This window comes from Patagioenas fasciata, chromosome 12 (assembly GCF_037038585.1).
Source record: "Patagioenas fasciata isolate bPatFas1 chromosome 12, bPatFas1.hap1, whole genome shotgun sequence".
NCBI classification, from domain to species: Eukaryota; Metazoa; Chordata; class Aves; order Columbiformes; family Columbidae; genus Patagioenas; species Patagioenas fasciata.
In genome coordinates this window covers 19,153,354-19,297,532 of record NC_092531.1, presented here as the reverse complement: position 1 = coordinate 19,297,532, position 144,179 = coordinate 19,153,354, and the positions used below count along the sequence as shown (strand labels likewise).

Below are 144,179 nucleotides of genomic sequence, written 5' to 3'. Positions count from 1 at the left end.
TCCCCAGACTCAGGTTCAGCCCCCACCTCTCCTCAGTCTCACCTCCCTGTCTCCTTGCAGCAGCACAACATACTCCCCAGAGTGACTGCAGTTTTGGGGTGCAATGACTTGTTTTATGTGGGTTTAAGAGTCAGTGGGAAGTGATGGTGTCTGACCTGGGGTTCACATCATCCCCACACACAGAACGCCCTGCAGCCCCAAACTCTGCAGTTAGTGCCTGATGCAGCCTCATGCGTGAGCATCATCTTAAGCTGCAGACCAAAGGTGTTATTTCTGATAACAAAACTGCTCTTCTGACAAAGAAACAGAGCCCTGGGTATTCACAGAGAAGCAGAAATGTTAAGTCACCTGCTGAGCAAGAGCAGCATGGTGAAACCACATGAGAGCCCTAATCCCTCGATCCCAGGTATGGTTATAGGGAGGAGCTGGGTGCTTTGTGTTAATGCCACACTTATGCCTAATCGCCTCTGGGTTTGCTTTTAATTTAAGCCTGCCCTTCTTCCCCCATCCCCAATAATTAATGATCAACACCATAATCCAGGCTGGTTGCTTGACAGACCAGGAGTGCTCTATAACCACAGCCCTTTTAACACGCTCCTTATTAAGTGTACTTAGTAGGTAAACAAGCTGGGGTGAGGTTGCTGCATGGTAATATATTTCCCAAACACTCCAGAGTTGCCAAAGCTGTGGACCGAAGTACGTGTGCTCAAAACTACGAGGCTTTACTGGCAGATGCTCTTAATTGTCTGTGCCTTTCTCTGAAGGATGAGCCATGGTTGTGCTGGGAGAGCAGCAAGGTTTGTAATTCATGTTTCAGAATAACTGTGAGTGGTAGATGTATATGGTTAATGCAAAAAGCCCTAAATTTGTGATATTCATGGAGCAACTAGCTTTCCAGGACACAGCCAGCACCTTGCACCTCCTATTTAAGCAAGTGCTGGAGGATCCAGGCTGATGATGTTGCAGGATGAAGGTCTATATGCCGTGGGCTTGGGACTATGTGAACATTCTCATGTCTTCCCAGTCCTGCTTCATCTTGACTAGATATGGGGTCTTTCCTGGTTTTATTTCCCTTGGAATTGTAATGATGGACTTCAGACTTCTACTAGTTCAGCTGCTTCCAGGGAAATGTTTAATGGATGAGATGAGCTGGGGTGTGGTGACCCCAGCATGGCTCTTGCTTGGGCTGCAGGTTTTGTTCTTCTCAGAGATGTGTGGCTGTCACTGAAAACCTTGCTGGTGAGCACTGAAAGGTGGCTGTCAGGCTGTGAGCAGCTGAGAGTTGGAGTGAGATTTTCTTATTGATTTTTTTACTTAAAGGTACAAACAACAATCGGGCAGGAACTACTTTTGATCATTCACAAAATCCATCTGGGTTTTGAACCGGTGACCTGCAGGTCAAAGGCTTTGTGCCCTCTTCAGTTGCTGGAGAATTGAGTCTATTGTTGTCCTCAAACTGCAGGTACAGCCTGGTTTTCAGCCACTGCTTGCTTTTGAAGCCAAGTATGCAGTTTCTGTGTGTCACCTTATTGTCACACTTTGATTTCCACACTGTATTTTTGTTTTGTAAGGCTAACAAAATAGGGTGGGAACCAGCAAGACACTGGGCTTGTGACAGGCTGGAGCCAAGTCCTTCATCCCTCACCTTCTTTCCAAGTTCTTGTAACTTGGGTAAAGCTCTATCTAATGGTAGATCTGATCAGCCCACCAGCTCCTGCAGCCTGTCTTGGAGATCATCTCATGAAACGTATACCACAGGTCCTCCTCATCCCCTGCCAGCCTTTTTCTTGTATAGCTCCTATATATGAACCTGTGATTTCATGCCCTGCGGAAGCATCTTTGCGATAATGTGCCCAAAGGTGAATGGTATGTTGAGGCCAAAGTTCTATGTTATTCCGTTTTTCGGATGGATGATGTGATGTAATGAGCAGTTGGGTGGTGACTCTGCACTGCTGCTTTTGGTGACAGCGCTAAGGACAAATATTTCACTCTGGGAGCACTCAGTTTCCCAGAAAAGTGGTTCTCCCTTTTTTTCTCCTGTGGACTCCTAACATCTGTTCATTACTAATTTAAAAATAAACAGCATCTTGCCTGAGAGCAAGCCTTTGCCAGCTGATTATGTGAAACCTAAAATATACTGAACTCTGATTCATCAGGGCATGATAAGATTTAATCCTTTTATAACTGGTATGTTGATGACTGATTGCTTTATAAATAACAATATCATGTGATTAATATGAAACATAAATTATAATTAATAATAACATTCCATGGGGTGGGAAGGGTGAATTCAACCAGATACCTTTCCCACCCCATCTGAAACAACAATTCTGTGGCAATAAAGCAAGTGTTAGAAGTACACCTGGCATGGCACAGCATATTAATAAATGCTACAGAATGAGTCAGAAATTATAAAAAAAAGTTTCCATTGATGAAAAAATTAGGAGAAAGATAATCAGCAAGTGACATCAGCTGCAACTGACTGCACTGTGCAAATATGCATAATTATGCAAGCAATTTGCTCAGCGTTGATGGTATCGGTTATGAGGTAAAAACATCCTGGTGTACTGTGGGAAGGTCTGTGCAAATCACAACAGGGCCGGCACTTGCTGACTTGATTTAGAGCTTCGCTGAACTATGGATGGTCCCTGGAACTGCTCAACCTCTGGGGAACTAGAATGGTTCCTGCTACCTGCATTTTCCATGTGTTTGCTGCAGCTGTGACCAAGGCAGAGATAACTCCCACCTCCAGGGATCGGAAGACTTGGCAAATATATGATTGCATTTATTTGATTTTAAAAAACCCTATACCAACCCTAATATGTTTCTTCCTTTGTTCCTGCCTTAGCAGGACCCAAATGTATTGTTTTCAAAATATTCTTGCTTCTCTCCAGCAGTTTTACTACTTTCAAATATGTTCTGTGCCCCAGCTCAGCAGTAGGTAGTTATTTAAAACAATACATTTCTCTTATGTGCAGTGCTTTCTCAGAGGTCTTGGCTTGTTCAGACTTTAACTAGGCTTTTACATGCAAATTTAATGTGGCATTGCGGCATACTTAGGACTAATTAATATAGAAGGGTTACTTGTAAATTGGTACTAGGGACAGATTTGTGAACCCAACCCCAACAGTGTTTTTCCTTTAAATGCTGGAGCTGATGACAGGTTTGATGTGAGAGTGTCAAGTGACATTTACTAACCAGGAATATTTACATTTTGGATGTGTGTGGTGGGAGATTTTTTTCTCCCCTGCACTTTTTTCTGTTCCCAAATCTTGCAGCTGTGCTTTGATTTACATGAAGCGAACAAAGTTGCAAGTTTACAGCATTCCAGTTCCTTCCCTCATTAGAGACCAGAATGGCAATTCCAGCAAACCCCCTGGGAAAGGGGCTGCAATATTTTACGTACAACATGAAGGCAGCTGAACTTATCTTATGAAATCTTGGCTAAGATATGGCAAATATAGGTGTATCTGCTATAGCATGAAGTTTTTTTTCTGTTAAACATGTCACAGAAGGCTGTAAATACTTTGGGGGTGCAAGAACCAGCTTTTTTGCTGCTCAGAAAACTGGCTCCTTATTAACTGCAGCACCTTTTTGAAAGCATAATGGAAAAAAATTGGATTTTTTTTTTTTTTTTGTAAAATGAAAAAAATTGTAAAGCTGCAAACTTTCTCTTAAAAGCTTGGAGGGGAGGAAAGCTCTCCTGTTCCGGGATGCAAACTGGCTTGTTATAGAAGGGAACTGGGAAGAAACATCCCCTGAAACAGCTGGGCTGATCCCCATTGGAGTCAAGATGCGGGACCAGATGGTCAGGTCTCCTTTGACAATTCTGTGGGCTTTTTTTTTATTTATATGAAAACATGCTTTTTGTTGAGAAGGGAAAATACATTATTACCAATTCTGCTGTGAATAAATGTAATTAAAATATAGGCCCTATTCTGAGAAGTTCACTGCTTGTCTGACTGTTGTATCACTAGGATTATCAAACAAGGAGCGAGCAGATCAAAAAGGAAAAGCATAAAGTCTTTTTTGGCTTCCAGGTACCAGCAGAAATGCAGAGAAAAATTGCTGGTAGTTGATATATCGGCCTGTTTTCATTACAGCTTCAGTGTTTCTTTCAGCTGAAAGAGAAGATGTGATATGTCTTGATTAAATGAAATGTCATCTGAGTGTTGAATTAATTACGTAGAACATGGGCAAGGACTTGGTATTGTATTAATTTGGCTGCTCTGGAGAAAACATCAATAGGCTGTTTGCGAATGATAACTTTATACTCTGTCATCTTCTCTGGAGGCATCTCAGAGGTCTTTGCAAACACTGATGTATTAAGCTTGGTAGAGGTAGGAAAGCATTAAAATTTCCCCTTTATACAAGCTAGAGTAGCACTAAGAAAACTTCCAGGCTTTCCCTCTGCAGTTCAAAGGCAATGGGAGTTTCATATACGAGAGTGTGTAGGATTGGACCCTAAATAAACCACAAAAAACCCTTCTGGTGTCTTGTTTCTACTAACTCTGAGTTGCATAGGGCTGGCAGAAGACCTGGTAAGAGAACACCAGATTTCCATGGTTTTCAGTACTGAAGTTTTAAAAATTACTATGCAGTTGTTCCCTGCCTGGTGGTTCATTAGGAACCAGACACAGCCAGGATTTGGCAAAGATCGAGATCATTTTTACAAGCCCAGGTTGACTCAAGTGAGGTGTCATGTACTGCTTTCTGGGAAAGGTAATTATAATTCAGGAGGTTCTGATTTGAAAGTTATTTTGAGAGATATATTATTTTTTTATTTATGCATGCTAAAGCAATAGTGAAGATAAGGTGGTGGGAGAGGTGAATCAGAGCAAAGTCTGTTTGAATGTGGTCATGTTTTGTTTCAGAGGTGTGCTCAAAGCAAATTTGAAGATATTCCATGGACTTGCCACCACATTTAATAGGTCATTAAAGGCTCGAAAAGGGGCTAAATCAGATGCCTGAAACTTTCTAGAAGTGCTTGAAGCCTGCCTTTTTTGAAAGACCCAATGGGCAGAGATACAGTGATTGATCTACCCGCAACATCTCACCCCTCATTTGGGTTATATTGCATCAGGGCAGGATAACGGTGCTCGTTCACTGCCTGCTCAACCCTTCACCTTCTCATAAAGATGGCCAAATCAGATTCTGTTCTGTATCTAAACACAGAACCCTCCCCAGCCAGGTAGTGTATATAAATAGCCGGCATCATTACCAGGAATCATTGTGTGAGATTTTATAGTGCAGACATAGTTCTATGGTTATTATTTATTTTTATGGTTCATTGGATTAAGGCCTCCAATTAACTTCATAGCTCTCCAATGTCAACAATTATCAGGCAGCTGCTAATTGGGGCTGGATCAGAATCAGCAGCCTATCGCTGAAAATCTCCATGGGTGACATTTCTGACACCCCCGAAATCGATGGCAACGAGCCCGATGACACGGAGAAAGCCAGAAACTTAGCCTGCTCCCCCATGCCCGCCTCCAGTGACAGGTCTGCAGAGCTCAGAACAAATCCTGATTTCCATACTGATAAAAGCTAATGAACCATGGAGGAGCATCATTAAGTCATGAGCAGTTTTTGCATTAGTGGCTGGATGCAAGGAGGAATCAGTCTTGGACTGGTTTGTTTGTTTTGGGTTTTGTTTTGTTTGTTTGTTGTTGTTAGTGGATGCAATAACTGTACTACACAGAGTTCTGGAGTATTCAGCCTCTGGATAATTGGATAATGATAAGAGGAAAGGAGAGAAAGATAAAAGATGAGGGAAGTAGGAAGAATGGCGGCATTGTTAGAAGGAATGGGAAAAGAGTAAAAGTATTATTTTTTGACAATATTTCTTAAGCTTCAAATTCCTAAAGAAGTAGCAAAAAATTTTGAAACTAAAATGTAGACTTGACTGTAGTTTGGCTCAGAAATTCCCAACCCAGGAACAACAGTACTGGGCACATTTTTTGATCTCGAAACACTTTAAAACTTTTAGTTAAATTCAAGTTTTCTGTGCATCTTCTATGAGGCAAAACATCTAAAAATTATGTTCCCCACCTGCTCTAATAGTGGAAGAGGTCAGCATGTGCTGTGTGATCCTTTCAGTCCCTGTTGTCACCTGTCCCATTGCTTTCAAGTAGCAGAGCCTGCAAACCTTGTGACAGGTGTAGTGTAGGAGGGGCAGGAGTTTGGGATGTCCAACCTCTCTCTTCTGCAGGCTTAGATGGCAGATCATGGCAACTTTTCTGAGCTGTGCAAACAATTGACATACGTGCACTGAGAATAACTTTTAAATATGCATTTGATAGGTTTTAAAAAAATATACCACTCTTCTTTAATGGTGTTTTTCCGTCTGAGAAATCACTAAATCTGTTGTGCTCTGCTTGTGAGCCATGCAAGGAGGTCGACCTCCCCCCCCACAACTGATTCCCACAGCCTTATATTTCACCTCCCTTTTGATTGCTCTGTCATCTTAAGACTTAGATAATAGACCATTATTCTCAGAATTGCTATTATATTTTATTAATAGGATGGGGGAAATTTATTGTCGCAAACTCTGCAAGATTTGCTCTTGGAACATTCACAGCTCTTGAAAAGGGCAATTTATTTCTAGCTGCCTTGTTTGATGGATGTAGACTCTCATCTCTTCATCCTTTTCCAGGTCCTACCAGTGTTTGCAACCCATGGGGATAGGTTCCCTTCCAGGTCAGTGGCAGGACCAGCAGTTTGGTCTCCTGGTTTCCAAGCGCTGACCAGAACTGAGCAGCCACCAGCAGGAGGGGTGGGTTATGGTGATGGAGGCTGGGTTAGTGCTGGTGGTTGGAGACCAGGAGATCCGGGTTTTCCTCTCGCATCTGTGCGTGTGGGTGTGTGCACATGTATGTACAGCCAGAACAAGTCTGTTCCTGTTTGGGAGATCAGTGTCAAAAGTGTATTTTGTAAGAGCTGGCCAGGCTCCTGTTTCCACATTACTAACCAAAAAGCAGTTAGCTGGTTTTTTGTTGTATTTTTTTGGGTTTTTTTGGGGGGTGGGGGCAGGCTCTGCTTTGCCAAATCAGTGCATGGCTCTGCCTCTTCCTTTACAAAAGGGAAGGACATGCTCCAGAGCCATTTTTACTGAAAGCCTCTCCCGTGGAGCTGCTTTACCAGCTTGTCCCGGTTTGGTGGGGCTGGATGTCACACAGCAGCGTGGACAATGTGTGACTGCAGTGCAAGGGAAGGAAAATCTCATGCTGGGGGATGGGGACCAACTTGCAAAAAGGTTTCTGCTCCTCTGGATCTTACAAGAAAGGAGCAAGTACAGACACGTTGGATCTAGCTGTGTCTCTCCCTTTGTCTCTGTACAAATCATACCTTCTCCATCACTCCAGATGCTTAGAATGAGGAAGGCATTTTTACCCCAAAGTACCTGAACACCTGAGGCTGAAATTCCTGTTCTCACTTCTGCCTCCCCCTGTTCATCCATGCTGGGTGTCTTCTTAATTCATCATCCTTGGTGGGGGTTAAACTACTAATTGCAGCATCCTGCAAGTGCCCATAATTTTGTCCAGTGAAAAGCATCTTCTGAAGGTATTTTAAGCATCATTATGCAGTTGGAGATGGAGAAGGGAATAAGGTGTGTTGGATGAAAGTGGCCTTGTGAACCCCTTGGTGGCTGTGGGCATGTCAGTGGAGGAAGAAGAGGGGGGAGGAAGGAGAGCATGACTTGCTCCAGTCAGTGCATTAACCCATCAGCTGCCTCTTGAGTTGTGACATCTGTAGCAGAGGGTGGGGGCAAAGAGCAAGAAATGGCCCTTGGGGAAAATAAGACACCTGCAGCAGGAATCAGCTTTTAGTTACTAGCTGTTGCCTGACTTTATTTTTTTTTTTCTTTGACACATTTTTCCCCAGCTCCTTTTTCTGTCAGACCCAGAAAAAATGCTATTTAATCTGCAGATACAGCCCACAGCTGGAATAAATGTATGCATACCTGCACCTTTGACTAGGTTTAGGTATTAGTCGGTGGGGGAGCAAAAATGCTCCCGTATTCTTGGATAAGGGTTGTGCATTTTATGTGAAGGAGGAATATAAATTCATAGCTATCTATTACAGACGTAGCACCTGGTCTTATTAGTCTTGATGTATCTTAGCTGATCTGTTACAGTCAGGAAAGTGCTGCTTTGCTGTCTGAAAGAGGATGTTGCAACCTGGCCTGTGACAGCTGGAGCACAGGGAGGCTGTAGGCATCACCCATGGCCAAGCTCAGGGGTGGTGTGTGCTGGAAAGTAACTGTCCTGACACCCACCCTGTGCCCTGAGCTGCTGGGGCTCCTGCCTTTATCTGATTAATGCAAAGACCTCAGTGTCATAAACCAACATTGACAAACTGATACCCTGTATGGAAGGATTTGAAGATGATCTTTCCTGGAAAAAATGCTCCCAAATATTCTTGTTGATGGAGCTGGAAATGGAAATGGGAATTATTGACTCCCTGTTCAATTTGCGACCAACAGATTCAACTGTTGAAAGGAATCAGTTGGGAAGTCAGTGGGCGTTTTACGATATTTTAGTGGTTCATTGCCAACATTTCTAGCCATACCTTTTCAAATCCCAAGCTTCAGGAATCCTTGATTTGATATGAAGAGCGTGGTCTGGTTTTTAAAGCTGCTGGGCTGTTAAGAATGTTTTGAAAATTAGGTGCCCAAATATATACTCAAGAGCCCAGTCTTAAGCATCTGGGTTTGCATGCTTGGTTTCTACTATCCATGTCTTTAAAAAGTAGAAAAATACCACTGTGTTGCTACGTATTAATACAAACTATTTGGAGATAGTTAATTTTGTTTATAAACCAATCATTTAGTTAATTCTGCTTATTGTTTCACTTTGTTAAAAATTATCAGAGTATATCAATTTTCTGTACATTAGCACAATAAGGTCTACTTTGGCACTGCTGTTTTTTGAGCACCCCACAGTTAGCAGAAAGTTAGCTTATTTTTTCTGGTTAAGTCCAGTTCTTATACAGTCTCTTTTGCCTCTGAATTTTAAGGTCCCTTTGTGTCTGCCGATGGGTCCAAAAGGTCTTGGGGGGAGTGCTGGTATCCTGAACTCAGGAGCAAGAGCTACGGGTCCTGGTTTGCAAGCAAGGCACCGCTGGCACTAATTATTTTTGTTGCTTGTCTCTTGATAGTTACTGCAATGCAATTGAAATCATCACTGTTCCTTGCAAGTAGCATATTTATTTGTTTGGATTTCAGGAGACATAAACAACAGCATGTGGAGGAGATCCTTCTGTTATGGGAAAATTCATTTTCAAAACTTTACTGTGAAATACACTTGTTTGAAAAAAAAAGAAGGAAAGAAACGTGCAGAATCTATGGAGCAATCACAAGCTTCTAGGAGTGGAGATTTAAGATGGTAAATATTGTCATGACGATTTTAATGATGTTGAATGAATGAGGTCTTGAATTACCAACACTTTCTGAGAAAATTGTCAAGAGAAAGCGCATCTATGCGTGCCAGAACAAAACGTGTTTTAGAAAAAATATAGCTTTGTTTTTAAAAATATACCAGCACCTTCTTTCAAGTGGTTCCTGAGAAAACTATCTTTAACTGAGGGAAATTGGCATAATGATTTAAAGTTGGCTTGGAAGGTTGCACACTACATGTGGGTCTGAACAGTGAAATTAGAAGTAACATATACGCTGAGCTGTGAGACAGATATTGCTTTAATGAAAGGCATAACGGTGACACTGCGTGAACTTAATATTTAGCCAGTGACGTTTACACTTCTCAAGAGCCCAGGGGAGGCAATTAGGAGGGCTGTAGAAGGAGGGAATAATTTTACCTGTCAGGTTTGTAAGTGGGCAGCTCTTTGTATACGTGTGCGTATTTATGCATATTTGTATGTATATGAAAGATCCAGAAACTAATGAAATAGAGAGGCTTGGTGGGGACTGTCAAGCCTGTGGTTAGAGGTGGGGAAGGAGCTATTTCCAAACCCACAAGATTTATTTGTGGAACTGGTGGGTAGGTGGGGGGTGAAGTTAGCAGGCTTTAGCCTTCAGGGCTTTCATCTGCTTTAAATTCAGCTGAAAAAAATTGCTAATTGTAACAGCAAGCAGGTAAGTTACCCGTGTACATCTTACAGATTACTTAATTATATTTTTATTGAAAACTTGTTGTCTTTTTATTTTTTTTGCCGCACCCTGATTTCTCAAAATGTAACTAGGGAGCAGCAGGCAGAGGAGGCTCCAAATTCAGCTCTTGCAGCTTCCAGGTGTCCAAACAGCGTGGTTCTGCCCAGACTTACCTGGCAAACCAGAGCTTTCCTTCTGGGATGGGAAACTAAATGGTGCTGAGCTGGTGTTAAGAGATGTACGAAAATGGTTCTTGCACCGGGAGCTTGCAAATACCAGAACTGCAGCGTATCACACGTTCCTGCATTTGTAGGAAGGTTTGGCTGAAGTCTGATCTCAACCTCATGGTCACTCTGGTCTTCACCAAGCAATGAACCCCAAATCTTTCATCTCCACTGTTTTTGGGAAGTGAGGATCTGCAGTGTTGCACACCCAGGGCAGATAAACTGATGAGGGACAAAAAGACCACAGACTACCAAATTGCCAAATTTGAAGAGCCATTTCAGTGCCAGGTTCTTAATGATTTTCCATTCTCTGAGATGCTTGCAGGGTGACTCTTCTTTTCTGCCCAAACATTCTGCCCAATCTCAGTGCTCAGCTGAGGCATCTTCAAATTCCTTGCTGTGGAATAAGGCTCTGGGGACAACACCATGGGCATAACCAAGATTTCCTTGCCATCCTGTGGTCTACTGTGTCAACCAGCCTCAACCACCTGAGGTTCCTCCTAACCTGCTGACTGGTGCACCCTGGTCCAGCACCCACCACAGGCACTGGGAGGGATTTCAAACTAGGGGACAAACACCTTGAGAACTTGATTCTGGTGCCCTGAAGCAAATAGTGATGTGTCCAGGTGTCATTTTTTTTCTCCTTGTCATGCATCTAGGTACATGCCTCTGCCAGAAGTTATTGGCCCATATCTGTTGGCCCTGTGAATACATGGATCAACTGCTGCAACACAGCAAACCCATCACCAAGCAGTGCTTTGAGCTAAAACACTGCTGTGACTCTGAGACAGTTATTTTTGGGGGGAATGTGTCTGAATTAGAGCTCAAAAACTTGGCTTGAGCCAATGGCAGAGAAGACGCCTCAGCCTGAGGGATGCTTTTGACAGAGACATGTTGTCACCACATCTCTCGCCTGGGGAAAAGTTGCACCTTTCCTGCAAATTGAACAATTTCACTTAAATCTGACTGCTGTAGGAACAGCAGCTTGTCTCTCGATCACATTTTTGGTTTTAAAACCCATTTCTTAGTCCAGGAATGAGGAGAAAACCCAAAGCTTATTTAAATGAGCTTTTTAATGGAAAAAGTCACATAAAATCTAAACCAATCTCATGGTCTTGTCTGTGTGAGTCATGACTTTTTAAAGACCAAGGACTGATGCTGCAGTTAGGGTTGTGTTAGTGTGCTGGGTACTTATCTGTGAGTAGGAAAGTGATGGTAGGGAGGGGCTTGGGGTGTTATTTTTCCAAGGGCCTGATCATTTAGCTCTCTAATTTGGGAAGTGGGACTATCTCCGACTGGCTCTTATCACCCTTTTCAGCGAGGCAGATAGCAGCCAGCGCATTACTCACCATTACCCCATAGATATCTGTTGTCTGAGTATGTGTTACAAAATGTGGCAGCTGAAACAGTGAAACGTCTCAGCACCACGCACAGGGAGGTGACTTTAGCCCCATACGGAAAGAGGTGGATGGATTTGTCCTCTGTCATCTGCTGCAGAGGCTGTGAGAGCCTCGGTGGCTCTGCTCTGTTGTCACTCAATTAGTCACTTCTGGGGATTAAAGGGTGGGGAGGGGATAAACCAAGATTTAGGAAAGTACCCTAATTTACATTACCGTTGCCAAAACTGCAATATTAAGGGCAACTTTATTATAGTTAGAAAAGGAAAAAAAAAAAGTCCTTCTCTATCTGTTGCTATCTTCTCGCTGACAGCTGGTTGTGAGGCACCAGGAAGGGATTTAACCTCTTCCTAGCACTTTGCAGCTTTATCTTCCACACTGAATTTCAACATGCTTAGCTTGTGTGGGTAGTTTTTATTCCTGTTTTGGAGATGGAAAATAGAGCTATGCAGTTCAGAGGTGCCAACAGCTCCTTGCTGCATCCAGCATCCCCCTGGCCCTGGGCTAGTGGCACAGCACAAGGTGTAGCCTGGACCACCTCATCCAGATTAACTTCAGGATGTTCGTGTGTACTGGATTTTTGTGGTAATCCTGATGAAAGAGCAAATCCTCCCATCCTTTGAAGCACTCTCTTTGTACTGGAAAAAGTTATAAGATCTTGCTCTTAACTGTTGTTCTAGGGTAAAAATCGGAGTTTTTAGAACATGGGCTGAAGCTTTCCCTGCAGTTTTGGGGAATACACTGTGTTCCTTTCGAGCAGAGTTAGGATAAACTTCTTTTTTATCTCACTGGGAGTGTGGAACAAGGGAAAAATGGAGTGGAAAGTGGTTTCCTCCAAATATGACAGAGAGGTTTTTAGGGTTGCGTGGGGCTCTAATACCTGCTGTGCCAGTACTCTGGACTTACCGAGTGTGACAAATACATAAAATACACATTACACATAAGCTTCTGGGTCCCTTTAAAGGAGGATTCGTGTTTTAACCTGCAAAGATGAAGAAAGGTTGATAGAGATTTTTTTTTTTGTCAGTGCCAGAAATATTTTTCTGTAGACAGTCTTCTGACTTGAAAGAAAAACAACAAAACCCCTAAACTGCTCCAAAATAATTTAGCCAGTTCTCTCCATGCCTTCTGATGGACCCTATGGTTTTTCAGATCTCTCTGCTTGTGCTGGTGATATGTAAAAGAGCAAAAATGAACATTGTGGAGATTGGAAAGCCTGGAGAGCCCTGGGCAGAGCCAGGGTTGGTAGGAGGAGGGTGCAGAGCATTGTACTTGCTCCTTATGATGTGTGGGGGGTTCCACATTGACTGGAGTTACTGGGAAGCACTTGTGGCTTCATTTGATCACCCTTAAATCTGTCCCAGTGAGAACTGACCTATTAACCAGGACCCCACTGGTTTGCATGCCTGTGTATGGTGGGGAGCAGAGACAGAAAGGAAGGAATATTGAGTCACAGCAGTCAAGAAGGATCAGAGATTGCCAATTTTCAACACACAAAAGGATAAGTGATGCTGAACTCTTTCTAGACTGATTCCAGATGAACACACAGCATTTTAACCTCTTAATCCTCACTTCTGAGTTATAGTTCAGACATTCAGGGCTTTGTGGCTTTTTGGAGATTCTCTCCTGTGCGTGACCTTAGTCCCAAACGAGTAGCAAGCCACCCCTGACTGTCACAGAGCGTGTGTTGAGTGTGGTGTTAATCTTGCAAGCTTTTTGGGTTTTGACATCCTTTACTGACTGTGAGGGGAATTTATGGGAATCCTTACTGAGAAAGAAGTAAACCTGAAGTAATGATGGATATAATATCTAATTTCCCTTTTTGATTTGCGGAAACTGAACCCAAGTTGCACCTCATTCACCTGAGGAGATCCTGGACCTTCCTGCATTGCTTTCAAGGAAGCTGGTCCTGGGCGCTTCTCTATCATCTTCCCACCATAGCAATTCACTTATCTTCTCACCAAGTGCTGAAAGTTTCCTCCATGCTTCCTGATACATTGTGACTACGAATCCACACCTATCGGTTGTAGATACAAATGCACTATTTTGTTCTGAGCCTTGTTTATATCATTTCTGGTTGACATATCTAGGCTTGACACGAAACCCAGTGGAGAGACTCTCACTTGGCCAAGCCCACTTCTGCATTCACTGCAGACGAACGTGGTGCTCCAGGGAACCAGTTTTATTCCAGGCTTTGCCAGTGATTCATTTCTGGATGCTGTCTGTGTGATTCCCTCTGGGCCTCAGTTTCCTGTTCTGTAAAATGGAGATAATAGCCTTTTATGGCACAGGGCTGCTTTGAAGCCTTCACAAAATACTCGGATGTGTTTGGATGAAAGTTTCTAAAAAGTAGATTTAAAAAAGCATGCAGCTCTCATTGAGGGACTCATATGAAGTGACTGGGACTCCAGAATTACTCCCCAGGATGAATGTGTCTGTGTCAAATGCTCAGACAATGTTGGACACTGAAACAATATTCGTGTAACTTTGTTAAAAGCATCCACTGTTGGTGCCCATGGCAGGTTTTGCTGCTATTCATTCTTTTTTGTTTATTTTATGTAAATCCTTTTTGTTTGTGTTTTCAATGAGAAGAAAAAAAAAGAGGATGAAAAACCCCTTTGCTCAGTAAGCCCCATAAAATTGATTCATCCCAAAGAAGTTTTTAACAGTGCCAACACTCTGTCTAATTTTAAAAGAAACTCTCCTCTTTCTCCTGACTGTCATATTATGGGGGGAAAACAACTGAAAGCAGAAATGAAAGAGATGCAGAATTTTTGTCTCCTCGCTTTTCTCACTCTGGTCCCTTTATGCGTGTTCTCCCACCTCCCCCCGCCTGCATCGCCCTCCCCTCCTGCTCTGCCTCAGTTCCCATTGAAATGTCAAATGCGGCAGTTGTCTGCAAGTGAAAGAGGGGCTCCCCGGTGGGAACAGCCTGCCCTTCTAACCTGAAGGACTCGGCTGTTCTCTTCTCCCCTTTTTTGGTGTTTCCCATCCCACTTTCTCAGCAGATGTTGTGTGGGGCAGCACAAGCTGCAAAGGAATGAGTTTCTTTTCACCTGGCCATGTGAATGGGCTGGCACAGAAATGCTGGCTTATTCTCTCAGACTCTGACAACAGCTTACACAGAAAGAGATTGTTTCAAAGAGCTGTCTTTTTTCTTTCTTTTATTTTTTAAATTTTTTTAGAAGAAGAAGAAGATAGGGAGAAAAAGGGCTGAGAGATGCTGGCTGTATTTTAAGCTTCCTCCTTGGGTGCCAAAGGAGTCCGTAGAGTTTTGTTGCTGCTACTTTTGTTCCTTTTATAGTTTCAATTCAAGCCCCAGGCTTTCAGCTCCCCTTTGTCTTGGCCTTGCTTTTCCCAAGCAGTTGACATAAAAGTCGTTTCAGCAAGATGGTGGAGGTTCACCCAGGAGCGTTGCCCTGGTTTAGTCCAGGGCTGCCGTTTTTGACTCTTTCAGCAGCTGCTTGGTGGAAGTTTGTGAGAGTGTGACATTTCACGTGCTTCTGCAGGGAAAATATTTAGATTCCAAAGAGTTCTGCCTGAAAATATGCGACAATGTGGTGCAAAAACGCTCAAACTCTATCCTAATATTGAGTTTTGTCACTCTGCTGTTTGAGTTTGGAGGGGCACATTAAAAGCGGAAGAAATAGAGGGGGTGTGTGTTTTTACTCTTCCCTTTTTGGGTCTCTGAGTATGTGACTTCGTGTGGCTGGTTGTATCCTGTAGCCTGATCTGTCACCCTGATCAAGACCTTGGACATCTCAGGTTGGTTAATTGTGCTGCACCAGAGAGAAAGCTGGAAGAGATACTCCCCTCCCATGTGAGCATGTCCTCATGTGGCACCTCCAGAGCAGTGTTGCTTATTAAGTCCACTTTTGGCCGTGCCTCTGTGCTCAGAACCCAACTCATTATTTTGAGACTTGAACTATATACAAGAGCAAATTATGTACCTGGGATTGTGGATCATTTTATCCCTGATGAGAGAAATGCACGTGCTGCTGATCCTGAAAAATGGAATTGTCGTTTACTGATTTAATGAGTAAATAATGAGCTATTCTGAAAGAGCGTAGGGATATTATGCCAGTGGTTCTCTCTGGGTATTTATACACACTTTAACTCCAGTTGTTTTTTTGTTGTGCGTGCATGTGGTTTTTTAAAAATCTGAAGTTTATTTTTGCAATGGTGCTTCGAAAGCTGTAAATGATCCACAAGGAATTAACAGACAAAAGTCCCTGGCTCTGCTCCACCCTATTGAAGTTGATGGCAAAACTCCCGTTGACTTTAGTGGAAGTAACAACTGGGCCCTGTGAGAGAAAACAAGAAATCCGTTTTTTATAATTAGAATATCTTTCTAAGTCCTGTTCTTAGTGTTTTCTGTGACTGGGGTGTTAGCTGTTCATATGATGATGAAAGGCATAAACAAATCACAAGCATCTTTTCAGGTGAAATACAGACTTGTGAAGGTGAAATTTCTCTGGGTAGGCTTCACCTTTGAGACAGTATTTTGGAAACATGCACTCAAATTCTGTTAACAAGACTACATGAAATATGTTTGAGAGGTTGAACTGACTCTGCAACCATCATGTAGCTGGCAAGTATGTGAGAATATTTTCCCTCTCTGGTTTGTAAAAAGTGCGGTTTTTAGAGCCATGGGACTGGAGGAGTCAGCAAATTGAACCTCCTGCCTGGACAAGTGGACATGTCACAAATTGCATTCAAGAACTAAACAGGAGGAGATGATTCATCTCCAGCCAGAAATCCTGCATGTGCAGTGCTCATCATTGGAAGTTTGCAGAAGCGTTTTTCCTTGTCTGTTTTTGCACATCTACAAGTGTTAAAGCTATTCTAAATAACTCAGAGGTATAGTTTGAACCCAAGACTCTATGGCATGACTAGATACGCAAGGATAGAGTTCAGCCCTTTCCTAAGTCCTAGTCTAGCATCTTATCCCCTGCCTTTTAAAGGATTTATCCCTAAAATGTGTCTTGAGCTAAGGGCTCCGTATTGCAAAGTTTTCCTATTGATTCCTTCCCTGGAGGTTGTGCCTTTTGGAGGAGATGGGGCATTGCTAATTGCTTCAGCTGTTCTTGACTGTTACAGGGCACTTGAGCAGAACTGTGTAGCCTGGAGTGTTTGTGCTTTGTAAAATAACCCTTCGGCATTGTAGAATGGAAGGATTAGCAAGTTTAACCTTTTTGATTTGTTTTGAATTATTTTGTATGTGATATTCATCTAGGGTGCAACATAGCTAAAGGTAAAGCAAGGTTGTCACCAGATTATCTGAAGATGAGTGCCATGGAAATAAAGCACTATTGTCGCTTTTTGAGCAATGACACTGATCAAAATAAAAGACATCTGGGTAGGAAATAGCAGGCTGCTTCCACAGGGCATCCATGGTGTACCTCAGATTGCCATGAATGCGAGCCCTGCTAGGCAACCACTAAAGGGAGCTGCAAGCAGCTGTAAACTGGGCCAAAAAAGTGAAAAAGAAAAAAAGACTAACCCTGAGAAAAAGGGGTACTTTCTTCCTAATTGTACTCTAGCCTGGAAGTCTTTTTATTCTTGTCTTTTGTTGCTTTTCCCCCCCTTCCTTTTCATACCCCAGCAGCAGCCGGTGGGTCTCAGCACTGGGTGGCCGTATCCCACCTTCCAGCTCTGCTGGACCCTCCGGTGGGTTTGGGGCTGGTTGTAGGAGATCCGCAGCACATCTGAAGGGTGGGCATGTGTCCATGTGGGCAGTGTCACACTGCAATGGCACCCATGACACTTGAGGGTGAAACCCACCATCTGCTGAAGAACACAGAGTCTGACTCTGGATGTTGGTAGAGTTGTGGTTTCACAGGAGGATAAACATCCAACTGTAGCAAACAAGATTTTCTGAAGTGGCAGGTGACTGACACAACGTTCAAAGTGCTTCCAGCCTTTAATAGGTATCTCTGAACACTACTGTGAATAAGGCAGTGGTGGATGGAAAGAGGTTAACTAGCATTCCCCTGGGTAGACGAGAAGTCAGTGGCAGAGGGGTCAATTTCATGTCGCTTGCCTCTGCCCAGGCTGTCACCATCACTTCTGGGCCATCTTTTCTGTCAGCAGTTTGGGCAAGCAGACTGAGGTACATAAAAGTTGTGTGTGTGGGGGGTGTTGATCGGGGCAAAAGGAATGACTTTGAGCAAGGGGTGAGGGGGTCTGCAGAGTTGAGGAGCTGGAGCAGCACTAGGCAGGGGGTGAGAGTCGTGGCAGCCCCAGCAGAAACTGCTCCAAGGCTGTGAGGAATCAGGGACCAGGAGCCATCTGGGCAGGGTGAGAAACTCCCCATGACAATGGTCTCACCTCTCAGATGCATTTCTTGCTGTCTATTTTGTCTTTGACTTTTCCACCAGACTCTCTTGCTTTATTATAAGATGTGGATTGACAATGAATCTGTTCTCAAATATTGATCAAAATTCTTGATTTGATTAATCAAACTTTATCATATGTGCCTCCCACCTTGAAACACTTGAGCAGTGTCACTGGAGCAGTGATATCCCTTGGAGATCAGGAGATGCTGAACTAACCTGAGGCACCTCCTGCCTTTAGCACAGGCTCAGGGCTGACATGCAGGGCAGGCAGCAGGCGTGGGCAGCTGTAGCTCAGGAAGCAGCCTCAAGAGGGAGAGAAGGCTTTCTCACAGGCTTTTATGACCAATGCTCAGAGAGAAATGCCTCTAGAGAAGAAAAGTCTGGGCTTTCTGACTGTATAAAACTCAGCCCTGCAAAGTTGTTCTGTGGCTTTATTATTCTTGATGCTCCTCTTCTGCTTAATCTGTCCCGTAAGACCTGCTGATGACTGGGTTCGACTTGCTAAACCTGGGGACTATAAAGCTTAGCCTGGGATGAGGAGTCTCACCTAAAAAGCTGCAGGTCTCTGTCTTTTCTCCTCCGTCAGATGCATCATCCCCATGTGCGATAGAATGAACAGAGGGGAGGGGAACAAACCAATTAGTTCCATTGAACCGAAGGATGCCCTGGCCCTGTTTGGTTAATCACTGGACAAGGATAGCACAATTGGACAAATGACCAATATAATGAATAACAAATGGAAACCACACTACTTCCAGCCTTCCAGTAAAGGAGATAGCTATTTAAAGGCAGCAAGAGGTTTGCAGTTCCAGTCCTAGCAACAAGGACAGAAGTTATCCCAAACATGTAAATGAATCAGAGCTCTGAACATGAGAGACCAAGCTGCCATGAACCCACTGTATCATGCTATTAATAGTAAGGGGGCCTCCATTAACTTCTTAAAGGATGACGCAAAAGCATCACAAGAAATTTGCAGTGCACATAAAGAAGCAGCATGTTGCACCATATCTAATTGCCAGAATAATTATTTTCTGCTATGCAAATTACCAGGAGCAAATTCAGTGCACTACATCTATGTGTATTTAATTATCATCAAGAGCTGGAGTTGAGGGACTAGATTTAATATGTTCATAATGAAATAGTCAGAATTTGTGTGTGTATTTGCAGAGAACTCATTATTTTACCGCAGCTGGATTTGTTTATTTTAAATAAATCATTATGGCAGATACAGTTTCTGCATGTTTGCCCATTTGCTGATTTATCATAAAAATTGTGGTTTCATTTATATGGGTGGTTTCTATCAAACACACATCACCCCTCTTGCTTGCAAACTGCATGTTTTTGTGTGTTTTGAGGAGGAGCTCAATGCAAAGAAAATACATTGGTTCATATGTAAATCAAGCATAGTGGAGTAGGAGCAATTAGCATGACCTGGGTGGGTTAAGGCTTTGTAATGGGCCATGGGTCTTCATACTTGTAGGCTGAAAACATTAATTCTAACTTCATCCATTTGTAAGTCAGAGCTGTTACTCTTCGGTTATTTGGTGGCACAACTAAGGCAAAGTAGTATTTTTAGTTTCTAGTAAATATTTTATATTTTCTCATCATAACAAGAAACAATAGAAGTGGATGTGGGGTGCAGGATTGCCACTTCTGATCCTGAGATGGTTCTTCTGCTCTTAGGCTTCAGACTTTCTGGACCAGAACTTTACTGAAGATATTGGTTATAAATTCGAGGTTCAAGTTCTAGGAAAACTTAAAATTGGGAAGAAATACTTTTACCAGTTAAACTTTGTATTTTGGTTGTTGTCTGTTAATGGAGCTCTTGGAAAGAAAGATTTGAAAGTCAACAGTGCAGATGGCTGTTCAGCCGAGAAAACTCATGTTGTGCAGTCCCCAGGAGTGGTGTGTGTGACCTGATCCCATGGAAAACTGGGGATCTGCAGCTCTGGAGATGCTGCTCCGTATCGATTCAAGCTCCAGTCAGGAAAGCTGATGATTAAAGGACAGATGTGTTTCCTGGGTCTCTTGTCTTGTAGCATTGCTTACCTTGATCTGGTAGCAGAAACCTGGACGCGGTTGGCTTCTGCTTAATACCCAGCCGTTTGTTGTGGTCACCATTTCACAAATAGTGAGGGAGGCATCCAAGCTGGTCGGCTCACTGGGTGCCATGGAGGTGCCAGGAGAAAATGCAGTTGCAATGCAATTAGAAGCATGCTCTATTGCCAAGTCTTGCTTTGTGTTGCTTTTTTTCTCCTGAGGATTTCAACTCAAGTTGCAAAACACAATAAACCAAGGGTAGTGAAGGGTCATGAAGGTACCTCTTGTGTCACGAGTGGTGGGATGAGGCCAGCTTCTGGTGACATCACCCCAAGGGTGCCCACAGGACCCTTATTTTCAGTGTCCCTGAGCTGGTTTGTGTATAATTGATGGGTACCCTGAGGTCCTGCCTCCTCCCCAGGATGTCCTTTTTCTGTGTCAGTTTATTTTTTAAATAATTAACAGACTTTGTGACTGCCTGCCTATCTGTCTCCCTGGAATTCCTCTGCAGCTGCTCTCATCCCTCCCCACAGTCCCTCCCTCTCCTCCTCAACATGCTTTTCCTTTCACTGTGTCTTAAAGGAGTGTCATTTGTTTTGACTTTATGCAATGAAACCTCCAGGCACATTTCAAATGGGATTCCCTTTGCTGTTTGCTCGTATCCTGAAATCTTCCTTTCTCCCTCAGACACACGCAGAACCTCCTGCTCCTGACAAAGAAACTAATTTTGATCTAAATAATTCAGTGCAGGGTAACTCTTGTCTGATGGGCACCTTCTCTCTCTCTCCGAATTGCTGTTATAGATTGCCTGTCCCTGTAGTGTGAAGGGGTGAGTGCGGTTGAGGATGGACAATGAACACCATTCCCACCCCATTTGTCTCCTACTACGCACCTTCCCTGTGGCTTCAGCTCACTGTGGTGTGACCTGTGCGTGGGTTGTATTTCTGAGGTGGACGTGAGGTTATTTGAGCAACCCTGTGTACACCTTCTGCAGCTGTTGAGAGCAAGGACAAGAGTCTGTTCCCCTTCCCTTGGCAGTGAATCCAACTTGCTCCGGTGCTTGCTGTGGTATGTGTAGTAGAGAAGCTGTAGTAGCTTCATGCCATGGGGAAAATCAGCTGTTGAAGCTTCCCTTCTGTTGCCACACTGGCCTCTGCTTGCAGAGCAAAGTCCTACTAATAGAAGAAGAGAAGCCCCAAAGCACAGTAGAGCTGCTGGAGATGTTCTCTCAAGGTGTTTAAAAGACATATAGTCTTAGGGACATGGTTTAGTGCCAGTGTTATGTTGTAGTTGGACTTGATGATCTTGAGGGTCTCTTCCAACCAAAATGATTCTTCGATTCTCCACGTTTTTTGTTTTGTATAAGTGGTCAGCAGCAAGGGTGGATGCTGTGACCTGGGTGGAAATGGTGAATTCTGTGAAAGCCCGGAATCCCGGGGAAGTAATGGTTTCTGGGCACACGTTTGGGTGTGAGAAATGCTAGGGCTGTGGTTGTTGAACCTGGACCTTTTCTCATTGTCAACGGAAGATTTTGTCAGATTGTTCCTCTTCTCCCTCATATGAAGACCATCTACCTATTTTAATACTTTTATAAACAGCATTGCTTCTCATCTTCACTTGCCTGGGCTTGCTTCTTTCCAGATCTGTGTTTTAATTGACACACAGCTTGTGGCGTGGCTGCAGGCGATGCCAATAATGCACATATTCATGGCATGGCAGGCAGATAGGCCCCCTTCCTCCAACACCATCATTCAAAGCCAACAGCAGACAAGCAGCGGCTTTGATGTGGGTCCTGGGTTTGCAGCCTCAAAAGAGGAATCTTTCGAGCCCCGATTGCACTGTTCCTTGTGTCAGACGTTGCAGCAAATGTCATAACGGCCAAACAACTGTGTCCTCAGGGTGGTGGAAGGAGTATTTTGCAGTTCCTCAGCAGACATGATTGTGTTAGGGAGTAATCAAGAGCAGCCTGATCTTTGCAGGAATAGATGCTGTGAAAATAATAATAATAAAGTAACCAGGGATGGGGAGTGGGGCAGCAGGGGTGCGTGATAAGGCCATTTTGGGACCATCTGAGGCACTTGTCAGAGGACATTAGTCCTGCAATTAGGAGAAGCTGAAGAGGAGGGAAGGGAAGGCAGCAGGAGATGTGCTGCAGCAGGGAGGGCTTTGTGTCAGCATACAAAGCTTTTTTTCTCAGCAGGGCTGCTGGGATTTGCTCAGGTCTCCTCCCAGATAAATTAACTCAGTACAACACCTGCTCCTTTAATATGGCCAGGCTAATTCTACTGCAGACCTGGCCTTTCTTTCTCTATTTTTTTTTTAATGACATGGAAGCAGCCTGTGAACTCCCTTCTCCTGTTTTCTTTGCCCCTAAACCACCCTTTCTTATGGAGGGTGAGATTGCTTCCCCCAGAATGACTAGGGGAAAAAAAAAGTTGAAAGATTTAGAACAAAACCCCACTAAAAAAAAAACCCCACAACCCAAGCTGGCAAGAGGTGACGGGTATGTAATTGCTATTCCTTATGCAGCCCACTAAAGCTGCATGTTTTAACCATCTGAGGACAGCAGGGAATTTTCTCTTCCAAGGGAGTCAAATGTGGGGTTTGCATTTTCTTTCTTTTCAGGAAGAGTGCAGGGAGAAAGAGGTGGACTTCATTTTCTTTGAGATTAGCTAAAGCTCCTTCCACTTTTATGTTGGCAACATGAGGTTTCATTAGACCTCTGATCCTGTGCTGAATAAAAATATAGCATTACCATCAAACTGCAAAAAGGAGGGCTTGAACTTAGCTGGATTAAAGTGCATTCGAGACAGCATTCTTCACTTAATGGAGTGATGGTGTGGGGGGCTGCTGCTGCGGTGCCCAAATCAGACTCTGTCTGTGCCAGAGCATTTATTGCTCGTGCCCAGAGAGACCTGAGCTGAATTTTCTTCCAGGATATTTGTTTTGATGCTCACATGTCCCATTGCTGCAGTTCTGTGGATTTATTCTTGACAATGCCCCATTGGCAACAAGGCTCGCTAATCAGTAGGGTGCACCTCATATTCATGGAGATGTATGCATGAGCTTTAATTGCAAATAAATCTGCTGAGCCACATTTGCTTATAGTTTGGCATTTGTCTTTCCCATGTGAATAAACATGCCTGCCTGTTTGCCTCTGTCCTGCATACACTCTGATAGCACCTTTGCAGCCTGTTTGCCCCTGTTGGCTCTTGGTTTGCTCTTTGGATGCTTTTCTTGCCAGATTTTGCAGGTTTTTCCCTTCCTCTTGGAGGAGGGAGGCTTTTTCTGGCCTCTGCTGATGGTCCAATGTCTTGTGGGTTTAACAGTATGTTTTGCAATGGAGCAGAGGCCTGGGAGAATCCACTTGTGCCATGTTGTGGGTTGTCTCAATGAGTGTCTGCATGCTTGGATTTATCCCCATATGTCCAGTAATGAGCGCAGGCTAATTGCCTAGGCAGATAGAAAAATAGATAGGTAATTTGTAGCTATTTAATTTTACATTAGGCGGAGGGATTTAGGGGCAGAGGCTAATGTTGTTGGCATTTCTTTTCAAGGTTGTTAACCAGATACGCTGCCTCTGGGGCATAACAATACCTCCCTCGGTAGAGCTCTCTAATACTTTTATTACGTTCTTATTAATTTAGCAATGGCCTAAAGTCGGAGAGACACCTTCCAAGGCATGATCCCTGCCCTGAGGACCTCACAGACTAATTCCAAAGCATGATACAACCAGGGATTACTCAGTGAAGGGCAAGGGCCTAATGGAGTAAGAGATGGTTTATATTAGATAAATGGATAAGAATGAATCAGTGGAAGAGTTAATCACGTCGCTCCTTGCAGGCGTGTGGGGAGAAGCGGCTTCTTAGGAGGTCTGTGGTGTGGCTTAGGCATGTCTTCCCAAGCAAGGAGCATGGACAAAGGTTGTCTTTTGTCTCCCAGCTCTGTTTTGCTCCAGCTCTGGGGAACAATGTCCTCCAAGTGCAAAGCTACGTGAGAAAGTGATCTGGTCAACCAGAGCGTTGGCTGTAACTTCCAAACAGGGACAGGTCCTTTGCCACAAGGGACACAAAGAGCTCTTGCCTCATCTCCCCTTTTAGCCCGTGCTGCTAAGAGGAGTGGGGAAGTTTTTGTGATTTGGAGTGAAATTACATAGCTGTGCCTTTTTGCTGTGGATTTCAGTTCTCAGGAAGCCACAAGCTGCCGGTCCCAAACAAAAGAGTTATCCAGGAAGCTGAGGAAAGGGCTGGAGGCAAGTGGGGGCTGGAAAAGGGCTTCTGCTCAGGGGTGGCCAAAGGGCCCCCCAGCACCTGTCCGCTGCATTTGAAGGCTCTAAGCTGCCTAGTGCTGCTTGCAGGACAGATGGGTCTGCAACAGCTGAAGGAGCTCAGAGCAGGAGGGATGAAAGCGAGACAGCGAGCCCTCCCCTCTGTGCCGTGGCAGCGCGGGCTGGTGTGAGCTGGTGGGGAACATTTGGTGTCCATGTGGCATCTGGCAGCGGAGTTTGCTTCTCTGGCATTTCCTTTGGTGAAAGGAAGAGCAAAGCAATTCGCTTCCAAGCAGCTGCTCTGCTGAGAGGGAACAGCATCGTCTTCCTCCCTGCCCCAGCTCTTCAGCAGGGTGCTGCAGCACAGCCCCCTAAACTAACATCCCCAGCCCCAGGTAAACATCCTTTGCCCTCATTTACTCCCTTTTTTTTTTTTTTTAATACTGAGAAAAGAAATACTCTCTGCATCACTTACTTTAGGAACTAGTTGCTGTGGCAACTGGACGCGGGCTTTAATGTGGCCGGCTCTGTCTTCTTGACATCATTGTTTGATTTTCAGTTGCTGGAGCAACAGATCACTGGGAAGAACCAGTGAGGTCGAGGTTTCTCTTTCTTTCTTCTTCCACGTTGCTTTTCTTTGGGGCCTGAGAGCACTAGTGATGATTTGCTTTTCAGTGAAGGCACACACTGTTAACATATGATGGGAAGATGTCAGGCAGTATCAGAAGAAATGGAGGTTAGGTCAAAGGCTTGTTACAATGGGAGAATTCCTACAAAACTGAAAAAAAAAGAGAGAGAAGATGAATGAGCCATTATATTTCCCAAGATCAGAGGGTTAGTGAAGACATGGCTCCAGCACACTTGCTATTAGGCATTTAACATGTCACATTTTTCTTTCAGTTGTTTTGAACCCCAAATTTTTCTGAAACAGAGACATAGGTGGGGTGATAAGCAGGGAATATAAAATACCATTAGATATAGCTGTGTAAGTCAATACCATAACGTAGCTCTTTCATTCCCTCTTAATGAAACATTACACTTATAACTACCTTCCAAAAAGCTTTTCTTTCTGTCAGTGTCATCTCTGGGCACAGAATAACTGTTTAACCCATCCCAGACAGCTTTCCTCTGCAGTGGGATACAGGGCTGGGTATGGGACAGCGATTTACCTACTTGTTGTTTTCTAAAAGTTGTATTTCCTCCATGCTGATATTCCAGGGCTCTGGCTATAGCCACGAGGGTGGTGGGAGAACGCTGTCAATCAGATGCACCATTGTCACTTTCTGCCAGAGTCTGTGTCCCCATGAGGTCAAGGGTATCCTGATGGTGACGTGCTGAGATTCCAGTGAGCAGGATATTTTCCTTTACGGAAACACAGCCCAGAATGTTCAAATCCATTTCCCTAGGCTCTCTCCTGTATCTTTATGTATTGTGGAACAGCATCCCAGTTCTAAGCTCTTTGGGTGAACAAATGCTGTGTTGCTGCACAGAGGTCTGTGAGGTTTGGCTGGTTTTCCTCTGGGGTTAATGTTTGTAGAGCTTGAGGTGACAACAGCTACTAGACTTGAAACTGATGTTGAATGTGCAGTTCTCTGGGTCTGGGTTTTGAATTTCTTCCTGGAGTGAGGCTGACCAGGTGTGGTGTAAAGGCCAGAGCAAAGGGGAGGCTGGACATAGGATGATGCACGCACTGAAATACAGTTTTGGCATTATGCACTAAATTTGTAATAAGTGAAACAACAAAGCAGGGGCTTGTTTTTGACAAATGCTTTATTCTTAAAACCTAAATGATAAACTACTGCTCTTTCAGGAGGATGAATGTGTCCTTGGTTACCTGACAAAATATCTATAGGATTTCAGTTCTTATCAATGACTTAGGAGTGCCCTTAAGTGATGTTGTTGAATGGAATAGGATAAATGAAATGTAAAATGGAGTTTTTAATAAAAATACAACTGGAAGTTAAAGGTAAATTTTGAAAACAAAATTGGAGAAATAATTAAAAAAAAAAATCTGTTGGTGTCAAGGTAAAGGAAACTGTCATTAAAAGCTACTTAAAAAGCTGAGCTCTTCTTGTGCTGAGATTTTCGCTAATGTATCTGACTGTCCAGCTCATTACAAGCTTCCATATATATGTATAAAAGTGTGAACTTTTTCACAATGGAGTTTTGGTTTCAATATTACACCCTCATTGCCCACAAAATACACAGAATTCAAATTAACAGATATACATGCCTCAAAGTCTACACAATGTCAGCCACAAATATGTGTGCAAGAATGCTGTTTGCTAGAGTTTGGAGTCAGCTCTTAGGGAACATTTGTATGGTGTTCAGATAATTTGTTCTGAAATGCCACACAAGTACCACATGGTTCAGATGTGGTTTGGTGAGCTATAAAATGGGATTTCAAACTGGTTCTGTCCCTGCTCTTAAACCTATGGTTCAATTAGGACTCAGATGTGTTTCAGCTATAGGGCTGGTGTCGTGAGTCTGGGGTATTGTGACTAGCTGGGTTTTGTGGAGGTAAAAGGCGTGGATGAAGCTGCTTATTAATGAATTTGTGCACGCGCCAGTCTGCAGTGAAATGTACTTGAAATAACCTATCCTGGATGCCTCTATGAGGATGATGGCCCTGATGATTTAGCTATTTCGGTTCCAACTTGAATTATTCATGTATTCGAAAACACTCATGAATTATTTGTGTTTTCACTAAATATATAATTTAAAACCCCAAATCCTTCCGACGAAGTAGAAAAATGAAATTTATTTATTCATTTATTTTTGCTGCTCTGAAGTGCTGCCCTTGCCTTGGAACTGCCCTTCAGCCGTGGGGCCATGGGAGCTGTGATGTTGGGTCACAAGGATGTCTCAGGCATCAGCATCTGCACCTTGACATGTGCCAAGAGGATCAACCCCTGCATCAGCAAGAAAAAGGAAGGCTCTTATAAAACTAAGATCTAATGCCAACTTGTTTTCTTAGCTTCTGGGGTTTTGAGAATGGTGACTATTCTACACACATGGGTTTCGGATTTCAAGTCTGTTTTCACAAGATGAGGCATCTGGATTTCAGGTGCCCAGAACTGGATCAAAAGAGCTTGATCCCTGTGATGCAAATTCACAAGCTGGTTCAAATGCATTCAACAGTTTTGGTGACATAACTTTATCCTGATGACCTTTGTACCAAGTCCGGTACTGTCTGTCATCTTCAGGCTCACATAATGTGGCCAACTAAATTAAACCCGAAGCACGTCATATCATGTGCTCCAACTAATTCAACAAAAATGTGTTTGTGCTTGATCCAGATCAAATCTGTCCTACCACAAAATCTGGGAGTACAACAGATGTGATTTTAATAGATGTGGAACCACAGCCTAAGCCTTTCCCCCTCCCCAAACATCTGCAGCGGAGGGGGGACGGCAGCTCTGGGAGGAGGCGTCCTACAGGGACAGCAGTTCTGCTCTCGTTTAACTTCCCAGCACTTACATTAATTTTAAAGAAAGTACTTTGGCATAACTGACATAAAATCTGGTCCCCGCACCTCAAGGGATTAGTTTCTTCCAGGGGAAGTTTGAGTAGCTGCACTCTAACAAAGCATCTTAATATACAATGTAGTTTTTATCCTTTTTTTTCCCCTCGCAACTCTTTCATTGGAGTAGAACTGCTTTATGTAGCTACTAAATTAGCAGGTTTTTAACCTCTTTGGCCTTCAGACGGTCTGATGGATCTCGCTGCTGCTTCTGCAAAACCAGTGCCTTTCCTTCTTGTTGTTGTTTGTTTGTTTGTTTGTTTGTTTTTTAAAAAAGACTCATAGTTTTCCATCGGATTTCTCTTGTATTGACTCTACATTCCACTAGAAATCATTCACTTTTGTGGCTTCTGTCATAAGAATTTTGATCTCTCCCTTCCCCATTTAGCTGATTAATGTGCTTTCATTTTGTCTGAAGTACCAACCCCTTACCCTGACTGCTTGGGGTGTGTGTGTGAGTGTGTGTGTGAGTGTGTGTGTGTGTGTTCAACAAAAGCCTTTTCTCTCTTCATCTCTATATTCTGGGACTGAGGCCAAGTTGTGATTGTAATAATGTAATCTCTTCTGAATACTTGAAGTGATGGGAAAAAATGAGATTTTTGAAAATGAAATAGATTAATCTATACAGCTAGAGGGGGGAAATAATGCATTTTAATTAGCTCTTGAGAGTAATTTCCCTTAAAGTAGTACAAGCCAGGTGTGCAAAAGTATTCTCCTGCCTTGAGAGTCTTTCCTCTCCTTCTGGAGTCCTTGGAAAAGATGGTGACAAGTGACAAGTTCATTTGGGATGCCTCTCTTGAAGGGATTGAACATAAGGCAACTTGACAAGACCTGATTTTTCAGATATTGCACTCATGGCACTATCTGAAAATCAAGCTCCTCTTCCCCTAAAAAACACCTCAAAAATTGAAGCAGCTGCTCACTTCAGCAAGCGGGAGGATGCTTATTTCTTTGTGTGCTCATGCACACGGGGGAAGGGTGATTTATCAAGCTATTTTATTTAACTTTTGTTCAGGATGAGATCATTCCCTACAAGACGTTTGCAGTTTATTACCTTGCTGACTGGGGCTCTAGCTGTTCTCCATGGAGAGCAGAGAAAAGGGATAACACGGGCTTTTCACTGGGCAGGGGCACGGGACTTGTATTGGAAGAGGCAAGTGGACCTGCCATAACCGTATTCTGCCTCTTTGCGAACTGAAATCGCTTGCCCATGTCACAGTGTCCTGTGTCTGTCCTTACAGCTTTGGCTGGGAGAATGCACCTGGTTAATGACCATCACTTGGCTGATGAACACCAGTTATTCAGCCTACATAATTCAAAGTTTTTTGATTCTGTACCAACATCATTTTTAGTTGTGAAGCCACCTGATATTCATGCTCTTTTTTTTTTTTTTTTAAGGGGAAGGGGCAATTTTCTACTGTTATAACAACAAAAAAAAAAGAGTAGTGACTGAGCCTGGAGAAGTGTTTAGTTCCTTGACAGAGACATTTATTGACTGATTGTTTGAGTCTGGTCTTTGCCCACAGCCTCCCTTGCTTCCCCCCTGCCAGGTGCATAGCAAAAATCTCCCATCCTGGAGTCCTAATAAGCTCTTCAGCCTCCTCTTTTAGCCCTGATCTACAACTGACTGCAAAGGACACATGATTTTAGAGAATGTGCTGTTTTACGTCAGTTTGAGCTTTATATCCCAGCTAGGCATACTGAAATTTTTCAGACTTCCTTTTCCATCTGTCACTTTGGCATCATAATGGCTTGAGTTGCTCTTTTCTTGAAGTCTGTTTTAATTCTTTACCTTTGTATTTTAGCAGCGAGTTGTCTTGAATTTACAGTTCCTGTTGAATTCCTCTATGAATAGCACCTAGGTTTCCTACTCTGCAGCTGCAAACAAGGTTTAAAAGCTTTTGGGATTTCTTGGCAGCTAATAACTCCCAGACTTCAGCATAGTTCATTTTCGAAATGTTTCTCATGCTTCAATCTGGACAGCGTTATGCAGGTCAGGGAATCCTGTCAGACTGGGGGCCAGGGGAGGATCTTCCATCAAAAGCTTCTTGGCAAATTAGGTAAAAAAAAAAAAAATAAAAAAGAAAAGGCTAACAGGGCCTTTAGGAATACTGCTTAAGATCATTTCCATCCAAAATAGGAAAAGCACCTGTAACTGATGCCTAGCGCGGGACAAAATAAATAATTAAAAAAATCCCCAAGCGAAGACCTCCAACTGGAAATATTTCCTGAATGATCTCACTGAGAATCCCGTAAGTGGCTGGATCAGTTTTAGGGAACAGGGAACATGGGCTTGAACTCCGTACTGAAAGACAAGAAAATGTGTCAGGAACAAAATGAGCCAAACGCAGATGCGAGCTGTCAGAGGCGCTAGGAGGTTTTGTGAGCCCTCTTGACATTTGCATAGGAAAATATCACAGGGATACAGCAAGATCTGAGGTGAGGAAACAGGTCTAAGTGGTGACATAAGGTTCTGCTTGTGGCTTCCATCCTGTGGCCACCCTGGCCACAGAGACAGAGCTGAGCAGGGGCAGAACCTGTTGGGTGAATATTGGCCTTATGGACCCGGTGTCAGTACACGAGGGACGTGGCACATGATGGACTGAGCAGCAGAGGACTGGTTTCGTGTCATCTTGGACTTACGCAGCTCGTTCAGCTGTGCTGTGCAGTAAATGTACACGTGTTTGGCGTGTTGCCCCACAGAGATAGGACCCTTTGAGTCTTGTGCCATCACGTAGATTTCTGGTTCCCCTTTATTGCACACTTGAGCTGTTTGCAAGAACAAGCTGCCCCCTCAAACCCCTCACCAAGTTGGGGTTTGTCTTTAACTATTAGTGGATCTCTGCTCGCGTCCGACCTAGAGTCGGATACTGTCTCTCCTTTTTAATAATGTGTCTGCAATTAGTATTTATTTTAGATCTAATCAGTCAGTACATGTCAGCTAATACCTCAATAATTATGATCTCGCTGTCAAGGAGGAAGGAAATTAAACCTCAAGAGGTCACATCAAAACTGTGAATCTGATCTCAGTGTAACTGGGGTTCTAGGCAGGACTGATCATATTAATGATGGATAGGTACTTAGCAGGTTTAGTGGCATAATCCAGAAAAAAATGCACAAGATTTTTCCTGCATATTTGTGCCAAACTGACTCACTAAGAGACACATTTGGATGTGATATTTTCACTTCACAAAAACACCTGCTCAGAGCTGGATCTCTATTGTCCAGAATTTCGGTGACTCACGCTCTACTTCACTTCTACTCATCTTAATTTTGTTCATTCAAAGAGGTTAAACTGGATGTATCTTAAGAAGCAAAATACACCAGTCTTTGCTTCCAACTGCGCTGAAAATACTGCAAGGCATTTTCTTGTTGAGGCTAAAAAATGTAAACCAACTGGATCATACAGACCAGATGTGTTCAACCTGTAAATTGCAAATTAATTTGAGAGGCCTCCCTCCTATTTTAACTGCCAGGAAAAAGAGTCTTGAAATCTTTCTTTTCCATTGCAACATAGGAGCTTGAGATAGAAGAGACTGAGACCTGCCAAAACAAATCCTCATTGAAAGCTTGCTTGGAGCTTTAGAAAAGATTTGAAGAACTTATCTGAGTTGAATTAGCTTGCCTAATCCTGGTGATAATTTGGCTGAAAATGTTCACTCCTCTTAGATTTACTGCAGCCTGCATGTTGCAGTACTTAGACACGGGCTGAACGAGAACAGAGAGTCTCAGTGAACTTCCATACCACCATCTGAACACCTTCAACTTGCCAGACTGATGCATTTCATCAAAGTGGATTTTTCTGTCACAATACGACAGCTGAATGCAAGGTATGAGCCTGCAACGGCAAGTGTGTTTAGAAGGGAAAGTAATGCATATGCCATATGGTAGAAATTGATGTCTGGTAATAAATGTTTCATATATTCCAAGGACATCTTTTGCTCCAAGCAAAAATTCATACTCTTTAACTGTTTTTTAAGCTGCAGCTTGTGTTTTTTTTTTTTTTCCTCCCCAGATTGAGGTCTTGGTTATTTCTGCTTTAGTGGTTCTGCTTTCTCTGAGATTTCATAGTATCAGTACTGAGCGCTATACCCTTCATCCACAGATGCTCTCTGTGGTCTCAGTTTCACGTTGCCCTTCATCCCCGATGCTCCTGCCAGGAGGGCTCTGTGGTGCTGACAGTTTTTAATGAGCTGCAGAAGCCCAGGGCAGAGAATGTTGCTTTCAACAGGGGAGTGTGAGCTTATCTCTTTATTTACAATCTCAAAAATACTCCCAGGTCTTGGGAGATGAAGGGCCTGTGCATGTAAATGTAAAAGACAATTTACAGTGGTGATACTGGCAAGTGAAGATGATTGAAACACGGTGACAGAACTGTCCCCTGGTAAAGCTGTGGTTAGAGAGAGCGGTTCTGTCCCAGGATCAATGTGTTCCAGAACTGGGCCCATTTCATTGAACTATTATTTAGAAGAAACAGAGGAAAGAGGTTCCAGCATTACTGTGTAGCTCAATATTTCAGTGGCTTTGGAGTTACGTATTCTGATGCTTCCTTTAAAAAAAACAAAAACAACAAAATGTATTTGTTTTAAAACTTTTATAGTACTGAGTTACTTATTGCACTATTAAGAAAAACAATTTGTAAGGCTCGGAGTAAAACTGAATCTTATTTTCAGGAGATAAGTGATCCTTAAACACTTGATAAGAATGGCATTGAAAAGTTTTCTCTGAACAATGTAAGCTTGACTCAGTTCGGCAAAAGCAACACCTCACTCTTTTTGGGTATTTTCAGCAAAAGTCATCTCTAAGTCCTCTTTGTGCATCATCCTTTAGGAACAAATATGGAAATGCTGTGGTGTCTGGAGTGGATGATGAACAGTGTTCAAGACAACACTGACACTGCTCAGCACTGAACTTTTCTGGGCTGGAAGTGAATAAAAATACCATTTTCCCCTGAAGTTCTTTGGGTTATGCAAGGTAGTTTAGGAAGAACCATGCAAGTAGTGGCAGTGAAGAACAGACTGGGATCTTCTCAGAGCTTCATACAGTGCCTTATCTAGTGGGATGTGTTCCCACTGCTCCTTGACCCCTCCAGGCTTGTCAAGGAGAAGAGGGCATCTACCAAGCCCCCATCCCGGCACCTCCAGGCTTGCGTGGACATCCTCCAAGGCAGCTGGGCTCTGGGTTTGTCACTTGGCACAGGATGGGCCAGTGGAGATCTTTGCCTAGGCAGAGCAGTTATTTGGGTGCTGCACACCACACAGACATACATAAAACCTGTATGTGTCCTGGACACAGTTATACTTTTCTCCCTGACATGTTTCCTTTTCTTCCTCACAGTATATGACCCTGACTGAGTTGTATATAAGAATTTGAAGTCCATATCTGTGGAGGTTTTGTGAGGATGAACAGCCAAATTCAGGGGCCTTTTAAAACACTGGAGCTTTGCACTTCAATGTGGCACCTTCTGGTGCCAGAGGAATTCACTGGTTCTCATGTGAGTTGGAGGGATGTATGATGCTGTTATATGTTTGCTTTGGAGGGCAGCCTACAGCCAACCCACAGGGATCCCAGCCCATTGTGCTGTTTTACACACATATTGAAAAGCTGTTTCTGCCCCTCCAAAAATGTGAAATACCACTATAATGAGTCACTTCTGAGAGGGATCGTCCAGTCATATGGAGAGAGGAACAGCTGAGTGAAAGAGCTGGAAATTGGTCCTGAAACTCAACTCTACTCACAAGGCAAATCTTGCTGAGACTGCCTGTGCAGGTCTGCTTTCAGCATATTGCCAGCTGCAGGTGAATGTCTAGAGACAGAAGGCTCAAGAAAGTGTTCAGCAAAAAAGAAATATGAATACTTAAAATCTACTGCTTTCCTGCAGAAGGACAATAATGGGATATTAAAATTGTGTTACCTGTACTTCATGGACAATGTGCTTGCTCTAAGCTCCAAAGAAGGTTGGAAAAAATAAATGTTTTCTCCTTGCTTCTGCACATATATATTTCGGAACTCCTCAGGATCAATAGGTTATTTTTGTATTTTTCCATGTGTGTCTTTTGTCATTGTGTCACTTGCTTTTGTGGCATGCAGGGAGGAAACTCAAATGTCAAGAAGGTGAATGAACCAACATGCAGTAGAAACCTAAAAATCAGGAAAGTGAATGCACTCTGTGTTTGTATCAGTCATGGGATAGTGGGTGGAACTGATCTGAGTCATGAAGCCTTCGAACTGCAGTGAGGCAAAGAACCACGTGGTTCAGATCTCCATCAAACAGGGCGACCAAAGTCATATCTGATGAAGGCCAAGGGGGCACGTCATCAGTTCGAAACAAGGGAACGAAAACAGAGTAGAGAATTGCAGCCAAAGTGCTGGGAAGGAGTCCAAGAAAATAGCAAAGCTGTCTCTTTGTGTGGACGAGACATGTTAACTGGGTAACAGAGTGAAGAAACACCACCAAAAAACCCCATGTTCATTTGCAGAGAGAGACCTTATCCAGTGTCATCTTCTTCCTCCTGTATTGGTGCATACACGTTTTGGTTGATGCCAAGAGAAGGTGCAGAGAAGGTCCTGGGATTTTGTGACAGCCCTGAAGTCTGTAGCTCCATCTGCCTTGTCAAACACAAATCACGTATAGCAACAGAGTAAGTTTTTCAAGTCGTCTTTTCCACCATTTAATGAGAGTGTGGCTGCAGTAAAGAGAGTCCAGGGCCTCTTCCCGCTGACTGTTTGGATATTTTACTGGAATTATATTTGTGATGCACAGACCCAGCTTTCTTCCCACGCACAAAAGGAAGAGAAATTTAAGGAGAGTGGAGAAAGGAGCCTCCTGAGAAGGAGAAAGCTTGTGTATATTTTTACTCTATGAGCATATAAGCAGCCCACTGTTGTACTAGGCATAGGTGTTGGCTTGTCAATTTTGGTATGGTGAAAAGGCGCCTAGAAGGATGGATGGGCTCCTGTTAATGGAAGAATTGTTTGTATAACTCATAGTAATAAGTATGTATGTAGATCTCCAGCAAACTTAGAGGCACTTTTAGCTGCTTGAGGAAGATGCTGTTGGTTTAAAGCATGTTTTTCCCAGTGACTGTACTATTTCCTATCGAAATGAGATCTTAATAAGGAAGATGTCTGAGAGGAATGTTTCTAGTGCTGAGACAACATGTGATCAAACTCTATGTATGTTTACAGAAAGAGAGACCTCCTCTTAGTCTAAATCTTTCAACTGGCCGTTTAAAAAACTCTCCCTACAGCAACTGGCATAGACACTGGCACAAATCATGAGCAGTATCCTATACGTGAGAAGATCTGGAAAGTAAAATGTACCAAGGTACCTGTTCAAAACCTGTATTGTGCTTAGGTGACAAGAGATGGAGAGAAGCAGGGAGGTATTTCATGTTCTCCTGAAGAAGTTAGACAGGACTGCCAAAAGGATAAGAGGCAGCTGCTGCAACATATCAGCTCCTCAAGACATTGACTTGCTTTTGCCTACCTGGTGTGACCTCCTGCAATTACTTTTCTTCTAATTTCTGCATTGACCTAATGAGTCCATCTAGTCAGTGCTGCCAGGTTGCATTTTCATGGCATTTTTCCTCAACCCATGGGCCTGGGATGAGATGAATGAAATGAATATCTGTCTTGCAGTGGCACAAAGAAGAGGAGTTTCCAGGACTTGCAGATGTAGGGATTAAGAGTAGAAGACATCTGGTCTCACCCACAGTCTGTTTGTTAGCTGGATGTGATACCAGAGAGTCGGGCTCTTGGCAGAGGTTTCTAAAGTGGCTTGAAGAGGGGAGGAGGGAGGGGTTGCTGAAGATTACAAGTCCTTATGCTTTTGAAAAAAGCAGGAGGTTCCTGGGGAGTGGGCTGGGTGAGAGAAGCTGCCAGATGTGAAGAGATGCTCAGCTAGAGGAAAAAATCAAAAGACTGAATGTGATTTTCTAAGAGAAGGCATGCAGAGGTAATCCCATGCAAAATTTCCATGTACCTCTCCTCAACATTGCTCACAATAACAAAAGTTTCTATGCTGATGGTACTGTTCCCCACTCTCAGCTCCCCAAAATGTACATAACAACCAAAGATATATAAGTTTTAGCTGCATTTCCATTTTCTTGTTATTTAATGAAACATCTCAAAAAAGGACAATCTATAATCAGTCTGTAAAGGTGCCTCAAAGTCTTGCTGTATGATAAGCACAAATAGAGACTATCTAAAATTCAAATATCCCCCTGAAGCCCCCAACTGAGAAATACAAATATCTCCCACACACAGAATTACCTGGGGTCAAATTCTCTGCTGGTGTAAACTGGCAGAAATGCATTGAATTCTCCCATAAATCAATTTAATTAAAAGTGTCTTCTGATGTGTCTTTGTTTAGCAATAATGTTCATTTGAGAAGGTGTTATGGCAGGAAAACAAATCCTTTCTTTACATCCCCTCCGTCCAACCCCTTGGCTCAATTTTAATGTTTTGAAAAAATATTTGTTTTTTAAAACTGGAACAATAAATATATTGTTCACAAAGAACCTTTTGTTCTGCCAATATATTCACTCTGGGGAACACTTATCTGTGATTGTGTATTGGAGAAGGAGAAGAGAAAGAGCCAGTGCAATTCACAGGTAAAAATTGTCCATATATGTAACAAAGATGAGTTCATTTGATAAAATAAGACCACCCTCCCTGCTAAACTATACCTGAAGCATTAAAAAAAACCTCAACCAAACCTTTTCTGAACTTGTAAAATAATGTGATTTATTTAAGAACATTTTTTTTTCAGCTTTTCTACAAATCTGACTACTCCACTGAGACAAACCCATTAGGGTCAATTCAGTAAAACACTCCAGAGCTTAAATTCACCTGCAAATCACTTAACCACATGCTTAACTTTAAGCAAGAGTGTAAGTCTCAGGCATTCAAACCATTCACGTGTGATTTATTCCTGGCCTTTTGGAGGGCAGAAGGAATGCAACATGGCCAATCCACAGTCGATAAGGAGGCAAAACTGAAGCGACAAACTGAGGTGTTAGGAAATTTTGGCTTAACTCTGAACTTGTGTATTGGAAATGGTTCAGATGCTTTCTTGAACTCTATATGGAATTCTCATGATTTTTTTCCCTGCTTTTCACATGGGCTTTAGTCAATTTATGGGCTCCTAAGCCCCAGGTGCTCTTGCTCGGCACTTGCACCATGTCATGCAGATTTCAGGGATGCTTTGGGGAAAAAATGGGAGAGATGAGTAGTCTGCTGGACTGCTATGGTTGTCAAGGGTCAGCTCTGAATTAGGTCTCTCTCCATCTCAGTCTTCAGTGAATCTGTGATTTTAAATTGCTTATAATATATGGAATATGTGTCTTCAGCATTTTCTCAGCTTTGTGTCATGTGGGGTCTCCCAAAAACCTAACCCTGCAATGTCAGGGCTCACTATGCCTATCCTTATTCATCCTGTGCCAAGATAGTTATAAAAACAAGTTGTGCTGGAGACTGTCGGTCCAGTAATTCTTTTAAACATCCTTGTGATCATTTAATTTTCATTTCCAATCTCTTTCTGCTGGTGAAGGAGCCATCCAAACTGTGCACTTAGATAGAAGGTAAAAGCACATCTCCCAGTGCAGCAAAATGATTCGGTGTGTCTGTATTGTACTTTCTTCTTGTTTTAGTCCACCCAGGATCTCTCTCACCAGAGAGGAACTGTCACTCAGCCATCCTTTCTTTTCAGAGCATCCCCCCAGGTAAGCAGGTGCTGTAATGAACAGCATCACCCAGTGCTTTGCAGCAAGAAGAAAGTTCTGGCTTCCTGGGGACTAGAGAAGAAACCTGGGGAAAAATCCAAACATTGAACATATACTTTGACTAGGAGATTAAAGATATAATGTGCTAATGCAGGGATTTTCTTGGAAGCACAGGAGGCTTCAGGTCCCCCCTGTTTTCCTTTGGTGGATGGGCTCCAGTCCTACCCCACAGCTCACCACCACCTGTAGATTCTTCTCCCAGGTAGATAAGGGCTACACATTTCTTGATCTTCACTTTTGCAGTCCTCACTGAATACAAATGTGCAGTTCTTTCATGCATGAAAAAGAAGGTTGTGTCAGTGCTGCTATAGTGAGATCATTCACTGAAACCGTATTTGCTTTATTAAATCCATTTTTCTCTGAAGTTTCCCCATCAGATGCTGTGTTGAGCTGTTGAGACCTCTTCACCTCCTGAGATGTTTATAGGCTCTAGTAAATAATTTGATGGACAATTTAGTCCTTCAAGAGCAAGGATTTAAATTTTAGCCTGTATTAAGCAGGGATATATTGGAGGATAAACTAATATTTCTTACTTAGAAGTCTTACTTCGTTGAAACCAAAGCACCTTATTTTTCACAGTTAAACATCACTGCTGGAAGTAATTTTAAATTTTCACAACATTGAATCCTAAGAACAGTTCTGAATTGACCTTACAAATGTATATGTCCTTCCTGAGACTGAAAGAGGAAAAAGAATCAGAAAGGGAGAAAAGAGAAAAGACTGCAGGAGCTAAAATAAAGAAGACAATCCCTTCATCACCTAAATAAAACCCACTAAGTGTTGAAATGAGGTTGAAAGATATTTGTTAAGGCTGTGAAGTAGAAAAGCAGCAATTATTTATTTGGAAAGTCTCTCTGAAGGACTTAAGTAGGAGCCTGGAGGAGGCTGCCTCCAGCTAGAAGGAATTGCCCCCGGCTTTACCAGGAGAGAGGGAAAGAAAAGAAGCAATTACCCGCTGAACAATGGCATATTAAGAGGCTCCATTCAGTTTTCAGAACCAAGCTCCCTCCCCAGCGTGGTTTCCAGCTGGGTGCGGGAGGAGATGTCCTCCTGGGGCGGCAGGTGCCTGCAGGCCGGGAGCTGCTCTCTGCAGGTGCTGGAAATGGAAGGGAGGGAGGTGCTGTGAGACCACTGAGGTTTGCTCCTTCCTTCAGGGCCACACAGCTGGAATAGGGTTATCCTGCAGACCCAGTTTTGGGAAGCCTTTTCCCATTCCTGTTCCTCTCCATGCTGTCTCCTTCACACCCACCAACTCCCTCAGCTGTCCTCCATAGCCAAAACTCATCCAGAAGCTTCTTGCCAAGAGGTCCTTGCATCCTGCTCCTTCCTCGGTTTCCCTGGTAGTTTACCAGCTGGCTGAAAGACCAGGAGCATGATGTGGTTTGACTGTTTCCCCATCTCCCCCCCTTTTCCTCCAGCCAGGATGGGGATGGACAATGCACGGCTGCCCCAAGAAACCAGCCCAAACCTCCCCATGGCGCAGAGGAGACAGAAGAAGGATGTGCTGGGGACGAAACTATCACTTCAGGAGGATTCAGCTCTCAGGGCTGGAAACTGATTAAATAGGCACCCAACTGACCAGAGGAAAGGGCCAAGGGACATAAATCCTTCAAATTTGGGGCTGAGCAGTTGCACAGCTCTGTGCTGCAAGGCGCCAGAGCCCTTCTACCGCTCTGGAAGCCAGCAGGAGTTGGGGAGCATGAGCCAAATCTGTCAAAGAGGCAACTCTGAGCCTGTTTAAAAAAAAACACCACCTTTTTAAAACCCAAGCCAAACAAACACAGGCCTGCTCTCAAACTTGCCTTGCTTTCAGAGCAAATTGCAGAGTATCTTGCACGCAGCAGAAAGCTGCTGGCTTTTAATGCATTGCTACAAAGGTGTCCCTGGTGTGGTAAAATAAATCAGCAGCACACACGGCCCCATGTAAAGGTCAGCAAGAGGCGTTAAAGACAAGAGGCCCTTCCAGCCTCCATTGCAGCTTCCAGTGCAGGCAGTGGAAGGAGGAACCACTTCATTCACCACCCACATGGGAGCTCCAACGAGGTTTCAACACACACATCTGCTCTTGGCTGCTGTGCCGTATGTTTGCTTTCCATGAGTTGGAGGTTCACCCATCTACATCACACTTGAGTGCTTGGCTTTGCAGGAATAACCCTGGGCATCTATGTGTGGGGCTGAGCCCCTGCGAGCAGACAGAGCCTGGGCTGTTTTACGAGGTCTGTGAATCTCTTGTTCCCCTACCCCTCCTCTCCCCCTCCTGCCACATCTGCCCCTCCTCCCTCAGCCAGGCACCAGCCTTGGCCTCTGGTCCCATGGCTGTGAACATCTGGACAGTATTTTTGGGCTGCTTGGAACAGCTGATTCCCACCACTTTCCTCAGCCAGCCTTGTTCCACATTATATATAACCTTAAAACCTTCTTCCTCTTCTTCCTCCTGTTGCCTTATTCTTACACTTTGCCTTCTCTGACTCATTTCTGCACTTTTTCTTTCCCCATCCTTTTGCAGTCAAGTCAGGGGGATACTTTCCTACCTCTAGGACACTGATTTCTGGTTGTCATCTGTGAGTAACGTTTCAGCTCCTTCCTCATGATTCTGTCCCTAGCTTCATGTTTCTGCCAAGGTCATAAGAAGCACATGAGCAGACGTTTCTGCAGCCAGGGGTTGGTCTGCAGGCTGAGGGACTGGAGGGGTTTGCTTATCTGTGTGGAAACCAGTCCAGTGCCTTGGTGTGTGTGTACCCTTCACATCTCTCAGGCTGCTGCCACCTTCATGTGTGTGGTGTCTCGTGTGTTGGGAAAGCATTTTTCCCATTTCTTTCTTCCTCTCAGTATCGCTAACTTCAAAGAGATTCTGTTCTCCATATCTCTAGATGAAAATAGTTGAACACGTGATGTGAGCAGGGCTGACCCCTGTAATGACAATGGGTCACAGGGTCAGGAAGGTGACCAGTTTTGTTCCCTGGTCAAAGGAAACTTGTTGCAGCCTCTGTTGGAAAAGTCTCTGCAGGAAGATGTGTAATGAGAAAACTAGTCAAGGTAGGGCTGCAGTGCCTCCAGGGACTTTGGAGTCCATCCAAGCTAAAGAACTTGATGGTTGAAATGTGGACTTTGAACTCATTTAATAATCTGACCTTGATGCTCACTTAGACTGAGTGAACCCTTCTAGACTAGACCCTGGCTAGTGGCATGGATGCAGCTACTGTTGAGCAAGTCCCTGATGTCTTCATATACTTTATAACATATTTATTTAGCACATGAAACACTGGATCAGACCTGCTCCTGGATCTCAGGAGCAAACTTGTCCCCCATCTGCATTGTGAAGCCTCAGGTTTGCACTACTTACCCCCTGAGCCCTGCTTCAGAGTTTAATACTGTTGAGGACTTGAAGACAGTGAGGACTTTGGGTAGTTTTGGTGAGAATAAGGGAGAAGTCACAGATGAGCCTATCCTCAGGTGTCCAAAATTTAGCTCCTCTCTGTTAATGTGATAAAAAAGTGATAGCTTGCTGTATGTGTGGAAATAATGAAAGTTATGGGGCTCAGCTGTTAAGCTGATGCCTCTGCTCAGAGAGTACAAATACCCACCAAGCCCCCAGGAGAGCTTTGTTTGCTTTGCTGAGTCTGGTGGGAGCTGTGGGTCATTGTTCATCCCCCATCAGTTCACCAAGGTAGGACTAGCGCTATGGTTTTCCTAATGAATCATTTTCTTTGAGTTGAGGATGGACCTGTTGCTCTTTTTTCATCTCACCTATGTCCTACTCATAGCTGGGAACAAGGAGTAGAGCCTGTACACAGCCGTGTATGGTTCTCCTCTGCATGGCAATCTGTAATCGTGATAAAGCACCATCTGGGCTGGGAGCGTGTGAATATCCAATGTGACGGCACCTCAAATGCCTAGTTTATGCTTATTAATAACAAGCTGTAAAAATAGCAGTCAGACAAGATGAGATCATATGGCTGATCATGGGATGCCATATGCTGTCTGTTTTACTGAGCAAGCACCACACAGAGGAAACCTGTGCTCCCCTGCCAGAGCAGGAAGGGATTGGGGGACAGCAAGAGGGTGTAGGGGCTCCTTCCTTTTCGGGCAAGGCCCATGGGAGCAGAGGGGTACTGCTGGCAATTGCTGAAAATCTCTGAGAAGCAACAGCTCTGCAGAGAGAATAAATATAACATGGGTTTTGGGTAGTTTTACCTTGCTGTACCTCCAGCTGCTTTGTCCTGTTATAGCATGGATAATACATTGACACCTTCCAGAGCAGTATATTTCTATCTCTTTGGGGTGACAATACCTTAATAGAAGCTAAAGATTTTTCTTCTCTCTTTTTGATTCTGTTTACTGTGAAATTGAGAGTTAAAAAGGCCTAGTGAGAAAACATTGGGTCCACTTATATTTGCACATGCTTCAAAAAGATGATGTAGATCTTGGCCAGCAGCAGAATAGCAACATTTTCTGTACTTAAATGAATGATACTTCCAGCACCTAGCAGTGTCCTATTTGTCTTTCACAATCCTCTGGCTGAGAGGTGTTATTTTAGATTAGGGCTCTTCAAACTTTGATAGCTTGTGGACAACTGTGCTGTGTTAGTGAAGTGTGAAGGACAAGAACATGCTCTCTGCTAACCTGGGCCGGGATGCTGGCGACTTCTTTTGCTTAGGAGATTTGCATGTGTTGGACCTGGGCTGTGGTTCATGGCAAACAGCAGAAACAAACTTTCTGAATCTTTCCTTCTGTTTAAGGAATTAGTTTTCTAATTCAAAATGTTGCTCCCTTGGTGATGCCCTGGACTGTGGACCTGCATATTCAAATCCCCCTGCAGAGGCCCGTCTGGTTCCCCTTGCCTGGTGCATTGCTGCCTTGCTAGAGGGGCTGTTTTTGGAGAGAGAATGTAATACCCGAACTAGCTTCTTGCTTGTCTGGTCTAAAGGAGGCTCAGGTGCCAATTAAAGCTTGCTCAATCAAGAGAAGTGGGACCTTTGGTAATATCCCCTCTCAATGCCGCAGGTTCTGCTGTCCCAGGATGTGTGTATGAGTCATTGTCTGGAAATCCAAGTGGCCAGATGTCCGCCAGATCCTTGCTGAACTCTTGGAGCTGCTAACTTCAGCAGAAAAGGGTGAAGGAAACGTGGCCGTTTCTTCCCTTGCGGAGGTGGTTTGCAGGTGGGGAGCTCGGCACATCCCTGCGGGCGGTGGGGCGGGGAGCCAGCGCTTGTGGGGCCCTGTCCCAGGGGAGGCATCTGCAGGCAGCTGGGTCCATCTCTGTGCCCCCCACCCGGGCTGGGAGGGGGGGGTTGTTGTAACAGCTGCCCTGAAGCATTCGCTCTCCAGCTGCTTTTTGGCTGCGGTGGTGGTGGCTTTGCAAGGAGTAGTAAGAGGGACCCCTGCAGGCTCCTGCTCCAAACAGCTGGGGAAATGCTCCTTTGGGTTTTGCTGGTGCCAAAGGCTTTTATTTCTTAGCTCAGCCTTAATCTAAGGGCTCTGTCCCTCACTGTTCCCTTCCAACCCCTGGATTGCGATCTCCACGCAAAGCATAAGCGGACAACGTTGCTGTAGTGTTTATGCTGGGAGTTTCTGGGAGAGGGACAGAGCCCTGCTTGGGCTCTGGGTTGTGTGGTGGCTTTGCAAACAAGATGGTATTCTTTTATCTAAAAAAAAAAAAATAAATCATATTTTTTCATACTGTTGAGAAGCCTGGTGGCGATATAAAATGTAGATATTTTATTGCTTCTAGACAGCAATATATGAAATTTTTGTGAAAGAAACAAAAAAAAAACCTCATGTCAAACTTAATAAACTCTTTAAAATGTTGTGAAGCAGCATGGAGTTCTGCTTTGAGGAAGGTCATTCTCTCTTCAGGAGAAAAGCACAGCTTTTTGATGAAAAAACATGTGATTAGATCTAGCTCATAACTTGTTGGCCGGGGATAGTGATCTCTCTCCTTGCTTCAGATCCACCTCCAGCCTGCCCCATAGCCCTGGACTTAACTGTGCTGTAACCAGCTGGTGGGCAACAGAATCCTGTCAACCTTCACGGGTCGGGCGATTTTCTCCCTTCTCGGAAAGGGAAAATGAGCCAAAGCCGTCAAACTCTGTTGTGTTGAATGGGACACCACAAGACACAGCTCTGCTTTTGGGCAGCTCTCTCCTCATCAGTACTGTTATTCTATAGGCACATTGTTCACATACATGCTCACCTTGAGGGATGTATAGACCAGGGCTCCATAATCTGATGCCACGCTCTGGGAGTGCGGCAGAAAACCCCTTTTTTCTATCTGTGTCTGAAGGAGTCTTGCTGGAAGGTGAGTCAGGGCAATGGCTCTGCAGGAGCCTCTTGTAATTGCCAGATTTAGGATGTTGGGCTCTGAATAAATCTCTGCTTTTACTTTGCTGGAATAGTTCAGGCTTGAAAACTGAAGTGACAGCTTATAGCCAGGCTTTTCAGTTTGGCTTGTCTGAGATTGTCCGTGTGTGTACGTGGCTAAACGCAAATAAGCTGCTCATGGAAAACACCGAGTCACAAATGCTGAACTTATTATCTCCATGGACTGATGGTGTAAGTGACTGAAGACCCCATAAATTACCTTCTTTCTGCTCAGAGTGAAAGTGATACTGGTGCTGTAGTCCCTGACTGTAAGGAATGGCTCCCTTTCTGGTTGGACAGGTTTGATTTGCCACTAATTTACTCTCCCTCCTCTCCTAATTCAGCACAGCTTGCTTGATGCGCTCTGCCAGCTCTTGCCAATTTGCTGCTTGGAGGATTTTCATGCAAGTGAATTGTGGATTCTAGTTAAAACACGTATGGAGCACGCTCCTGCATGATGGCTCTGCTCTTAGATGTCACAGGAAGAGACAGTGTTTTGTATAACTGGAAGAAAAATACTGTGTTCTAATTAGTGTAATTTATAGTCCCTTGCAGGCTAAAACAACAGCTGATGAGTCATGAAAGTTCCTCCTTTTGACATTTGCTGAAAGAAATGTTATTTTAGCTCCCATGACTTTTGGGGAGGGGGGACGAGTGGGGTGGGGAAGGAGTAGTTGTTCTGAAATGCCTTACCCCTCCTTCAGTGCCTACCCCATGCAACATATTTCCTATTTAAAGATTTCTAATGTGTCACTCTGCAGTGAGGACATAGCCATGTCTAATTATCAGTCATGGTGGAACTCAGTTTGAGTGTTCATACCTGGAGTGGAGTTCCTGACACAATTGTGGCTGCTGGAACAAGAGGTTTCAGTAGCTTCAGTACTGTCACCCTTGAACTTAATGTAGCTGAGCAGGCAGAAAATTTGGACACTAAGGTCCCCCATGTACTATAACTTGGCACTGACGTGTTGCGAGCATATTCGCTATGGTTAGGTGAGGTCCGAGCACCAAGTGGGACTCTCAGTTCCATTTTCAAGGATGGTCTTGCCACTGACTTACAACCTCCTCCTGCCCATGTGATCCAAAATTTTGTTCCAACTGATGTCTGCAAAGATGAGACAGTTGGGTTAGAGCAAAGTTTTTCTCCAGTCTGGCTTTTTAACCCCAAACTTGTCACTGCTGACTAGGTGAACTGAGACAAACAGCTCAGGAGCTGCTTGTTCTTAACCACCAGAGGAACAATTACGAGAGTCCACCTTGTCCTGGAGACTGTCCCTGGCCATGTAAGTCTGGCTCCGACCATCAGAGGTCAGCAATGGACCTGCCCAGCAACCAGTTTGTCTCCTTTGGAGCACTTATCTGCAGAGCCATCTTCATTTGAGTATAAGATATGCCATATGGATGGTTTTATTCAACATGTGTTGTCCATGCATGTGTTTGGAGTGGTTAGTGACATAAAATAAGATTCCTGGAATAGCATTGTCTACAGCAAGCTGTATGAAAGGCCTTGCCCACAGCAAAGCTGGAGATCGCTTTAATGACTTTTTCATCCTGGTGGCTTTTTCGTTTGGCCACCATGATAGACAAGCATTCGTCTGTTTATTTTATTGGAAGACAGACTGTTGTTCTCTGAGAATAAGTAAAAAGATGGTGAAGTGATGGTTAACTTGCTCCCTTGTTCATGCATTTCCAGAACTTAAGGAGAGATTTAAAATGTTATGCTGGAAGAAAAAAAAAAGTAGAAATCTGAATCTTTTGGGTTTGATGGAAACTGAGCTGCAGAGAGTTCTCCTAATGATGTGTCAGTTGTGAAGGGTCCTCAGACAGCAACCAAAGCGGTATTTGTCTGGTTCTGCTGAAGGTGTGTGAAGGGCTATGTTGGTCCACAGACCTCATGCTCCTAGAGGTATTAGTTCAAGTTCTGGCTTAGTCCATGGCTTTGGAGAATTTCTTCAAAAAATGCAGGCTCATGGCAGAAAAACCATTGCCATTCTGGTAATGGAAGAACTGTATAGGATTTTTGGTGACTTCTGCATAGCTTGTTGCATCCGGAGCAATGTGTGACCTTTATTTTTTCAGGTTTGTCAGGGTCCATAATAAAATAAGATCAAAAATGCCAGGGAAAATACTGCTTTGTATCTATATGCAAATGCTTTGTGCCTGTGCAACTGTACAAAACCAGAGTAATTCCTGAGGTAAAAGATGATTTTGGCTGAGTGGTGCCAGATTGCAGGATTTCTGGCAGACAGACACAATTTTAAGGTGATTTTTTTCTGGTTATTTTTATGGCTGGTCTTATAATCCACTGCTGGCACTTGCAGCAGTGATTGCCTTTAGAAAAATAGTGAAGGATTCAACAATTTCCATAAGAGTTAATTTCTCAGGGGGAGGGAAATTTCTATTTTAAGGACTGCACTTAACCTGAAAACCCCAAACCCCCTGGTAAATTTATCAAGCTGCTGGTTGTACAAACATTGCTTCGAAAAGCTTTTGGGTGGATGGATCATTCGTATGAGGCCTATCACATATACTGAGGGAATGTAAGAAAAAAATAACAATTCTAATTAACTTGGATCTCCTCTTTACTGATATATTGAGTCCTAGTTTCTACTTTTATGTTCTGTCTTTCTAGCAAGAGGCATCAATTCCTATGTGCAGATGTTTGTACTGAAGTCTTAAGAGCTGTGACAAAACAGAAGCATTTGAAAGCAACATCCTTGATGCTTTTAGGGGAGAGACATGCTGCTTTTCAACATGATTAATAGAAGTTTGCAGATTATTCCTAGCCCTTCCCTTCTTTGTCTTATTCCTTCCTTCTGCCTTTTCTTTCTCTCTTCAATCACTGCTACATGAATATTACCTCAGCCCCTCCAGGGCACCAAGTTGGCATCTGAATAATCCCACAGACATGGGCTGATTTGGTTCTTCTGGTTAAATCTGTGCATGTGGTTACAAATCCTGCAGGATGGGAAGATGAGCAGAGACTGCTGAGACATCAGTGAAAGACTTAATAGCTGCTTATCAATAGTTGTTTTCCTCTGGGCTGATGTGTAACAGCTGGGGTGACTTTTTGCAGCCAAGCCTGGCAAATATTCACTATTGTGAATGGAGATAATTTTCTTTCTGCCTGTTATATACTAAGGAAATTCCTGATGAAAAGGCTGATGCTGATGTCTCATAGGGCCCCCTCGTGCGATAATGAAATGTTGTTATACCCTGTAGCTTTGGGATGGCCCCTGAATTTCCCAGGGCAGGGAGGTGGCTGTGAGCTGTGAGCCTTTTGTTTGTGGCTCCCTTCCCAGAACTGGCACTGGGCTTGAGAATTGCCCTCTGCATCTCTCCTCCCACTTATATGTCAAATTATTTATCTTCTCTCTGCAGAAACTTTCTTCTCTCTGACAGCAGTAGTGATGGGGAAAGCTAAATAAACCTTTCCATGTGCTCACAGAAATGTCTCTGGAAATTGGAATCTTCGGGGAGATGCTGCAAGTTAAGAGTTGCTTGTTTCTTAACTTCCTGCTTGAGAATGGTCTTGATAAGGGAGAGACCTTACCTAGACCTGGAGGAATATAAGGTGATATTAAGCCAAGGGACTGGAAGAGGAAATCTATCAAGGAAAAGACTGATGATTTGAATGTCAAGAGTCTGTGCTACAACAGGCTCTGGGGAAAGGCATGGTGAAGGTCAGGCAGCAGTAACACTATGAAAGCTGTGAATGGCATGAGACAGAGATGGTCACAAGATGCAGGAGTGCACCTGCAGCTAAATGGTACAATGAACAACCAATAGCACTCTTAGGGTGTATTTTCAAACAAGAGAAACCATCCATCACATCTCCTTCTTCACTGACACCATATATTAGGCTGTTGGTCATGAAGTTGGTTGGTGATCAGCAGGTGCCACAGCTTGATTGTCCAGGTAGATTCTGGCCCAGACTAATGCAGCTCTAGAAAAAAATAGAGCTAACTCATATTCTAGTGCTGAAACTTCTTTCTCAATGTGTTGCCTCCAGAGATGTCTCCTGAGGTGTCTTGAAAGGGTCCTATCCTAGGCTTGCCTATCTGAGGGGTTAGTTTGGACATGTCAGTGGCTGTGTTTATCTCTTCTGTCGCATAGCCAGTGAAGGAAGAGGTCAGTGCCTTGGACAGAGGCGAGAAATATGGATGGTATTTCTGCCTCTGAGGCAATTCCTTAGTGATCCCATAGGCCACTCTTGGCATATCCAAATCCCTTGGCAGGATTTAAGCCCCTTATTTTAGGGGACAATATCCAGAGCTGGTACGTATTGTACGTTTGTTTCTCTATGGGTTAGTAGTACATAGTGATGTGCCAGGGCTGTTGTAGGGCACCATCCATGATATGAAACCTTGAGCCCTAAATCTTTTGATCGAACTTACTGTCCAGTTGAAAAGATAAAATTCCTCTGAGAGCTTTAAAAACTCAAACCCTTGGAGCATTCCTGAAATTGTTATGAAATTATACTAAGTAAATACCTAAGGCAATGTTCAGATGTGGCAAGCAAAGATGCCCTGAGGCTGTTGAGGCTTTCCAGTTACCTCTTAAGTGTATTCTGGAGCACCCAAAAAGTACTTTGTTTTTGACATAAGTGACCATACAAGGCATATGAAATGCCTGGGTAACTGGCAATCTGCTGTTTAAGTTGGAACCTGGCAAATCAGTTGCCACTGGGCAGGCAATTCAGCTTTGCTCAAGTGAGGACCTGAGCAAAAACATACTTAATACTCTTAGAAATTGCTTTTCACCAGCTGCCATATATCACAATCAGCATGGCTGGGGGAAGAAAGGGGAAGAATGTCTCCTCTGCTCCTTTGTGTTATAAGAAAATTTTATCTGAAAGGCTTTAAATCTTTTCAGAAAGGTAGCTCTCCATTGGAAAGGCTGAAATAAGCCTAGGCATTACATCTATAGCTAGTGAAAGTCACTTTAAAATCCCCATTAATAATTGTGATTCTCATACGTGGTCTTGTTCCACTAAGTATGATTTATACCTGTGCTCCAGTGGTGAAGCACAACATAAGGCACAGGGAGTGATAAGTTCAGCAACCTGTGAGTACAGCTTGTGCCCCCTCTCAGGATGTCAGAAGGCATAATGAGAGCAAAGTCTTTGCCTAGACCATAATTTATTCCGTTTTAGGAGTGTCAAGATCTTGGTTGACAGAATGAAGTTGATGGAGCAGTTGATCAAGAATCTGAGCAAAGCCAACATCTTAGGAATTAATGAAGCAAGGTGAATGTCTGTCTCTGAAGTGTCTACATGGTCTTACTGATGACTACATTTTTCAAGTCTTACCTGCAGAGTTTGCTCAGACCTAAAGAAGGAGCCCTGTGTTTTTTTCATGCAAGTCATCAAAGCCCTACTTCCAGTTAAGTAGAAACCAGGTTTGGTTTTAGCAAGGACGGACATGTATGCAAAATACGTGTCTTGACCTCCATGCAGCCAAGGCATGATTCAACAGTCAAATCAGCAGTTCCGTTAGTATGCTGTAGGAGTCAAATCTATCGTGCTCAGTTATGCAGAGGATTAAAAGTTGATATATCTGTTCTTATATTCCAACAGTGTATGCAAGCATGGAGAAAAGCTTCTCTATGTGCTTACCTTGTTAGGTTGCCAGCCAGTGTGTCAAAATAAAGTGGAGAAGCCTTGGGACAACTACTGCTTTTACTGTCAGGTAGTAAAGAGGTAGTGTAGGGCAGGTTGACCGCACCCTCACAGCCACGTCCAGAACCAGGCAGGGGCAAAAGGGAAGAGAAGATCTTAGGGGAAAGGATGTGGTTACTTGTGGAACTGATTGTAGAAAGCTGTGAGCTGGGGATGGGGGAGAAAGATGCTAGATTTTCCAGGAAAGGCTCCTGTGGATCAGTGTGACAGAATAAGATGGGCTGCTTTTAATAATCTCTTCAGAGCTATTTCTGCAACAACAATGAATCTCTATGCCTCAGTCACTCCCCATCTGTTTTCAGATCTCATCTGAAAATTCATCTTTCCTTCCCTTCTGTCTCTCCCTGCTCTCTCTCTCCACTGTCATTTTTAAGTTTGCCTCTCTCCTCTCCAAAGGCTTTGTGCTGATGGAGTTTGAATGAGGCAATAGGCAAGATAACATGAATTAACCAGCAAAGAAAAAGATGATTTATTTTTATTGCACCCATTTATTTTCTTCACACCCCAAACATCTTCATAAAGGAAATGATTTAGCCTTTTGAGTACAAAGCATAAGCCAGGGAGTTCTGGATTTGTATTGTAAATGTAAGTTAAAAAGGATAACCATTAACCCCTCTCAAGTTTGATGCAGATTTTGTGAGATGGTAGTGTGAGATGCTCCAGGTGATACTTTTGCTGTGGGAAGGATTACTGCCTTCACTCGCTGAGTAAATACGAAAAGTTGTCTTTCGTTTTCTATACAAATATAAAAAGGAGCAAGGAGGGGAAAGACATTTTTACCTAGGTATGTCTTTCAGTGATACTCCTCCTCCTTTGTTACAGTTCATGGTGGAATTCAAGTCCTTTGGGAGAGACAGAACAAGAGTGAAATGGGGATATGAGGTGTTAATGGGTTGAAATTTTAATGCAATATACAGAGGCTTTGCCATTCTCCTTATGCTCTTCCAGTTACCCCTTACCTGCCCAACCGCTCTCAAGGGTGTGCTTCCCCTCGGGTTAGAAAAATGATCTCTGGCTTCAGAGTGCTTCTGTTCAGCAAGTATTTCCAATTCTTCATTGGGATATTTTTGTTGTTTAGAATTGTTTTTAATTTTTCCCTCCTGCCAAAATACCCAGCTGCATGTTACTCAGGGAAACTGCCACCGCTCCCCTTTCCTGGGCCAGTGCGTGTCTAGCAGGAACCTGACAGCCTCCTGTCTCGATAGATGAAACAGCCTAAAGGGTAGTGTCTCGAGCCAGTTCCTGTGCCAGCTGAGTGTGTACATGTTGGCCAAGGGAGCTTGAGGATTCTTCTTGCTGTGGGAAATTTACACTAAAGGTCACATGAAGATTCATCATGCTTTGTTTTTTTCTCTTATTCCCCCTCCACCCCCCCCTAAAGACAGTACTGAGAAGTGCTATGTGCCAGGAATGGATGTTGGTGATAAGGGATAGCAGTTTAACTAGGCTTGCAGCCTATTGTAAAGAGATTTTTACTTGCAGTGGTCCAAAGCCCTTGCTGGGGAAATGACCAGAGGTCTGGAAATCTGTCGGCTGAAAATAAAGTCAAAGAACAGTGCCTTATTTGATAATGTAGAGTGAAAGGTATTCTCTGGACTGCAATCTCATTGATTTGTCTTTTTTTGTTTCATGACTTGCCTCCCTCCTGGGGTGTTAGGAGTGTGTGATGTTAATGAGTGTTGCAGTTCTTCCTAGCACCATCTATTTGAAGGCCTTAAACGTTTTGGGCTCTGATGTTAGGTAGCAGGGAATTTGGGACAGGTAGACTTTCAGAGCTGGGAAGTTGTGCTGCTGAACTAATTAATTAGCATGAGCTGATCAGCCTTTGAGGTCAGTAAAGCAAAGCTTGCATTTGTCATGTTGCACAGCTGTGGTTATATCTGGCTTTAAAGCTTGTGAAGCTCTTATAGAATCATAGAATGCCCCACGTTGGAAGGGACCCACAAAGATCATCAAGTCTGATGGTGAGGAACAAATTCCAGCTCCTCCTCTGTCCCATTCCCCTCCAACAGCTCCCTTCATCCCACCTTGAAATTAAAGGAAGTATTTTTCTATGGAACTCTTAACACATAGCTACAGATTAGCTAGAATAACTCTGACTCAGTCTGGCTGTGAAGTAACCACCCAACTTTTAAATGTAAAATGAAAGGCTGAGAAGCCAAAAATCCACTAAGAAAAAAGCTGACATCCCTGTTCTCATAGTTTCTAAATAAACGTTTTGTTATCAGCAGCATTGCTATGGCTCACACAATTTCACTGCTGTAGTTAGCTTGCAATAATACTTTATCTTTCCTTTCCTACAGTTGTCCTGACTGCATTGTAAATGTGACCTTGGGTTTTTCCCTTCAGCATCCACTTTATTGTCCGCTTGTATCTACAGACCTTAGGATGCACTGCATGGCAAGGAGAAAAAAAAAAGTAAAATCAGAGTTAATTTGCTGGTATCTGTTCTGAACATGATTGCTGTTAATTGTCAAGCTTGTCCTCTTCTGGCTGCAAAAATAAGCTGGTTGAAAATAATCCACTGTGTGCTTCTGTATATTGCTGACAGCTTGCCAGCTACCAACCATGGCTGTGATAAATGCTCAAATGTATAAAATTTCCAACCAGCTCTCCATTCTTCTGTTTTCAAAGCTGCACTTTTAGTTTCAGGCTTGTCATCAAAGCGCCTGTTGCCTCCTCCAACTCTGACAACCAAAACTTAGCAAAATGTCACCAAATCCACTGGCATTTCAGTCTTGGCCAACCCGTGCAGCCCTGTGAACACTGTTATATGGTGATGCTGACAACTCACTTTCTAGCCATGTCTTGGCAAAATTCTCCTGAGTGAGGTTGTTCTGTTTCTGAGACAGGAGTCTCCTGATTAGGCAGGTAGCATGTTAATTCTGGGGGGGGGTTATAAACAGGCTTTCTTTTTTTTGGGGGGGGGAGGAGCATGGGGAGGGGTGAGGTGTTTGCTTAAAGCTGTTAGACTTGAAAAATAATACTAAAAAGGTCATGTTTATAATCTGATTGGAATGATGCAGCCACTGAAGCAGCTGTATCTGGCAATTTGGGATGCGATGCTGGCATGCCATACACAGCCAATGGCTGATAAAGGTCCTCAGCTTTTATAAAACTAGGTCTAACCATTTTTAAAAAGTGTAATAAACCTCAGAATCGGGCTTTATTAAGGCAGGGACAGATGTGCTCACTGCATAAACTGATATTGGCTGTAAATATTCCCTTTTCATTATGTTGCTCCTGTGAACACACAGTGGTGTTAACGATGCTTTGCTTTAATGCCACAGTTAATGCTTTTGTCCCCTCTTGGGCTTTAAAGTGATTGACCAGTTACTCTCCAGGAGCAAGTAGCCTTGTCTTGTGTTTCTTCAGGAAGGGATAGACAAATATTGAGGCTGTGCACTTAATAACTTTCACTTGTGTCACTTTCCCTGGAGATCCATAAGTAATATATTTCTTGGCTCTAAGGTAACAGTTCAAATGAAACTTTGATGCCCTGTAGAATACCTGTAAAATATAGAGCAAGGATCTACTCATCTTAACCCAGAGTTCTTGTTTGAGCCTGAGATATAAAATCCGGGCAGGAATTTGATGTGTCTTTGAACTTGGATGCAGCTGAAATTAAAGATATAGTTCAAAAGAGCTGCAAAGAGCTCGGCTGCCAATTTGAACATGGTGTTTTTCTACCTGCTGGAGCAGAGAGAGCAAGTGAGGGCAGCACGCACAGATATTGTTGCATTTTGTTTGTTTCTTGTTAGATAAAGCAGTGGTTTTAATGGAGCTTAATTGTACTGGGAACAATGAGTGAGTAGAATGTATATGTGATGGTTTAAAATAATAAAATGGAGGATAATAGCGTAAAGGGAAGACCTAATTATGGGCCTTTCAAAAGGAAAGTATGAACTGATTCAATTCTCTGCCCTCTGAGTTTTTCTAATCATGCTTGCTGTAGTACATCATGCAGTTTGATTTAAAATGTGCAAGGTAATGGGAACTCTCCTGTTCCATAGAGAAGTAGACCTCTCCATTTTGACCTGTGCCTGGTCCTTGTTCCAGCATGTCCCTGCCTTCATTTGATCCTTGCAGCTTCATTCCTTCACACCCTGCAACGGTGGGACATATTCTAGCTCTTTCTTGAACAGGAAAATTATTCTTAAAGGAAAGACCTATGGCCTTTGCAGATCAGTTTTATACCTGATCTTAGAAATAGATCCATGGTAGAATGATACAATGTTATACTGCTTCAGATTAAGCGTTGGTAGAAATGCTGAGGTTCTGATCTATGTAGTAAAAACAGTATTGAATATTTTAAGGAGTTGTATTTTGAACCTGTTCAAGAGTGGTGGTTGCTTCTGGAAATTCCTCATTATGTGCATTTCAGGAAAAATCAGCCCACCTTTTTAAAACAAAAAAGGCTTTATACATCAGTGTGCTGCAGCACTGGCTGCGCAGCAGTTGATCACACCATAACATACATAACAGGACAGGCCAGTGGAGCAACATGAGGACTAAAACTGACACAAAGACTTGAAGATCAAGGAAACTCAGAGAATGAAATCCATGCCATGACAGCAAAACATCACAGCTGGAGAACATCAGGGTTCCCAGTTACCAGTGGTGGTGCTGTATTAGAGACATGGCTGATTTATTTATTTATTTATTTATTTTTAATTGGAAGAAAAACCAGATTAATAGGTCAGAAGGGAACCATAGTGTAAACTGGTTAGATCTCTGACAAGCAACACAGGAGCTTGTAGACATAAACAAAGAAATTTTAAAAATGATTTTTGGCATTTGATGTGGTATTTCTGTAAGCACATTGGGACCTTTGGCTGAACATTTGAGTTGTTGCAACAATGCCTGAATCTTCAGATGGGGAAAGAAGTTCAGAAGGCAAAATGACAGGACTGAGGTCACACAGAGCCTGGTTCTAAAGGGAAGACTGATTTCCTGTTTTCCAGGCTCGGTACATCTGGATGACTGAGGTGGACTGGAGAATTCTCCTAGGTCCCTTGCCAGTATTCACCTGTCTTTAAAAGAGGAGCATTTCCTTACAGTATTGTGGTTGTTCACACAGTGCAGTGGTTTTTTTGAGGTCTAATATGCCTCAGTAGTATGGATCCACTGTTTCATTTTCCTTTCTCCTTTTTCTATGTGAATGATGACACTCGATAGAGTTTGTCAGTGAAAGGAGGTTCTAAACAAGATTGTTCCCCTGTGGGGAAGCGGGCCAGGGTGTCTCAATGGGTTAATCTCTACTTTCTTCCATAGTGGCTGTTTTTGCGATTAAAAATGCTGGCTGACAGTTTGTATTATCAGGAGAACACTGGAAACTGGGCTGTGCTGAGGGCTTGCTGGCAGTATTTCTCCTGAGCTCTGGGAGCCACCGTGCTGTATGGTGGCATAAGATGCTGGAAACTCTATCGTGTCCTGGCAAGCGGCTGGAAACGTTCAACCATTTGCCAGCCAGTGTGAGCAAACTGATAGCAATTCCCAGGAGTGGGATCCTAATTACATTTCTCTGCTTGGGGATCATTTGAACCTTTAATGAGAGGTTGGTAAGGAGAGAGGGAGAGGTGGGTTTTTGTTACAAATGAGGAGAGAGGAAGCCTTTGCTGCCAGGGAACGTGGTCTCTTTCCAGTACCATACGAAGGCTGATGTCTTTCCCATTCACCAGATAAAGAGTAGCTGCTTCCTTTTTGTTAAGGGAGTGGACAGGTTTTGTTCACTTAATGGTTAATTTTTTCTGACATGCTGTTTTCTACCAACAGGATTTTGCTTTGCAGAGGCAAGTTTGGCATAGTAGTCCCAGTTCTGATGTTTGGTGCCATTTCTCTCATTTTGCAGAGGGTGGAATGGAGGGGAGCAGACTTTTTTTGACCAGAATTTCTAGCTTGGTAATGTCAGAGGTGGATCTACTGGTGTACAAAGTGACAGGTTGGAATGGATTGCTTTCTACTCCACACTGACTTCTGATTTGGCCATAAACAATTTACGGCTAATAGCCCAAGCCAAGATACATTAATGTTCTGTCCTGTACCCCTCTTGTAGAACAGGATCAACACAGAGACAGAACTGAATGCCAACACAGCATATTCACCAGGATTAATTCAGAGGTTGCTCCCACGATTGTCTTTAGCCATAAACTCTTGAGATTGCACCAACAATCCCATGAGCAGTCCTCAAAGTCATGGACTGGCTTTTGGAGGCCACCATGTCCCTGGAGACCTTCAAATCACCTGATCTGGGAACAGACCCAGTATCAGACAGTCTAAATCAACTGGACAGAGAACAAAAGCTTGAATAAACTGTTCCAGGAACGGCAGGAAGGAATTCTGGGATGTCCCTGACAAAACAGCTTGAAAAGCCTGGAGTGTTTTTATCAAAGTCTTTTCAGCTTGAAGAATATAACACATTTCAAGACCCAACACACTCTCTTTTTAAGTCCCAGTGTAGCTGGAAGCCTTTTGATACTCACTCTGTTTTCTGATTACTTTAAAAACCTAATTAAAGTCCATTGCTGCTATCAGCATTTTGGAACTTTGACCATCTAAGTTTTGTCAATATTGTTCTGCCATTCTCCACTAATTTATCACAGATTGCCTCTTCTTAACCATGAGTTTTTTAGATAGGTCTCATAGTTTCAGTGAGCAAATGCTTATAACAGCACATGAGCAGAAATAAGCTCATCTGTGAAAAGAAATAAAATAATTTGTGCGTTTCTTCTGAGTCCCGTCTTTTGTGATGTTGAAGAGGTGTCTGAGGAATGAATAATGTGAGAAACCGATGGATAGTACATGCTTCTCTTAAAATGAGGAGTCGTGATCTTCTTACAGTACAATGAAAAGTCCTACAAAGGACAGTACTGCAATTTTCACAGGGGCACTATGAATATCACTGCCTCTGCTGCTGCTTTTGCACTGTTCATAGTCTAAATATTTTAGCTGTGTGGTGCCACCATAGGAATGAAGACACTAAATCCTCAGCATGCCCCTGGGAACCCTCTGTACAGTGGCAGGCTGGTTTTCTAGACTTTAAGAACTGGGAAATGTCTTGCCATACTCCTGAGTTACTGGTGAGGATGGTACAGTTTAAGCTGCTCATTTTCCATTGCCCTTTGTTCTCCAGACTCATCTTTACCTTTGTTGATAAGCTTCCCACCTGAGCAGTTTTCTTCAGGCGGAGAACAACTGGAGGAGCTTTTCAAATAACAACAGGATTGAAAATGAAAAGACAATGTCACAAATGGTCTCTGAATGGATGCTAAAGGGAGTACGCAGTGATGTTTTCTTCAACATCTCTTGTGCAATGACTGTGAACATTGGTGGAACCTGCTGAGGAAGGGATCATACAGGCTTCATATTCTGTAAATAGCATCTCCTACAGCTGCTGTGTTGGAGGAATTACACTGGGCTACATGAGCCACTCATCTAAGGGGGGATTCTCATACTCTTCAGGCAGTCATATCTGTCACTTTCTGAGTATAAATCAGAGTCCTGGATTTTTCATTGCTCTGAAAAGGCTGGATGTGCCCTGTGTGCATATCTGACACGCTAGTACAACTGAATCTCCAGCTGAGACCTTGACAGAGTTTGCATCCAGGTGCAATACTAGCTGAACCAAAATAAAACATCTCAAGTCAATCCAGCTGGCATCCTGCTGAGTGTCTCACCTTTTGGCATAATCTTCTCATTTACTCGTGCTCCTTATTGTGATAGAGCTCTTGTTGTTGCCTGCGGTTTCTTCAGCTATCTTAATTCACACTGATGCCTGGTACCCAAATGGTTAAATGCATTTGGTTTTGCTGTCCTCCTCAGTCCCTGTAGATTGTGTTGGAAGAATTGAATGAAATTGATAGAGCTAGCATTACAGTGAGCAAAACCCCCTGAAGAAAGAGTAGATGGGTGGATAGAGAGAATGACCCCAAAGAAAACAGCTGTCAAGGGCAGCTATTGGTTTATCTTTCATGGAAAGAGAGATGTAATGAATTCTAAATTAAGAGAAACTAGAAGCAAGGCTGTTTATCAGCTCTCTGCTGCAGCATAAACAGGCACTTTAGAAGTATTGACTGCAGTCTCACTTAATGTACCAGTAGGTACATTTCCTCAGTGCTTGGGAACACCATGTAACCATCAGGTTAGACTAAAGCTGTGATATTTGAAATATGCTAGGTCAGAGCAGGAACTGTTTTGCATTATCATCTCCTTTCAGAGGTTCTTTGAACAGAGTTTTCTGCTCTTTGCAGACTAAAAGAGCAGTACATGCACATACAGCCCAAAAGACCTTTTGCTCAAGGAAGCCATAAGGTACAAATGTAGGTGAAATCCACAGGGACAGCACTGTGTAAGGGTCTCTTCTTGCAATTACAGGAGATGCTAAGAACAAAAAAAGCTCCTGAGTTAAATATACTATGAGAAATCTCAAAGAAAATGTTATCCCACCATCTTATCTCCTCACATTGAGAATAATGGCCTGTTTATAACCTCGCTGTTCAGACCCTAGCTGAATATTTATCAACTGACCATACAGGGGTGGTAAGTAATCTGAAAACTGACTCCGAATAATGTAGTAAGTCTGGCTGGGTTGTTCTTGCTATTCTTGACTTAATTTTTTTTTTTTTTTCCTCCACAATCTGTATCTAAGATACGGGATAGGAAAAATTTTATATCTGCCCGAAGAGGGCTTTGTGCCATGAGCATAGATTCACCTGAATTTACCTCTAATATAAAGGAATTCTTGATGCTGCAAACCATCATAAAGCAGAAAGGATCTCAAATTATTTACAGTAAAGTATCTCTCACAGGAACGTATTTTGCATGATGCACACAGAAAATCTGTGAGAAGTTTACTTTTGAAAGAAGCTCAGGTTCTTAGCATCTAGTTTACAGCAGAATGACTGATGTCTGAACCTGTATTTGTGAACAATGTCCCCAGTAGCAAGCTCTATGAAAGCTGATATCATATAGCCTATTAGCTTGTTTGATAGTTTGAAGAACATCTCTTAGGAACTAGAGAGCATCTAGTGCAAGATTGCATTTGTTTAGATTTGATGGAAATTTTGATTCTACCGTGTCTTGAGCTCTAGTGTTTGTTCTTTGTTTCATGTTTAGACAGATGGCAGCAGCAGGTTTCTGCAGCCAAATAACCTGTTGATTTTTCTGGCTCTTGCATACCATCATTATTGAGCCTGTAGCTCTTGGGGGTGGGCTTGAGTACTAATGGCTAAGCCACAAAGCCAAAGATGCTAGAAGTGAGTCCTCCATTCCTTCATCAACACCACTTTCCCTTAGCTGAAGTGTTGAAGATGAATGTGTCTCAATGTGTCAGCTTAATAAGGTCAAAATCCATATGCCAAGGATGAATATGGCTCATTACGTTATCTCCTTGTGAAAACAATCCTCACCATCCTCTGAGGTGCTTTGATTCTTGTCCTTAGTTGGCCAAATGCTCTTTTGTCATTTTTGCACATTTTCATGTCTTTAATTAAAAGAAAAGGCCTTCCTCATGGAAGATTAATTAGGATAAATGTGCTGCCATTAATATCTGCCATGTTTGGAAGGAGATGATTCACCCTGTGATTAAAGCCGAACGGAATCTGGAATCTGAGGCATAATTAGCCCTCAGCGGCTCATAAGTCTGAAGAAAGCACTATTTATCAGTGGCAGTGCTAATGCAATTACTTCTCCACTGCAGCCTCCTGGACTGATAAATCATAGCCTGAGCATTTGGAGAAGCTATCAATTCAGGATTATGCTTCTCTGAGTCTATGAAGAGAAAAAGAAGGGAAACAAAGGGACAATCAGCTTTACAACATCTCTAATTGTATCAAAATTACAGAAGCCGGTGGAATCTAAGCATTTCTTCTGAATCTGTTTCACCCTATAGTATGCTGTGAACCTTTACAAAAGTCATTGTGGCTGATTGAAATAATGGCTTGATTTTTTTCAGGGAACTGAATCCAAGACAAATTTGTATTTAGTTGAGCAGAACAACTTATCTCTGCTGAAGATGAACTTCAAATCCATTCTTGCTTAGAGCGTTTTGGCATGTTTTTAGTATGATGGGTTTATTTAGCAGTGTGCTTTAAGATGATACTACTTCACATGCTACTCATTTGTTGTGTGGTTGGGTCTTTAGGATGGTTTCACAAACCTAGAACACCTTTCCTGTGGGATCTGGAAGGGTTATATAAACATTAATCAACAACAGCAACAAAATTGTCCTTTCCCTCATATGCACATGCACTGTTCCAATCTGAGTAGAGGTAGAAGGTAATGAAATAAGTTATCTGTGCCCCTTTGAGAAACCAGGTGTATCCTTGATGATAGTCTTCTCGCTTGGCTAGAAATACACCTTTATGCATGAGAGATTTGTCCTTGAGACCTCCAATCCCCCCTTCCCTAATAAAAACATCATAAAACTGAATGTCTTGCCAAGCAAGTAGACTTTGTGCCTTCATCCTGGTATTTAATAGGTTCCATTTGCCAAGCCTGAATCACACAGCACTGTACCACATGTAAATTTAACTCCATCGAAGAACCTGAGCCATTCCTAGAGCTTTTCCAATTGATGCCATGAAACTCTGTGCCATGCACCTTCCATCAACTCTGTATTCCTCAGTCCTTTCCGTTTCCTGTGATGCATAATACGGAATAGACCAGCTGATAAAATGTCTGGAGGATGTGGATGGGAATATGATATGCTAGGAACTGATTATTGGCCTGAACCACAGGGAAATAGCTTGACCCATTGCATTATAGTTATATACAAGAAGTATGCATTTAAACTTATCTCTGAGTGGAGCCCAAATAAACAAGCACAGCTGAGGGAAGTACAGGGGGGATCAGACTAGATGAAACCTTCCTTCTCCCAGCTGCAACCGGCTGATAGTGTTGTTCTGGGATCAATCTCTCTATTTATCCTCTCTGACACAGAAGAATTTGTGTCAAGACCCAAGATGTTTCTTGCACTAGCTGAAATATTAACCCTGTTTTAGGTGTTACAGGAGCAGCTTTGTTGGACCTGAGGTCTGTGTAAGGTGGAAGACATATTCAGTGTTTTTTGTTGATCACCATCATAGGTACCATCATGTCTGCTGTGCTGGAGCCAGAGATGGGAGTAGGGTTAATTGTGGAGCAGCACTGTAAAGATTAAGCCTGTTCTTCAAATTCCAGGCAGGTCTTCGTTCAGGAACACAGAAAATGAACAATGATTGGGATGCTCTTATGGCAGGTGTTGCTTTTTTTTTTTTTTTTAGCAGATGGGCAAACAAAGGCAGATTGAGATTTCTTGAAGGAAAAGATAACAGATAAAATTATGTTAGCATCTGCTGTGTTGCATTTGTTGACACGTTGGCTGAGTATGGTGTGTGTCGTGGTGGAACAGCTCCAGCATCAATGGCAGAATACTGCTTTTTTTTGAGAAGCTAAAAGAGAAAAATCTGATGGCCCCTCTGGCTGTTGGGAAAAAAAAAATCTAATTATTTACTGATCCTCTTACAGAAAAGATACGACAAGAGATGAACATTTTTCTGAGATTATTTTCTTTAGCAAGTGTCTCCTTAACCCAGCTAGTGAATTATAGATGCTGTTTGTCCTGTATCAAACACTTTGATTCCTTTTATTTTCGTGGTGCAAATATTAGGGTAGCTAGGGTAGTTTTGATCACCAAAGATTGGTTGGTCTTTTTAGGTCCAGTTCTCTCATGTAAAATTTTTTGGCCTTGTATAATTGTTCACAAACAGGTTGCTAGGTATAATGTTGACCAACAGACTGTCGTGAATGTTAAAGGGACTAAGTACATAACTCAGGAAAAGAAAAAAATGCAGGAAAGATGAGGACTGTGTTGTGAGGTTAAAAAAAAAAATAAAATCAGTATTTAGACAAGTGTCTCTTAGTGTTAGCAACCAGTTAAAATCTTTTAGTGGGACATCAACAGCATTATAACTAGAGTCTGGAACCACATGGTAAAATAAGCCATAGGCTAATATATAGAGGGACTAATACTAGATTTCTGTATACTTTATACATATTATCTACAAGAACACTTTGCTTGGGTGAAGAAAATTGGTATTAAGAACGTCCTAGTATCTGTTGGTATTAATTGTGTGGTATAAGATCAACCCTAGAAACAAAATGCAGAGTGAGAAGTGATGGGTTGAAATGGCCCATTGTCTTCTCTGTCATGTACTTCTCTCTCTTGGGTAAGCACATGTACATCAGTTTTCTTTCTAGAAGATCAGTACTGAGAACTATTGGGTTACCAGGGAGGTGGATTTCAAGAGATGTTTGAAGTGAAATTGTTTGACTGGTTCAGGTTAGCTAAAAGGTTGACTTTGTAAAAGTGCTGCAATGGGGAAAAGTGAAGATTGACGCAATTATAAAAAAAAAAAGTGGTGTGTTTTTTTTGTTTTGTTTTGTGTGTTCCCTCCCAACCCTCCCCCTGCCCTCGAAAGAACAAGCAGCCTCTGGTTCCTGGTGCTTCTGTTCGAGGCTCAGTGGACCAAAGAGAGAAATGAGAAGGATTGTTCCCTGTTACAGGTGCTTGTTGCATAAACCTGAATTCTGCAATCTGTTCCAAGCACTCCTTTTCCCTGTTCACAGCAGCAGTGGGTAGGGAGAAATGCTGCGGATGGAAAGGAAGGGGCTCCACCCAGCCACTAAGATGATCTGATAGTTGCTTATTTATATTCTGTGGCTTGAGCTAGTGTTAAAGCCCTTGCTGACTCTGCAGTGGTAAATAATACTAACGAGCTGAAATGTCGATACTTCATAAAGCCAGGGATGTTTCAGTAATGCACAATGGGAAACGAGAGTGAGACTGGCTTTAGATATTATCTGGACAGTCAAATATCTGTCCCAAAGGCTGATTTTGTTTTTTTCTTTCCTACCCGAATCCTCTTTGTCATTCGAGGTGGCTGAACAGATTCAAATAAAGAGGCAACATCAAGTGTCTCTCTCCCATTCTTCATTCCTAACTGCAAAGGCAGCTGAAGCGGAGGTGGGCTCACATTTTAACTGGAGTCAGTTATTTCCCTTGTATTTGGTAAAACATTCAAAGACTTCAACCCAAAATGAGTTTTGAAGAGATGCTGAAGCAAAAGTTTATTCCTGAAAGCAGTTTAGACAAGTGACTGCAGAAAATTTAATGACTGGCAATGACATTTAGCTTGGTAGGTAACAGGCTGCTTCTGCTGGCCGTAGAGTCAGTGAATATATCTCATCTTTCCCATATAAAGCAGAGTAGTCCCAGAATATTCCACATTACCCCTGACTAGAATAGGCATTTTAAGAATATTGTAGGTGTTCTTTAGTGACTGTTTAATTCTTTACTACCAATGATCAATTGTTGTTCTTTCAGGAGGTAGGAATTTGGGCTTTTGTTCACTTTTTGGTTTGTGGTTTTTTTGAGATCTCTGAAAATCTCAGTTAATGTGTCAATATGTTGGGTTTTCCCCCCCCCTTTTGTTTTTTAATGTCTCAAATACTGCTTGTTTTACCAAATCATGGCTGAGGTTGGACTGGGAAGCATTAAAACAGCATTTAACAGAACAACCTGAGTAGTCTTGAGAAATGTGGGGAGACAACTTCCTCTTAAGAGATTTGAAGCCTTTTCCTGGAGTGGCAGGGAAGTTTTCATCATGGTAGTACGCTTCCTTTTGCTTTCCTCTGTATCAACCTGGGGGTTTATTCATCACTCAGGGGTTTATTTCTTCTGTGTTATGTTTTATTCATACCTGCAAAATCGATTAAAATTCACCACTGTTTTTCTTTAAACTTACTTATTTTCCTGGTTTCTTCAGAGGAACTTGAAATGTTAACAATGCAGTTTCTAAAAACTTATTTCATGCCAAAAAGCCTTATGTGTGCAAATGTTGGCTATGCAGTTTGGAAGTCAGCTACGGAGTGGCTTGCATGTAATGGCCCTGTTTTGTTGCAATACCTGTGTGTATGAGCCCAATGTGCAATTAAGTTTGTGCTTGGAAAACCGAGTTACACAAGTGTAAGGGAGGAAAAAACCCTTCAGAATCAGTTCAGTGTTTTTACAACTGGCTAACAATTGTTCTGTCATCCACAGAAGGCCTGAAAGAGTCTTTGTTTCCCATCTCATATCCCTGCAGCACAATTTATAGTAATTTCTATTTGGAAATGGCTTTGGGAATATGGTGTGTGACCACAGGAATTGACAGGTTGACCTAAGCAGAAATGACATTTCATGTTCCCAACCATGAAGGTACATGGGCTTCCCAGATGCCTGCTGCAGTTTAGTTTTACTGGCAACTGGAGGTACCCATTGATCCTGCACTTCTTTACTGTTCTATTTAGGTTTCATTCTTTTTTACTAGCTTATCAAAATACTGGATTAAATGTATTGTATATGGATGCACTGTACAGGAGCTTCAAGACATGTGGCAGTTGAGTTTATTATTCTGTACCTGCTGTCAAAAGAACTCATCGAGGTTGCGGGCACCAGTGGCTTCCTTGCACCTCTCTGGAAAGCGCAGCATCACCTTGACTTTACAGATAGAGGGAGGCACAGAAAGATGAAATGGCAGGGCACAGGGAATAGAGTTTTGTGCTTTCTTTTTCCCTCCCCATTTTCTGTGAGCACCTTTGGCTCAGTATGGCCTTTCAGCATCCAGTAACCACCCTTAGAGGCTGCAGCAAGAACAAACTGTGTGTGCTGTTCAGCCTGACAAGAGCCTTGTTAGGATCCTCGGTTCGCTCATTAATTGCAGACGCTCATGACGCTTGGCTGGGGTTCAGGAGGAACAGAATACAGCCCATGCTGCAGATGCCTTCCAACAGCATCCAACATGCCATATTGGGGCTTTGAGCCATAAAAACCCTTAGCTGTTTTTTGTCTGAGGATGGTCTGGTTGCCTTCATCGTCAGCCCTGCATAAATAGATTAGCAACTGCCCTTTTAGCTGGAGGGAGCAAGGCAGGGAGTTTAGAAGGAATGTGATATGAGTAGGGTAGAAAGCTCAGAGCCGAAGGATCACTGCAAATATTAATATCAGCATTCTCTACTGGTCAAATGACAGGCCTAGGTAGAATTTCACTGCTGGATCTGTTTAACCTTTTTCCTATACCATTGAAAAATGGAAAGATGTGAATTTCATGTTCAATACTTCATTCTTTGTGCAGATGGAATCAGAAAAATGTCTTTTAGGAACTAATATTATAATAATTGTTTTTAAATTGGATATATTTGCAGTTTTAACAAGCCGGGGGAATTTTTTTTTCTATCTGTGCCACTTGGCTGCTTCTGCAGCCAGGGGAATTCATTACTACTAATTATTGTTACACTATTAGTGATAAATGTTCTGCGTTACTGAGGAATGTAGGAGGAGTTAACATTGTTAACTTGCACTTCACATAACTGGAGTTGAATGGACCTGCTCCTGTCCTTGTGTCTGGTGATTTCTGACTATTTAATATACACATCTGTTTCTTTCCATGAAGGAAGCAATGGAGGGTTTGTGTCCCAGTTGGTTTGTGCATCATCACCAGATTTTCCAGGTCCACATTAAGAGCTGGAAGTGTAGACTGGGAGCACAGGAGATAAGGATGAGAAGGCCAGGGACGTGCACGTTATTCTTCTTCTGGCTGAAATTGCCTCAGTTACTGTTGCAGGATTTTGAGCACCTCTGAGTGTCTCGGTTTGGGTTGGCAACATGGGGGCAGCTCAAAGTGTGCATGGGGAGGTGTAGGAGAAAGAATTTAATAGAAGGAATCCATCAGGTAATGTTGATCACACCAATAACATGTAAGGGATTTCTCCTCTTCCATCTTTACCTCATGCATCTCTTGTGTGGAGATATATGGTTATGTGTATTACTTGCCATTCCCCTCTTCCCTCCTAAGGGAATCTCTTTAGCAGAAATCCCCTAACACCGTATGTGCTGGTCAAAAACTCCTTCCTCTCTGCTTTCTCTACATTAAAGTCTATTAAGATCATTGCACTTGCTGTGGGAGATGAATCCTTTCACGAGTACCTCCTGCAGCTGCAGAGACCTCAAAATGCTGTTGTCCCAGTGATGCCAAAGTATCTGCTAACGTTTGTGTCCAACACAGTAAGGGAAATAAATTTTGACCTTAGACTGTGTGAATCAAAGTGAACATTGAGGGCTCTGATGTTCTTGCCCCACCTTGTCTCCTGGCCCATGGATTTTGTTAATAATTCCAGCTTGGTCTGGCGGCTTTGCCTGAGGCTGGGGATATGAAAGCTTTCTATCTCTACATGGCTCCAGTAGAAACAGGAGTTTATTATTTTCCACACCTCACTGGAAAATAACAGAGATGAGGCAACTTGAGGAGTTTACATTTAAATGTTTGGCTGGTTTTATTCTGGCTGGGAGACTTAAAACTAAAATCACAAGTGGAAATAATGCAGGTTGGGGGAGTTTTGAAATTCAGAAAGCTGCACATGTTGACTGTTTGCCAAAACTTGCACCTGGGTACACGGTGAAAATACCTATAGTGTCCATCTGCTTAAGGATCTGCAGATAGTAGTACTGCAGTGAAAAGATAGAAGTGTGTTTACGTTAGCCAAAAATATGTATTTTTATTATGCTGTAACACTATATAGTCACTCATCTAAATATCACAGCATTTTGAATAAGACTCTTTTTCTTTACCTGCTTAGCTAGCAATTTTCCCTTGTGTGGCATACTTTGACATGACTCAATAGTTAAAATACAGACAATTCACTAAAACGGCACCAGTGAGAGTAGATGCTCTTGAATTTATACACCTCATTACATCTCTAGACTGCGCTTTATACAAGATATTTTAGTGAGAATTGCTTTATTTTATTCCAGTTTGCTTGGATTGCAAATGCTGTGCATCAGGAGAAGTCGGTTTATTCTGTGTCTGTACTGTAATGTGTAAAGGCCTGGGGTGACCAGGGCTTCTTCGCTTTCTCATGATACGAGGAAGAAGCAGAAAGAAATCCTTAACTATGTTTTCTGTCCTTGGGAAGTTGAGGATGGTTCAGTTACAGGTCAAAACCAATTCTGTGCAAACTTCTGATTTGAAAAATGTTACCAGAAGGAAATATATATCATTAACTCATTTTTGTTACAGGGATAACTATTTTTTCCCCTTCATCTTTCTTTCAGCCAGTAGTTTGGGGAATCTGTCTGTATAAATAATGATACCTGATTTATGTTATTCAATTAGAATGTCTTTCTTGTTATGAAAAATGGCTGTATTGCAGACACATGTACTTACCTTTCCTATAAGACCTCCAAAACATGCTCACTAGAGTAAGACAAAGGAGTGCTACGCTTTAATGTCTGTGCTTGACGAACAGCAGATATGCTCAGGAAGGAGCTGGAAAGTGAAAAGTCAGTTCCTCCTTCATCCTCCCGCCTCTTGAGAATGAGGGGATGGGAAGACTGGAAGATAGCAGGGGCACAACAAGAGAGAGGTTTCAAAGAAGGCTAAAAAGGCAGTTCTTTTGTCCTTGCCCTCTTTAAAGGATTCTCTGGCTGGTACTCTCTGTGGGATTTCTACAACTGCAGTAAATGTATCTTCTCCTTGTTTTTAATGATGTGGTTTGTTAGGGCAGGTTTGAAGCACACCATGAAGGAGGTAGGAATTAATGACTATGAGCTCTTTCATTGCCCACGCAGAATCTTTCCTAAAGCCTGCCAATCCCAGAATATTTCAGTGGAGCTAAACACATTACAATTACTGCTATTTTTGATTGAAAATGGATGTCACAACTCATTTGACACTTTGCTCTGATCGTGTCTTGGTTTATCTACAATTATTTAGAAGAGTGCTTGAGACAGGCTAGGGAGGTGTGGAATCTTTGCAAATTGCAGTATGAATCTTATTTCAAGTGACATTTGGAACCCGAGTAAACATTCACTTGGAAATCTGTTTTGTCTTCCACATAAAAGACCTTGTGCTCCCAACGAAAAGCAGAGATGGTGCCATACCATGGACTGAAACCATGGGATATACTTTCCTGGAGGTAACAGAGCCCCTGTATTTCCTTTTAATGCAAGTCATGGCAGAGTTTGGTGTGCCCAGGGTGGTCAGTCTATCTGTCAGATAATGATATACTGCTCCTGAAGCTTCCTTACTCTATCCTGTGGTTTAATGAAAGTTCATTTCTAGGCTCTAATGGTCATCTGTGCAGGTCCTGCTCTCCATCCATTCTCTTCCTCCAGGGAACCACAGCTGTCCAGCCTCACCAGAGGGGTCTCCAGGCTCACTGTGTGTAGAGGGAAGGGGTCATCACAGGGACATCTTGAACTTGAGCTCTTGTTCAATAGCTCTGTCTTAAAAACTGTATTCTTTTTGAGTGAAGGTTATGCCAAGTTTTACCTTCTTCATGTACCTTAAAATTGCTGTCCTATTTAATATACACAGGTAACTGCTAATAACTGCTTAACTATAACATAGCAGTATCTGCTTTTCAGTGGGATTCTATTTCTCACCCAGTTTTCCAACTGGGTTGACTTATTATTGGGTGGATTTTTCAGCAGCTGGTCCAGTTGTATTCTTGCAGCCTATATGTGCTGGTGGAGAATTTGGCCAACAGACTGAAGCTTACCCAATATATCTCGAACTTTCAGCTATAATCCTGCACGTCCCTTTTGGCAGGACTCTTTATAAGACTTTTTCATTTCCCCGGCCTTATTCCTCCTGAAATCTCCTTCCCCCACTAACACCTTAGACTGGCTGGGATCCTGGAGTTTCTCCCTTCCAAACGAAGGATCTGGCAGGAGGAGGGATTGTCCCCCAGAGCCAACTTGGTGGCGGTTTCAGCCATTAGGAGAGCCTTAAATTAAGAAATTTTGCTTGGCGTTAAGGCCAGGATTTCATAATTTTCTACTTTTATTAGTTTGTTTGTACTTCCTTAGCCCCCAGATGATAGGTTTTTAAACCGCAGACCTTGCTGCAATCCATCTCTGTTCTTTCTTAACTGTGCTGTTTGGCTCAGTCCAGTCCCACTAGACACTCAGCAGAATGCCTAAAAAGCTGCAAAAACTAGGAGGAAAAAATGAAGAGAGGAAAAGGAGGGAAGAAAACCTCCTCTTCCCCCTTTCACCTTCCAGAAATTTTAGCTTAGACATGCACAGCCCAGAAACAAGGACTTTCCAAGACAAACAGGCTGCATTATCACACCAGACTCCCCTGGCAAGAAATGGATTTTTATAGCCTAAAAACATATTTTTCTGCGGAAGGGGGACAAATAGTTACAAAGCAAACACTGAGCGTGTTTGCAGGTGCTGTGCTCCATTGTGTTAGCCAACCAGATGTTCTGTGCTGGGATGCTGCCCTGGCCTTTTCTGGGATGAAAAGTCACTCTCCAGATGAAATAGAGCAAAACTCTGTACAGTTTCCTAGAATGAGTTGAGCGTTTAATATGTAAACTATTAATATAGCAGTGTCTTTGTATTGGGCAGGGCACCAGTCAAAATAAACATTTAAAATTTGACCTTTAGAAAATTAACTACCATTGGACCATAAAAAGCTGGTCTTGCTACAGCAAGCTGTGGTGCGTTTAAGTACTACGGTAGTCCTTTTAAAATCTGTCTTGCTATCTGTCACTGTAGGGCTGGGAGGATTTGGGGAGCTGTCCGTGCACAGAGGGTTTGTGGTGGTGTATATCCGTGCTGTCGTGTGTGTCTTGTGGTGTCAGGGAAAGGTGACAAAGTATGGACACTGGCATAAGCCAAATATTAAGGATGTCTATGAGTATCTCACTTAGAGATGTGTTTCCTCTATTGCTTCTGCAGCAGGCTGGATTTGGGAGAAAATATTTCCAAACATTAGAAGAAGAGTGGTGCTGGGTCTTATCAGTGATCCTAGAGGGAAGTTTGACAAACACCAGGATTTGAGCAGCTAAGAGAGGAGGCTTTGCTAATACAGAGATGCTTTTTGCTATAAAAGCAGGTCCTGTCTGCCTGGGAGAGACTGAATACAACTATTAAATACTGCTTTGGATCAGTGAATCCACTGTTGCTTCCATCATTGCTTGTGTGGTGTCCAGTGTGTGTTTCTTTCCCTTTCTTGTTTTGTTCTTCTTGTCAAACAGCAGCAAAACTTGTGATGAAAATCAAGCAGATTATATTCAACCTTTATCAAAGAGCTCAAAGGAAGAGATTGCTATCTTAACTCTCAAGCTGTTTGTTCTCCAATGAGGATAGTGGATGCTTTTCCCTATTACATGGTTCATCCAGCAATGTCCTGACTCTTTTGTCATGCTTATTGTGAGGGCCACTGGACTGGCTTCTTTGTTTTTTCCTGTTTTATCTGACCTTATTTCATGCACGTCTTGTGCTTGAAGCAGCACCACTAATTGACAGGGATTCGGAGGAAGCATACCCATGTCAACTACTGTCTGTTCTGAGATGTCTGGAGAATATTAATAGCCAGACTTACCTCTTATGTGGCATGTTTAATCTGTAGTTTGGAAACCTCTGCAGCTCTGCATTTGTGAAGACAGGCTGTGGGACTGGAGGGAGCACTTCTCATTTGTGCTGGCAGCTCCTCTTGAAGATTTTTCCCTATTAAAATACCATGGGCTGGGTTGTCATGTACACAAAAGCCACATTTCGCCTCTCTAGCAATGCATGGCATCCTAGGATAGATGTAAATAAAAATGTCCCTCAAAGTTCCCTTTGTGCTCCCAGAGTAATGTAAAACAGCCCTAAATGAGAAATCTGGCCTATATGTGAGAGGCAGGATGTTTGGATCGTTAACGAAGAGCTGTGATTGTGCCTACCCCCAAACACTTGAGTGTCATCGATTCCTTTCCAGTTAATAAACCATTTATATGTGGACTGCTTCTAGCATGGGGTAAAATTTTTTTTCACTCAAGCTGTGATGTATAATTATATAGCTGACATCAAACATGAGCAGATACCAAGTCAAAGGAATGAATTTGGTTCTGTTCCTGTAATTCCATTTCCATGTTAACAATTTTTCCCCTCTCTTTAAATAATATTTTTATTGAAAGCTTCAAAGGTCAACTTAGACATTCAGAGAAAATTTGTAACTCAGATTGTTTAGTATTCTCTCACACAGTACAGCCCTACATTACTCTGTGTCAGCAAATTAAGGAAATGAAAGTTGTGGCCAAGGATTACAATAGTACTGGTGTTAACCTTTTATAGCATATGGCATTCTATCAATTTTAGCCACAGGAGAAACTTGCTGTTCACATACAGCAAGTGGGTGTTGAAGTTTTTAATCTGAAAATGAAATCTTGCCTTTAGGAGAGGGATATGAAGACCATAGATCTTCCTTGCTGCTGGAAAAACCTCTTGAGTAGCTGAGATCTTTTCAGCTGCACATTTTTCTTTCATCCACTTTTTTTTTTTTTCCTTCCTCACTTTGACAGAGGGACAGCTATCCCACTTGACTAGAAAAGCAATAGTAGTCTAGCATAGAGATATGTGGGCACCCATATATTCACAAGATTGAGAGGCTAGGAAGATGGACAGATAACCTACAGACTTGTGAAACCCTCACTTTGCAACAAGGTCTAGCAACACACATTCACCTAATGTCAATCTTCTGTACAGTCCTTGGAAGGTTAATGGGATTGCTCAGCTGTTTTAAGTACCTTGTTCAATAGAGGTCATAATTAATCAGGCTGCTAATTATTCAGGAGAACTTAATTTTAAGGTTAGATTTACACTTTAGTTGCTATATGCTTGTTCAAGGTATACTTGATTCAGCTCAGCCAAGAGAGAACTGTTAGGATGGTTTTACTTCATTGCTGTTGAGTGTTGGTTTTTGATTACCCTGGAAGTGTTTCCTCTCCCTTTCTGACATGGGATTTTTTTTACCTGCTTTTCTCCACAACACTCAAGTCTTCACCCCAAATCACAGCAGCATATACCATGTAGTGTTGGAAGGGCTTCACTTAGAGGCTAAAAGCAATAAATAGATGGTTCTAAGACATTGTCAGAAATAAATTTCCCTGAGGGGCTGTGTAATAGGGTCGGAGTTTATTGGGTAATGCTCAGTGAGTAGATGGTCCAAAGATTAGGAATTAATTTGGCTGGGGTATGAATAATTGAGTTGAAGCCAAACTAAAGTCAGTGATCCCACTTAACAGGTTCTCTTACTGTAGGATATTATCATTCTCTTGGTCTTTCATGTTCCGCAGAACTGGTGTTAAGTCAAAGGTGGTATTGCTAGCTGAGCAGGAGAGGTACAGACCAAGGACCCTATTCATGCTGTCATGTTTAAATGCCTGAGCTAGGTAGTCTGTAAATGCTCTTTTAGAGAGGATCTTCTTCAGATAGAATTTCACCTCCCTGCTTTTAAAGGAGGTTGTATATGGCTTGTCTTTCCTGCACAACATCACCTCAGGAGCAGGTGGGAAACATACAATTGTTGCTGGACCAAGTTTAACATCCCAGTTATGAACACAGCTGTGTTTTAAGGGTGGTATGGCCATGCCCTTCCCTATCCACTGCTATACCCTGTGGCTCCATTGTCTGCTGGAAATACAGCATAGGCTGACCTCTGTGTCCTTACAGACTGTTTTTAATCTGATAGATCATTCAAATCCTGTCTAGCCCATCTACTCACTTTCTTCTCCCATTTCAAGCACTCCACATACTGCTAAGATGAATTGCATGTTGGCCAGCCCTGTAATTGATTGCCTTGCCAAGAGTGAGGAAATGAGCCTTGAGCTCTTGTGCACCATTTTTAAAGGTAAAACAGGATGCCCCATGTGAAGACTTTTGACATGCTGGAAAAAGTACAAGCCATACTTTCAATCTCCCTGCCTGCAAGAGTGTCCAGGATCAATACAACACAGTGAAATGCTACAGAAGTGTCTGGAATTGAATGTGTGACCCAGAGTACTGATCCTGACGTCTTAATCCTTGGAAAGCATTTACATGCCCAGCTTAAGCACTTGTGTCATTAAAACAGTATTGTAAAGACAAATTGTACTGTAGAGCATGTCTAGGGTTATGAGGGTGGCTCTTTTATTTCTTCAAATGGATTCTTGCTGAGAGGATGAAGTGGCAGGGGGCAGAGGTTGGCTTGGTAGGTTGTGGTGAATTGGAAATGATAACATACAAGCAGAAGGCTGGAACTGGGAGATGAGTCATATAACTGGGAGATGAATCATGCTCTAAAAAAACCCACAGAACTGCTAATTTTCTACATTTGTTCTTCTGCTGGGGACTGTGAACTGAAGAGGTTGCTGTCCCCTGCTACTTGACGTAGAACCCCTTCGTGGGGTTGCTCCTCGTTTTAATAAAGATGATCTAGTTTACTTAAACTCTTATAGCATGAGCTCATTTTGACAGGAAAGACTCAGCTAACATAGGGGCTGATAATATCCTACAGAAGGAGAGTTGGAATGCACTGGGGATCATAAAGTTGTCAACCCACATAATTATAGCCAAAAAAGATGGAGATTTGTAAGAAAAAGGTTGAGTTAGTCTTGAAGAACAGGTCTGCTTAATTCTGGATTTAGCAATTATAAAATCTATAAATAGAAGGTTTGTGGCTTTTTTGGTAAAGAAATGCTGGAAGAGAATGAATTCTTAATATATTATAGCTATTCTGTAATCTCTTCAGGTACACATAAAAGGACCTAATCCTAGCATTTCACATGTAACGGATATTACTATTTCACATGAAACATTTTATAAATGTCTGTTGCATTCAACAGCAATTGGATAAAATTTCTTCTGGGCTGATGAACTGGCAGGCATTAATTTGGGAGTCCAGTAATTAATCCTGGACTCAAAGACTTGATATAACATTGGAAAATGAACAGACAGGGAACTGTGCATAGGCTCCTGATATTAGAGACTATTTCAGAGGTGGATTCATGGGGCAGTGATTCAGAAATGGATCCCTGATGCCTGGATATCCATAAGGTTCAACCTGCAGATAATGTTAGTGGTGTCAGGGGTTGCATCAGATAACATCTGTCTCTCACGCAGAAGCCAACACGCTCAATCAGAGTTAGACAACCTACAGCTGCCAAGATCGAGGGGATGGAAATTGTGTCTCATGTTAGACCTTTAGGATGTTTTCCTTTCCTCTTAAACATAACGTGAAGGTCTGGTCTGTGAAAATGTGAAGTTACTTATTTTTAATGTTTTTTTGGTTGTTGTTGTTAAATGGGAGAAATAAGTCTTGATTGCATCAGAAATAGAGCAAATTTATGCTAGGCAGGACTTGCAGAGTGAAGCTGACAGGAGGCGACTGGACTACAAATTAAAAATGAAGCAGACCAGCCTTTTCTCATTCCACCAGCTCAGAAAAATATTGAAAGTAAACCTCTGGCAAGTAGACAGTGAAAAGCAAATTAGATTTGGGACCAGATGGTGTAGATCAGTATAATATAAGTTGATGTCAATAAGGTGGTGTGATTAACGCTGCCAAGAATATCACTCATGATCTTTTTCAATTTCAGGTGTTATTAGTAGCACAGGTGAGGCAGTTCCACACAGATGCATCCACAGATCATTTTGGAAAGTGGGATTTAATTGAATCTCTGTTGTAAGAGAAAGGGCTAGGCCTGTATCCAGATTTCTTTGGAAATGTCCGGGCACTGAAGAGTGTCCCAGAGTGGGGGAATCTGGAGCTGAGGAGGGAAAAGAGCAGCACATCTACGGCTGACCGTGAAGCTGAGTGCAGGACTTAATCCTGAGCACTGAAGGCTTAATCGCTGGGAAGGAACCTGAAAGTGCTTTGGTTTGGTGCTGGGTGCATGCAAGAGCATCCCTTGGCTGCTGTCGTTTTTCTGCATCTGCATCCTCCGAGTGTTGGAAGAGCTTTGAAGGATTTCACGTTGCTTGCTGCTTGGTCTGTACGATTCCTTACATACTGCCAGCAACCTACCTCTCATGGGGAAAATATTTACCCGAAATGGAATTATCTCTCAATTTCAGTCAGAATATAGGTGATTATTTATGTAAATGCTGTTGCAGAAACAAGACATGCTTATTCTTCCTTTATACTATAGTCTGAAGCAGGAAGAATTACAGGAGAGACTTTTTTTCCTTATACAAAAACTTAAAGTATATCAGAACCTCTTAGCTAAATCCCTGGGCTTTTCTAGATATGTCCCTCAGTGATTAATTTAGTATGTGCTTTGCAGTCGTGGTCCAAATTAATAGAAGATTCAACTTCAGAAGTATCTTCATGGTGCATTTTATATATTAAGCTATTAGACTTGATAAGAAGAGTTCTGTAGGTGGGTTAAAACACAACTACTTTTTATGTAAGTAATAATAAATTATAGCTGACATTAAAGATATCCCCCCTTGTGTATGCTGTTAAAAATATTTGGATTGACATTATGCAATGTAAAGGCTGCACTACTGGATTAGATAAAAATCGTAAAACAGGGTTGCAAAAGAAAATACTACCTTTAAAAATGAGTCACATTGTCTTGGGTGATGTAGCTGTTTTCCAGGAAAAATCTGTTGCCAAGGATCAGCGCACCCTTGACAAGCTTAAACGTGCTATCAACATCCTTTCACAGAGCTGAACTCTTTTCCTTTCAATGTTTTTGGTAAGTAACCTGGGTAAGAGACTTCAGCTTGCTTCAGGAGATGAGTATCAGTCAAAAATTACTTTTTGTCACTTTTGCAGTTAGGCAGACGTGAAATAGGCCAGTTCTGAGAGTATTTCATCTTGTATATTACCATTGGAATTGGGACATTTGAATAGAAAATATCCTTAGAGATGAATATTTTGTTCGACTTTGCCTTTTGAGATATATTTTTAATGACTTAGTATGCAAGTTCTTCATTTGCTGGGTGCATCTTTTTCAGTGTTTCTTGTGCTCATCAATCATACTAGCAATTCCTAGTCTTTGTAGCACACCAGGAGTTAATATATTTACTCCCTTTTGTGTGTATGTTTATAAGTGTGTGTCTCCCCTTTGGTTTGTATTGAATCTGAAGCCTGAAGTGACGATCAATGGCTCAGATTATTTCCTTGCTGTCAGCTATTGACTTTCTCTCAGCCTGATATCAGAGCTCCTTTCCCAGGGCGATGCTACCAGGGTAGAAATAGGAGGGGGAGAGATGAAGAAAAGCTTGATAGAAGTCTTGCAATTTATCTTGCAGCATCTTTAACTGAATGTACGTGAAGAGGGGAAAAAATTGGCAGAAAACTGCAATTTTAGGAGAGGCTGAAATTATTTAGCAGCGATGCCACAACCAGGCTTTTTTCTTTCTTCTCTCCAATAAGGTTATTTATTTATATGATGTTAGTTGTTCTTTTCAACCTGTTTTGAAGCCCAAAACTATTTCATTAGCTAACCCAGCATGCTGGTTGGGCAGTGTGTCTTCCCTTCATTGCAGCAGAAATAATCAAGACCACTACGTGTGAACAAAAAGCCCTCTGCTGGGTGCGCTGGTGCCACCAGTGTGGAGGTCACAGAGGAATGACTGGAGGAGGAAAGGATAAGCGTGTCTGTGGGCAGAGCAACCCCTTGATTTTGGATCAAGTTTGAATTGGGTATAGATACTGGCTTGCTCTGATCTGTCAGAGTTGGGGCTGTAATTGCGCCATTCAAGGTGCTGGGGGAATTTATAATAAATGCATTGATTAAAGACACAGTACAGTTTAGGCAGCTGACCACGAAGTTGGCACAATCTCTCTGTCCCATAAATATTCCTGGGATGGGATCTGATCCTCCCCTCCTCTCCCCATGCTTATTTTATTAGTTCAACCCTACATTTTCATTAATATAATCTGTTATTAATATACATACCTATGTGTAAATACAAATATATAAACTAACTTCAGCTAGGTTGGAAAGATAAACAACTACCTTTAACTGAATTTCCCCCCTTGGATCTGCCTGGAAGCAGACAGCAGAGTTGCTAGTTTAGCTCAATTTAATTTTCATTTAACCAGACCAGAGAGTCTATATTACAAATGGCACGTGGCCACCACAGCAGTAAAGTTGCTGTTTACTTAATCAAACATGATTAATGCATTGGTTTTACATTAGTATCTGCTTTTCTCCATTGTGGGAGTAGTCAAGGGATTCCCTTTGTCTGCTAGCAAGGGTGAACATGTTTTTTATCCTATCCTGCTTATTGTGCAGTCATGTCAGCAGTAAAAAAATGTCTTTAAACTTGCCTTCTTTTATCAGTGGAGAGATCAATACAGCAACTTTCTGAAAGCGTAATTCAGTTACATGTGTTGTGGGAGACTAATGCGAACTCTCTTGGTGAGGATGCTTTTCAGCTAGTCAGGGAAAGACAGAGTGGACTTTTATTTCTGCACAGGCTAAGATTAAAGGGATTTCAAGTGAGCTTTGAAAATATCTTATAAAGGAGGATGTTTCAGGCTTACAGCAGGACCTGTGCTACAGAATGGAAATAAAGCATTGCTACAGATAAAATTTGCTTCCAGCGGAGTCAGCAGAAAATCTCTGCTGCTGAATTGGACCTAAACCTAACAACGATAGTGGTGGATGGTGGGGACAGTGGCTAGATGGATGTGTTGTCTTCAAATGAAAGCTACCACTGAAGAGGGAAGATTTCACTGAATAACTGCAAAGACTAAACCCTGCCCTGAGATGAGAGATTTTTAAGGGGCTTTGAGAGGTGCTGATCAGACACATCTTCAGGGAAACTTTGCAGTTGATAAATGAAGAATATCGAAGCTGGTTGAAGGAGGCACCAAGGTGCACCATGATCTTTTCTGCTGCTCTTTCTTGGGTAGGACATGCTGTTAAAAGAAATACAACAGCACTATTTGATGACTTCTCCTGGCACAAGAGGAAGATGAGGAGACCTGAGTCAGTAAGCAGGCTACTGCAGCAAGATTAGAATCTTAATAGAGTATCCCTATGAAGGGCTTGAAAAATAACCTCAGGTATGGTATAAGAGAATTTTGAACCACTACCCATCACTACCCATTTTAAAGGGATTACTTTCTGGATTTTTTTATTTTTTTCTTTTCCCATTTGTAAACATCAAGAATGTTTTGCTACTCCCTTGCAAATACATAAGTCCTCTTTGACTCCCAGAAAGGTTGGGCCAGTGCCTCCCCTCGACTAAATAATTCACAGACTCTCTTTCACTGGTCAGGATAATTTTAATTACTTCTGACTACTTTTTATAGCATTCTCACAAAATTGCATCTTGAATCAGAAGAGTCATCCATAAAAGCTGCTACAATTCAGAATATTCATCACATAATTGACCATAACACCTCCTCCTTCTTGTTGATGACTTTGTCCTTAGCACATTATCAGACCGGTCATACCTCACTACCTCTCTGCAGACACGTCTTCATTTCCAGACTGATTCCTGTACTTGTCATAGTCATTAACATGTAAATACATCTCATAAAGCACAGAAATGAACTCATAATTATGGCTTTTCCAGCCATTAACACGTGTGATAGTTAAATCTGATTATGAACTCTGCCTGTCCGCATTTGTTGGCAATGCATTCCTGTGTGGCTTTGTATTTCTTTGCCTGATCTGAGCTGGACTGACTTGGAAGTCCATAAAGCTAAAAATTAATTAAATAGCACTACTGCTTCTTGCCGTGGGCTTGAACACATAAGAAAGTTCTTATTTTTCCAGTTTTCAAATGTTTTTAACCCACCTCTTGAAAATATCATCCTAGAAATGAGTCCCTGACTTTGAGAGATGTTCTGGAATTTAACAGCCCATTATTTTTCTATGGGCAATTTATTGCAGTCAGAAGTGATACAGTCCATGGAAAGCAGGTGGATGGATGGCTGAATCATTCCATCACCTGTCATGACTCATTCCCATCATTTCCGTCTCTTCATGAAAGGTGCATAAACGTGTCTGCAAACGTAATCATGGCTGAGGGTGTCTCATTAAAATATTACCTTGGTTAGGGTCAGAAAAATGGTTATGTAGCCCCATGGCTAGATTGTAGGAGAGAAGGGGATTAAGATCTTGATTGCCACATTCAGAGCAGGATGTCCAAATAAAAAACATGCCGAGGGGCTTCAGCCTGGGCTCTTTTTCTTGATCTTCTCACTTCTGCAGGCAATTTCCCAGATCTGATTCTTTCATGTACTTTATAGGGTGCATGTTGGAAGATGGGCAAATGCCTCTGGAAAAAAAGAAAAAGCTGCGGCCTTACTGTATGTGTATCTTTCACAAAGAACTAACTGTAGGCTGTTTTTTTGTTTGTGTGGAGGTTGGTTTGTTTGTTTGGTGTTGTGTGTGTGTGTATGTTTTGGGTTTTTTTTGTTGTTGTTTGGTTTTAGTAGCAGTAAGGCTCTATGAAGAGTTAATCAAGTGCTTGAAAGGAGGTATATATGTAGGATGGACTTTTCTGATGCAGCTATTAATAAAAGCAGCAATCTGGTTGGATAGTGTACAGGTGGGGAGCTTTCATTACTGACTATTGCTGAACAAGTCCCAGACTGGTGGAAATGTCAGGAAGACAGTTTGGACCAGGTACTCTGCTTCAACCCCATCTCCAAGGGATGACGAAAAAGAAAGAAAATGACTTGATAGTCTCATTAAAAGCTGTTTAAAACATGCTCAAGTCTGTGCAGATAAAGTTGTTATTATTGTAACAATAAAATCTTGTTATTCGCTTGCTGTAATGCCTAAGAAATCTAATCACAGATTAAGATTGCATTATGGTAGGGATAACTCAAGCAGACCAGCAAAAATACAGTGTATGCCTAAAGGAATTTATAATCTGGATGTCACATACCCTCCACAGAGAGGTATCTCCTGGCTGAGCACAGCATTGATAAGATCATGCACCTGTCAGCTCTGTGGAAAAAAACACAATGCCATTGGAGAAACAAGAGGCTCTGTGGGTAACACAACATAGAGCTGGGAGTGAGATGCTCCCCAATAGATAAAGGCTCTAGACTGCATCCCTGGAATGAAATGAAGCATAAAGAGGCTTGAATTTGCCATCCTTGGCCTCTGGTGGAACTTGTAAACCATGAGCCATCTCTGTCCAATGTCTTCTCCAGGTCTGTGCCTCGCAGACATCACCTCAGCAATTGTTGTTGGCTCTTCTTGAGCGGATCCTTCATCCCTGGCTGCGCGGTGATGTGATGTAATCGTGCAAGTGCGAGCTTTTTATTGCACTGAGAGTATAATGCCCCATTATTATAAAGACAAGAGTAGGGAGAAACAGCTGTTTTACTGCTTAAGTAAATAAAAACGTGACTCTCCAGTCCTCCCTGCTCCAGCCTGTAGTAATCTGCCCAGACTCTGTGCATCGTCACCATCCACTCAGCTCTTTGCCCTCGAGTGCCGTGAAAACGGGCAGTGTGGGGATCTGGAAGGCTGCCCTGGCTGTGCTCGCTCCAGTCCAAGTGGTTTTGTGAGTCAGGCGCTTTGCTTTCTCCCAGAAACCCGTCCTCTGTCCTTGCCTTTCCATTTGCTCATGCCCCTCTCCTGCCAAAGTAACCATTGCAGGGATGGCGTGCGGGAGGGGGGCTGAGAGGAGAGAAGCGGCGTTGCCAATCTCTCATTAATTTCTAGATGTGGAATGATGGGGGAGATGGTTGTGAGAGTCTAATAATAATGAGCCGAGGAACCAGAGATGGCAAGCGAGGCAAGCTTCTTTAACTAACAACTTAATTATAACAAATTTGAGTCTAAGAGCACCAGGCAAGTAAATCAATCAACCCTTGCAGGCAGGCTCATTAAAACTAGTAAAGTACAGACCAACAAGGTCATCTTATTAAAAGGGATCAGCATTTTCCAGTTAAATCCTTTGCTGCCTATAGGTGCTAGGAGAGAATTTGGGTTCTGAGCTTGTCTGTTGTTGCAGTGGTGAAAGGGCTGACCTTGCACAGCAATAAATGCCTTCGGTCCCCGTAGCAAGGCCCTTGGCTAGCTGGTTGTATAAACAGTGGTGGACCTTTGCCAGTCTGGTCTAGTCGTAGGTTGCCAACAGTCTCATGGAGCACACTGAAGGGGTGAGTTCTCTCTTGCAAAGTAAGAGTAAACTTGTTCTCCAAGCTTTTCTCTAGTCCTGTGTCTTACAGACTGAGACATCACCTCAGTAATTGTTGTTGGCTCTTCTTGCAATGACTCTTCCCTGGCTGTGTGGGGTGTCTCTCCTCCTGTCAGGTCGTAATATATTTTAGCCCTCAAGGAACATTTTATATCTTTGCCTTTCTTTCCTGGCGGTAGGATGCAGTACTTTGGGTTTTCCAGTGCTTTGAGAGGCAAATTTTTACAGACCCTATTATAATCTTGTTCCTTTAGGAGAGTATATTTACCTTGGAAGAAACATTAAACTGAGAACAGCTATCCAAACAGCTGGCATCCTTCTTCCTGTTTTTCTTCTCTATCAGATACCAGTGTTGGGGGGGAGAGAGACCTTTTTTTCCTTCTCATACTTTCCTCTACCCACATCTGCGTTCCAGTGGTGACCCTCTGTCTGTGCAACAAGATTCACTGCAGTCACAGAAAAGCGATATGAAGATTGCTGGATCATTCAGAGGATCCCTGCAGCTGGAGCAGTGGTGGGACTTGCAGGAGATGATGATGCTGCAGTGTTCTTTCCTGCTCCTGAATTGCATTTCTGAGGATAACTGATTTTTATGGAGGTAAAAGCAAGTGTGTCAGTGTCTGTCACTGAGTAAAATACCTAAAGTCAGGATGATCTTGGCCACTAAGAGGAGACTGCAATTAGGAAAGTGGGGATATTATGTAAACCATCCTCTATGTTCCACACCCATAGCTCTGCTTTTCTAACCCTGATTTTGACAAGCCTGCTGTCAAACAAGAGTCATTTAGGTGGCCACCACCTTGGCTGGGGCTCCAGCAGGTTGGCCACATAGTGAGGCATGGGAGCACATCAGCTGTGCAGTCCTATGGTCTGGGTCCAGTCTGAGACTGGATATAGTGAACACAGCTCATGGTGCACATCCTTTGGGTCCTGCTGTGCTCAGACAGCACTTAAATTGAACAGCAGATTGAAAATAAGTGTACAGCATATGATGAAATTTCCCCTCTGTTATTTCAGGGGGCAACGGGTACAAACTCGAACACAGGAGGTTCCACTTAAATATGAGAAGAAACTTCTTCACAGTGAGGGTATCAGAACACTGGAACAGGCTGCCCAGGGGGGTTGTGGAGTCTCCTTCTCTGCAGACATTCAAACCCAACTGGACACCTTCCTGTGTAACCTCATCTGGGTGTTCCTGCTCCGGCGGGGATATTGGGGTAGATGATCTTTCGAGGTCCCTTCCAATCCCTAACATTCTGTGATTCTTTGACATTTTTGAAGACCTTTTCCTTTTAAGCCTTTAGGGACATGTAGGAAATTAATTAGTCTTTCAGCAGTTCAGGAGTTCATTTAGAACAATAGCTATGTACTAGAAAATACAATGGGAAAGGTAAGTATGAGAAAGAGATCAGCATCTCTTTTGTTCCTCTAGGTTTCCCTTTTGCAGAGGAAGTGCTGAGAATCTTTCCTGCTCTGCTTGACCCATCAGTAGAGCACATCACAGAGTGTGATAAGCTGCTAAGGGGGACAAAAAACAAAAAAAAAGAAGAAGAAGAAAACATTTATTTTCTACTGTGTTTTCAGCCAGGCAGCACTGTGGTGCTTGAGGATGCTTCTGGTATCTCTCCATTACAGTATAAGACTGCTGAGCAGAAGGTATGGGTCTTGAGTTGGCTAATTGCCACAGGTAAGTGACTACCAGTCTGTGCTCCCTCCTCAGCTCTGAGAACTTGCTGGGGAGCCTTTAGATATTGTCACTTAACTTTCCTGCATCAATTTTATAACTTGGAGTGTGATGTTTTCTATATGTGTATTAGCTAAGATGCCTGGATGAAAGGAGTTATTGACTACATAAGTGTATTTTTGCTTAGCTGAAACACTCAGACTCCCTCTCCTTACAGTGTTTTGGGGCTGCTGGAATTTGTTAATATGCTGCAGCCAAGTGCAGAATCTGGAGCCACTTTCTTATGCCTGTGCCTGGAGGCACCTTTGGTTTCACACATCCCTTGAGCCTCTGAATGTCACTAGCTTTGCATGGATTTCTTGTCTTGACGAATGAGTTGCCTCGAATGAGGACGTGCCCCTTATCCTCCCCATCTCTAACAATTTTTCCTTCTTCCACAGGGGCAGGGACAAATTCAGGACAGATCTAGTTACAGCACAGCAGCGTATGAGATCTGTCAGCCAATGTGATCAATACAGGACTCAAAGTAATACAGTTTTATTGGAATACTCTAGAAAATACCAATTCTTTGTTCTGTCTTATTTTCTACTTGCTGCTCCTCCCTTCACATTTCTTTAGCTTTTGCCCAAATTTCACCTCAAACCACACACAATTACTCTTGTATGTATTTTTTTTTTTCCTGGAAGGTGAAGGGTTAAAACAATAAATACATTGGTTCCTGTTTTTCCTCTCTGCAGCTCTGGGCTCCAGCTGGGTGCAGACATGGAATAGTAACAAGTCCATGGGAAAACCTCATCTTCTCACAGCCCTTACAGCAGCACTCCAGGCTCAGTGTGAACTTCCCAGAGCACTGTGGTGGAGCTGAAACCCTCGCTGATGCTGCCAGGAACCTTTTGCAGGGAATAAAGTGACAGGATGGAGATGATGCATGTGTGAACCCAAACTGAGTTCAAGGTATGTATGAAGAACAGTGTACTCAGTCCTCAGCTGAGATTAAAAATGTGTATATATTTATGTATTCTGGTGGCCATTGATGGTTGGCTTTTTCCATACTGTATGTCTCTGGTTAGTAGCTTTTAGACCTAGAAGAAAAATGTTTTTCTGGTGCAAAAGATAAACGTGAGGCAGCAAGATCAGCTCAATAGTGTCTTCTGGTGCTCAGAAACATTACAATAATTTTTTCTTTCACCCTTTCACAGCAAGTACTCTTTTCCCACAAACTGTAGCCCCTGAGGGCCAGATGGACAATTTCTACTTACCTCTCTGAGCGGTCTCATATGCATTGACAGAAGAACATCCAAGAGAGGACTTTGGTGCCCCAGGGATGAAGGAATGAGGAGTGGAAGGAAACCCAAACTCTCCCAGGGTTCTCTGGCCCTGCTGGCACAGAGGGCATGTGAAGCAGTGACTGTTGCGGTAAGGAAGCAGTGACCTCTCAGCACATTTCTTTCCTTCTGCCCCAGCAGAGGGGCTGCCCATCTGGGTACAGGTAACCTGCAGTACCTGCTGTTGGAGCAGCTGATCCCCATCTCATCCTTCATGTACAAAGTAAATACTTATATTTAGTCCTGATAAATGCTTTCTGCTCCTCAGTGATTTCTGATGGGAAAGAAGGAATACTTCATCTTTGTGGACCAGTAGGTTTGCTTGGGTTGGTGTCTCAGCCTGGAGAACAGGAAGAGCTGAGGACAGAGATGGGCAGACTCACCCCTGTGTGAAGGGTTTGACTACAACAACCCAATTGCTGTCTTAAAGCCCAGTTCATGGCAACGTCAGTGACAGCCCTCTTCCTAACCCAGCATTAATAGGGAATGCCAGGTCATGGGGGAGGGTTCTGGTATGTTGTGCAGGGTTTATCTTCTTGTAATGCAGCAAAAGGAACAGCTGAGTGATGGTAAAGCTGTGGTGGGGTTGTCTCACCAGCTTGGCACAGATGTATTGGCACTGCAAGGTGGCAGGGTGACCTTACATACAAATGCAATTACACTTTTGGTTTGCTAAAAGATTCTAAAGTTCAGAGTCAAAAGGACTGACACTGGAGTTGGCAGAGATGAGAATGCATTGCTGGACATCTGTCATGTCAGTTTAAGGGGAATGAAAGCCTCAGGAAGCCAAAACCAACAACCTGCTCCAAATTGTGCCTGATGCTACTCAGTACTGCACCTCTTGCAGTCCCTTTGATTAAACTCCAGAAGAACTTTTGTTGTTGTTGTTTTCTCATGTTTGCTTTGTGGAAAAAAACAAACAAAACCAAGAAGAACAACCAAACTGGGGAGCTGTGAGGCAGTCTTTACTTCCCCTACCCCTGGACAAGCAGTAGAGAGCAGTGGGAAACAGTTAGGAAAGGTGTCAGATTTTCTCTAAGGGTAGCCACAAGACTCCTGTGCCAGTTGGTGTTTGACCTTTAATTTTAGACCTATGTAAAATAACAGCCAGAGCAGGCAGCAGGCAAAGTGTTCTAGTTGACAGACTGGCTCTGTTTGCTTCAATCTCCTTAGTGTGATGGCCAAGTTCATCTGCAAGCAAGAAATACCCGGAGTATGTTGTTCGCTCGTCATGAAAAGAGAGCACTGTGTTATGTTCAGACACTGTTTCAGGCTTCAGGTGGCCTTAATCAGGGAACATAATGCAAGAGAGATGTGCGTCAGAGCTGGAGGAGCCGAAGAAATCTGCACCTCTTCAATTAAATAATGCTGAAGTCAAACATTGGGTTCCTGGTCTGAACTGAACCATTCAGCAGGTGTAGATGTGGAGAGAGAGGATCTGTGTGTGGTGGTTTAGCACCCTTACAGTCAGGTGTTGGGGGAACAGAGAGGATGTCCTCCTCCCTTAAATATGGGTGTCATGACCAGTTAGTGCTGAGAGGTCTACATGAGGATATCAGCAGCATGTTGTCCATATGCAAACGGACCATCCACAACACCTCTCCTGCTCTGTGTGGTTTGTACTAGAGGCTCATGGATAGCGGAAGGAAAGATCAAGGGTGATGAAGGGAAAATTGCAAAGGCGTTATTTGCATTCTAGTTGCTTTTGTGTTTCTGCTGGCACTGGGATTTGGACCTAGTGTGCTGCTAAGGAGCTGAAATGGTAATAAAACCCACCTGGGTATGTGGAGTGGTGGGTGTTTCTTGGCTGAGTCCTGTGTGAAGAGGAAAGCAGTAGTGGAAGTTGCGCTGTGTAGCTGATACCAGTGAAGGGGAAATGTTATGAGGTGGTTGTAGAAATGAGTCAGAAAATGTATGACACTTGGTTCTTAGCTTTTGTTTTGTTTTCTTTAAAAAAGAAAAAAAAAGTATTTGATCAGCAGAATGAAGTATGGTACCTCCAAGAGTGCAAGTTTGGTGATCAAAGTGTGGAAGGGTTATGTTAGCCTCACAAGTAAGGAATATCGGGGGAGAAAAGGTCTATGAAACAAGTGGTTTGCTGCAGTGAAGACCAAAGGCAGCTGCAGGATGTGGAAGCTGTGGGAGGAGGAGGGCTCCCCAGGCAGAGGGACAGAGACAGCAGCCTGGAGGCAGTATTGGCTGGGTGGAGCAGGACTTGGCTGCTTTTCCAAGGTCATTAGGAAGTCTAGACTTTCTCAGAAAGGGTCCTGTTTGCTGAAGAAATCCTTGGACTACCAATGCCCTGAGGGCTTCACAGAGAGTCTAAAGGCATCCAGAACAGCCTTGCTACACCAAGGTACCTTTCCCCGAGTTTTTCTGTGTCTTGGAGGCTGACTTTGGGGCAGGCTGGTAGGAACGAACGTGGCCCTGGGGCTGGTTCACCTGGTGTTTGGGACACTACTGCTCCTCATCAGGTTTCTCACCCAGCAGACAGGACAGAGGAGCCAAAACCAACTGCATTCCTTATGGAAAGACAGAAAGCAAATAACTAGTTCTATGTGCCGGTGGAGGCATTTGAGGAACCCCATTCAGGCAGCTGTTCCCAAAACTCAGAGACTTCCACCTCTGTGACAAACCTCTCTGTGGTGCCTGGTGACTCTGGGGTTATTTAATCAACTCGTTGGTGACATCCTATGGCTTTAAGCACTTTAAATATCAGCTACCCTCCTTGTGTAGAGAGTATCTTGCAATCTAACACAACCCACCTGGAGAGAGGTTCTCTCTAATGGTGTTCAGAGTAAATCACAAGTCCAAATCCCTCTCAGATAACAGTATACGTTTGTTCCTGCTAACGGGGCTTGCCAACTTATGCTGCAGCTTACCTTGTAAGGACAAACCAGAGTGAGTAGCTAAAGTCAGGGAAAAAATTAGTGCAGCTTTCTAATTGAGTCAGGGGAAAAAAAAAAAAGCTGAGAAATGCTTTTCTTGAATGAGGGTTCGAACACCTGGGAGACTGGCAATTGTTGGATCCTGGGTTTTTTTTGTTAGCCCAACCGTGTTATCCTTGTCTTAGGGTGCCCTTGTGAAAATCAGTATCTGAAAAGACTGGCCTGGTGAGAAGCATCCTGGCATCTGCACAAACTCGTGTTGATTAGAGCCTTGAGGAGTTTGTAATCTGGCTGGGATCAGCTTTATGGTTTGGACAACCATAGAGTAGTTGGAGATGATACCATCTTGGGAAGATGTGACTTGCCTGAGACCATTGTGAAAGTTTCTGTGCACATTTGCTATATGTTTTTGTGGCACTTTTTCTTGTTTATAACAGGGTCTTCCTGAACACCAGTTGGATGGTTCAGCAAAGAAAAGAATGTATATGAAAAATCAAGCACCACAGTGTAAGAAGGAATCCTGAATAGCACTAGGGGACCTTCCAGAACTGGTCTTTATCTTTTCTTTGTTTTTGACAATCCAATTTCTCCTTCTGTGTTCTGTGTGCAGAGGGACTAATCTAAGCTGAGTTTATCACAGCAGTGGAACTGGAGCAACTCCAAGTAGATTGGCCTATATCTTGTAAGTAGGAGACTGCTTATCCAGTTATCTAAAGCTGATTTTCAAGAGAAAAATGAAGGGCTTGAGTCCTGCACAGGGTAAAATCCTGTTAGAGTGTGTCGTCTTCTCCTATGGAGTAGGACATAGTCCCAGGATTCATGAGATGCTGGTTTGCCTCCTGGGTCTGAAAAGCTGCTGTGTCAAACTGAGGATCTTGACTGTTCAAATGAGAAAGTACCCCTCAGCAGAAGTGAGAGATGAGGCTTAAAACACATGTGATAAGCTTTACCTTCTTGTTCAAACCCTTTTCACCCACTGCCATGATTAAATTTGTGAGAAGAGTCATAACAATAAATAAACTATACATTATTGAGGGCAAAAGCTCCCAGGAGGGGAGTCATCGAGTGGTACAAAGAGATACAAGCATGTTTAACAATGAAACAAAGGGGCAGACTTTGGCTGAACATCAGGAAAAACATACTGAGAGTATTAATAAAATAAATTTGGCTGTAGGACAGATCCCAACAACAGTAGCAGCAGTCCTGTTACCCAGACTAATTTTAAACACTCCTGTAGACATCATTCCCATCTGGGCCTGGTTAGAGAAGGTTTCAGTCACATTAATATTTTGGACAGGTCACCTTTTTTTTTTCCCCAAATTTTCCATGGAAAATCTTTTAAATCAATGGAGACAATTTCTTTCCATTCCAGCCATTCTTTTTCTTTTTTTCTTTTTTTTTAAGCAATTAATTTTAAAAAGAAGAATCACTTGGGAAAGGTGAGGACAAGTGAATTTTTCAGCTGGTTTAGTGTGGCTTGTCATTTAAAGGAGTATTGGATCAGCCACCTTCAGTCCAGATTTTTCTGCACTAGGAATTCAGAAGTGACTAAAAGGTGAAGACACTTTTCTTCCCGGTTCCTCTTACAAACTTGCATCTTCTGAGTTAATAAGTGAGTCTGCACAGACTGGCAGCCTCAGATACTCTTTGCCCTCGTTATATAAACCAGCCACAAAGGGACAAGGAGTCAAGAACAACATTTGGCCAATGATGCAGATACACCACATCAGCCACAACTTTTCTCCAAATTCTTGCTTCTTTATGTTATATTCCTCTTTCCTGCAATCAAAGTGAGTCCAGTATGAAAGCTCTTTTACTCATTCAATGGGATCAAGCACTGAGCAGAAAAGGTGCGATAAGTAGGGAAAAGACTCAAGTCCTTCTCCAGTGCATGTGTGGGCAGCCTGAGGGCATCATGGGCTGTTGGTTGGGAAGACATGGTGCTTGTCACTGGGCTCTTGGGGACTGGGAGAGACCGGGTGGTGCTGGATAGTTTTGTGTTGGCTTAGGTCTCTCATAATGTGGTTTGCAGTGCTTATTTTGTGAAGTGAGAATGTGCTCTCTGTTTGCTTCTAACACACCTGTTGGCTCCCCAAACAAGCCTGCCAATTAAACACACAAGTCAAATCCCACAAGGAGCTTGGCTGCATATGCTACAAGATGTATGTATTTAATAAATGGTATTATGAGGTGTACATCCAAGCCTATTTATGAGTTACCATATGAGAAAGAAAGCATGGTCAGAATACTGAATAGGCTCGTATAACATATGGATTTATGTGTTAGACCCACCTCTAACCCCTTGTATCATCTTGGACAAGTCACTGAGCCTCTCTGGGCCTCAAGTCCTCTACTGAGTACATCTGGGTTGATTAAAAAAATAATCCTTTTTATCTGTTTTCTCTACTCTAATTCCAAGTGCTCTGAAGCAGGAATTGTCTCTCTGTGCACACACCTGATTTTGTTGGGACTTTTTATAATACTACTAAGTAACCCAAGTACTGCTGCATTTCAGGCTGTACCCTTGCAGAGCAGAGAGGACATAAAAGCAAAAGCAATGTTGCTCCTTTGAATCCCCTTTTCTGTTTTACTATTGGTACTTCCTCTCACAAGTCAGTGAACCGGATTTTACTCATCATGAGAGAACTAAACTTTGGTTTCCATGGAAGTCAGGTACCTCTGTACTCAGCGAAGTCCCACTATTACTCATCAGGAGAAGGGCAGCCAACGTTGTGCTTCTGCTGTAGCTGACAGGCAATTTATCTGGGACGAATCCCTTAACAGTGGGCTTCAGGCTTTCCTGAAATCTTATCCTTTGCCTCTCCACAAGCGGGGCTGCTGGCTTGATGGAAAGGCTCATTTCAGACAGATGCTGACAACTGGAGCCGAGTGGTGGTGAGAGAATGTGACGGAAAGCTGCAGCAAATGTATTAATTGCACTGGTTGGGGAGGGCTAGATTTTTTTCTTTTATTTTCTTTTATTATTTTTTTTTTTTATTTTCCTTCCTGTAAAAGCTTTGTGTGTGGAGGGAGTCTTGCTGAGTTTTTCTCTTGTACAGTAATTAACATAGTGCAGAGTCCTGGGCTTCAGCCTCACATCCCAGGAAGGTGCGTTATTAGCCCAAAAGGATTTGATACTCTCCCGCTGTGTCTCGTTTTCTCTGCTCTTGTACGGTCCTCCTATTTGCTTCAGCATCTCAGATCCATTAAGATCTTCTCAGTTGCCCGTGCACAAACCTGACAGGCTCATGGGGAGATTCTAAAATGATGCTGGTTCAATTAGCAGGGTATAATTTGCCCTTTGGTGAAATCCTGGGCTCCCCTGCTGGGCTAAGCACTTGCTGCCAGGATATTTGGACAAAGAGGAGCATTCCCATTGCGTCTTTATCTCTGGCAGGTCACAGAAATAGCGAACCCAAGTAGCTGCAGTAAGAAAGTAGCTGCCTTTTTATCCCAATTTTATTTTTCCTCGTGAAATGAAGTTTAGAGACAACCAGAAAGCCCACTTTGGTTATTCAGTGTGAACAAACCAGCTGGCAGCTGTAGCTTTTATTTCATTCTGGTAATCCTTGAGCCCTCTTGCAATCTGAGTTCTTCTGCCTTGTAGGTCACAGGCCAGTTTGGTATGCAATTTTCTGACTCTGTGTTGATCAAATACTTTTCTGAATGATTTGCTGTTTGCTGTGGTTGATAACATCCTTAGTCTTGCCTCTCTCGCTCACCTCTGAGATGTGTTGAAATGTCTGAAGAATTACCAGTATCAAACCATATATATTCATAGTGACTATTCCCCATTCAACTGCACAGACAAAAAATTTTGCCTGCTTACCAGAAGCAGAGATGAGTCAAACTTACAGTGAAAGTGATGTTCAGAACAGAGGGAGGGAAGAGAGCATAAAATATATATATATATATATATATATATATATATATATCTTTTTCTCAGCATTCAGCCATTTTGGACAGTAGCTGTTCCTGTGAGATCTTTTGGAAGTTAGAGACATTGCAAAGGGATAAATTTGCATGCTTCAATGGTGGAACTGCTCACACCAGAGGAGGTCTTCTCCTAGAGAGAATATGTGGAAAAGGCTGGTGTCATCTGTCCCTGCTGGGGCAGGCAGGAAGTCTGGCCAGAGCTGCAACAAGAACAGTGTCAGAATTTGGCTGTATTGGCTCTCTCTTGTGGTGGGAAAAACCTGCCCTTAACTCTAGTCTCAAGGAATGGTGGTTTGGCTTTTTTTTTGTGGTTGCTTCTCTTTCCCAGGAGACTTCCCTGGGTTTATAAATGACTGCATTTCCCTTCAGCGTGACAGCTGCAGCTTCACCTCTTCTCGTGTGAACCTGGAGTCAGGTCAGGCTAAAATGCTGAATTTTTTCTTTCTCCTTCCCGTGGTTCTCTGGCCCCCTCCTTCCTTCTCCATATCAACTGGCTGTATTGCCATAACTTGAGGATTAGCTTTTTCCTGCAGGACTGAGCTGAAATGCAAGTGCTTTACCGAGCAAAACAAATCTCTTCGATATTAGCAAGGCGAAGCAAAATGCTTGAGCACATGTGTTTTCTGTTAGCTGACTTCTCCCCCAGCCTCGTGTTTGGTCCCAGTGTCAGATTCCCTCTTAAATATGCTTAGGAGGTCACAGAAAGCAGGTGAATAGTCATACAATAAAAATCACATCACACCTCTTAAAAAAAAAAATACATCCCCTCTTTCCCCCCTTATGCGCAGTAGAGGCAAAGACTTGATTATGCACTTGGTGGGAATGAACTTAAAATGAGTTTTCCTAGCAGGTTTGAGAACAGCGATGTCGTCAACAGATCAGACTTTTGCAAATGAGCACAGAGAGTTATAGGGTGCCTTAAGTTAAGCAGGTAAATACAGGTCAGGCTCTCTGCTGGTGTGATTTGTCTTCCCTGGAGTGATGCCACATGGCATCAGGGTCTGGCTTCTGAATGCCTGTGCTGGTGCCAGCTGGGTATTTTCGAGAAATGGCTATTGAGTAAGATGCTGAGAAGATGGCAAAGGTGTATACACAGAACACACCTCTGAGTGTTTAGTGCAGGTGTGTGCAATAAGGCTTGGATGGGTTTTTTGAAACCATGACTCAGTTCCTTTAGAAAGATCAGATATTGGGTTTCTGTTGTGTTAGTGAGAAGAATAGAGCCAAGCGCCTCAGACACCCCCAGTACTTCTTAACTGCTGGAAACTCATACAAATCTCTCCAATTGATTTGACCTCACTAAAGTAATTCTAACAAAATGTTGAGGTCCTGGTCTTGTGCGTGAATTTTACAAGTCACTCCCACCAAGGCAATACCTGTTCATTACTAGGTATGTGAACTAATACAAAAAAAGCTAGTTTGAGCATTAGTGACATTGTGACAGTTTTTTCTTCTTTTTCTTTCCCTCACTGTAACTGCAGTGCTCTCTAGATGATGTTTAGATTATGTTGTTATGCATTTAAAGAAACAAAAAAACCAAAAGCAAGCCCGGGAGCTCAAATTGGTTGTATGGAGACCCAGCAGCAGCAGAACAGTGTGCCATGGGGAGGGAAGGTGCTTAAAAAGTGGAATTAAAAGGGAGAGTTGAATGACACAGCAGGATTTCAAGCAGCAATGGTTCTTCAGAGATAACAGGAGCAATGTTTGCGATACAAGTACACAACCTGCAGTGATGCTGACTCTGTCAAGTCCTAGGGCATGGATGGAGTTCAGCCCCTTCCTCAGCAGCGTGTCCTGAACCAGGACCCTCCAGCATCATTGTGTCGTGTCGATGCCAACATCTCTGTGGGCTTAATGCATGGATCAGGGCTACACAGGCACAGCAAGGGGTGGATTTCAGGCAGACTTGCAGTCCGAAAGCCTTTTCCTTGCTGGTGGCACACATCTAGGGCCATTCAGCAACTGCCCAACACCAGGAGGAACTCCAAGAAATCTGTCTACTTGTAACCAGAAAAACACAGTCAGGCTTTGCTGCACATGAGCATACAGCAGAAGAGAATAAGTGACTTCCTTAGATTGAATAAAATACGCTTTTTTCACCTCTGGGTTTTATTTATGTTGGTTTGTGTGTGTACTCTGGTTTTAGTGGCCAAGAGGTGACAGAGTGAAAAAATAGGGAGAAATGTTGAGGGAATGTGGTTGTATTCAACTCCATGCTTAGGGGTTTAAGTCTCTCTACTGGGCAGAACTGAAACTGTGAACAGCATTAACATGTGAAAAGGTTTTTAAAGAAAGATCATGATAGATTAGGACCAAGACCTGCCTTTTGTTTCACTGAATGGTATATTTGACTCTTGTTTGAGGTACCCTTTGAAAGGGAAGCTGTCATGGTGTGTGCAGGTGTGTAAGCTATGAACCTTTGCATAAACCAGTGAATTTATTTGAGTTGAGATTTGATTTCAGAAGTTAGCCTTTGGGCTGCAAAAACAATTCTCCTTGTTATTCTAAGATAGTTTTTCCTGGTAATAAGTATTCTGTTTTGTATCATCTTGTTTTTTGTTGTTTTTTGTTTTCACAGTCCTGCACTCTGCTCCCAGAGTCTTCATAACTCTGTTATTTCCAGTTTTTGCTGATGTAAAATAGAGGTTGAAAACAGCAATTTAAACAATTATAGCCGAGTAGGTTTTCAACCTCTAACATCTTCTTGTGCTTGCTGGTATACTGTGCGTCTTAAATAACATGTTTATAAAGTGGTCTGACGTGTGATGCTCAGATAAATGCAAGTGTAGTTCGGAAGTGCACAGCCCTGCAGTTTATGTAGTAAATACAGCCATCGCATTTAGCAAATTCAAAGTCAATCACTGTGTTCTCAGGATGACAGTATTTTAAGGTGTAGCTGTGCAATTCTACCAATTAAAAACTTGATAGAAAGGTCACAATAATTCAGCCTGTATCTCTTAGAAATCCTTTTGGCTATGAAACAATCAAAACTCTTGGTGCAAAAGGTTTGACCTTTTGATTTTTCTTTTTCTTTTTATTTTCTTTTTCTTCTTGCATTTGGTCATAAAATCCATGAGGTTACTTCCTGGGGCTCTTGGTGACCACGATGACAGTGTTTCAAAGCAATTAATTTGGAACTTTGGTGTCATAAATAGTAAATGGCAGTTATTGTAGCAGTTGCTAAACAGGGAGTGAAGCAGCCCTGGACCACTTGATGCTTTCAGGGTGTTCAGCTGAGATTGGAAAAAAGAGAGGAGTCTTTGTGGTGGGTAGGAGGGCAAACGTGATTGCATTGTGTAAGCAAAGAGGTATCAGAAATATTTTTTGCTTCTAGAACATGCAGACAGGGTGTTTATTTTCCTTTATTTAAAAAAGTTGTAGGGGTAAAAATAGAAAGGAAAGTGACAGGGATGAGTCTTAAAAGTTCATCTCATAGTCAGAAATTTGAGATTATCAATAACATCAGCTTTTAGAAACAAATAAACAATCCATAGATATGTTTGAAGGCATAGCAAACAGCAGACTAAAATCTCAAAGTGAAAAAAAAAAAAACCAAACAAAATCTTAATATGTTGCAGCAGAAAACAGGTTTTTAAAAATCAATATTATTTTTGTAACGTTTTACTAGCGGTGGAAGTTTGCTCTTAGAGCAATTTACCTAGGAGTACAGTGGCAATACCCTTGCATGGGAAAATTGCTGATATCGAATGCGTTTGCTTCTCCTAAGTTTCTATTTTCTGTTTCAACTAGGGGCAGACTGCAGAGATCTGCAGACGGTATGCAGCGTGTGTTAGACATGAGGTCACAGCGAAACACCCATGCAACCATCTCATGCTTTTAAGATCTGAGAAGATGAAGCAGAGCTCAACTGCGTGCTGTAATAAGACGCAAAAAAAATAAAATCCTTAAGACAGAGCAATATGCTCCCCATACACTCAGAGTAAAAATGTAGTAGTGTGTTGCCCCTTGCAAAGCAGCCTCGGGAGAAGAATCAAGTCGTACTCTTGGGATAATTCTGCTCTGTGCTCTGCACGACCTGCTCCAGCTCAGGTCCCCTTAGAGCCTGGGACATTGTGGCGGTTGCGTGCACCCCCCATGAGGTCCCGAACTTTCAATGGGGCAGTTAACGGCTCTTTAGCACCTTTTGTCCTCACGGACACCTCCCCTAGGGTGGGGCGAGCAGGAGGAGCGGGACCCCTGGTCAATAGACAGGGTCCTCAGTTGACAAGGTACCCAGACCCAGAGAAGCTCCTGGTCCACGGCTGTGATGGTCACCACCAGATCCGATAGGGCTATAACATGAGACCCCGTTTGGGTGATGATCATGGAGTGGTGGGACTGTGGTCAGAGCCCTCCCACTAGACCAGGAACGTGTCTAAGGACACTTCTCGGGATGCAGAGCCCTCACCTGCTCCTTATTGAGTGATTATTTTCTTCTGGATTTATCCTTGAGTGAGCCCTTGTTCCCCCCAGACAAGTGATTTTTCTTCTGGGTGCCCTGGATGAGCGAGGCCTCTTGTTGTGAGTGAGGGCTGGAAGCGTCACTGCTGGGGCTGGATGGGCATAACATCCTCAACCGGGACAGCGAACCTGCGGTTTATTGAATGTTTTCAGCGTGCTGACTGATTTTTAGGTTACGCCCTGCTTGCATTTGTTTCTGTTTGGTTTCAGTTCTGAATTAAGTTTGGCTTAAGCTTAGTATTTGTTTGGAGTTGTTTTGGGGTGCCTCTGTGACAGACACTCAACAGTGGTGGGGACAGTGCACACACCGAAATGTGACATCGCGCTGGGGCAGGAGACTGGTAATTGAAGTGGCAATGCTTTGATCTGCTTGGAACAAACCACACAGGATGAATCTCTGTTGTTCGCTTCTTGAGATGAGAACTTGGCAGCAGCAATTAAGCAGAGGATGCACAGAGGAGAAGGCTGGGAATGACGAAAGACCTGCCCACTCAGCCCGGGCTGAGGTTGCTGTGAGATAAAGTTCCGTTTCTCTCTAGCACCAAATACTAGGCTTTGATATTCTACTGTCTTTTTTTAAATTACTTTTTAGGATTGGACATTTCTGTTTCAACATCGCATGCATTTTGCTTGTCTTTGTGTCTTGACTCAAGCTTGGGAACTTGGTGAGTGAGAGAAGGGCCTGCTATGATGATAAATAAGGTGCAACCAAAGCCATGGGCTCCAGATAATGGATGTTCAATTCGGCAGGATGCACCGGTTTGAGGAGTTTAATTTCTAACTAGTTAAAGATCTGTCTTGTGAAAAATTACTTCCCATTTCCAACCTATAATGAAAGTAAAGTAGTGGAAAGACAGATGAGTTAGTGCTCCTAGTAATCTGTTATATAGCTGGGTGAGAAATAAAACAATTTGTCTCTCCCCCTTGACTGACTTTTCTTACACAAAATAACTGTGTAATTGTCTTAAACCCTGAATAGAGAGCATAGTTTGGAGGAGGGAGGTTCTTATATTTCAGCTGGCTCACAGCTGTTCGTTTAGGGAGAACAAGGTTGTGTGTGTGAAGGGAATTCGCTGGGAACCCATTTCTCAGAGCTCTGACCCTTTTCCTGTCTGTCAGATGCACTGATTTTCTGGAATATGTTTTCTTGCTCAGTATTGTGTGAGATTCTGGCAATACAGCTGCCTTTGAGCCCCAAATGAGTTCTCAACTGGCTGAGGTTTGTGTGGAAGACGTGAGCTTGTGCACTTCATGGACAGCAAGAGGAGCTGGATGGAGCCATGGAGCTCAGATCTGCACCTCAGATATCAGAGTGTTGGGGCAGATGTACACAGGAATCAACACTATAAAACAACTTGAACCCCTTATGGTGTTTATTGGAGAGTTTGGTTCGTATTTAGAGCTTCTGAAACTTGAGTTGTTTTTCAGTTCTGCCATTAAACAACCAATGTTTCAGTTATAATTGACTCAAGAAGTTTCAATTTGGAGGATACTTTTTAAATTTGCATTTTTCATTTTCTTTACTGACTTTTTCAGATTGTTGAAATAATGCAAAGGAATTTTGTGGAAGCAAGACTATTTTTGCTGAATTTACTGGAGCTGGTTAAATTATTTGTTCTTTCTTTAAATCACAGTCTCGAGTGCTAATTCTGAATGTTTTCCATATAGATTCAGAACCTTTTTTACCACTGCATTATAGCGGCTAGATTTCAGAGCTAAGCATGGCAATGGGCTTCCCATTAATGAGGGAGATTGATGTCTCTTCTGATGATACTACAACCTGGCAGAGTTTGGATCAAGAAGGAGGAAATGCAGGATGTTCCAAAAAGATAGACTCAATTTGAAAACACTGTATCTTTGAAATTGGGCCCATCTTTCTGAAGCACCCTGTATATCACGAAGCATCAAAAAGCCAGTATTTTGGCATGTGGCTTCAATGTTACCTTCTGGGACAGTACCTTGGTAAATTGTTTTCCTAAAAAAGGACTGGTTCTATTTTTAAAAGTTGTGTGTGCTGGTGGTGTTTGTGTTGTGGTTGGTTGGTTTGTTTGGGGGTGTGTGTGTGGGGGGGGATTGTTTTGTTTGGTTTTGTTTCTTTTTGGTTTGTTTTTGGTGTTTTGTTTTGTTTTTCTTTCCTAGTATGCGACACATGAAATGCAGAAACTGTCAAGTCTCCAGGTTTCATCCAGGAGCTAACAATGCTATATCTTTCAACGCAAGTTTTCAAAACAATAAGTAGTTTACCGTGTTGAGGAAGAATTTTCCTCTTCTGAGAGTAGAAACTGTTTTTTAATTGTAATGGTGATAGTAATCTGGTTAATAACTTGAAATTGTAATATGGAGAAATGCACAGCTCTCAGCACAGTGCAAACTTTTGTAATTAAATCAACGACCTCCCCTGTTGAGAAGCGAATGACAAAAGGCTGTACAGTTCTGTCCCCTTTATTGAATCCCAGTGGTGTGGAAAGTGCAGTCTCTTCCCAGAAATGAGCAAACAATTCACAACAATAAAGGCACAATGCACTTTGTCAAACACACTGAATAAACAGTCATAGAGGAAGCTCAAGTTTATATAATTTGATAGGGAAAGAGGTGAGTCAGGAACCAACACACCCTTGAAAAACCAGTGGGTGTGAAGGGGATTTCTCGCTGCGGGAGATGTCGAAGAACAGATGTTGTCCTGCAGTGAGTATTGTGTGTATGTAGGAAAACTGCCTGGCTTTTTGTGGGGCTGACCCCTCAGGAAGTGTTGTTTTTTTTCCATCTATGAAATGCAGCAAGGTCCTGAAGCCACAGCTGATAAGACCTCCCGGCTCTGAGCGATGAGGGAACCCAAACCCGTGGTAGAGATCAACAGGGAGCAAATTTGCTTTTAGGAGGGCTCGAGGATGGTTTCGGTAGCAAAGAATCACAGAATAGTTTGACTTGGAAGAGGCTTTCAAAGGTCATTGACTCCAACCCCCTGCCATGAGCAGGGACATCTTCACCAGCTCAGGTTGCTCAGAGCCCTGTCCAGCCTGGCCTGGGATGTCTCCAGGGATGGGGCATCCACCACCTCTCTGGGCAACCTGGGCCAGTGTTTTACCACCCTTGACATCTTATTGATATTGTGGTATTGCTTTGCAGGGGAATGTTATATTTGTTTCTATTCGCACTCTACGTATGGATTTCTTCCTGCTCTGGGTCTTCATGTGTGGGACTGTCCTGTTAAGAATTGACTGTGGCTTAACTGGGTGCAACTAGTGAGAGGGAAGCTGTCCCCTGAGCAGAACTTCATCCTATATTTTACCTCCTGCATGGATTAAGCTCTTCCTCCAATAAGATTTCACCAAATGAATTTGGCCAAAGTGTAGATGTATGTGTAGAGGTGCCTCCAGTCTGATTCCAACCCTGGTGTGGGAAGGTCTGAACACCTTGGCAACTCATGTACAACCTGCCTATTTTGCCAGACCTGTCCTACTCGACTCTCACCTCTGTGTTCCTCCATGTATGTGCAAGTTGTAAAGTAAATGACTGTGTGAATGGGAAGTAACTGAAAGGTACAAATCGTTTGGAATGTGAGTATATTAAGGAAAAACTAATGAGAGAAAATTTGCATGGAAATGTCAATAAATATTGTCTACATACTTTTGACTGGCCAACCTGAAATGTTTTAACAATGGAAACAAATTGGATGTTTCATTCAACGTAGTGCCTTTCATCAGTCCTGAATTCTCTTTCAAAATAACATTATATTAACATGTTTTTAAAGCACCTTTTCCTAACATGATCCAGGAGGCTGTGCAAAAACAACTTGGAATAATCTTGAAAGCCATGCAGGGCCAAGACAGAGAAAAGGAGCCAAACCTTTGGGCAAAGAAAACTAGAAAATCTAAAGAGAAGAGCCAGGAAGAAGGGAGAAAAGATATGTTAATAGAAAAATCTACCTCTAAAGCAACATGCTGTCCAGAAATGGCTTTTTTTTTTTTCTTTCTAGAGAAATCTTCATGTAAAACCCATGCAATGCTTTATATACTTATTCAGTTTTCTCATTGAAAGAATATTCTAGCTGCTGAGATAACACTTTGTGCCAAAAAGCTATTGTCTCTGGAGCTCCCTCAGATAAAGAGCTTGGTTATTCTGTTAATGGAATATGAGATTAGGGACTTTGGGTTAAATACAGCATAGAGCAGCAGCAGCAACGTTCAGCTCAGATCCCTGACTTGTTTTTGTGTGACTGGTTAATCCATGAATCAAGGAAACCAGGTGTTTAAATTCCACATTCTTGATAAGGAAACAAGTGTCCACTTGTTATCTGAACTACGGTGTCACTTAGGGAGTGGGAAACCTCCTCATGTAAAGCTGTCAAAGCAATCCATACCCAAAGCAAATCTCTTTGCTACCTCATCGCTACTTGAAACTATCTGAAAATGCAGTATGTCACAGGTAGTACTGTGTCTTCCAAGGTAAATATTTTAATTGTGAAAGAAAATGAACCTAAGGGCTCCAGCATACCAAGGCTGACCTTCTTTGCTACCTCTATTGTACTGTGGAACAGTAAGCGTTCAGAAATACGCTCCGATGGATGGGATGGGCAAGGGAGATTGTATTTCTTTTTATTCCTTTTTTTAGCCTGGTGCCAATATACAGAAAGAGGGATGGTCTGGATTTTCCTGTCATTCCCTCTGTCACTCCAAACCAAATGTTGTTGTTGAGGTTCAGCTGAAAGGTTTTGGACCCTGAACAAACCTTTAGGTAAAATTTTATGGCTTTCATTTTCACTTAAGATCAGATCACAGGAATTATTCCACTTGAGATTTTTTTGTTGCTACTTTAGGTATATGTCTTCTTTCGGGTATCCATCACATATACTGGGCACTGGTGACCCATCCAGCAGGTTTGGTTTTGAATATCCTCAGTATTCTGCATGAAAACGAGATTAAATTATTATTATAAAGTAGAGTGGTAAAAGTAGACCTGAGTGTCTGAACCTGGCTCTTTTATTCCTCTAACAGTGTCTCCCAGTGTATGGAGAAACAGGATCACTGGAGACCACCTCTGAAGGCAAGTTACAGTAAAGCGCAGCTGAAGTAAGTGTCTTTGAAGAAAATGGTAGCTCTGAAGTTTGCGACAATTCTATTCTGAGCAAACTGACATGTGAAAGACTGACAACAGCAAAGATAAATATAGTAGTAGTGCAGCAGGAGAGCTGAGAATGAACAGCGGCGTATTCCACCACGACACTCCCTGACATCCTGAACCGCAGCAGTGGAGAAGTCCCAAGATTTGTCCTGTTTGGATTCAAAAATGCTGATGGAGCCCAAGGTGAGTTCCAAGGCACAGACTTCTTCATTCTTGAAGTTGGTTTCCACCGGGCTCAAGGTCCTCCCCAAAGATTTTTCAGATCTGGTAGTACAGGATCAGAAGCTCATGATAAAGTTAGTCTGTTCCTCTTTTTGTATTTCTGCACTGTTTGTGTTTGTTGAGGCTCATCGGGACTTCTTTTTGAATGTAGGAATGCTGAACTTTGCTCTGCTTTTTCTCCTTTAGTAACATATGGAGCAGCCCATACTTGTAAAATAAATGGAAAAGAAAGAATAGCCCTTAGGTCAACCAAGATTTAGAAGGGGAAGAGCTTAATTTGTTACTATGACAGCATTTTGTTGTGCTTTTAAATCTGAGATATATCCTTAATGGTCAACCAGTAGAAGGTAGAATCCACTGCAAGGATAAGAAAGTAGTTTCCTTCTACTGACTTAAAACTCTTTAGTGAGTTTAGCTTATAAATTTGGGATGGTGGAAATGATGTAGCTTCAGACATAGGTCTTGCTTGTCCATCTAGTGGAGGCCTCTATTTTGTGAAGTTCCATAGTTGTCCATTCTGTTTCTCTAGGTAAGAACACATAACTGCAATCTGAATGATTATTGAAGATTCAGGGAGGAAGGAATATCAGCCAACTGCAGAAACTTTTATTTCCTTTTGCTTTTCTCTGCTTATTCAATAATAAACCCAAGATTGTTACAAATAGAGATTGCATCTGGTCCCCTCAATTTTTGCATTATTTATGCATCTGGACACATTAAAGTAAACCCCACATATTTGAGAACAAAACCTCTCTCTCAGAGAAATTTTATGATACACCTTTGTATGATATTATACCAAAGCAGAGAAAATGTTTATGGGAGAGTTAACCAAGCAATATGTGTATATATGTGCACAGCCATGCATGTATGTGAGCTCTCTCTGCAGGATAAAAAGTTTTTGTGATGGTTTAAGAAAATGTCGGGCTACCAAGGGGACTGGATAGCAACAGTTTTCTGAATAGCTGTGCTTTTCCCAGATGGCATTCAAAGGTAACCTTCGACTGCTGAAACAAGAAATCAATAAAAATGCAGCAAAATTTCTCTGATGGGGATAGTTTGGATTCTGGGTCATGTGATTGGACTGGTTGCTTTAGGAGCTTTGCATTAAGGAAGTGTCTCAAGAGTAACACACTGCAAATCACTGCTGGATTCAGAGACTGCTAGGCACTGCAATTATCTAATGTTTGTAGAATTGAGGGAATAGAAAAAATAGTCACATTACAGCTGCCCTGTGTCTCAAAGCTTGTTTGGAGACACTTTTAATTGCTCTATCTATCATGCCATTCGTTTGGATTAAGAACGGCTAGTGCTGTGCGCTGCCCAGAAGCAATAATCTCAGCAAGACCATGTTCTCTTCACAGCTTCATTAACCTCTACAATAAACAGCCAAGGCTTTGCGGTATAAATGTTCCTGGAGTAAATGTTCTGTGACTCTTTGGGTGGGCCATCTGTCTTCCAGGGTAGCCATGGGTGAATGCTAGATAGTTATTTCCTAAAGAGGTCAGTACAAAACTCGTTTTTTCAGGGGCCTGCAGATATTGCAAGTCGTCCTTAGCTCTCCTTTACATCCATTCCCAGAACCTACCTGTGGGCTTCTTCCGCAGGGTTCAGTGTAAATGGAAAGACACTCAAAATCATGAGTGTGTGCTTGGGATGTCTGCGTCTTTTAGGGTGGAAGTGAAACGACAGGTTGCAGTTATTTCCCTAGAAAATAGATGGTGCTTTTTGACATGCTGCATCTTGCTGAATTTGGCATCACACTGCTGTGTGCCCTAGCTGGAGGGAAGAGCTGGGTGGGGAGACCTCATGGAAAGATCTCCTGGATAAGGTTCTCTTCTCATCTGAGAAGTGCTTTGAGGAGCAGAAAAGGGGAGAATAACCCAACCACACAGGGACTTGGACTGAGTGACTCACAAAAGGGGAGCTGGGTTTGGGAGCTGCATGCTCAGATGGTCCTTTTGGGCGGTAGCTAAACTGGCACTTCAGACAACAGGTTCCAGGTAGGAAAAAAAACAAAGAAAAAACCCCAAAGAAACAAACAAACCAAACTAAAACAATTAAACAAACACAACCAACAAACCAAAGATACAAAAGAAAACAAATAAAACCAAAACAAAACCAAAACCACACATGCACAAAAACCCCCAAACCACAAAACCAGTAAATGTATTAACAGTGATTGGAAAATACTCTGTCACAAAATGGAGTAATGTGGAGTACAATGTGTGGCACCGGGCCCTGTGGTTATCTGGGCTTGATGAGAACAGGAGTGAGAGTTGATTTATTAGGTTAGGTTAAAAGTGGAGTTGAGGGAGGGAATTTGTGGTGTCCACATGGGCTTTTGGGTGTGAAGCTTTCCCTCAAGCTTTTAGGGTTATTGTTTTGTAAATAATCCCATGATAGTCCCTGTAACACTGCCCTTTTGCTAGCTCTGCTAAGGCTCTTTAGGAAAAAAATCCACATGTAAAATATGCAATATCTGATTTGGTTGAGACTGATCCAGGCTATAACAAGGTTGCATGCTAGCAGAGCTGAACTAGCTTGTTAATGTAGCAATGCTGCTGCTTTCACAAATTATTTTAAGTTCGACTTGTGGCAAACAACAAAAAATGGAAGGAAAATTTATTAATGCTCTGGGCTCACAATACAGATTTCACCATTGGTCTTTGAGTCATTAAATAACAATTGGAAACAACTTTTGCGGGGAGAAATTGCGAGATATATTCAAGTTTCTACTTAGGCAAAGCTCCTTTCCAAATCTAACCTCTTTGTCTCTTGTGTTCATCCAGGTACTCACAGGAGTTTCCATCGGCCAACCTTAACTCAGCTGCCTAATAGGACTATTTGTGGATTTTGAATTTCTTCTTTCTTTTTCTGAAATACTTTAGAAGTCAATCTGAGTCTTGAGAGGAACTAGTTCATGGGATAGCAACAAGTTGTTTAATACGCAAGCTACTGGAAAATAGGCAGGACATCTTCGTTTAGCTGATGAAAGCAGAGATGGCATCTTCTAAATTCTCTGGGCCTTTAGCCAAGTTCATCCCAAAGATAATGGCTACCACAGGTAATTTAATGAACAAAGAGCCTCTCCCCGCAGCTATGTGCAACTGCTGGTGGTTACTTAATCCTGCAGCTGCACACAGTTGCTGATGGTTTCATGATCCTATCTCCAGTTATCTCAACATGGTCCAGTTGCCTCTTTTACACTGTGAAATGTCTTGCTTGTTGTGTGTTATGGACTATCTTGTGGCTGGACACTGTCTTACAGGCCATTTATCTTCCTTTGCTCTAGAACTAATTGAATTTCTCTTGATTTGATTCCCGTGTGCTTATACATTTTTTCTAGTGTACTGAGGAAATTCTCTTGAGCAGGCAAGGGTAGCTGGTGAATTAGGTGAGTCGTCTTAGTATTTCTGAGCATCTTTGTGAGAAGAATCCGCAGCCATCCTCCTCACTGTTCTTTCTCCCTCTTGTTATTATAATGTACTTTTACAGGCAGTGAGATCATGCATTCAGAGATGTTGTCTTGATGTAAACTTGTATCTATTAATATGTCAGTATGAACTATTTCACATCAGCTTTCGTCAGCAAACTAGGGTGTTCCCATTCTTTCGTGTGTGCTTTCCTTGTGGAATTTTCCAACAATGAAACAAAATATATGTCAGGTAGGATTTATATCTAGGCTGTAAATCTCTTTTTTTAATCATCTCACATTTTCCCCGGGTATTTCATGGTCTCACACTGTTTTAGTTCTCCTTATGTCTTGTCTAAGAAAGACTTTACTGATCTGTGTGTTAGGTACTGGTTCCCCTTTGTTCCCCTCTCTTTAAACTCTGGATCACATTAAGTGGGTCTGTGGAAACCAAGAAATATTACTGGATCGCCCAAGGTCATTACCATCTGTGTTTAGATCCTAGGAATTCTTACTTGGAGTCCTTTACTCTAGTTATGAGAAATAACAACATAGCACTGATATTGTAATTTTAATCTATAGATCTTGAAATTCTTCATAAACATCTGTCAAATATTCACAGCTTCTCTTTGGGAAGGTAAAAGCCCATGTAAGTGAAAGGTCCAAGTCTCTAAAGAGACTAAAGGAATGGCCCGTCCCTTCCTCCATCCCAAAATGCTTTGGATCCGCATCTCTGAATGAGATGTCCAGAGTTCTAGCATAACATGCTGGAAGACCTTGGGATATCAGTGTAATACACGAAAGCCAGAATATGGAGTAGAAAGCAACTTGGTTTAACAAGGGGTTAAGGGTTTACACAGATGCTTCTCTGGGTGGGGGTGTGTTTAAGTACCTTATTTGCTGCTCCTGGAAATGATTTTTTTTGTTGTTGTTCTTTTCAAATACTTACGCTGCTTTTTGCATTTTCTGAACAAGGTAGCAAAAGAGCTACTTGAATTTTTGACTTGGTAATTCTCTACAGTAACTACACATTCTTGATTCCCGGTGTTCTGCTCAACCCCCTGGAACACAGTTCCTCTGAACTCAGATCCTCTCTCATTTTATTTTCAAATTCGTATCTTAACGGAAGGAAGGAAACATGCACAACAACAAACAGGTCCTATGAATGCCTAATGATTTAAAGATGAAAAAAGCTTACCAAATATCTTATCAAAAGCAGAAGAAATTTGAAGAGCTGAGTCATAAGGAAGGTAAAACCAGGCACTCCAACTGGTTCTGGAATGTTCTGGTTTATGCACAGAAATGAGTGTGTGTTTCAGTTGTTTGAACATCCTTGTAATTAACAGCTGAGTATCTCCTATAAAGCTGCACAGAGTATTCGAAGAGCAGTGATGACCTGTTATATCTACACTCAAGGTATCTGTCTCTTGAGGTTTATTCTCCTGGGACAATGATGGCATTTCTGTTTCCTCTTTGGAGAATGTATAATTTCATTTTTTTATTCCAGTTTTTAAATCTAGCCTGAAGTCATTCAATCTAGGTGGTAAGTGGTCTGGGAGGTGAGTCCTTTGATTTAACTCCATGAAAATAAGTGAATTCAGCTTCAGGGTTGAAACTGGCTACTCACAAATACACAATATACATTTGCCCCAAGAATGGCTGGGGTTGTAGCCCTTACTAAAGTCTTATTAGTCTTAGGCTCTGGATTTGGCCAACAACTTGTTTAACTCTCCTTAGAGCAATTAGCAGCTGTACAAATAGAGATTTTCCTTTTAAACTCCTCAGCGTCCTGTCATTTCAGTGGGGATTAATGCTGTTGGATTTGATCCTTTTTGGCTCCACTCTTCAGCTGCTGCAGAGGTTTACCTGTTATTCCTTAAGCCTGATTTGATGAATCTTTGCTGTCTGATAGTCTCAGAGTTTTAGTTCAAGTCCATGCTATATGACTTATTCATGTGGACATAGATCTAAACTCTCAAAGTAATGGTGAGTTCAGACCCAACAGTAGAGTTGCTGCACATGTAATTAGTGCAAGTATACCATGCCACAGCTTACATGAGCATAAGTGTCTATATTGAATTGGAGTGGAAATATGCTACCTTGGAAGAGCCTAACTTGTACATGACTTCATGTCAGAAACAATTTTCATATTGGGATGAGACTATTTGCACTTGATTACTAAGAGCTGTTGTGTTTAGTCAACAATTATTTATATTTCTGTATGAGGGAGATAAGTAAGTTGACTTATTAGTAGGCAGATATATACAGATCTTAATCAGAAGGCTTCAAGGATTTATATTATGAATTTTACATGAAAGCACAGTTCTGGCTGTATCTGACATCCATTTAGCAAACTGGAACTGAATATTTCTGGTTTTGATGATACTTATGAAGAAGGAAATCAAGCTTGTCAGTGTGCTTCATGCAGTGAAACTGCCTTTTTCAGTGAAACTCTGGAAGGTTGTTGCAAATCTTGAGGGCTGAGTATTCTGGGTTTTTCTTCAATTCATGCAAGGTACTCCTTTCCTCTGAAAAAACCTATTATTTTTATGGACCTTTTCTGTGCGATATGTGGTTGGGTAGGGAACCATACTTACTAGGAGATCTAATTATTCTCAGTCTTTTAAAGTATGAACTTATAAATTTCTGGCTACATAGAACTTCATTAGCTTGTGTTTAAACTCATGGAAACTTGAGGGTGAATTATTGGCTTAGAGAGTGCAATTCTGAAATACATACACGGTTTAGTCATTTGGCCAATTACAGAGCTTAAAATCTGACTGAACACTGGAAATGTAGCTCTTAGTGCGACTTTCTTATCTACAGGCTGATTTGTTTTAATAAGAAAAAGAAATATTAAGAGAAGGTTTGAAATGAAAAGTCTTTGGTATATTAAATAGCAATCTTTTGAAATACCAAAGGTGAAGAGAGGTGGTTTATAATAGCTCAGCAATTTTGTCACCCATGTAAAACAAACTGGTACCTCTACAGATCTTATTCTGCAATTTTTTCCGTTTCTTTCCCTTAGTCCCTCTTTTATAATCCTTTCTGGTTTTTTGAATTGGAAGAATGAGATGCATCGGTCAGTCATGAAACAGAATACAAGAATATGAAGTTTTTAGACTTAACAGCATTTCTGGTTTTGGCCTTTATGAAAGGAATATTTTTGAGCTGGTTTTTTTTCCCAGACTAAATGCCACATTATGCATTGAGGTTTGTAGGTACACCCAAACCAAATTGCTATTGTCCGCTGTTGGTTTTGTTCCTTATTTTTTACAACATCTGCAGTTATAAATCTGACAGCTTTGGGTTGTTGCCTCCCTGGGCCAGTTTTCTGGTAGCCAAGTGGCAGGTCTTTCAGCTAGGTAGCTTGAGGAACTACTGGCTCCAACTTCTCACTTATGTTTCAGCGTATTCTCCTGGAGACAAGAAAGATAATACATTTCATGTGGCCTTGTTTTGGCAGCCCCTGTGCAAAAGGAAGGATGACTGAGACAGAGAAGCAAGAGAATTGTGGAAACATAATTTTATAGGATCGAGAACTGAAGCCATTCAAAGGAGCTGATGTAGCCAGGGCTGCTGGTGATGTCTGACTCTCTGTGCTCAGCAAGGAGCACCCTGATGTAACTGACAAACGCAGAGAAATCTTCTCTGTCTTGGCAAGTCCCTGTGGAGATTTGTCACAAATCAGTGCTGTAGTTCACTCCAGGTTTCTTGAGTCAGAAAAATAAGTCAAGGTTCAGCACAGGACTCCTGTGACCCCTTCTGCAAAGGAGGGTGAAGGCGGGCAAGAAGCGCTGCTCTCTCTGCTAACACCATCTGCCTGTCGGTGACAAATTAAACGTTCCAGCTCTGCAATGCTGAACATTCATCCTGCTTGAGGGATGCTGTGGTTTGCTCCTTGCAGCTATTTATATCCATTAGCCATGCTGCAGGGCAGAGTGAACGGAGCAAATGGCACTCAGGCTTTTCAAAGCATCAGTGGTGAAATCTTAACTTATCTAGAAAACACAATGTAATGTTTCCATGTCTTCTTGTCTTCTTTAACTAGTGTTCAATATGGGCCTGTCTTACCATGTTACTGCCAAGAAAAGGCGTTAGCTTGCTACTGCTGTGCTGAAGGCCAGTGCTACAGGAGGGGCTGAATGCGCAAAGATGGCCACTCTATAATCCAATAGAACAGAACAGTGTCCTTGCTGGATAATATGACAGTGTCTTGCAATTTTAAAATTTTTTTAAGTCAATCCTTTGCTGAGGCAGATATCTGAAGACCCCTCTTTGCCCCCAGTGTAAACATATGCTGACAAACTGTGGGCTTCTGGGTTTTTTTTGCCCATGCAGTGTCCAATGAAGAATCCTTAAGGCGCTTCGCAGATCATTGCAGGTGCTCTTACTGTGAGACCTGGTGATGCCATTCCCACCAGAATATATGTCAAAGTGCAACCCTGACAGCTTAGAAACATGATGGGGAGAAGAGCATCTCTTGTTGATACTATCTGGGCACAGACAGTTCTGTGGCAGTAAAATGCAGTCACATGAGTGAAAATGTGGACAGAATGATGCTATTGTCCTTGTGTGACAGCACGTTCAACTCTCTCCTGCAGACGTCCCTCCTGCCAAATTAACGTATGGGCCTCTAAACCTCCCTGTGAATGTCTAGACATCAGATCAAGATTGTTGTTGAAATTTTCTTAACTTACAGTCCCAAATGCCGTTACTGTCAAAATATCATCATTGTCGTGTTTTTGCCTATCACGGATGTCTCTCATCTGGGCAATGTTTAGACTCTGGCCCTGCAAGTCTTACATCCACATTATCTCTAGGTCTTGTATAATATTGGTGGCAGTGGCTTTTTCTCCCTTACTGGTTTAAATAAAACTGTCCAGGTGCTAGTTTTTATTTCATTTCAGCAACATCATTTTCCCTCTGACTTTGACAGATGCTATGTGGCTCGGTTATAGGAACTGAATATATCACTGTGACTGTACTATCCATGTGCTTTGCATCCTTCCCTCTCTACTCTCCCCCATTTATCTTACAGTCGATATCTAACAAGATCAAAGTTCCTGCCTTCAATCAGCCCATAATGCTGACCTTCATCATCTGCTTGTTACATTTTTAATTCCATATTTCTGATCTTTTCTCCCATCAACCTACACACAGCAGGCATATGGAGGCTGCGTGCTTTGGTGATCATCTTGATCTCACAGTTTCCCTGTAAGTTTTCCTCTTTCTACACTTTTCTGTCACCTCTTGCCTTTGGATGGTGACCTCTTTGGGGCCAGGGTGGTCTCTGTATCTTGTGTAATGGTGATGCAAAATTAGCAACAATAATATCTGAAGAATTTGGAAAGATAATGAATATTCATATTCATCCTCTTAACTTGGCATAAATCTGGTCCAAGAAAGACTTCACAAATTACGTACTTATTTAGTAGCTTTTCACTGTCCTGTGAGATAATGAGTTTAGTTATTTATGTCTTTTATTAAATTTTTAATAGATATGAGAGTACGTTCAGTCCCAAGAACTGCTCCACTGTTACATACTTTCCCGCTAGCAGCGTTCGTGCAAATTTGAAGATGTGATCTCTCTGCAAAAGGACACAGAGAAAATGGTATGAATTAATTAAACCTCCAAATTAGTGGGTTATTCAAACCTTCTGGGTGGAAACTTCCATGCAGAGTTAAAATTGCCTTGATTCACTTTGGAATAAGTATTTAATTTTAAAATAATAACACAGCTTTTGGGGACATTGCCATCTCATCTGATTATTTTTTTTCTGGCTTACTGGTTTTCTTTGGTGGGAAACTTAATACTAGGCCGGGGATGAATTCTCTCACTGACCTCTCTTCAACCGATCCTTAGGATGTGCTGGAGATATATGCTCGACTTCATACCCAGATGCATCTCTGGGAGTCTCGAGTCATCTCCCGATGGGCTCAACTGGTGCAGCTGGTCATGCTTGGGCATTCATGTGAATGGCAGGAGATTGCTCAGGTGGTTCTCGGTATGGTGTCTCAAGAGAGACTTGGGGCTGGCACTAACTCAATTTAAAGCAGGCTGGAGAAGAGGGGTTGCACATCTCCTTTTCTGAATCCAGCGGTGCGATTCTTTGTCCCTCTAGAGGAAGACGGGTGACTACGTTTAGCAGAAGAACTGGTAAGCTGAGTTGTTCCTTTGACCATCTTTTATGACCATCAGAACTGTCCTTCAGGAAAATAAACACAGTTACAGTTATTTAAGGACATCAGATTGTGTGGTGGACTTCTGACACCATCTTGACTGCTGGAATATGTTTCTTCCATGTGCTATGAATATTTCAAGTGAAAGCCTTCTCCCTCCGCCAACATTAATTTTATAGATGGCTAATTAATTATCCTCCCTATGGCAATTGGCTGTGGGTTTTATTAACTTGCAAATCAAAAGAAGAGCCTAAAAAATGACAAGCTAATTTTTTAATAAGGTATGTCTTCTGTGTTTATTTGTATTTAATTTCCCAACAGTCTGTAAAGTTATCTGTTTAATTTGGGAAAACACATTATTGCGGTTTGAGTAATCTTCCATGGAAAAAAATAAAGATTATTTTGCAACCACAGTGATGAAATATATTGTATTGCAGTCACGAATATGCTAAACAGATACATATCTTTGCTTAATTTAAGTAAATCAGACTCTCACTCTGATCATAATGATCACGACAGTAGTGTTAACGTTAATATAATCCTTGCATCAGTTTTCTCCTGATATGGGACATTCCCAGATGCCAGACTTCTGCCCTGCGGTTTCCTGTCATCGTTTTTATTATTTTTACTTTTGAGATGAATCGTGGGCCTATTTCAGCAACAAGTGTTTTGCAATTAGTTTTGATGAAGCCAAGATTTCACTGGTTCTCTCTAGTCCACAAAACCAAGAATTGTTCCACCAACGTCAAATGAAGTTTGTACAAGCAGCTCTTCCACATGAAGAGAATGAAAAAACACAGAGGACATCCTGCCAATGTTTGTTTCATATTGAAACTATTCTGAGGAAGATTCTCAGAAATGAGGTTGAAATATCTGGTGGAAAAAAATGACTGCTACAACATTTTTGTAGCTGTTTGTACCTTTTCCACAGAGAGCCACTTGAGGTGTTGCTGTTTCTGCCGTTGTATCTCAGGAAGCAACGACCTCTGCAATCCCGGCCAAGTTTAACAAAGTCACTAATTGCAAGTTGCTTTGATTTCACTTTTCAGCTTCTTGTCCCATCGAGTGCTGTCACCTGTCTGGGACCGTGACTGAAGGCGATAACAGATTCCTGGGGTGTGTCCTTCCCCTTTGGAGATGGTCAACTCTGCTAAAACTTTCTTTTTATCCTGCACTTATATTTCTGGAAGGAACCATGTCTCTAGTCGTGTGGATCCATCTCTTCTTTCATCCTCCTTGGACCATGGGAAGTACAGAGACATTCATGGAAATGTTGGATGTCTGTAAAAGCAAAAGGGGATTTCTCATTCACCTGAAGATAGAATCATAGAATCATTTTGGTTGGAAGAGACCTTCAAGATAGTGAAGACCAACCATTAAGCGAACTCTGGCACTAAACCACATCACTAAGAACCTCATCTATGTGTCTTTTGAACACTTCCAGGATGGTGACTCAACCACTCACAACACAAAAAGATCAACTTTTTGAGATGAGCTGAAGTCCTCTTTGAAGCTCTGAAACAAATTTGCTCCATTTGTTGTCCTGTTGAAAACTTGGCTGAAAGTTACTGGCATTTCTTCTGAAGCACAATGGTTTATAATCTTCATATTTCTTTTGTTCTATTGGCGTAACTTAGAGATTTCTTTATTACTCATATTTATGTGACAGTTCTTGGAGGAGTGTGGGGAAGACAAGATAGAGAAATTGTACTGAAAGACTTGTCAAGTTTAATATGGTGCAGTTCTCATTTTCTGAAACCGTGGAAAGGCTTATTTGTGAGGCAGTTGATTGGACAGTCTCTGTTCCAGCTTTAGAAACCTTGGCATGTTTATAATGTTTGACTATATAAAAGGTATGAATGCATATAGCTATTGTAAATCCAGATAAGTACAGCACTGGGCAATGCTATTCCACCCATGGTCTGCAAGGTATCACCAGGTAGCCAGTGACAGCATCTGTGGACACCCACGGTATCTCTTGGGTAAGGGGATCTCCAGCCCTAGGTGGCTGCAATAGGCAGGAGTTAGTGACTAACAGCAGGCATGGAGTCACATTCTTGCAGATCATCATCTTATTTACAGGTTTAATATAGCTGTTTTGTGTTTACGATGAGAAAAACCACAGTTTTGGGTAGCAGTAGCATTTTGTCTGCCTGGGTGATTAGTGTTTCATTTATCATTCTGTTAACTGCCTGTCTGACTCATAAGGGATGCAAGCTGATGTGTTACATCTTTTTCCAAGACTGTTAGGATATTCTTTATTTAATCAGAGGTTGAAGGAAACTTTGTGCAAAGTAACTGAATGACCAATATGATATTGAGTAATCAAGAACTGCGCCTTGGTGTGTGCAGGGATGAGTTGTTTCATTTTAACCTACATCATGGGGCTTCAATGGAGAATCTGAGTTGGTTGAACTCTTATGTTGGCTTCTAATTGCAGTGGACACTGAACTAGAGGAGGTTCAATCTTGACATGGAGCAGAGCAGGCTCGTCCAAGTGTTGGCTTGCTGGAATTAAGGTAAACGTGTTGGCACAGTGCTCTGCATTGACCCAGTGAAGAAGACTGTTGAGTGTAGGACGCATTCAACAGCAGTGGATGCTGATGCCCCAGAGCATCCCACGGAATGTGCACTCTCCTTCGCTGCTGCTCACACCCAGAAATAAGACTTTACAGACTTACAAAGTTCTTCTCAATTCTGTTCTCTTAGTGTCTGGCACCAATAATGAACTTTGAATTCCCTGGGATAATTAGGCATAGTCTGAAAAAGCCAAAAAGGAATTTGCCTCTATTTAGAAGTTCTCTTTCACAGAACTAATAAATCTTCCTGGGATTTTAGGATCATCTACATGCTTCTTTTTCCTCTTAATCACTCAAACTTTGGTTTCACTGATAAATATCTTGCCTTTTCACATCGTATTGTTTAACTAACCTTTTTTTCATATACTATTCAAAATCTAGATCCCTACCACCAATAAGTGATAAGAAAAACACTTAATTTCTTTCCAAGCTCAAGAAAACAGAGAAATCCCCACTCTACCAGCTTCCCAAGAATAATGCAGTGACTACATTTCTTTTTTGTTTCCAAATTTTGCTCATAACCTTGCTGTATTGCAAATTCAAAAAACTATTCTTTTCAGTCCTGGCACCAAACTAATTTAATTTCCATATTTTCATTATCTTCCTATTAACCACTAGGGCTCTGCAACAAAGAAGCTATTAGAAATATATAATGCTACAGCCATTCCGTGCTACAAACTCTCTGGGGCACATCGATAAATTACATCCTCATAGTGAAGAAGTAGCGGGGAAAGGGTGGCAACAATAGATTTCTTTTTTTTTTTTTTCACAATAGAATGAAATTGGGATTTGATCTGATGCAACATGACTTGCTCACAGCGCAGATAGAATATCAAATCATCCCTGCAAAATTTAAACCTTGCTATAATCCCCCCATTGTACCCATTGTTCTGCTGAAAGTTTGAAGACTATATGTATTTAATAGTTTACTAATGGGGATTTAGTTGATATAGTGTGTTTTGTTTTTTTTTTTTTTAACTTACTCAATTTAATTATCCTCAGCCTAGAGTCTAATTTATGTGTGTTTGATGTCACTATTCATTAGCAGTACAGATACAGCCTGGAAAGCAACTGTAAAAAAAGAAATGCAGCTGGGTTCCCTTCGTAAACAAACTGCACTTGGTTATATACTGGACTTGTGTTACAGAATGGGTTTGGAACAACACCGTCAGTAAAATTACTACCCAAAGAAGCATAAGAATGTGAATTTGTATAAGAAATGTCTGTAAAAGTTGTTGTATCAAAAGGACATAGTTTAATTCTGTGCCAGAACACATATCTGATTCATTAGCTGTCGCTTAGAGGAGAGGCAGACAGACAGACCCTAAACTAGAGTTATGATTTTCAAGGTCACTGGCCAGATTGAAAAACTGGCAATACATTGAATTGCGGGTTACTGTGAAATGGATTTGTTTGGGTTTTTTTCCCTCCCTTAACTGAAAATTCCTTACAATGTTTTTAAACAAATGTAAGGTTTTGTATATCCAAAATAAAATATTTGGGTTCTTTTTTGTTTAAGCACAAACTGTGAAATGAAGGTCACTTCCATCTGAAAAAAAAACATTTTCAAAATGTTTTTGGTTTTCACTTTTTTTTAAAATACAAATATTTCCACATTCAAAACAGCTTACTGACATTGACAGAAAATTGCAGATTAGTTTTGATTAGCGGAAGTGCCTACTTGTAAGAAAGTTATAGGCATGGGGTTGGCTGACTCTTCTCCTAAATACACTGCCTGGCTCTAATGAAACAACGTGTCCCAGCTCAGGAGTCCCTGGGTTTGTTAGACACCAAATCAAGGTACTGGCTCTGCTGGTTCCTCCATCCCTGCAAATGCCAGTGAAACCCAATATTATGATTTTATGCCTACCCAATGCACAAGGGAAGGAGGTTTTCCAGTTCAGCCCATCTTGCTGGCAGGGCGACACCTGCTCAAGAAAATGCTTTCAACACATTTTCCTCCCTCCATCTTTCTTGTCCCTGGGTAGGAGGGATTAGTATAAACCCCTGGAACCAGGGACACCGACCCCATCGCTGTGACCTCTGTGCCACTTGTTGCTCCCTATGGATGGGCACAGCTGAGCTATGGGGCAAAGCGAGGTGGCAAGCTCTGCTCTGAGAGGTCTGGTTACCCCTGCAAGAGTAATCTTTGCCTCTTTATCATTCCGCAATACATACAGAAAGTAGAGTGGTCACTGAGAAATTAATAAATAACTCAAAACAAAAAAAAAACAACCCACCCTTCTCCCCAGCAAGACCCAATTCCCCACTGGGGTAGAGCAAATGGCACTATGCCTGCTCTTGGGAGGTCTTGCTTAGTCTCAAAATCCTTCCTTGGGTTTAGCTGAAATCTCAGGTTTCAGGAGCATGGCCTGTTGCCCTTGTTTCCCCAGCCATGGGGCTGAGGAGGAATTTCTCAGCTCCTGACACTTGCCAGCTGGCCAGAGCTGCTGCTGGTTTTGGGGGGAATCCCATGGGCTGGCAAACAGGTGCCGGTGACTGGGAGGGATGCACTTGGTCCTGGTGCCGCACTAACTGTCTGAGCAATAGGTATTGCTTATGTTTAGGGTGGTTGGGGTCTGGAGCTGATGAAATATTACATGCCAATGTAGCAATTGCTCCCAGTTACCTGAATTAAAACTGCTCTATTCCTACTGTGAAAAACACAGCCTATGTAACTATTTTAAAGCAATAGGGTGAATCGTTATGTGTATCAATTAAATCAACCTTTCTAGTGACAAGTGAATATTTGATTTTCTGTCCCCAAAGGAGAGTATGTACCGTATTACATTACAGTGATATTATCTAATAAATTATCAAGCTGACATCTTGCCTTCGAGGGGGAGAGGCAGATTGTTAACAAAGATGACAAAACCAGCACTTTCCTATTTATGCCTCATCTCCATTATGCATAAGGGCACCGGTCTCAGTGCTCTCTGCCTCATAAATGATGATAGCTAGGAGAGGAAGAGTTTGTTTGATGCATGGACATACACACATATATATATAGCTTTGAAATGTACAAAGCAGTCACAGAGTCAACCCCAGCTTTTCCCTTTCCTCTTTCTTAACCCACCCAGAAGTAAGTAGTGATCTCAGTGATAATAAGAGAAGGCTTAGGTCAGATTCTCCAGTGACTTTGCATCAGCATTGCTCCATATAGAGACTCACGTAGGGTGGGAAATCACAGTGCTTGTGCAAGGAGACCACATGAAGTTTGCTGGCTTGGGACCCTGGATGTGTACAGGAGGTGCGATAAATGAAAGGGCTGGGTTCACTCTCATTCGGCCTTGTGGATAACTAGGAAAAGGATGATTTGTCCCTCAGCATCTCTTTCCTTGTTTGTGGAGATGATGATTCCAAACATTCCTACTAGGGCTAAGGTTTGGTGAAGAACCAGAAGAAAGACTGTGTGAAGAGTATTTGTTGGACCCAAGGGATCACTCATGAGGCTTCGGAGAAGTTTTCAGTGGTTTGCAACATTCAAGTGAATTATTGAGAATATTGAAGTAGAAATAATACATTCTTCTTATTTAATTCAACATTTAATATAAGCTGGAGGAGAGCGAGATACATGACAGCTGTTGGAACAAAATTTCACAAACTCCAGTGAGTTTTGCTACCCAAAAATCCTGTATTGGTTCTCTTGTTTTCAAAACCATAATGGCATCTTCTAAGGCATCAGGAACCATACAGTGGGGCTCCTGTAAATAAGCAAGCAAAGCAGGTGTCTCATAAGACAGTTCTGAATGAGTTCATACTGAAAAAGCAGCCCTGATTCACTTTGCACACGCTTAAGAAAGTACTTGTTGGGACTTGATTCCACTCAAATACAATGCAGTAACTCATTCTTCTGTTTACTGGGACAGTATTATCTCTTTATTTGTAGTTGGATCAACTAGTTAGGTGTAATTTAGTTCAAGTGGGATTTTTGAACTAATTTTTGTACAACTTTATCCCAACAAAATATGTGGGAAGAATGGTTTGATGGGCTGTGTTTTCCCTGCTTCGGCCCCCAAAAGGGTTTTCACAGCTCACAGTTGTTGTGTTTTAGTGCCTCCGAATTGCAAGTAGATGACAATTCTGCACAGGGAAGGATATGTCTGTAAAAGGTTCAGCCATGTCCATGCAGTGGAATAACTGCAGGAGGAGCCTTAATTGGGTGCAGGAGGAAGAAAGGAAAGTCCTTGACAGGTTGAAATATTTTTCCATATCAGCAGCATTTTAGAGACACTTGTTAATGAAGACGACTGATTGGAAAATGAGTCAAAGCTTTAAAATCTTTAAAAAATGTTGTTGTTTTTTTTTTCTTCTTGAAAGTGGATTACTCATCTGATCATGAAGACAAGAGATTTTTCCTTTCCACTTCCAAAGAATTTAAAGTTCCTCCAGGCACAATCTGAGAAGCTCTGCATAATTACGCACAGGACACCTGGTACAGTTCGTGTGACAGGCAGGATGAGCTGTTTGGGTTGCTTTTGAGAGACAGAGAATGGTGAGAAAAAAGGTGTAATAGCTTTTGTGCTAAGTGTTTAATAATGTTTTTTGTCAAACAAATTAATACTAGACACCCTCCCCAAAAATCCAGCCAAAGCTAACAAACACGAGAATATTTTCTGACATACAACCAAAATTTTTAGACAGTACATATTGTTGCTTCTCATGAAAAATAATGAAAAGAAAGTAAATAAGAGGACATTTTCAAACCCTTTTATTGTCTATTCTAGTGAAAATGGTAGACATCAGTATTGATAGGGAAAGTAGAAATAATGGTAGCAATATTAGTATCCATCTTCCACTTATGTCTTATTTCCAAACACATGAAGTATATGCTAAGAAGATACATGGCATCAAAGTAACATTAATAAGCGCTTGAATATAAAAAATTCCCAAAGTAAAAGGTTTTCCACCAGTTAATTTAGATTTGCTGCCTCTTTATATTTCATAAATAAAATATATATCTTTTGCTGCCTATCTGTGTAGCTGGCACTCATAAATAAAATATTGATGCAGTAAAATTTGAACATGAAGAAGGGAAGTGAATATATTTTTAAAATGTTTAAGTTATGTGAGGCGGAACAAATGTAGTTGATAGGCTGTATTGTTTTCTGTGTGTTCAGTCTTACAACCTTACTGTTCTTGCATGCATGGTTTATATGCCTGCAAATTGTTTGAGCTTTACTGGTCATAAAGATTAGGAAAAATTAAAATCCAGTGAAGTAGAAAGCAGGGTTCTCCCCACACACACTTTCATTTTTTATTCTTTTTTTTAATGGGTCTGCTTCAAGTAAAATATTGAGTTCAGAAGCTGTGACCTTGGATAAATAACGTATTTTATCATAACGTTAAACCAACGAATATTGTCCATGTGCTCAGCGTTGGCTGAGTGTGTAAACACCTTGTGGAATCAAGGCCCCTTCTGGCAGAAACCCTGAAATCTCTGCACCCCTGAGAGCAAAGCTGTTCACCTTGGGAAACGCACAGGCTTCGTCTGTAACAGAGAAGCCTGTGCTAAATATACCTCCCTGCTGATCCAGGGTGAAAATGAACTGGTGCCTTGTTCAAAAGTATGCATAACTGGCCTTTTTTTGGCTGTTTTGCAAGGTGTATGGGGTGTTAAAAGCACAGCTGAATTCTCCTTTCAGATTTACACTTCAGTCCTGGTGACTTGCAAACCACAACTGCATGTACAGTCTGTGCAGCGCTCTTGTTGCAGGCTCAGATGCTGTGGTTTTTGTCTTTAAATGACGGGGACTGAAAGGATTTTTCTTCTGTTTGCCTGGCTTTATTGTCTGAATACAGACAATACAATTTTTGTTTGGAAGAGGTCTAGGTGATGTGCTGAGCCTTGGATCTCATTACAAGATCTGCACAGACATGTTTCATCCCAGCTCCTGGTCTCCTTTGCAGTCCTCTATGATGGTTTGGTAATCCTAGGAGCTAAGAATAATAATATCAAGTGTAGTTACCAATAGCATCTTTAATCATCATTAAAATTCTTATTCTGAATAGCACTTAAAGCAAATTTTTATCTTTTGTCGACAATAAAGCGCAGCCTCATAAATATTTAAATTGTCTGATTAAATTATCCATGCTGAAACAGATAACTGGGCACTTTAATAAGCTTGAACTAAAATCTTGGCTGTTATTATCTCCCTGGAGAAGGAAGAGAAAGTGATAAAGGTTCTCCTGGCTCAGGTGACCCTCGCACCATTCGGCTCAGCAGTGGGAGATTCTTATCAAACCTGAAAGAAGCCTCAGAAATGAACACTAAGTTGACGATTAATAATAGGAATCATTGTCTGTCTTTATGACTCTCCAGCTGAAGGAGAGGACAGAAAGTCTGCACGGCTCATCTGTTGTGCGGCCAGAGAACCAAAGTGAGGAGAGGTGACGGTGGCTGTGCCGATGCTGTTGTCCCTCTGGACATGAGGCAGAGCTGCAGTGTAGACCATCAAACCTGCCTCCTCTGTGTAAAGCCCCTTTCCTACATCCAGAGACACTCAAAGGCTGTACAGAGATTTTTAGGGCCAGAGATGGCTTTTACGGTCTTCTCTTGAGGCACACTGAAACATGCTAGCCATGGGATGCCACCCAACTCTTTGTTTCAAGCCCTCTGGCTTGCAGCTGGATGAAAACTTGCGCTTTTTTTTTTTTTAATTGAAAAATTAAATTATGATGGCAGCTGCTGTTTTTCTCTTTTTGTTCTCTTGGAGAGCATTGAAACAGCCTCTGAATCACCTGCTGACTCCTGCAGTCGTTGCCTTCAGTCCAACAGACGTATCTTCCGTACTGTCCTGGCTTGTCAGTCTGAGTCACCGTGAAAGCTCTGAACAAGCACATGCACTGGGTCATAACCCTTTAGCAGGCGTGAGAGCATCTCCCAGGCACACTTCAACCCAGAATTGTAATCCATTGCCTGTTGCTCACCTTGATGTGCAGCATGTACAGAGGACACTCTGGGGTTTGGTGCAACCTCAAGGTCTTGTTGGGGGAGAGACGGGAACCAGATGGGATGCATCTCAGAGCAAGCAAATGAAGATGTAGGGACGTCACATTCAGGGCAGAACCTGGGACAAGGTGAGCTTCAGTGAGATGAAAAAGAAGAGCAAGGGTGGGAGAAAGAGAAAGATGAATGAACATTGGTGGCCAAGATCAAAGCTGCATAAGAGGGGTTGTGTTGTGGAGATAATGAGCCTCTGCAAAACGCTTTGTAGAACAAGAGCATCCTCTGCAGGAGTGGATCAAGCTGGCTTTGTTTGATCCCAGTCTCCAGCTCGCTTGCTGCTGACTTGCAGTGAGTCATGAAGCCCTTGGCTGTGCTGCTCAGCTCTTTCATATCCTGTGCAAAATGCTTGAGCCCCTCCTTGATTCCTAATCACTCCTGCTACCCACTCCACACCATCTCTGCTGTGGCTCTGCCAAACATCTGCAGTGAGTACAACAACGAGCCAGAAACTGGTTCCCCTCATGCTAAACAAAAATAACTGTTTGGAGACTACTTTGTGTGTACAGGGGAACAACTTTGGGCAAGTGTAGACTGGGTTAAAGTAGAGAGGAAGAGAGAAAAAAAGATTCCACTTCCAACCTATTAGAATTAATAAAATCAGCATAGAAAAAAATGGAGCACAAGAGTAGGAGCCATGATCTGAGGTTTTTTGCAGTCTCTTTGGAACTTTACAAAAAATTAAGCAAAATGTCCTCAACATCCTTCAGCAGCAAAAAAACAGTAAAGAAAAAGCTCTTCATGTACATCTGAAAAATAAATTGGTCTGAAAATAAAAGGAAAAGCAGGGCAAAAATTATAATTAGCAGACTTGCTACCTCAGGGGAGAAGAGTTTGTTTGCAACTTTACACGATGAGAAGAATTTAAAAGCTAAGTGGGTGACTATATGTCCCTGCGCACATGGATCTCTAGCTCTATGTCCGCGCTTTTGTGTCTAAAAACAGAAATGGGGAGTTGGCAGGACTTGCGTTACTCCATTTATATTTAAAATGTATATACTTTATTTATACATTTGATATGAAACATGGAACAAGCTGTCAAGAGCAGGTGTGGGGCATGTGTGTGAGAAAAATGCCTAATATATACTTTCTCCCTCCTTCCAACTTACACAAACACACCCAACTTTTCTGACTACATTTCCACTCCATTTTAGGCCAAGTGCTCCCAAAAACATCAAGCACTCTGCACCGTTCCCTGCAAACAAAGTGCTAACAAATAATTGCTGAAAAACCATCATCCTATACACTTTTTTTTTTTTTTAAACCATTTTCCACAATTTTGCTGCACTCTAGTTTTTCAAAAGAGAACCTTCAAGTGAAACTGCAGGTACTTGCCTTGCTGAGGAAAGAATATATAACACCAACTATAACTGTTAGTCTGGCAGGTAGTGCACAGGCCTCCCTGTTAATTAATCTTTAATGTCATTAATTGGTTGTCTGCTTGCTGGTGAGAAAAAGGGTAAACATTGTTCACAAATCAATTTAATTCTGCTTCTAACCACCTTGTTTTCAAGGGGATAAAAACAATTATGAGCATTGCGCTGACTGGACACCCAGGCTTTACTGATAACACCACTGGAACAATACAATATGCAAGCCATGCTCGCTGGTGCAGGGCTGCTGATTGAGCTTCTTTCCTCTCAGATTGACTCACTTGTTTTGTTGTGGATGAAGGTACATGATAAGCAGAGGATATCGTTGGATTTTGTTCCTTCTGGCCAGCTGACTCCTTTATTTATGCCCTGGGCTTGCTCTAAAACAGAATTTCTGGAATCTGCTGCAGCATATGAAAATAAAAGGGATTGTTGCTGGCTGTGGCTATTCAGCCAGCTCACAGTGCAAGCACATGTGTGTTTTTTTAATTCCATGGCAGGACCTGGGATTTTTCATCCTGTTAATCGCTGTGACAATCTCTGCTCCAGCGCCTGGGTACAGAGCTGGCGCGGTGCAGCCAGCGCTTCGTTTTAGCACAAAGGATGGGTGTGACAGCATGGGATCGATGCCGTGGAACTTCCCTTGTTATTAGTCAAAATGCAACAGAGCTGTGTGATAATATGCCAAAATTGAGAAGGTCTCAGGATGGAGTATGTAAGATCTGTACTGTAGATACCGCTCAATGGCTTCTGGTGAGGTCTATTGATGGTGCAGCAGAGAGCTCTGCTGGGCTCCCCACGGTCCACAGCTTTTCGTGAAGATCAGGGGAAGCTGGGTTTGTGTATGTGTCTGTAAACTCTTAATCCAGAGTGTCAATCATCAAGCTTCATCTTCTATTTTAACCCTTTTTCTCCTGACAGAGTTGTCCTAACGGAGTTTAGTCTCAAGTCAGATAAACCTGAGATACCCTTTAGCTTAGCTAATGTCCCTCTTCATGTTCTTAACTGCCTTTAGAAAAGCTCAACTTGTGTTATGATACTGTGACAAATCTCCTACACCTCTGATTGTGGTAAGAGAAAGCTGGCAAGTGTGCTGCATGGAAAAGGTTCTCCCGGGCATTCAAAAGGATATTCAGGACCAAGCAAAACATCAGCCTTTGCTGCTCTAAATATCAGAGCAACTCAAAACACCTGATAAATCAGATGATAACTCAGGAAATGTGGGATTAGGGCAATGGGGAGCCTTACAAATTATCAGTGAGTAGCAAGGGAGGAGGTTATTCCTCTGGTTAAATCCAAGAGATGGTATTTAGCTCTGCCACGCTCTCATCTGTGAAAATTTCTTTGCTTTAAGGAAGAAAACTTCCTTTTCCAGGAGTTTTTTTTTTAAGTGATGAGACCTTTTGGCTTGTGTTATTATGTACTATACATGTGGCAAGGGATGAAGTCTAGCAACAGGGCTAGGAACTAAGTCAAAGAGCAACTCCAGTAGAGGAAGAAGAGTTTGTACAGCAGCAAAACCAGGATGATTTCACAGTGACACTGGATTCCCTGCTCTGCTCAGTGTGGAACTTGCTGTATGACCTGTGGTAAGTCTTTCTGTGAGATTTGTGACTTGATAATTCTTGTCTTGTTTTGGTGCTTGTTGTCGCAAAGAGCCTAAGGATGTGATGTTACCGCAGGTGGTGGCATTAGTCCCCTCAGCTGGTCCAGAGAAGTGACGGCATTGGAAGGACAGAAGCTGCAAATGCAAATGGCTGATCACGAAGTTTGTTATTAGTGTTGCCAATTCAATTTTTTTCCTATAGGCTCATTAATTTAAAATATGTTGTGTATGTATTTTACATCTTTTACTCTTCCTGAAGGACTTTAAAGGCCTTGTCAGTGGTCTGTAGGAGAGAGAATGGCTATGGATTCTGATCATGAGTGTTTAACCTTTTATAAACATACAGTTTGGCTGTGAATTTGTGGTGCTTTGTCTCATGCAACTGGACTTGGCTGCTTCAAGTTGGGCAAATGTAGGCATAGACCTTAATTCCTTCAGTAGGACTGTTTGTTTGACCATGACCTTTATTCAAACTCCCCATGGCATTTCCTGGTCTGTCATGACAATTTCGAATGCCATGGTTGCAGTGTTTAGATATCTAACATGATGGTATTTGTGAAACCTTCATCACTGTCTCTTAAGGGGTCTGTAGTCTCTTTGTGTCCTTCTGCTCCTAAAATACCAAAGATGAAGAATCTTCTTTGTGCCTCAGATATTTTCACAGAAATTCACTGGGGCTTTTCTACCACCAACTGAATCATTCTTACCTGCTTCTGAAAGTGAAATGGAAAAATAACCCTCAACATATCTTGAAATGCCTGTTTCTTATTTCCCAAGTGCTCAGGAGCTGGCTGACATTTCTTATGTGCCCCTCTCTCTATTTGAAGCTGTTTCTTCCACATAATTTATCAGCTACTGTCGGGATTTTCAAAGATTGAAACTTATATTCTTTTTATTTTGAAAATGGCTTATCTTAATTGCTTATAACTATCCAAGAGGGTAATACTTTCACTGGTTGGGGTAATTAAGAAGCCTTAATTAGCTCTTTAAAGAAAATCAAAACTTAGCTGTGTCATTGCTATATCACCCTCATTAGTTCAATCTGGCAGCTTTTAACTGGTACATTTATGTTTCTCATTTACATATATATCCCATGGTGCTGAGCAATATAACTTGCAATAATAATAATAAAAATGGTTACTCCAGAGAGTCATCACATGAGAGATGTGGGTATAGATAATATGTGAAAAATATCCCAGTATCTTACAGTTGGACTTGGTTTATTACTGCACTACTTAAAATACAGTTAAAAGTGTATATGCATATTCTTTTTTTTTTTGTCACTAGCCTTGCCCTTGTTTAAATTCTGTGGGTAAGCAGAAGCACATCATTGCTCTAAAAAAACCTTTTATTTTTGGAGGATAAAAAATGGCAAATGTAAGCTACTCTCAAATACTGAGCTAAAGCTGCCAGGTATGTAATCTGCAGAATGCTAAAAGCTAAAAGGTCAGGGTTGAATTGCTCAGGTGACCCAAGAAGGCTGCAACAAATGGAGGTGAAGGTCTGGACTGGAGCGGGACGGTGCTTGTTGGTTTTGGGAGGTGGCGATTTCAGGACAGGCAGAACACTTGGAAAACTACTTTGAATGTAAAATTATAAATGGCCCAGCTGATGCCTCCGCATTCCCTGTTACATCTCTTCTTAACAGCTCTCTGTGCATATTTAAAAGGGGAAGACCATAGGGAATCAGTTTCAGCCTAAAAAGCCAGGGAACTAAGAAGTAATTTAGAAGTTACTTATCTGATATTTATTAACCAAAGCTACTGAAAGTGGAGGAAGACAGATGACTAGCTTCTTAGAATTGATTTGATTATGCTGAAGGATAAATTTGTCACGTTTGTGTGTAGCATAATCATTCAAGATGGTATTGACTCTTAAAATAAGTATGCAGAACTGAAGTTTCATTCCTTTCTTACTGCATTGAAAGCAAAACATTTTATTCTTAATGCAACTCATGGTATGAGTGTTATGTAGGAGTTCACTCATTTATTTACAATGCATATGTACCTCTCTCCTCGTTTGCTTGCTTGTTACTGAGGATCTTGGCCCTGCTCTGAGCACCTGGTGCTGTCATGGCCAGCAGATCCCCCTGACCTTGCAGCCTCGTTTGCAGAAGAACCACCATAACCTTCATCTCCTCCCTCCAGTGACTTCAAGGAAAATCTAATCAAACCACTTTAACACATCAGAAGCCCCCATCAGTCTTGCAGTTCACTCCCCAGACTTGATGGCATCTGGAAGGTACCAAAAGATGTTTTTTTTCCCTTGCATTTGAACACCATTCTGCTGTCTACAGAAATGAGCTCAGCCTTCCTTTTCTGAACTTTGCCTTTGCCTTTTCCTTAGATGTAGGATGCTGCAACTATTTCTCTGTTGCTCTCCCAGCTGTAAGCAACATGAACTTGCTTCAGAAAACATGCCACTGGAGTTGCAAACTGACCAGTAAGTGTAAAATTTGATACACTTGTCAACAACATAGCATCTAGATTAAGAGACAGCCTCTAGTAATGATGTAATCTATCTGCAGTTTATTGAGATGCTGTGGGTTTGGGAAGTTTCTAGATAAATCTGCAAACGATGCTGAAACAAAACATCTGGATCTTTCCATCAGAGTGCTTTTTTACACAGTATTTACTTTCTTATAATGGCTAAGCCTGAGCTAAGCAAGCATGTTCCTGTGAAATCAGCTAGTGTTTGTTCTTCCCCAGCCATGCTTACCCCTTGCAAAACCACAGTATAAACTAATTAGGGATTTGCTATTTGGAGAAAGTTATGATAAGTTTGCCGACAAGGGCATCGCCTAATCTCATTGCACACGCGTTGGTGGCTATACATGTGTGAAATTAAGTGGATTTTTGCTGATTCCTGCAGACTGCCTGTTTTTTATCTTGAGACAACATTCCCAATCTTCAAATGCATTAACATCCACTATTGCGGGCTTACTGTAATATGTGTAACACTAGCAGCAATTCTTTGATATCACCTTCAAATGCTTTGTTAAGGGAGATCACAGAAATGGCTTTGATAGGCCACATGATTTACCCAGTAGAAGGAAAAGCTGATAGGGAAAATAATCCTGCAAGGTTTTTCCTTCAGATAGAAATGGTATAGATGGATCTGGCCCCTCAGCTGGCGATAGGAACTGGTCTACCTGAGGGCATTTTGTCCTTGTAAACTAGTGTTAAGTGAAACAATTGGCCTGTGAAGACCTTGGAATCAAACACACACCTGCATTTGTGAGAATGATGAGAGGTTTGAAGTGATAATAATGCAGAGAAGGGAATCCAAAAAAGCTGACAAACTACCTACCTTCCATACAGTGAAGACGGAACATCTCCAGTTCTAAAATCTATGCCTAATTTTCCTCTGGGTCACAATAAAACCGTTACCTAGCTTCTACAGGATTTGCCTTTGGGAAGATGTGACTGTGGTTAGAGCGCCAGATACACATGGCCAATAAGACAATATTAGGTTATTTTGTAATGTGTTTACTTTGTGCTTCTAAAGAGATTTTCGGTTAGTTGAAGCTTTCTGGGCTTTCAGTTGAAGCACAACTTTGGAGGCAGCGATGTCCCGTTGGGGAAGAGCATAAGAATAATAAAATACAGAGTTTGTTGCATGTATCTGAACTTAACTGCAGGTAGGCCCAATAAAATGCCTCCTGGCAGTAAGCAATTACTTTCTGAAAGCGTTGCTTTTGCTCAGCTGTCACAGTAAGTGCCATTAAATCACCACGTAGCAACAGTCTTGTGGAGCCTTTTGATTGAGCACAACCAGGATTGGCTGCTCAAGGACATCAGCAAATGTCCTATGTCCTCTGTGTTCTTCTTGGCACAGCCTCCCTGTGATAATGCTGCTCTTCTCATTAGGGATTCTCCAGGGAGGGAAGGAAAAGAGTTGAGAGAGAGAGGAGAAAAACAAAACAAAACCCAACACCAGTTTTTTCTTCCTCTTGCAGCATGACATCCTATTTCAGCCTGGAATCATGTCACAAAACTCTTTCAGATCTGTGTGCTTTCTGTGCTGTTGAGTAGATATCAGTATCCAATTTTTGGGGAGTAGAAGGCGTTGGGAGCTGTACTGCAAAGCCTTGGGTCTCAAATTGCTGTGTGTGGAGGGGAGTATATAAAATAGAGATGATTCGTTATTATCGTATGTCTGGTATATACGTATTGTTTGTTTGTATTCTATCTTGATTCAATGGAAATATGTGTAGCTCAAAGGGAACGGCTTTTTCTTTTTACCTCCTCCTTTCTCTCAGGGGTAGGGAGAGGAAAAGCAAGAAAAGTTAAGAATTAATTGAAATCCATAGTTCTTCCCTGTTAAACTGAACCTGTATGTTCAGCTAAGTTATTATGTATATGGAAGAAGACTGTGAAAACATTGTTAAGAACAGACTGGACTTGCAATTTATGTAGTTAACCCCATGGATGTTAATGAATGTATAGTTTGTGGGGGACAAAACTAAGTCGCTTCCTATAAGGCACTAACTGGGATTGCTGAGGCTGTTGCACACCTAGTGAGATAACTTGTCTGTGAGCAAGGTGCTGAGTTTGGGTTATTTGCCCCATGATATTCAAAGCACGGAAGAAAATTTGGGGAAACTGCAGAGTAGACTGGCTTAATCAGAAATCCTTGCTGCAGCAATCAGGATCAAATTAATAGTAATTGTGTTAATCAGCTTGTGAACTTTTATGCTGTGTTCATTATTTCAAATATCACCAAATCCTGTACAGTGAGTTGGTTTTTAAGGAAAATGTTTTATGTGAGAGGAGACATTTATTTTGTGAGAAGTTATTCTGGTTTCTTCCTCTAGTAGCTTTTGTAAAAGCCTTGGATTTTTATATTTTGTAATTAAAGTTGCAGACATTTTCCAAAGTACAGTTCCTTCTTTTCAGGAAAGGGATCACTTTTTGGTACCCTTGCTGAAGGACGACTCCTCTCTGTAATCAGTGGCAGCTCAGATGTGGGAACCCCTAAGCTGCGCTGTTATTTCCCAATGCTGCTGCTTTTTTTTCCTTCCCATCTTGTCTATTGCAAGTGTGAGCTCTATCGGGCTCCTGAACCCTAACCCCAGAGTAGCTGTACTTATGAACAATTTGCTGCGATGCTGTTGTCTCTCCTGTGCATTTTTCCATGTTCGTAATTTTTGTTAAAAGTCTTTCATGGGCAACATTTTGGTACTACTAACAGTAAACCAGAACAATAAACATTATACCTAAAAGGACTGAAAGGGTTTTAGTGATTGGAAATGCCTAATGCTGTGATGTAGCACCCCAAAGTTCTTTATACTTTCTCTTTCCAGTGACAATATGTCACTTATTTATGGGCCCAAATCCTCTTTGCAGAAGTAGGTATAGATGTCCACTCCTCATCTGAGACCCCCTTCCTTCCTCCTGAAAAACTGCAAGCCAAATAAGACAAAAAGCAGCTTTTAAAATAATCCTTACCTTCCTGTAGCCAGAGAGTAGCAGAGACTTGTGCCTGTTTAAAGTCAGGCTCTGTCAAAGGGAATTTTGCTTCAGTGGAGATGGAGCTGATCCAAATACAGGATGGGAATGCAGGAAAAAAGTGAGTGCAGGGTGTGTTAGGGAGAGCAAAGTATGAAATCGCCTTTGAAATGTTAAACTAAATTAGGACTCAAAGTAACCTGGATTCAGTTTCTGCCCCTGCTGTTTCCTTTGTCAATTTGAGCAAATTGCTCAAGCTGTTAATTAGGTTATGAAACATATATCTAAGTAAGCCAAAAGAGTGTGTATTTTTTTTCTGTGCCTTGCAGCACAGGACCTGGATTCCTTGTGAGCTTTCAAGTGTATCCAAAATACAAATGCAGCCTGTCTTGTGTGTTTTTTGGTGGTGTTGTGTTCTTTTTTTTTGTAAAGGTCACATATGATATATGCCATAACTGGGGAGAAAGGGTCAGAAACAAACAGCAGTGGGAGGTGAGTGAGGGCAGCCATGATCACATCACCACATCGCCACATCAATTATAGCCGCTGTTGTCAGCACTGATTGGTGAGTGGCATCAGCACCCACAGAACAAGGCTGACAAAGTCAGTTTATTGCTAATGTCTCATCTTTATGGAGAGATGTGTACAGGAGTCTTCTCATGCCTAAATTCCTGTTTAGCTGTGTAGGACAGAAAATAGCTTGACTAACACTTAAAAATTATGTGATTCTGCCTGATGCCATAGTTAAACTTCAAAATATTTATCTTAGTCTGATTCACTTGTCTGGGCATTGTCTTCTGTAAGACACAGGGTTTCTGCACAAGGATGCGGCACTGTTTGGCTTTCCAGTTTTCTGAGCCCTTTTTTTGGGAAATCATATTCCCTTCCATTTCATGACAGGAGGACAATGCTCTTTTGAGGTCTTCCTGGAATCACTGCAGCAAGCTGTGATGTGAATAACAGATGATGTGAAAATCCCTGCCTGGTGAAGGGAGAATGCAGCGTGGTGCAGTTTTCCTGTTGCACTGGCTACGTGCTCAAAGCACGCAAGCATAATCTCCAAATTGGGGGGAAAAAAAAGATTGTTAACAAAAAAGCTCTCATACCTCTCTACCAGGAGATAGTGAGATAGTGGAGCACCATCTTTTGTTTCTGGCAATAAAACTTTTTCTTAAGAAAAAGTCTTTCTTTATTCCCCTATATTGCAGAGGAATCAACACCCTCCCTTTTTACATCATACCTTTCCTGTTCCGCATGAACGCTCAAGAAAACCTGTTTGCAGTGCACAACCTGACCTACAAGGATGCAGTTCCAGATTTGGAGGCTGTCCCCAGCCTTGTCCCATTGCCCCAGCATCCCATGGGGTCTCTGCCTGGAGCAGAGCCTGGTCTACCATCACCTTTATGGGTTTGTTCCCTCCCTTAAAATAGGTTTTGGTATTGCAAATGCTTTTCCTTAGGGCGATGCCCTTATAGGAAGCCCACGTGACTCATTCCAGGGGTAGTGGCTGTGGCTGGGAAGGAGGAAATGGGAAGCTGAGGCCATGGAGACAGACTGTCATCATCTGTGGTCCCTTCAGTCCAAGGGACTCTTCTCTCAGCTCTTCTTTCCTCTGTGCCCCTGGCTCTGCACTTGGAAATAGTGGCTGAAGACAATCTTCCCCTGATTTCTCGTAAAATTCCAAGATTTAGCTTTACTAACTATTATCGTATACTTGAAATTTCAGAGCCTTTCTGTATATTCTCTTTTAGTTTTCAATATAATGATGGACTTGTCCTTGCTTGATGGGTGATCCTTTTCTGTCACCCTGTGAGGTTTTCTTCTTCTTATCCTCCTGAAGGTTGTGTTGTGTTTTGTTTTGGGTTTTTTTTCCTCTTTCTGGCTTATTCTTTTCACACTGACATGGGTTGTGTGTTTTTTCATGCTTCCTCTCCCCTCAAGGTGTTGTGTTACCCAACCATCTGTCTCTCTGTACTTTCATATATCTTTGTTTTGACTCCTTTGGCATCTTTGCTTCGTTATACACACTGTTCATGTTCCCTCCATGCCAAATATCTCCTCCATACTTTGTGCTATTTTACCTTTTCCTTACAGATCACCTCTGCGTGCTTAGTAATTTTTTTTCAGTATTTCTAATTCCGAAGACATACATATTTCTCTTTATATTTTAAAATAACTTTGATGTAGTCAGTTTGGCAACATCTTGAACCCATCAAATATAAAACCCAAAGCAGAGAAGGGTTTAGGTGAAATTACTAAAGCAAATTCAGCAGAGAACAAGAAGTATCTTAACATCTGAAGTGCAGAGACAGCCTTAGTAAAAGTTGCTTTAGTAAACAGACTTTATAGCTTGAACTTAATTCTTTCCCCTCTTTGTAAGTTTTTGAAAGCAATGGAAAAAAGGAGTGCTCAAATGAAATCAGTATTTTCCATTCCTCTTGGTTAAGGCAGGTTTTTTCCTTTGAAGGTCACAAGGATAGGACGGAATATAAATGACACTAAAAATGTTTAGATTTCATAAAATTTAAGCATGTATGCTTAATATACTGTCTTTGATTGGACTCTGTTCCCAAATTTCCAAAGCAAATTAAGTGCTCTGTGCAGCAGACCTGTGAGATCGATTAGTGACATTTGAAAAGCAACTGTGTGGAGGGAAATATTCCTAATGATGTCCATAAGTCTTTTGTATCTATTCATGAATTCATGGGGCTAATGTTGTGCATGAAGAGTGAACTCCAGGGATGATAAACAGAAACCTAGAAATGCTGAAATATGACTTGCTAATGAGGTTCTTCAACCCTGGGCTCATATTGGACTTTCCTCGCTTACCTGGCTGATGGGTCACTGGAGGCATTTCAAAGGATTTTTCTTGGTAGAGATAAAATAGGCTTGGAGTTAGTTTGTAACTGTTCAAAGTGGTGGTAGACTTCAGGCAAATCATACTCCAGCACACACACAGGTTTGATATAGTGGGTCTCAGCAACCTCTCTGAATGACTAATTTATATTCTTTTTCCTATGATTATTCTAAAGCATCCCACTACTATCAGAACTGAGCTGGGCAGTTCGTTAAGAAGTGGGAAATTTGCCTCCATAAGTTCTTTGTAATTTTAGAAAAGCTATAGAGAAATTGATTTTTAAGTTAAGAACCTGGAACTGATTTTTACAGTACAGACAATTTTTATCTACTATATATAATTACTAACATATCTAGCACTAAAACCCTGCTTCATTTATACTTAGTTATCTTTTACCTTATTAACTTCTTAGATGAGTTCTGTGACCAAAATATTGCCTTTAACATCAATACTAGTTGCTAGTGAACAAAGCCTTAATCCAAACATGCTGTGTGGTGTGTGTTGTTTGTTTTTTATTTTTCCTCTTGATAGTATTTTATAGTGCTCAGAGAATGCTAAGACCTTACAATTTAAAAGTCTCTAAGTATGTATTTCATTGTTATTGTTGCACAGTATATTTTATATCACTTTTAATTGGTCGAGTTTTCTTAGGTAATTTGGACTGAAGCTGAGAAGACTCAGCTCTGCACAAATCTTTTTAAGTGGCTGCAGCTCTGTACGTAATTGATCTGTCAGCCAGGAGTTTAGTGTTGATCATCAGAATAGATCATAAGTCCTTTCTCTCTTCTGTAATTTGCTTTTTCCAATTACAGAGTGTCATTGTTATAATTAATAGCATTAAACATTGATTTTGTTTTAGTCACTACCATTCTCCCTGCCTCTCTTTTTAAAATGAGGTTTGGAATTAACACAGCAGCGAGTAGGACCTGTGAAGAACAGCGGATGTCATTGATGTGTCAGCTGTAACAAAACTGACTCAAGCCCACTGCAGTGGGTTGGTTGGTTGTTGTTATTGTGGTGTTTGGTTTTCCTGCTCTTGTTTGTGTACCAGCTGTTCAAAATCACAAGGACTTTGCATATAAACACATTGTGCCTCTTTGTAAGAGCAGAAGTCCTTTCCCCATCCCGTCTTGTCCCTGCGGGTTTGCCTGGAAAGCACCTCCAGTCCCACCTCCTGAAAACAACTTGGAAGACCCAGGTCTCTCTCTGCATGTTCCTGGGCTGTGTACGTAAAGCAGTGTGTAAGGCAGTATGTATGGCTCCCTAGAAATTCAGAATTATCCACAGACTTAGGTTGTGTATGAGTTTTTGCCTTGTTTTCTTGCACCCATTATTATAAGAAGAAATTGCCATTACTGCATGGAAAGCTGGATTTACCTACTATTTATGTCCTGGAATAACAAGTAGGCAAAATGTAAAATCTCGGGTCCAGCTAAGTCTTGCAAATAAGATCAGGTCAGTTGTTCATGACATTTGGTGGGGATATCTGTGGGTGAAGCTGGATTTGAACTCACCACCTTTTATGGAAAATAGTGGTGGAAGATAATTCATTCTAGAAGTGGTTTTATTGCTTTCTCTTTGAACTTGGATAATTTCTTGAGCGAACAGGTCATGGTTTTATAGATGTAAGTGCCTATAACTGGTATAAGAATCCCTATATACAAGTAGAGCTTCACTGCAATGGGCAAAGCAGGAGTTCAGAGTAAAATAGCCGAAAGGTGAGAGCCTGTAATATGTAGAAGCAAGTGTCTTACATCTTGCACAATAGGATTCTTCTGTGTGTGTATCTGTGAATTATGAACTTGTGTTTTTAAATTCTGGAGAAAAACCAGACTAGTGAAAATGTACAGATGGGGCTGGGAGGAAGGGTTATAGTCCAGGTGGATACATGTGAGCCATTGTTTAAGAAGCTGGGGATGAAACACACTAGAAAATGGAAAGATATAACTGTTAGTGGAGTCCAAATGAAATCAGTTAAATTGTTCTACTTGCCTAAAGATGAACTAATATTAATAACAGGCATGCTAACCATCAAAATACGTTAGTTTCTTGGACACGGGATGGGAAAAGAGGAGGAAAAGAGAAAACTCTGCCTGCACAATGCAAAAAAAAAAAAGTTTGATATCACAGCTATGACAAATCCTCCATTGTACACGTTAATCAAAAAACATGAGGCGCTCAAGCGCTTATGAATAATTCAGGCCACTGAGAGGAGGCCATTAGATACTGACCCAACACAAGCCTGGTCCCATCAATCTCTGTTTCTGAAGGAAGCCCAGGCAATGGCAGCATCCTTTAGAAAGAACCAACACAAGACACTTTTGATTTGCAAGCTAAAGTGGCCCACAAGTAGGAAAATCAATTCCAACACAAAATGACATGTGAGTTTTATGAAGTCAGCATTGTCTCGCCTGCATTATTTAATAGTGTGAGCTACTGTGACCTCTTTGAAGAGTTAAACGGCATGAGCAGAATAAAGTATTCTTCAGTTTAGCTCCAGAAGTCAGTCGAGAGTTAAGATAGAAAGAGTCTGGCAAAGCTGGATTTACGTACTATTTATGTCCTGGAATAACAAGTAGGCGAAATGTAAAATCTCGGGTCCAGCTAAGTCTTGCAAATAAGATCAGGTGCTTCCTTTCAGTACATTTGGTTTAAATCAGCTCTGTAAAAGCTACAAGAACAGGTTTTCTTGGGGGGCAGGGGGAAGTGATGCAAAAAAACCCCTTTCTGCTGGCTTTTTGGCTCTGACTAGAGCAGGAAACTTGCCAGAATCCCTTCTTTCCTGATATTTGGGAACTTGTGTTCTAGATGTAAGTAGGAAGCTCCAGTTTGGAAAGCGAAAATGTGTACACAAACACCATGAGGAAATAGGTATGGTGTGAGTTTGTGTGTGATGTTTACTTTATTTTCTCTCTCCTTACTATTAACATTTGAAATTACAACATTTATTGTCAGTCCAGAAGTAATTGGGAACTTTCAAAGTTAAGGAACGAAAGAGGGACCGTTGCATCTAGGAAGGGCCAAAGCTGAGAGATATTTTCACCTGATGTGAGAGTATAAGTATCTGCTGTATATATAGGATAAGTTTCCAAATGTTTTCTAATTTTCTGGATTTGATAAGAAATCTTGGGATTGATAATGCTTCCTTGACAAGAGTGTCATTAAAACTGCTGTATTCTGAAAAACAATTGTTTTAGCAGTTGTTCTTTTTCTGCTGAGGAAAAAATGACAGTGTTAAAGACTTTTTTTTTCTTGAAAGTGAAGATGTATGAAACTCTTCAGTCCAATGTTTTTCCCCTAAACGTGTTCATTTTGTTGGTTTCTTTTGACTGCAAATATTTTACTTAGAGGTTCTAAATAAAATGCTTCAGTGTGATGTTTCAAATAGACATTTCATTTTAGAAATGTGTGTATGTTTTGTTTGTTACAGATTAGAAAAAAAATCTATTTCTGTTGAACTTTTTTTTTTAACTTCTATTCAGCCAGGAATGTGGAAAATCAATTATTCACACAATGCTATTTGAGTGAAGGTTTAGGTCAGGTTGGTTCTCACTTTACCCTGCTATTCCAATTATTTTATAATATATGCAAATTCCCTTTGGCTTTTTGGCACTCTGATAGTCTAGTCTGTCAAACCTTGGCTGCCTAATTGCATTAAAAATGAAACTCATCAAGCAAATCAGATGAGATTCTACCCTCAACATTTCTAATTGTTAAGAAGGCTTGCTTAAAGGGACCCATCCTTTGATAGTACTCTATTTTTCCTTTTTTTTCCTCTTACAGATACGGGCTTTATAGTGCAAGTAAACTCCTAAGAGGTAGTTTGTCTACCAGAAATGTGTAAGCCAGATCCCCTAATAAGACCAGAAAAAACCACAAAGCTTCATGAGATGTTGGCTGGAAGCCTATGCTGAAAGCCCCAATATGTGCTTTTGAGATTGCACAAGAAGAGACTTTGAGAACGGTAGTCTGAGCACCTGGGCGTGGGCAATAACTGGTTTTAGTGAAACCATTTAAGAAAAGGTCTGAGCCTGAGAATGGGGCTTCGAGTCACTTGTTTCCTTCAGTGCTGAAGCCATTTCCCCAGGGACTTGAGTTTTGCAAGCACAACTCTACCCTGTTGATTAAGGAACCCCATGACTTGGACCACAAGAAGTTTTTCATTTATTTCAGATACAATTAAAAGCAAAGAAATTTAGCATGTAATTTGCTGGCAATCTGCACCCTCCCCTGCTCCACCCTCATTACCCTCTAACCCTTATGCTCGTTTTCCAAATTTGGGTAATGATGAGACTCAAGGGAGATGTGAATTACAACTTGTCTGTGGCTTGGCTAATGAAGAAGGAACAGACTTTGTTTCCATCTGGACTGTGGTTTTATTTATTTTCTCCCCTTTACTTTAAATAAAGGAAGCAAATTTCTTTAAAAAAAAAAAATACTGCAAAAGTAAATTAACCTGAATTTACTGGTAGTAAGAGTGTGGGTCCTGAACAGCCCTTGTCTAAATGAATACTTGTTGCTTACATAAAGCGCATTAACATTAGGAGAACATCGTCAAGATGTGCAGCACCCTGTGTAGTTGTGAGGGTTTGCTTACAGGAGCAGCTTGCTGAACGCTGGCTGTGCAGGGAACTTTTTACTTATGGCCTCTTTGTTTTCCTGCTAAGTAGGGTGTCCAAACAATTCCTTCTGCAAGGAAAAACAGAGCTGTAAGTGTAAGGAATTCTTGGATTTGGAGCTGAAAGCAGCACTGTCAGCCTCTGCAGCCTCTGGCCTTACAGGAGATGGGATGTGCAGATACGAAATGCTGCAGCTAGAAAAGCTGATGAATTGTTTTAATTTGGCTTCTTCCAGTGAACTGAGAGCAAGAGCTAAACGTGTTGCTCTTGCAGGTTTTCCAAAAAGATGCAAGAGGCTGCAAAGACCATCTGATAAACAGAAATGAAAACACAACTTGAGAGAAGAGCAGACACAAAGTGAGATCAAGACCAATTAGCAGCAGTTAGGTGGTTTACATTCTTTCAGGATTAATTTCTAACAGTGTGGGCTGCTATTCCTGGGCAAATACCATTATTTTGATATTATCTGATTCTTCCTCAATCCATTGATGTGCTCCCTGGGTGCTTAGGGACTTCCCACATGTCCAGCGATTTCCCTGTAGTCTCCAGGAAGGCTTGGGGTGGCTTTTGGAACATTGCAGTGAAGGTTGAGGATGACTTCCACATCCCAAAACCTCAGTGTCAGCTGTGGTATTTTTTTCTTAATCTTGTGGCAGAATTAGAAATCAATTTGCAATTAAGTTGTAGAGCATACAAAGGAGCACTTGAAGAGGCTATTTTGTTTTTCTGTTTCAGAATGACTGTGAATCTCCACTATCTGTTTCTGTATGTCCTTAGACTGTAACATTGGAAATGTACATATAGCTCTAGCCTCAAAAGGGCTGGTGTGGAAAATGAAGCTGGAGTAGAAAAGAGCCGTAACCCCCAAGTGGAAGAAACAATTTCCTATTCTGTTATACACAGGAACTTGGGTCTGTTTTCCCTGGGTGAAGTTGATCCCAGGAGGACAGGAAACCCACCAAGAATCCTGCTGAGGTCCTGTTCTGAGAAATCAAATGAGTCTTCTCTGAGCAGAAAGCCAGAACACAAATTCCATCTTGTTCTCACCCTTTGTCCCACTGAATGTTATTAGGACCTGTTCAGAAATATTGTTTTGCTTTTCTCTGGGCTTTACATTCACTCTGAGTTGTTTACACTGTTGGAGGTGCAGGCTATTTAATTCCCAATTCAAAATCTGCAGCACACTGAACATGGTTCCTCACAGTTATGCACACCCACTCCTCACACATCGATGCATCATCTGGGCAGGGGGAGAGAGGATTTTACTTTTGTTCTTTCTCAGATTGACTTTTCTTTAACACAAGATGTGTAGACTGAGAGGTCGCAGCTGTTGGAGCAGGAGAAAACCAAACACGTGCATTAATGGACAACAGTAACGCACCCTGTCGCCTGTCAGTCGTGTATGTATATTATGTCATGCTTGCTGCTGGTTTGTCTTAAAAGAATAAAAAAAGATATCCAGGAAGGAACCATTTATTTAAACACAAGCATGAGGAACATCTGGATGCCTGTGTTTGGCCCTGCATTGGTATCGTGTCTGAAGACTCTCAAGCATTAGATCAGATGTAAAGTCTTTGCTTTTTGTTTTCCCATTTGATAAGGTGGCAAATGCTTTGTATGAATCCAGTAATCGCTGTATTTAAATGCCTTGGCCCAGCTCCTGAAGCTTGCTAAAATATATAATTCAATCTTATCAGATCCTGTTATACTGCTTCCTTGTTGACCATATGGTGGCAAAATTCTGAGAAAGGAAATAGATTTAGGAAAGAAACAATGAGAATTGTTCCTGCTTCTGAATGATATATGGGGTTTACTTAGTTCCTACTGTTTCCTGAAAGGGCACTCTGGAGAGTAAATTACTCTGTTAATGGTGTCTAAAGATATGTGCCTAAAATAGCTTCTGTCTTACTGTTAATAAATAATCTGCAAACATGCCACACTCCTCGGCTTTTCATTATATTAGGGAGAATACAGACTTCTCACAGTCCTGTGTCTGGGTGTGCATTTAATTTTATCTAGCTTTCCTCATACGACAATAGAGCTTTTCTCCCAAGCACTGATTAAAGGAAAAGACTTGCATAGATCATGTTATTAAGCCTCTTTTTCTTTAAATCATAACTATCTGGTCCCCAAACCAGCTTGTGCCTTTTTATTTATTTATTTATTTGTTTATTTATTTAAATTTTTGTTAACAAGCTTGAGGGGCATTTAAAAAAAAGAAAAATAAAATTCATACTTCTTGAGGGAGGTCACAGGGCTGTCTCAGACTCTCGGCTTCTGTTCCTAGATGAAATGAATTTGGTGCATGGGAGCCACATGTCCTATCGCAAACACATATTGGGTGAACCAAGACCGAATCGCTGTCATTTTTTGGCTTACAAACAATACAGAACTTGCTGACACTGAAAAAAATTAACAGACTGAAAACACAAGAAAGAAAGGGGATTATCTTGATCTATGGATGCTTCTCCTTGGAATGTACAAACAGTCCAGATGACAACCTCTTAAAGGGGTTCTCATTTTATTACTGTTGTTGGTCTAGACTGAGCGGTGTTCCCCTGTTCCTGTGTAATCCCAGCTGCTCTACCCTGGAAAGATGTAGTTTGGCTTCAAAGAACTGTTTTATTTCTCCTTTTCATCTCATTGTGGTCATTCACCTTCCAGACTTCGGGTTTTTCTCTGCCACTGTCCATGCCCATCCCCTCTGTCACACCTCTGACCTGGTGATGGATTTGGCACTTCTTATTGTCAAGGTATCCTCCGGAAGACAGTATAATAAATTGTACCTCAAGATGAATAACAGCTAGGCTAAAATTTTGGGGACTTGATCTGAAATTTTGCCTTTGTCTAGATGAGGATTAAGCTGTCCTCTGTACAAACATCTATATCAACACCCTGGCTGATTTTTATGACCTGATAGATAAAAACTGGATGCAGAAATCTCTCTTCCTTTTCCTCTTACACTTTCTGCTTACACTTAAAAAAACCAACCAACCAAATGAAAAACCCAAACCAAAACCCCACACAAACAAAATAAAAAAAACCCCAAGCAGCCAAAAAATACACACGTGGAAAAAAACCACACCTCTTCCTAAAAAATAGTCTAAATAGGGCTGCCATGTGCCTTTGCTTGTATTTTGACTTCTCTAGTGTCATCACTCTGCTGGAAATTTGTATCACAAGATTGCTCATTGTAGTCATGTGGAAAAACATGTTTCAGTGCCTCTGGCTGGTGAGAACTGGGCTATCTTACTCTCTTACTGGTATTAACTGTGCTATCATCTTTGATCATCTCCATTTTTTGCCTTTCAAAATGCCAGCCATCAGGAATCTCCTATGATGTGTTTTGGGGTGCACAATCCCAATGTGTGTGCGTCCTAAACATTATTCTCTGCAACAGTGAATCAACACAAGAAACTCGTTGCCCAGTGACATTAGCAAAATTTAGTAGAGTTCAAAAACCCTGAACATAGTGAGTTCACAGGACTGTCTAAAGGTTTGTTATACTAGCCATAAACAAACATCTAACTGATAACTGTTAATTAGACAGTTTTTCTTGGGTAATTATCCATTTCTTGTGCTTTTCTCTGAAGCAGTTTATCCTTTTCTTCAGAAGTGACAAGTATCCAAGGTAAGATGAGTTACTGAATTTATCCAGCGTGATGCACCCCATGTGCACTGATGAAGTGGGCATGGGAAGATGTCTTGGGAGTCCAATCAAAGTAAAAAAGGAAAACAAAAGTTCTGCCTTTTGCAGCTGTTTGAGCTACGACCTGGCTCTTCATCATTAATCCCTCCCAGCGATAAAGTGACCAGGGCCCTAAATGCTTTCAAAATAATTTACTGGCCTCCTTAGAATAATTAAATGAATAAAATCATCAGCCACATCACCTCTCTGCTAAACTAATTTTAGTAAATGTATGAAGCAGAAGAAGGAAAAAGATTTAGGAAAGTGTGTTGGTTTTGCAGAGGGCTTTATTTTGTTTTGTGGCTTGTGTGTGGTTTGGTGTGTGGTGTGTGTGTTTTTTGGTTTTTTTTCGCCAATCTCATGATGTTTGCCTCTTCCTGGCATTTCCCTTTATACTGATGAGTAAAGGATGAAGTCCCAATGCTAGTTATATTACTGTGTGTTGTTTTTCATTTGGAGTGCTTTTGCCCAGGTAAAGCCGAAATGGACTCTATCTATACTGAGGTTTCTGGTGAAGCAGCAATATGTGGGATTTCTTGGTCCCATTCTGCCTTCAGCTAGCCATGGTACAGGCTAAACCGTCATGTTATTTCTCAAAATATTTCTCATCTGACAGCATTTAGGAGCTGGTTGTCTTAAGCATTTTGAGATACTAGACACTGATTACTTGCTGGTTGCAGTTTGCATCAAAGTTTCTTAATGGAGACAGAAAGCCTTTTATCTGAAGAGACCTGAAAAGTGCTTTGCAAATAGCAATTAACCTTCATGCCATTCCAGTCAGCTGTCAGCTGTTAACCTTGTAAACTCTGCTGAATTCTTTGCATGTGTGTGTTTAGTACCTGAACCTTGATTTAATACACGAGATGTTACCACAGTGCAAGTAAAAATCTTCTCTTGGTCCAGGGAGAAGCTGGAAGTTTGGAGGTCACTTCAGTTTGTAAGACAAAGGGGAAAAGAAAGTTTTGTGAGTGCCAGGTGGGTTCATTTTTCCTTTCCTTTCCAGATGATTCTATTTCTCTGTAAGAGTTTTGGTGTGTTAAAGGAGTTTTAGGGCTTTGCAGGACAGAGCCATGACTGACTGCTAGAGTTGGGGCTTGCAAATCTTGCAGGATGTCCCAGCTCGGAACAACCTGCTCTCTTGGTGAAATATTTTAAACTGATCAATAGCCGCTCCTTTGCTTTATAATTTAATTGCACTCTGAGCAATGGAAATGGGCAGATGAGAGTTGATCTTCTATCTGCAGGTCTTTTCCTCCTCTGCCTTTGAGGAATGAGGTTAGATGTTAAGAAACATTAGGTATCAGTCATGCTTTCCTCCTTGCCATGTTCCACCAAAATCTACTGCTGCACTATGATAGAACTCTGATGCTGTGGTCAATCAGTTTCCCAACATATACATCTCTGTAACATGTATTTATTAGCTGCAATATCTTGCCTGTCTCAGTTTTATTGTCTCTTCCAACACTAAAATGCCATGAGATGTTTAGCAGTCATTGAGCTTCTCTGCACCTCAGTTTTGCATTCCTAAAGTAAGGAAAAAATATAGACCTATTATTCAGGGGCAATGCAAAGGTTGTTTATTATTTGCAAAGTGCTTCTAGATTTACTTATGAAAAGTGCTTTATTTCTATCATGGGCTTAGAGGAAAACTGCTTGTGTGCTGGGGTCCCAGCTGGCTCACTTTGCAGTCATCTCCAAGTTGCCTTGTGCAATGCATGCATTTAGACTGATATAGATATATTAATTATTGCTGAATTAAATGTGCTTGTACTAGCCACTGGATATCCCATTTTTTTTTTAATCTTGCTATCACATTTCATTAAAAAAATAAATTAGTCTTCCCCGCCCCAGTCCACAGGCTGCAAGGAGATAATTTATTTTAGCATGGAATAAAAAGCTAAGGGAATAATGAAGCTGGGAAAGCAGACTGTGGGTATCCCTGACTCTGGGGCTCACATGTATTTGTATTTTTGTCAGTACTCTAGAGACTTCTAGGTACCGAAGTTTATAAGATAAATGGAAATGGTTTGGTGCTGAAAAGGGGTTCAGGAGAATGAGTAAGTCTGTTAAACTGGAAAGGTGACACTTCTAAAATAAGATTACTAACAGATCAGGGAAATTTGTACTGTCCAATCCACTCTGAGGTGGACAATTTAATTATGAGCGAGTGGCAGAGGAGAGAAGAGCTGGTGTTGTTAATGATACATGTTAAAGAGCTGGGATGGCAGCAGTGGAGTGTTCACTAAGGCCAGCCCTGCCCTAACAAGCTCTTATTTCCTCCAAATGTTTAAATGCAAACCATAATACTAATAGCTGTGTGTGCTCCCTTTCTGTTGCTTATTATCGTACAGGTAAAAGACACAAGGTCACTAAGCTGGGCTGTTTGCCAAGGAAGTTTAATTGCAAAATCTTTATTAAAGAAAAGAAAATGTTAAGAGCAATGTGTCTCTAGGAGTGAATTACATTTTCTTCTAATTATCCAGAAATATGAAAGCTGTGTGCAAGGGAATTACTGCAAGAATTAGCATGAGATTATGCAATGACCCGTTTTAACGAGGACCAAATTTACAAAGTGACTGTGGTCTGCTTAAGGATTGCTGCCACCAGGGAACCAGCTGCATCTCACTTGTTTGGGGGCTGTGTTTGCCACAGCCTGATTTAGCAGCTTGTCCTCTGTGCTAAGCTCGGTATGAAAGGGTGAAGAGCATCCTCTGTGCAGCAATGGGAGCAGCTACCCGAGTGGAGCTGCTGTTTCAGCACAGATCTCTGAAAAATTCATACACTGGTGGTACAAGCTCATGCTTTTCTGAACTGATAGGAGGCTTTAAAGCTCTCAAAATGCTTATAAAACAAAACAAAACTACTTGTCTGTTACGTTATACCACTTGGCTGATACCATAAAGGATTGGTAAGGGATTGGATGTCCATTGTATGCATGGGAAAATGGCAAGTGAGAGAACTGAGATTGCAGACTGATTGAAATCAGATCTGTGGCCTTCACTTTAACTAAACAAACAAACACAAACAACAAACCCAAACAAACAAACTCGAACAAATCTCACTGGAAAAAAATGCACACAAGCTTCACTTTACACACCTTTTTCTAATGATACTGATTAGTTACTGCTACAAGACTATGTGTTTTATTTTTTTTATTTTTATTTTTTTTTAATATGAATAGTGGGGAAATTAATTAGTAGGCAAGTTTTTAGACACGATTTTATACCACTGTTCCTATCACTTTGCCTCTCAGTAGTCCTGTGATCCCTGTTCCTTGCTGTGGGTACAGGCGCACTTTGGTTTTGCTATTCTTGTAATGACTTTGTGCCAGCTTGAGGCCGTCAGAGAGCACGTTATTATCCCTGACCTGCTGGGGTTTCTCTGGCTTGTTGGGATGCTGTTCTTGAACCACAGCTGCAGTTTTATGGAAAAGAGTTTTCTTTGCATAGATATTAATGAATTAAACCTGGTCTGTATAAGAACAAATTTTAACTTCTAGACAGGGTATTTTTTTCCCCAAGAGTTTCATAACCCTATTGCACAGGTGCAAGAATCGCTTCATTTCTCAGGGAAATTTAGTCAGCTCAGGGATGCATTATGTGTTACCTGCTAAATCCATCTATCTAGTTTCTTATTCTGAGCCTACTCCGTGCTTTGCAAATGCACAAGCATTTCCTTCCCACAGAGCTTTACGTTATCCATTGAAAATGAATTATGTCCTCAAGACTCTAATTCACTTACACTATTTCCAAAGTTGCCTTATTGAATATTATGATCTTCTGTGCATTCATGTTTTAATTTGCATTTGATTTACCTCCCCAGACCTTGCAGATTGACCTTGATCATCCTTGGAAGGATTCAAAAAAAAGCAAAGCTACAAACAATACACAAACCTGTATATCTGTGTGTATCAAAATTTAAGATTTTTTAAATTATTATTTGAAGAAGAAAGGTCTCAATGTTTTAAGACAAACATATTCAGGTAGCTGGTGTTATAATGGGCTCCCTTCAGAGACTGCGCTTCTGCCAAAACCTTTGCCTCTCTAATATTGAATTTCAGAGGCTTGAATTCTTCAGTCCATCTCACCTGTGATTCTGCTGTGAACACAGTCAGCTCTTCTCTGTGCTGCAGCTTAGAAATTCCCTTTACTTCCAGTCCTAATGAAGTCAATTGCAGCTTTTCCTTCAGTTTCATGTGATGTGATGAACAAATACCCCTGCTTCAGAACTTACCCTGTTTCCCTGAAAATAAGACACGGTCTTATATTGATTTTTTTTACTCCAGAACTTATTACTTTTTGACATGTATAGCTGCCTGGACACTATTCAAATAGACTTTTTAAAATGAACTGTAACTAGGGCTTATTTTTTGAGTAGGGCTTTTGTTTCAAGCATCCTCAAAAATCCTGAAAAATTGTGTTAGGGCTTATTTTCAGAGTAGGTCTTATTTTGGGGGAAACAGGGCAGTGACAGGAATGTTCCCAGAGTCCCAATGCCATATGGGAAGAAGTGATCAGGTCATTTGGACTCTGATTAAACTTTTTGCCTCATTTTCCTAAATAAATATGCTCTGTCCATGGTATTGCAAGACTCACTGCAAATAAACATGTGTTCACAGACTAAAACATATGAAGAGATTTATTCCCTGAGGACTGTAGGATTGCCAACTAAGATCTTCCTACAGACCAAATAACATCATCTTATGAACAAAGTGTACCTGAGTGGCATTCATCCACAGATTTCTCACTCCATGAATTGCCTATGATCAGTTCATGGGTTTTTTTTATGGGTTGCTGCCTATCTAAAACTGCCAGGCAAATGTTTGAGTAAATTTCAGTGTCTGTTCTGCTTGCAAAAGGTTTGCTGAGATTGCTTATTCACATAGCAGGTCTGAAATTCCCTCATCCCTTCCATAGGTACTCAGTTAACCATTGTTTATACGTTATTTCTGTGTTCTCTGTGTGTAACTTTTTTAAACTGCAGGAGAGCTTTCTTCCCCTGATGAAATTACTTCAATTTTAAAATGAGGCCAAATTATCCCATGAGTCTTGTTTTCTGCTGTTTGTTTAAACACAGCCTGGCTCACAGA

At 41.9% G+C, this 144,179-nt stretch overlaps 1 long non-coding RNA gene across 3 annotated transcripts; it reads left to right on the top strand.

Moving 5' to 3' along the window:
- The first annotated feature begins 42,706 nt into the window (after window positions 1-42,706).
- LOC139828951 (uncharacterized) lies at window positions 42,707-114,021 on the top strand. 3 transcript variants are annotated; one of them, XR_011741099.1, is made up of 11 exons: window positions 42,707-42,842; window positions 81,096-81,278; window positions 82,113-82,367; window positions 82,805-82,890; window positions 83,102-83,318; window positions 83,564-83,780; window positions 99,969-100,278; window positions 103,107-103,381; window positions 109,231-109,344; window positions 109,596-109,889; window positions 110,962-114,021. It is a non-coding gene; the product is annotated as an uncharacterized lncRNA (long non-coding RNA). The 3 variants fall into 3 exon arrangements; XR_011741100.1 differs by having other exon boundaries at window positions 103,206-103,381; window positions 109,596-114,021; XR_011741098.1 differs by having other exon boundaries at window positions 109,596-114,021.
- The last annotated feature ends 30,158 nt before the right edge of the window (window positions 114,022-144,179 follow it).